We start from the raw sequence: 142,997 nt of genomic DNA on the forward strand, positions 1-142,997 counted from the left end.
CACACACACCACATACACACACACACACCACACACACAAACACACACACATAAACACACACACACAAACACACACACACACCACATACACCACACACACACACAAACACATACACACACCACATACACCACACACACACACACACACACACACCACATACACCACACACACACACAAACACATACACACACCACATACACCACACACACACACACACACACATACACACACATGAAATACAATTAACCTAAAAAAAAGGGACATAGTAAAGGGTGGAGGGAAGCCTTTGACAGTTTATAAAGTTATTTATAAGAAATATTAAAACCACAGTGAAATAGCCAGAAGTTTAGCATAGGTGTTTCAGGAGAGTTGTAAGAATTGCTAAACTTAAAAAAAAATTAATCTATTTACTTTACTTTGCCTGCACGTGTCTCTATAAGGATGTCAGGTCCCCTGGAACTGGAGCTGCATATAGTGGTGAGCTGCCACGAGGGTGAATTGAACCTGGGTCCTCTAGAAGAGCGGGCAGTGCTCTTAGACACTGAACTCTTTCTCCAGGCTAAACTTAAAGTGTTCTTCAGGATGAAGGGAAATGATTCTAGATTGAAACTCAGAACTACAGAGCAGAGTGGGGCGTACAGGAAGCGGTAGGTAGGTGGGTGAATCTCTTGCTTTCCTTATTTAAGAGATGAATAACTATTTAAAATAAAAAACTGAATTGTTTCGTGTGTATGTGTATATGAGTGTGTGGTGTATATGTGTGTGTGGTGTAGGCTTATGTACATGGCTGCATGGGTATACATGCATGTGTACTCACACACATACATGTGGAGGTCAGAGGAGAACATGAGTGGCGGGGTGTTCTGCTCTGTCACACTACACTGTATTTTCTCAAGACAAGGTATCTCACTGAGCCTGGAGCTGGGCTAGCTGCCAGGCAGCCTTCTGTCTCCCCACTTCTTCCCCATTGCACTGGGGTTACAGGGCAGCATATGCCCATGCTTAGATTTTTATGTGGTTGCTGGGGATTTGAACCCAGGCCCGCATGTTGGTCCAGCAAGCACTCTTACCCACTGCCACATCTCCCTAGCCTCACCATTACTATTAGTTTGTTTGGGATGCTTTCCTGTTATGTAGCCTAGGGTGTATTCAAACTTGCCATCCTTCTGCCTTACCCTAGTGCTGGGTCTGCGGCATGCTCTGCTGTGAGTCACTGGGTAGAGTAATAAAACGCTAGGTCATAGTTCCGTAGAAAACACACTTGTCTCCATGAATTTATACAGTTATAAAGTTCATACCTGTGACATGGAATGATATAGTGTCCTGGTGTGTGAGAGGTCCGAGGAAGAAGAGTCCACCTCTGCAGACGACAAGGCTGGAGGAGGAGGAACATTAGACAAGATGGCACGGAACAGATGACATTTGAGAGGTTTTGAAAAGGAAGTGGAATTTTCCAAACGGAAAGAGGAAGGAAGGCCAGTCAGATGGGAAGGCATGGAACATTTAGGAGTGACAAGAATCTCTTGGGGAAAGGCTAGGTGATGGATCATGGCTAGGTGTCAGGTCTCTCTTCTTCCCACACGCTTCCTCCATGGTCTCTTATAGCTCAGGCTGGTTTTGAACTCCCTGTGTACTCAAGAACTATCTGGAACTTCTGGTCCTCCTGCCTCCTCAGCGCTGGAATTCTGGGCATCACATTCTGTTTGATGTGGTGCTGGGGATGGAGCCCAACGCATGCTAGGCAAGTGCCTTCCGATTGCACCACATCACCATCCCTACTTCTATTTTTTTTTTTTAAACAACACTACCATTCTTACGTCAGGACTCACAGGTCCAGCCACTTCCTGTGGCCACCTCTTCAGCTCCAGCACTTGGCACCTTTCACACTTCTAAAGGTTTCCTATCTGGTGGGGAAGACCCAAGGAACTAGTGTAGGGATAGGAACAACAGCCAAGCGGTCTCTGAGGAAAATACCACAGAGCTAGTGAATTAGAGTTTGGAGGCAATACAGTGACTGTTCTGAAGTAGTTATCAGACACCAGCAACATGCAAGCAAGCATTTATAGACAGAGGCTCTGCACGGATCCATCTTTCCTAACACGCTTGCAGGCTGCATGGAAAGCATTTGACAGCTGCCTGTGATCTCATTGAGTGACTGAGGGAAAGAACGAAAACTGGAGGAAAGCAAAGAGAAATAGCAGTGTTGATGTCTCTGCGGAGGTGGGACTAACAGAGTTCAGGAAGTGGCCCAAGGCTACTATTTTTTTTTTTTTTTTTTTAAATCAAGCATCCAGGTGCAGACACCTGGGACCCAGATGCACACAGGACGCCAGGAGCGCGATGTCCTCTAGCGAACGCAGGCGAATCCTAGTGGGCGGAGGGCTGGGGAAGATTTCTGGAGAGAGGCGCGATGAATTTCCCCATCACACTCGCAGCCTCAGGCAGGGTCCAGGCGGACGCCGGAGGGAGGGAACTTTAGCTCTCGGCCCGCCCCGCTGTGTCCCACCCACCGCGTCCCCTCCCCTCCCGGGGCAGGAAAAGCAGCCGCGGGCGCCAGCTCGCCGTGGCGCGCGCGCGCGGCGCGAAGGGCGGTGGACAGGATGCGAACGCGGCGGCCGGGACAGCTCTGGGCCACTCTGCTGGCGCTGGGGGCGCTGGCGGGCGTTGTCGTCGGAGGTGAGCGCGCGGCGGGTGTGGGAACTGCGGTGGGATCGTGGGAGCTGGGGCTGAGAAGCTGGTCCTTCCTCCGGTAGCCTCGAGGGCGCATCAACGGTGGCAGAGACCCTGGCCTGGCCCGGGGAGCAGGGGCAAGATGGGGCTCTGCTGGGTCGTCCGGGTGCGCCGGCAGAAGGATGCTGCTCACCTGCTTGGGTGGGTGTGTGCGCTCTGGGTTGCCCCTTCCACCTCCCCCGAGTTTGTTCCTCTGGCTGCTCCTCTGTTAAGGAGGTACAAGATTCGGGCTCCATTCGTTCTGGGACCGACCTCTCAACCAGCGCTCCCTGACTGTGTGCAGGGAGTCAGCACAGAGGTCCTCGGGGCTGGCTTTGTCTTTTCCTGCGTGTGACCCACACCATCAGCTGCCTGAATCTTCAACTTTCAGGCTCATTAATGCTGCGGGGAACGGGAGTGATGCAGTCCGCAGAGTCCTACGGGAGCTGGAGGTGATGTTGCCTGGGGTGGAGAAACTGAGGTTCCAGGTCAGCTGGAGCAAGTTAAACCCTGCAGATGGTGTGTGTGTGTGTGTGTGTGTGTGTGTGTGTGTGTGTACACGTGTGTAATACGGTCTCATATATTTCAGGATCCTTCACACTCTGTGTAGTCGAGGGTGACCCTGAACTTTAGACTCCCCTGTGCCCCTCCTATTGAGTGCTAGGATTATAGATCTGTAACACCTCTCAGGGCATATAATGCTGCAGGGAGTTGAACCCAGGGCCTCCTTATGCCAGGCAAGCACTCTGTTAATTGAGCTACATCTCCAGACTGACTATTTGTTAAAGGTAAACTTTATTACGTTGCCTTTGGGGTTAAGCAATCTAAAAAAAAAAAAAAAACAAAAAAACAACAACAACAAAAAAAAAACATTTGGGTGGCTACCTTGAAGACCCCTTTCTGATGGTACGGATGGACGTAGACATGGGACAGGGGCAGGGGTTTCAGAACTGATGGTTGGCCTGTGTTGTTGAAGCTTCCAAGTGAAAGATGAAAACCGCGGTCTTTAGCCTACATTGAACAAGCTTCGTGATCACAGAACGGGAACCGGGATCTCCAGCATTCTGCCCTGGAGATATTAGAGTTTCTTTTTGTCAGCTCCTTGTAGCTGTTGATGGGGAATGGGGAAATCCACCAGGAAAGCTGATGTTTCTAACAGATAGGCAAACTTTTATGAACTTAAAGCCTTTAAAAAATTTTTACTTCTCAAGTTTTAATTGGCATGCAATGACAGGCTTTGCTTGTGTACAGCAGGAAAGTGTGTTTGCAGACAACAGATACACTGTACAAAAGGTAGCTAGTCTTCTTTGTGTTAGGCAACTTCCAGTTCTTCACGGCTATTTTGAGATTATATTTGAAACATTTTGTAGTTTGTTTGTATCTCTAACTTTCAAATTTCTGAGTGTCGTCGTTGTCATTGTCATCGTTGTCATTGTCATCGCCATCGTTGTCATCATCATCATTATCATCATCATCATCATCATCTGTAGTTCGAGAAGAAAGTTATAGCACAGTGCACGGTTCAGCTCCAGTGAAGATGAAGTGTATCTGTTATTTCGGTCTCTCACTCTCTTCCCACCTCTCCTGAACCCCTCATTGGTTTGCAGTGCTCCTTATAGGATCACACTACCCTGCTATTCCTAAGCTTGGGTTTAAAGATCCTTTAGTCCTAGGTTGGGAAAGTAGGAGAACTTGAATTCTGTCCCTAGAACCTATTAAAAAAGCCTGATGTAGTGGTGTGCTTGTAATTCCAGTGCCCGGGGAAGACAGAGACAGATGGATCCTTGGGGCTCACACGTTAGCTAGCCTGGCCTACTTGGAAAGCTCAGGATAGAAAGAGATCCTGTTTCAAATTAAGTGATACTTCTGAGGAATGACACTCAGGGTTGTCTTTTGTCTCTGCCCAGGGACAATTGTGCATGAGCATGTATGTACTTGTGCATGCATGTACACAATCGTATACACACCAAAACCAACAAACAACGAAACCTATAGGATATCAGAGTCGTTGTGATTGGAATAATCTAAAGAGGTGATGGCTTGTGGTAAGCTAGCCCCAGACTCCCTCTGAGAGGGTGTAGAGTCCTGCTGAGGAACCGAGGATTTTAGAGCACCCTGTAAAAGAAGTGTCTGTCATACAAGCCGTCTCAGTGTTGGTGGCAGAGTTGCAAACATCACTAGGTCCCTGGGGAAGCAGGTGATGTGGTGACTTTGGGGACACACAGTGTGGAAGGGACACAGAACAGGGTGGAAGTGAGGTGCCACAGGAGGGCTGTCCCAGTAGGAGATTCTGCCCCGAGGAGACTGACTTTCAGTTTCTATGTACAAAAGTAATCTTTTTAGCTTCATCTGAATACTTTGTTTCCAGGCTTCTTGGTAGTGTATTCTCACCTAATTAGGTCAGCAATAATGAGGTGCTTAGTTCCCTTCTCCAGTCTGTATTCTGGGAGCTGTCCAACTAAGGCCCTCAGGATACCTCAGAGACACGAGGAAAGGCTTTTTGCTGGGGAAAGGGGCAGCTGGGATTTAAGCAAGTGGGATGTAGGTTTGATCCTCGGCTTTGCCCCTGATTGACCGTGTGATCTCGTCAATCTTAGTCCAGTTTCCTCACCTGTAAAGTGGAAACAGTGCCTTTCGTTTGCAGACTAAATGAGACACAGGCTCAAATGAAGTAAATGTTCGATGCATGGCGGCTCCTGTGTTCCATGCATGGCGGCTCCTGTGTTCCATTATGGACTGCCGGGCTGTTGCTGCTTTGTGTGTTAGTGTGTTGCAGGCTCCCAGATGAGAATCCAGCTCTCACAGCCTCTTAATTCAGCCCAGTCCTCTCTGGGAGCTTGGCATATTTCAGCCCTTTTGGTCCTGCAAGAACCTACAGAGAAGGCGCAGGAGGAGAGATGTCCACACATTCATTCTTTTTTTCTGAGTCTCAACTATGCATAGAGAGGGCGGAAAAACCCACCCGTAAGACTTCAGTCTCTACAGGGAGAGCAAATTGTGTATTTTGTTCAACACTGTGCTCGGTGCTTGGCACACAGGCACCAAAAGAATTATGTAGGGGATGATATAAAAAGCCACCTAGAGGTGATGTCTCTACGTGAAGAAATCTAATATTTACACATTTGTAGCCTTGGGTGTTCTACCTGAACTCTCTCTCTCTCTCTCTCTCTCTGTGTGTGTGTGTGTGTGTGTGTGTGTGTGAGAAAGAGAGGGATAGAATCTGTGTGTGTGTTTGAAAGAGTGTCTTTGAGTATATCATGTGTCTGTGTGTGAGTGTGTGTCTCTGTGTGAGTGTGTGTATGTGTATGTGTGTGAATGTGTGTCTCTGAGAGTGTGTTTCTGTGTGTGTTTGTGTCTGTGTATGAGTATGTATGTCTCTGTGTGTGAGTGTGTATGTCTCTTTCTTTGTGTGTGTCTCTCTGTATGTATGTGAGTGTGTATGAGTGTGTGTATGTATGTGAGTGTGCATGGGTGTGTGTGAGTATGTGAGTGTGTGTGTGAGTTAGTGTGTGTCTGTGTGTGAGTGTATGTATGTGAGTATGTATGAGTGTGTGTATGTATGTGAGTGTGCATGGGTGTGTGTATGTATGTGAGTATGTATGAGTGTGTGTATGTATGTGAGTGTGTATGGGTGTGTGTATGTATGTGAGTATGTATGAGTGTGTGTATGTATGTGAGTGTGTATGGGTGTGTGTATGTATGTGAGTATATATGAGTGTGTGTATGTATGTGAGTGTGCATGGGTGTGTGTGAGTATGTGAGTGTGTGTGAGTTAGTGTGTGTCTGTGTGTGAGTGTATGTGTATGAGTGTGTGTGTTTTGCTGAGAAAGGGTTCTGTGTACACTAAATGTGTTTCACTTCTAGCCCACAACCCCGGCCCTTTGGACCTTTGCACTGTTGATCATCCTCTGATCAGAGGATGACAGAACACAGGATGTCCTCTGAAGTGTCTTCTTTTCCCTATCTTTGGAGGAGTCACTGGAACAGTCTTTTCTGTTCTTCCCCTTAAGTTCTTGAGCACAAGGGCAAAGGTGAGAAGTGGCATTTGTGACCTTGGAAGATGGGACAAGGAGGAAGTGGAGTGAGGAGGGGATCTGAATTCGACCCTAGATTTCCCCAATACAAACTCCTCCTTTGCAGCTCCCCACCCTTCTTGGCTCTCTGTTTATCATCTCCTCCAGCTGCAGGAATCCTGCCCTTGTTGGCAGAAACAGCCAGGAAGCGTGCCCACAGGAACCGCAAGTCATGAATCAGCAGACAGATAATTAACCGGGCAAGGGGTGTGTGTGTGACTGAGTGGCTTCAGGGATAAACCACTTGGCTTGCCCTTAGCCTCTGTGTTGCTCACAGAGTGGCCTGCTGTATCTCACCATCTCCCCTTCTCCCACCTCCCCAAATGGAAAAGATCATGTGCCTACTGCAAACTCAGGCCACTAGTGGGTATGAACCTAGGATCTGGGGATGATGTTGTCCAAGGCTGCTTTTCTTTGGAAACTACCAGAATTTATTGGAACTTGAGACTATGTGGCATAATGAACACCATGTCCAGGAACACGGTGTCCCCAGAAAACTTCGCCTTCTTCTAAGGGGCTAGGATTGGGGGTTGGAGATCTGGCTAGCAGTTAAGAGCACTTGTCGGTCTTGCAGATAAACTGGGTTCAGGTCCCAGCACCCACATAGTTGGTTCCCATTTGCCTGACCCTTTCTTCCGACTTCCTTGGGCACTGCATATATACATACATGCAGTCAAAATACTTGTACACATAAAATAACTGTATATATCTTTTACAAGGAGGGCCGGGCTAGAGAGATGGCTCAGTGCTTAAGAGCATCTAGTACTCTTTCAGAGGGCCTGGGTTCAGTTTTTAGCACCCTTAGGAGACAGCTCCCAAGTGTAATGGCAACCCTTGGGTGCACATGCTGCACATAGACTCATGTAGATGTGCACTACTTAGATTAGGGCTAGTAATCTCTCTGTCTCTCTCTGTCTCTCTCTGTCTCTCACACACACACCCACACACATACATGCACATGAAAATAAAGAAATCTTTTAAAAAAAACGAGTGTTATTTATCACTGAAGTATGGATGGGGTTTAGCATCCTCAGTGTGCACCTCTGTGTGTTTTGGTAAAGACAAACTATCACCACCATGATGGAGATAGAGAGTATTTTCAGTATTCTGAGAAGTTCTCTCCAGCTTCTTTGTTGTTGTTTTTTTTTTCTCTTCCCACTTCTGGTCCCTGGCTATCACTGCTCTGTCTCCTGTCCCCACAGATTTGCTTTTATAGAATGTCATAGAGAAGAAAGCACAGTGCATAGCCTTTTGAGCCTGGCTTCTCCCATTTGGGATGCCCTCGTCGTCCCTCTGAGCCGTTGCCTGTGTCAGTGATTCTAAGAGCTCATGGGGGGGGGGTCATTCCATTCTACTGCAGTGAGGTATTACCCTGGAAGCAGTGCAGCGACCTCCACCAAACCACAGAAGTTCCACCAGTGTCCAGTCGGAGAGACACGTTTGAGGCATTTGAGTTTCTTAGTGCTAGATAAAGAATCGAGAGTCTGGTGGTGGTGCACGCCTTTAAGTTTAGCGCTAGGGAAGCAGAGGCAGGGAGATCTCTTGAGTACGGGGGGGCCAGCCTGGTCTGCAGAGCCAGTTACAGGACAGCCAGGGCTACACAGAGAGACTTTACTCCAAGAAGAAAATCAAAAACAAACAAAAGAAAGAACTGAGGAATTTTGTAACAATCCCTAGTTTTTTAGATTTTCATTATCCTTGGCCTTAAAAGCAACTAATATTTCCAAATATATTTCTATTATTCTTTTATATTTTGATATTATGTATTATGATCATTTTCCTCTCATTCATTCCTCCACCTCCTCTCAGATCCATTCCCCCTCCCAACTTTACATCCTCCTTCTCTTTCTCTGTTTTTCTATAACCCGGTGTCCCATTTGTGCTGTCTTTATACTCATGGATGTGGGGCCATTCCCTGGAGCAGGGTCCACCTACCAGGGACCGAATCCCTGAAGAAAACCAACTTTCCATTCCCCAGAAGCCATCGGCTGTCAACAGTGGCTAAGTTAGGGGCAGGGACTTTTGAGCCATCCCTCGTCCCTGTTGGAAGTCTGACGGCGTGATCTTGTGCAGGGAACCAGAGGTGCCTTGGGTGAGTAGAGCTGTCCTGCCACATCAAGATGCCAGTACTTTACTTTGGTCCCACCCTACATCTGGCTCTTGCGGTCTTTCTGCCTTGGTACCAGATGTTTTGTGGTCAAATAGGACATGTCACTCTTGAGGTCAACGGGCTGGTCTCTACGCCTGGATCCATTCTGCCTCTCATGTATTTGGTAGCATCTCTGAAATACAAAACAAAGCAAAATACCGCCCCCCAAAACAAACAAAGCAAAACAAGTCCTTAAACATCACATTGCTACAGAAGACTACGGCTGTCCCTGCCACCCACTTCCCTGGCAGGTCAGTGAGAAAGAGTGAGGTGCAGATGCGTTCACCACGAGACAGTCTGGTCTGTCCCAATTTGGCTCCCAATTTGTGCCAGTTTTGACAGTGGTCACAGTCAGAAAGCTGGTGTTTTCTCCTCAGACCTCCCCGCCCCCTGAATAAGTACAGTTGTCACACGTGTGCCGATATGTTTTTTCTTCTTCTGTACTTTAACTTGTGCTGCATGCAACTTCCTTTTCTGTAGAAAATTTTCTCAGGAAAAGAGAAGCAAGCTTGTGGTTAAGAGCTTACGTCACGCATGGCTTTGTGGGCTTTCATGCCAGTTTGCTGGAGGACTGAGCAAGTCACCTTATCTGTAGGCCTTCTTCCTGGTATCTCAGGCTGTGGAGTGGGGTGAAAGGGCCGATGAGGCTTCTCTCTTTTTCTTTCATTTCTTACCAGAGGAGTTTCTCCTTTAATGTCTCAGTGACTCAGAACTCCAGGCAAAGATTCTTTGTGACGTGAGAAGTCCTGAGGTTAGAGTTGGGCTTGACATATTGCACTAGAAGGGAGTTCCAGGAGACTGTCAACCCTCTTTGCTGATGAAATTCTTAGAGGCAGAAACCCTGGTGTGTGAGCTCTCCCAGATTAGTCCCTTTCTCCAAGTGTTTGTGAGGACTGTATTTGAGCCTCTCACCAGAGGTTGGGGAGTGCCGAGTCTCGCAACTTGGGAATTCTACACTTGAGAACAGAGCACGCTTTGCCCTGAGCGATTCCAGAAGGCCTTGGGATTGGCTGGTCAAAGTTTGGTTTTCTTCATTCTCTTCTATTATTATCATTGATTCACAAATAAGAATTCTGTATCTGGTGTGCAACATAATTTGAAATGGAAGCATTGGGAAATGGCTATATCGAGCTGTAGGACACACGGATTAGCTCACACAGCTACCACTTATTCCTGGTGAGAGACCTAAGCTGTCTGTTTACTTATTTTTTTTTTATCTTATTTTGTTTTACTTTTTGAGATATGGTCTCTGTCCGTAACCCTGGCTGTCCTGGAACTCATTCTGTAGACCGGGCTGGCCTTGAACTCTGACCTTTACAGAATAGGAGGAAAACCAAGAGATCTATGTATGACATGGTGACTAGAGTTTTCAACAGTGTGACTTATACTTTAAAATTGGTGCTTTTGAAAACAGCTGGGCTTAGTAACTCACACCTTAAATCCCAGCACTTGGGAGGCTGATTTCTATTATTTTTTTTATTTCTTGAGACACTGTCTCTTTTAACCTAGGCTGGTCTTGAACTCACTTTTTTTGGAGGGGGGGTTCTTTTTTTGGAGCTGGGGACCGAACCCAGGGCTTTGCACTTGCTAGGCAAGCGCTCTACCACTGAGCTAAATCCCCAACCCCTTGAACTCACTTTTTAATGAGGCTATCCTTGAACTCTTGATCCCCTCTGCCTCTACACTGAGGTGTTGGTTTTCTGTGTACTACCAATCCTGTCTCTGATTTGTAATAATTGTTGCCAAACAATCTTCCATAAACAGTAAAACTGATCTGCCTTCTTACCAAGATTGGTTGACAGAGCTGTTCACACCACAACTGCCTGGCGCCAGACCATGGAGAGCTGTGTAGGGGTGCCCCTGAACTGCAAAGCTGGATACCTAGGTCACCTCCAGGACACCACTGAGCTGGGTGTGAAACAGAGCATCAGAGCATGGTACAGGCACGTCTCTTCTGTACACCGAGTGAGTCAGTTGTGGGTGGGACTGCCGTGAATAAAATCTTCCAGAATTCTAAAATGCAGTATTTGACCTAGACTTTAGGCCATGAGGAAGAATTATCCACTTGTATACCAAGGGACTTCAGGTCCAAGAATGTTATTTATGGCTTCTAGAGTATTAACGGTCTTGTTGACACCTTCTGGTTCTGAAAGAATATACATTTTCAGGACCAATAGCATCTTGAAGATCCTTTAATCAAGTACAGAAAAGTTGAAAGGGAGTTCCTAAGAAGTGAGGGACCCACCCACATCACAAACTAGGTTAGTGACTGGTGAGATCTGGTCCTGGGGATTCCTGTTTCTTGCCAGGGTGACTTTCTCCTTATGTCCCATCATAGACAAAGGGCCTGCTAATGTGTGACCCTGAGGTAGAAGAGAGGTGCAATTATGGTGCTGGAAGCAACCGGGGGAAGGGAAATAGGGAAGATAACAGATCATTGATTGAACAGTTACCGTGTGACTGTTTCATATATGTTACCTCGCCTAAACCTCGTGCAGTAAATATTATGCCCATATTTGGGAGGCTGAATTGGTGGGGAGGGGAGGGGATAAAAATAGCTGTCTGGGCTTTTCAGAGTTTGTCTGATAAAGCTGGGTGGCCCGCTGAGTACTTGGGGGCAGCTGTAAATCTTGAGTAGGCATGTGACCTGGCTTTAAAGAGAGCCCCAGAGAGTTGGGCGCCACCTAGATCATAAGGTCTGCAGAATGGCACGGACTTCAGACCTCTCTGACTGACTACGCTCTCTACCACACCCACTCTGTCCCTCCAGGGCTGTGTTAGCTTTAGGTCACAGTGTTTGGAGGATGGGATTTTCCTCTTCATCCATGGCTTCCTAACTAACCCCTTCAGATGTGATAAGCAGACATGATCTGACTTCACTTGTAAAGGTAGGGTCCTAGTGGCTGGAGGGGGCCCTGAGTTGGGATGTCCAGTAGTCAAACATACGAGCCTTTTCTAAAGTGGGTGTACTTGTTTAGGTTCAAATCCTCCCTCAGTTCTACATGCCTAATCCATCAGCAAGTCCTTGGAATAGAGTCTAGAGTCCAACCATACAATCAACACTGCTGCCCTTTCAATACAAACCAACTGTACCCCAACCCATCCATCTTCCTTCTGGCTCCCATCCTATGCTTGGTGGTCAGGCCAAGTATTTCCCCTTCGCTTCGGCTCAGATTCCTTCAGCATCCCTACTGTGTGGTGCAGCCTGAGCTCCCAACCGAGTGCTGGTCCCTAGTTCTCCAGTCTCCCCTGCCTCTCTCCTCATTCTCTTTCCTCTGTCTTCCTGCTATTTCTTCCACAGGAGGAGGTCCGGCCATCCAACTTTGGCCTTTGTTCTTTGGTGAATGCTTCCCCTTATCCACTCTGTAGCATCATTATAGAAAGTCAACCTCCCAGAAGAACCTTTCTGTAGCCGACACCGGCAGACTAGTTTAGTCCAGACTGCTTTGCCTTGCTGTGTTTGGAAGCATTTGCCTCTGCTTTTGCTGTTTTCTTTTTTTCCCCCTGTTTTTGTTTTTGTTATCACCTTCCTGACCAAAACATGAGCATCACCGGATCAGGGGTTTGTCTAGTTTATCCGTGTGTCTCCAGTGCCTGGGAGAATGCTGAGTGTAAGTAAGTGCTCACTGAATGCTTGTTGAGGGAATGAATGAATGAGTGAATGAATGAGTGCCAAATTGATATACATTGGTGGAAAGTTTTAAAGCTAAAGGACCTCCTCTGACCTTACTCATGAGTGGATGGAACATGGCAAAGTTTCCATTCCAGGATGGCTTTTTATTGTTGTTCCAATTTGTGGAAGTACATAAGGACACACTGTTCATCAAAATAATGTCTCGTATGGCTATGGAAGTGAAAATCCACTTGGAATTAATTTCTTTGGGTTGTTGTGACCAAGTCCATAAACTGGTGACTTAGGACATCAGAAACGTGTGTCTGAGGTTCTGGGTAGAACCCATCTTTGCCTCTTTTTAGCTTCTAGTGGTGACTGGTAGTCCTTAGTCTTCCTTGCTTCTAGCTTTTTCACTGCAGTCTGTCTTTGATGCCATTTGGTGTCTGCCTTCTGCGTCTGTCTTCATGTGGGGTTTTCCCTTCTTACAAAGGCGTTGGTCATCTTGGTCCACACTATGACCTCATCTTGTTTACATCTATGTGACCAAATAAGGTCACATTCACAGGTACTGGGGGTTAAGACAGCAGCGTCTCTCTCTCTCTCTCTCTCTCTCTCTCTCTCTCTCTCTCTCTCCTCTCTCTGTGCATAGGTGCATGTATTCAACCAATAATGTATTTTAATATTTACTCTTTTTTTAAAAGATTTATTCATTTATTATATATAAGTACACTGTAGCTGTCTTCAGACACACCAGAAGAGGGCATCAGATCTCATTACAGATGGTTGTGAGCCACCATGTGGTTGCTGGGAATTGAACTCAGGACCTCTGGAAGAGCAGTCAGTGCTCTTAACCGCTGAGCCATCTCTTCAGCCCCTTAATATTTACTCTTGGTGGAGGCAAATCACACACAGTTTGTATTGTTAAATTTCACATTTAATTAGCTTGGATGCACTTAAGAAATGATTTAAAAATCTGAAACCAGATACCCCTGCACCACAGTCTTGGGTTTGATGAGACACTGCAGTCTAAGCTCTTTATTGATGGAGCAATGACCCTTGGAGCCTTTTGTGCTCTCTCTGTCTCTCTCTGTCTCTCTCTGTCTCTGTCTGTCTCTGCTTGTCTCTGTCTGTCTCTGCTTGTCTCTGTCTGTCTCTGCTTGTCTCTGTCTCTCTCTGTCTCTGTCTCTCTCTGTCTCTGTCTCTCTCTGTCTCTTTGTCTCTGCCTCTCTCTCTGTCTCTCTGCCTCTCTCTGTCTCTCTCTATCTCTTTGTCTTTGTCTCTCTCTGTCTCTTTCTTTCTCTCTCTCTTCCTTTGCTACCCTTAAGGGAAAAATAAAAACCAAAAATGTTCCTTGCAGCTTGTTCTTGATAAGCCACGCACGCGTGCACAGGGCCCTTAGCATGAGCTGTTTGGTTCATTGACTCACCCGCCCAGGAGTCTGCAATGGAAGATCAGGCACCACCTGGGTCACCCAATGACCCCCATGGACCTAAGTGGGAAGTGGCTAAATCTCAGGGTCAGGGCTGAGGCTCCAGGCCAGGAATTTTCTCTGGCAGGCAGCAAGAGAGATCTGCCTGGTGGTCATTAGCATGGACCGTGCTCCCTTCTCACCCGATCTAAGTCCTGAAGGTCCCTGGCCTCATCGGGGTGTACTGACGGCCCCTACATTCTGACGTCCTGTGTCACTGGACAACATGTCCTCGACACAGCGCTCTCCAATGCATCATAACTTCCCCTGGTTCCAACTCCCTTGCTTCCTTTTTGCCTGTTTTTTTTTCCCCCACCCTTTATCTTGTTTCTGGTTCTGTGAACCAGGCTGAAAGGCCAGACCACAACCTCACGTTCCCACTTTCCAGGCAAACTTCTTGACTGGCCCTGCCTGTGTTTCCCAGTGACTGTCTTCTCTCAGCCACCGTTCCTAGATGGGGTTTTGAACGCACACCCCTTGCTCTCTTTAGATTTTCACCTCTGATACTTTGGCCCTCACCCTTGTAGCTCGAACCTTCTCTTCAGGGCATAGTTAGCTTTGTGCCCTGTGTCCTATACCGTAACTTTAAGGAATTGGGAAAAAAAATTAGCAAAACATTTGTCTGCTCTAAATAGCTCGAGGCTAAGGATAAAAAGGCAACAACAAAACCAACTCCGGTCCCAGCATTCATTGAGCACTTTATGTCCACCAGCTGTCGCATTCATCAATGTTCATTTAAGTTTTACGACAAGGACGGTCCTGGTCAACCTTGCTTGGCTTCTCTCACACAGGTTTTGGGGAGCCATCCATTGTTTTCTCTGACATTCTGGTGAGGACCCACCCCCAATTCCCCAGAAAGCCCTTCTGGACTACAGAGGCAGAGAAGGAATCCAGGCTTTATGAATGACTGAAAACAGAGGGTGGGAGGAGGCCCGCACGATCAGAAGGGAGGGGCAGCCTGGGAGTAACAGGCCTTTGAATTAGCTTGGGCCTGGCTCAGAGACCTCTGATGAGTCAGCCACTTTCAACCACTGCATTCCAGGGCTCCTGCCTTGGCTGGAGAGGTTGTTGGTGGATCATTGGTTCTTCCACTATTAACCTGGTATTCAATAAAAATAAGACATCAAGGGAACAGGGTAATGGACTTCCTAAAAGAGCAGTTCGGCCCACCCTCTGAGGTCACTGACTGCTGGTACACTGGAAGGGGCCTGCTGTCTCTTATTTCACATTTGGCAAGGCTTTCTTTTGTGGCTGCAAGTCAAGGACTCATGGAGAATGGGTGAATGGTTGAAGGGGTAAACCGATAGACTGGGAAGGGTTTTGTGGGCTGGGCTGTTTAAATGGCTCAGGAAGGTGAAGGCGATTGCCACCAAGTCTGACAGTCTAAGTTTGATCCTCAAGACCTACACCGTAGAAAGAGGGGATAGCCCTCAGGTTGTCCTCCGTCTCCACCCATGTGCCCATTCATTCTTTCTCATTCTCCCTCAAACAAACCCAATAAAGGTAGAAAAGAGAACTTGGCTATAGACACTGCTTTTCATCTTAACTCTTTCCCCTTGGGTTCCTCTCCTTCTAGTGAGCTTTGACGGTGGGTGTTTCTGTCCAGGATCACTCTTTGCTACCAGTCTCCATGGAAACTCCCCAAAGGAGTCTCTGTCCAGCCCCAGGGGAACAGCTGTGAGGCTAAGGTCTGACCTGACTGCCCTTGCAGGGAGAAGCCTTGGGTGGCGCTACTGATTTTGTGGGCTCAGAACCTGGCATCTGTGGAAAGATCAGCTACCTTTCCTCAGTAGACCTTGCATTGTTGAGAATTGCCCCCACTCTCATGTGCTGGGGACAGGCCTGGAGCCAGTGGCACAATTGGCATCTTGTAATTTACACACTCAGACTCTCTCACATACTCCACACTCACACCCAGACTCATACACACACACTCAGACTCAACACACAGTCTCTCTCTCTCTCTCTCTCTCTCTCTCTCACACACACACACACACACACACACACACTGAGACTCACACACACTCTGAATCTCTCTCTCACAAACACATACATACACATCCACACTCTTTCTCACACACACATTCACACACTCAGACTCATTCTCTCTCTCTCTCTCTCTCTTTTTCTCTCTATTCATATGTGAGAATAGAGCCAATAGTTATTCACCAGCTTGTGGCGGTGTCTCACTGGTCACATGTGGAATGGAAAAAGGCCTTGGAAGCAGGACAGAGCCCAGCCTCTGAGGAACCCTGGAGCTTTTAAACGGTGCTTCAAGGATTCCATGGACAAGCCAATGTCTTGAGGAGATGAGTGATGAATGCTATCATTATGTTATCTGAGGTTCCATTATATATTATATGTGTGTGCTTATCTAAATCTATACCTAGATATTGCAATAGAATCTTGCTATGATTGGCCTGCTACTTGCAATGTGGTCCAGGACAGCTCCAACTGGACAGTAATCTTGCTGTAACCACCCGACTGTTAGAGTTATGGGTGTGCACCACCAAGCCTGGGTCCGCAGGCCTTATTCTTAAACTCAGTGTAGCGTGTTTAGAAATCAGTTTGTTTGTGGCAAAATAAAACTATTTAGTCCCAAACCGTTCAGTTGGTGCCAGTACATCTTTGGGCTGCTTTAGGCAGGCAGGCCTCAAGGGTCCAATTGATCTTTCCTTGTTTTTCTCCCTCCTTTCTCCCTTGCATCTTTTTTCCTTTCCTTGTTTTATTTCCATGCTGGGGGATGAAATCCAGGGCCACATGCATGCTAAGCATTCATTGTACTTGTTTTTTCAGCCTCTTAAAATGTCATTGTTAAAAGAGTGAAAGGTACTATGTTCATACAAACACACAAAAAGAACACACATGAAAGATTTTAATCAGTTTAAAGAGTGTGGGGACCGGCAAGGTGTTAGGACTAGTTCAAAAGAGAATTCGAGGAAGGGAGTCTTAGAGTCGGTCAGTCATGTGGAAATGACTTGGCTAATAGATTCTTTAAAAATTGGCCAATGCCTGTAAGAACAATAACCTTTAACCTTCGGGGCTCATGCTCTCTACCAGGTAGACACTGCTGACATTTTTGTTGGATGAGAATCATGTGTGTTTCTCTCATAAAAATAGATTTACATCATCATCAATCTTCTGTGTTAATCTCTACTTGTGCAAAGTTGTAAACCATCCTAATCAGTTCAAGACACAGGCGCAGATAGTCTCTGACCAAGGTGCGGCATTTTCTGAGCGTGTCCCTCTCAGCTGTCGAGGTAGCTAGATGTCACTCAGAATAGATGTTTGACTAGATGAGATGTTCTGGAGATATTGAGACAACACCCCAGTAATTAGGATAATTTATTTGTAAATAGATTTGTTGTGGGCAAAGCCAAGAGGTAAGAGTATTGGGCAGAGGAAGCCCTTCAGAAAGTCATGAGGGACCGGTCAGGCTGTGTCTTCCTGCTCCAGGGTGATAAAGACCTCCCTGAGGCACAATAGGCAGAGATGTTTTATTTGTCTGAGGCCAGGGACACAGAGCCAGGGGAGAGGCTTCCACAGAAGCAGCTGCCTGGGGTTCACTTCCTGGCTGCATTTCTCAGTGCTATTTTGGTCCTCTTGGCTGTCCTTGCTCCCCACTGCAGTCTTCTCTCTGCTGTTTGTCAACACAGACTCTTCACTTTTGAGTGGCATCTGAAAGCATCCTCTTGGCTTATTGAATTCTTGCAAAACTCCTCAGAGATAGGTCAGTCATTTCACAGAGAGGAGGTGAGCTGCTCAAGGGCACGTCGTGGAGCACAGGCTTTGCTTCGGAATGCCTCAGAAGTGCCTGCCACGTTCTTCCAGCTTCCGTGTGTCTTTCCTGAGCTCTGGTTTAGCCGTTCTCAACCTTCCTAATGCTTCGGACCTTTCAGTACGGTTCCTTGTGCTGTGGTGACTCCTCCCAGCCATAAAATTATTTTGTTGCTACTTCATAACTTTAGCTTTGCTACTATGATACATCATAACAGTAATATCTGTATGATCATTTATGTAAATGTTATGATATGTCATATACATGTCATAACAGTAAATATCTGATATGTAGGATATCTGATGTGTGGGGCCCCAAGGGGTCGCGACCCACAGGTTGCGAACCACCTTTCTAGTTCTTTAGTGCATTGAATGTTTGGTCCCCAAGAAAGATGTATTGGAAAGCCAGAGATGAATTCAGACGGTGGGACACGGCCATTATGGTTACCCTGCTTTCATTAAAGCCCCACAGCTTTTACATGTTAATCTTACTGAGCCCTAGGTCCTCTGTGTAGTGGCTGTGACTGCGACTAGACAATTGGAGAAGGCACAGGACCGTTAACGCTGGGTCTTGGCTTTTCATTCGCCCAGTACAGGTATAAAACCAGTCACTGATTAAAGCCTTTCTATCAGTTACGATGGAACGCTGGGGTCTGTTACTCAGTCTTGCCAGCTACTGCTGCTCTGGCTTCATGCGCTGATAAAGGAGTGAGTTTCTCCTCATCTCTGTTGTTTTCGTTCTTGTGTAGTAGCCCATGTTTGGTAAATGTCTAGTGGGTAGGGGTTAGGGCGTTTGTATGTACCTAGGAAGTGTTCAGCAGAGTGTTTGGGAAATTTGGGGTAGTCGGAGCAGGACGGTCACTGCTCTGAGCAAATCAGGTGCTAATGTCTATGCCTCTTCATTGCAGAGTCCAACATCTGTACCACGAGAGGCGTGAACTCCTGCCAGCAGTGTCTGGCCGTAAGTCCCGTGTGTGCCTGGTGCTCGGATGAGGTAAGGCGCCTCAGCTTTATCTGTCAGTGCAAAACCACAAGTCTTACCTCAAAAGGGACGGGAGGCAGTTTATCCTGGAGCCAAATGTAGGTGACCGTGGCCAAGGGACATAGATTCGGGTTGCTTCAAATACTGTGTTGCAGCACGACCACCACTACGATGAACGTTTTCATAGTAACAGAACGAAGAAGCTAACAGATCAAGGTAGTTTAGACATACATAGGCAAACCATCAGGTGGGGTGGTTAGAGCAAAGAGAGCAAATCTCTGTCACAAGTGTCCAATGCTACCTCCTAACAGTCCCAGCCACTGTGTTGGTGGACGCTAGGAGGCTGCACATTTTAGAAAGGCGTTTCCATGGTATTAAGAATGTTAGTGAGACCCAGCGGTGGGCGATCAGTAGCTATTTAGGGGGTAGTGTAGCCCCGAATTATTTGTCGTCCGACCTGTAGCATTCATCTGACCTTGCTGAATGTTCACCACCAGTGTGGCTTCCCATCTCCACCACAACTTGCCCCAGACACCTCATTTCCCTAGATTTAGGTGCTTCTGTATAGGTGCAGACACACAGAACTATTTCCTTCCTTCTGAGCAAGACCAGGCAAAGCCTTCCCAAGCCGCATGGTGGAAAATGGTAAAGAGTCCTGAAGCCAGTTTGCTTGGACGTCATCTTTCTTGTCATGACTGCTGCTACCGTTCATCCCCTAGCCTTTGCTCGCTTTGGGCTGGAACATCTCATGCAGGAAGGACTTTACTCTCCAAATGAGAGAGGTGCTAGCGGGGTAGAGGGATGCCGGCTTATTTTTTGACCCCAGAACAAAACGAAACCAAACCAAACAAAAAAAAAACCCCTAAAAACCCAGAAGAGGAATCTTGTGTGTGCGCTTATGTATGTGTTTGTGTGTGCTTGTGTGTGCTGTTTGTGTGTGTGTGCTTGTGTTTGTGTGTGCTTGTGTGTACATTTGTGTATGTTTGTGTATGTGTTTGTGTGTGTATATGTGCTTGTGTGTGTGTTTGTGTGTGCTTGTGTGTATGTTTGTATGTGTGCTTATATGTATGTTTGTATGTGCTTGTGAGTGTGTATGTGTTTGTGTTTGTGTGTGTGCTTATATGTGTGTTTGTATGTGCTTGTGTGTATGTTTGTGTGTGTGTTTGTTAGTGCTTGTGTGTATGTTTGTATGTGTGTGTTTGTGTGTATGTTTGTGTGTGTTTGTGTATGTGTGTGTGCTTGTATGCTTGTGTGTATGTTTGTGTGTGTGCTTGTGTGTATGTTTGTGTGTGTGTTTGCTAGTGCTTGTGTGTATGTTTGTATGTGTGTGTTTGTGTGTATGTTTGTGTGTGTTTGTGTATGTGTGTGTGCTTGTGTGTGTGCTTGTATGCTTGTGTGTATGTTTGTGTGTGTGCTTGTGTGTGTTGGTTAGTGCTTGTGCGTATGTTTGTATGTGTGTGCTTGTGTGTATGTTTGTATGTGTGTGTTTGTGTACACTTTATTGAGATCCTCTTTCCTTCTCTTCTCTCTGACAATGGGACCCCTTTATCTTCTTTCCTTCCTCTCTTCTCTAAAGTATCAATGGATGAAGGAGCACAACTCCTTGGTGAGGACCAGACGATGACAGGAGAGGGCTAGCTGTGTCTAGGCAGACGGTTTGTTGTGTCTAAGTCCCTAGGGAATGAACGTGTCTGAGGGAATGGCTATGTTTGCGGCCTGGCTGGGAATTTGGAGCTGGGGAGAGCTGATGGGGAGGTAGGGGATGCCTGTGGCTGGAGCGGTTCCCAGCAGTTATGGCAGAAGTGAGTCAGCACCCCCGCAGGTGGTTACCTGTGCTGCCGGCCTGGCTGCTCCTCAGAGGCTGATTCAGTCACCAGAGCTATAGTCTGCCCTCCACAGCTCCGCAGCCACCCCAGCTATTTCCTGATCTTTGTCTGCTTCTCTTCTGGATCCTCTGGGTTTCCTAAAAAGGCAACCTCCTGGGCAGACTGCGGAGGAAGGGAGCAGAAGACTGTGTTTACCCCCTGGAGGAGGGCTGCCAGAGCCTCCAAGGCCAGCTCCATACAGCCTTGGCCTCCGCTGCTCAGCACGGGGAACTGCTTCTAGGGGCAGCTGCCTAACATCTGGGCCAGATTGATCTCATTTAGCGAATGAAACATCCTCTGGGGACGGCTTGGGGGAGGGCGAGCCCATTCTTCTCCACCCCCACAGGTGCCCCTCCCCTCTGGGATGCATTGGAGGCTCAAGTGTGGCGTGCTGTCTTCCTTCTGGTTGGTCATATCCTCCTCCTGCCTTTGGTCACCATCATGGTTTTTGTTAAGCTTCCTTTGTGAGGAAGTTGTAATTCTGCAACAATTCCAGGAGAAGGAGTGGGATGCAGAGGGTGTTGTGTTTGGATTGAATGGCCTGAAAGTTGGCTGGCCGGGGGCAGAGGGGAGCAGAGGGGAGCCCCCGAAGAAGGCCTACTGCTACTCAAGCATAGTTCCCCCTCAGCCCCTCTCCTCATCTGGATCTTATAGGGATAAACCAGAGCTGGGTTCTGACCAGCCAAAGCCCCTCCTTAGGCCACGTGAACAGAGTCCATGTGACTAGGTGCAAGTATGCAATATTTACGGATCACTATGGTGAATCTTAGCCCTCTGGGGCAGACTGAGGGGCCGGACGGAGGGAAGGATCTGCTTGTTGATGGGGTGGAGTCGGAAAATGGGTAGCAACTAGGACCAAAGGAGACCAAAGAAGGGAGGTAGAGAGTCCAATGAAATAGTCCCTTCTGAATGGAATAAAGTGAATGCCAACGTCTACCATCACTAAGCAAGAGGGAGGAGGGGCGGGGTTGGGGAGCCTGCCATGGGGCAGAATGTGTCAAGCAGGGAGGAACTCTGGGCTGTAACTAGAACATGGCTGTTATCTTTTTCCTGAGGGAGCTGAACTTCCCCTGCACAGGGCAAGCTTAACTATTGAAAGCGTTAGGATCTTGACTTTAAACAGCCAAAGGTGGGGCCGGGTGTCACTCAGCCCTCTGCCTCCCCTTGTCTTGACTGCTTCAAGTGGTGCTGATGCTGGCAGTGCCTCTGAAAACAACTGGTTGGGCTCAGCTTGTGGTCCTTAAAGGACAGCAGCCCTTGGGTGTGTATAGCAAGCGCTTGGCTGGGTAAGAGGGAAACAGAGCCAAGTGTATGAGTGGGGTGTCTTGGGCCCATCCACATAGGGTGTGTTCTTGGAGAGACGGAGACATGGTTAGATAACACGGTCTCGGGTAATGTGTTCTCCCTCATCAGTACAACCAGCAGAGGCACCAGCTTCACACGGACCTAGAACCTATATTTTTGGCTTAGGTGGTATCATACCGGAGTCTAGAACTTCCCAAAATCATAAGGTAATTTAACAAGCTGGAAGTGCTTGTTAAACATGAAGGCTCTCGGGATGGACCCTGGACCTATTGCATCAGATCAGGTTGTTATGGTAGCGAGGGGGACAACATTGCTACTGGTGGGGGCTGGGATTGGACAGCGTGGATGGAGGGAGAAATGGGGTTGCCGGGTAAATACAGAACACCCAATTCAAGTTGGATTAGATAGCGTATCTTGGTAAGCATTGCGTATTTCCTAAAATTGGCAACCGTAAGACAGAAAGAAATGCTAGGAATTGCTACCCAGGATACCTGAGCCAGGTTGGAAGGTGGGCCAGCTCACAAACTGACATCCAAGACTGAAAGAGGAAGAATGGGTTCGGGGTTAGCAAGTAGACGATTCTAGCGGGACTTACTCTCCCTGCTCTTTATCTGCCAGGGAAAGGCTCAGGATGCTAATTACAGTGTGTGTGTGTGTGTGTGTGTGTGTGTGTGTGTGTGTGTGTGTGTGTGTGTGTATGTGTGTGTGTGTGTGTGTGTATGTGTGTTTATGTTTATCAGGGTCTCAGGATCATGGCTGAAGTCTCTTTATACTTATTTTTAAACAGGAGCACAGATGTCTACCTTGAGTTTGGCCCCAAACTCAAGAGGATCAAAGTGGTGGTATAAGATCAAGGCCAGACTAGGGAGATGGCTCAGTGGATAAGAGAACTTGTGGTGCAAACAAGAGACTTGAGTTCAAATCCCCAGGACACTCATACAAGCTGGGCATGGCCCCTGTGCTTCTGACTGCAATGTTAGGGTGCAGAGACAAGGCGATACCAGGAGTCAGATGTCCTATCCAAAAATAGTGAACTTCAGATTCCCAGAGAGACCTTCTATCAAAAAATAAGGTGGCTGGATGGGGTGGTGGGTGCACCTTTAATCCCAGCATTGGTGAGGCAGAAGCAGGTAGATCTCTGTGAGTCTGAGGTCAGCCTGGTCTGCATAGGGAGTTCTAGGGCAGCCAGGACTACATGCTGAGACTCTGCCTTGAAAAAAAAAAGAGGAGAGTGATTAAGAATGAGACACCCAACATACTCCTCACGTGTGTGCCCAGGCACACCTATACATACCTGTGTATATGTGCATAACACACACACACACACACACACACACACACACACACGAGTGCACACACACACACCCCACAGAACAAAACTCAAGGTAATTTTTGCCTACATAGAAGTTCAAGGCCAGTCTGGGCTAAAGGAAATCCTGCCTCAGCAAACAAGCAAACAAACAGTGGTATGAGAGTGCCCCGCCCCTCATCCTTGTAAACCAACAAAGCATGGATCTTAATAGTTTGGGGCTAGGGAGACAGCTCTGTAATGGAACCTAGCACATGTAAGTCCACTCCCAGGGCTTCCTCCAAGGAGAAGAGCCCACAGAAGCAGCGGCAGTTATAACGGGGGACTGCAGGAAGGTGACTGCTAATACTTTCATTTACACTGGACCCCCAGAGGATTTGAGTGTATTTGACTCATACTGAGACTCTGTGTTTTGAAATCATCTCACAGTCTTATTTTAGCCCCGGCCCAACCCTGCGAGACAGATATCACAGTGACGATTATTCATGCTGTACTTTCCCTAAACAGGATTAAGGGGGACTGCTCCTAATTGCGTGTGTGTCTCTCTCCCAGGAAGGGGTGGGGGTAATCCAGGAACTCACAGAGCTGGGAGCCTGGAGCCTCCCATCTCCGTGGGTGACCTCCTACCCCCCGGGGGGGCATGGCTTGACTCTTTAGTCAACGTCGGGTTTTGATGGGACCTAGAACATTAATACCCACCCTCTCTTCTAGTTTTCTCTCTCCGTGACCTGGAGATACCATTTCTTCCATCTGGGCTTGGGGTGGGACTGCGGCCAAGGGTGTTGAAGACATTGCCTTGGTATCTTTGGGATCTTTCCAGAGTGGGAGGCTCTCAGGAAGAGCTGGGCCATTGAGCAAGCCTGTTAGGTTTCTGACCTCTAACGTCATCGATTGTAAAGGGAGGGAGACAGCCTGGTCTTATTTTTCAGTGTTTATTTTTGTTTTTCTAAGGAAATTTATAGGAAGCATAAGGACTGTTTGGCATGTCTGAACATTCAACCCTCTCTTACTAAGACTGAGGTTAGAAAGTAGAGCGAGGAGGGCCCCTCAGAAGCATTCGCTCCCCTTGCTGAGCCCGAAGATCTTGGGTGGCTTGCTGTTCTCCCTCAGCTCCGGTCTCCCCCTCCCGGTTCTCTCCATCAGCCTCTGCCTTGCTCTGGAAAGACTCAGCTCTTCTGGCTTCCCAGTGATTTAATCACTGCCTTTTGGGAGGGTTTTCTCTGAGGTCTGTGGGTAGTTGGAATCAGAGATAAAGGTGATGATGATGTTGTGTGTGTGTACATGCGTGAATATATGTATACATGTGTGTATGTGTGTGTACGTGTGTGTACATGTGTGTATATGTGCATGTGCATGCTTTAGAAGGAAGAGACCGCCTCCTGGGAGTGTGTGGTTCAGACGGATGAGAGATGGGCACAGACAGAGCTGGGAGGCTGATCAAAAACTTGGTCATCCCAGCAGTTAGTTCTACTTAGTTCTTCCCACTGCTTTTCTGTTAGGTGTCAGGAGAGAGATTTTCTTCTCTCATAGTCAGGGATGGTCTGTGGTGTCCCTTATGGGACATTTGTAGCCAAGAAGGTTAAGTTTTATTCCCCTTGTGGAGGCGATTCCTTTGCCTCATCTGAAAAGCAGAGAGAGAGGGAAGGTACTGTCCAGAAGCCCCTTCGCCTTTCTGTTTGGGTCAGGTTGGGGTGTATATGTGTGAGTGAGGGTGGTGTGTGTGTGTGTGTGTGTGTGTGTGTGTGTGTGTGTAGTGTGTATGTGTGTATGCAGTGTGTGTGTGTTTGTGTAAGGGTGCAGTGTGTATGTGTGAGTGAGGGATGTGTGTGTGTGTGTGGAATGTGTGTGTGTGTGTGTGTGTGTGTGTGTGTGTGGTGAGGATGAGGTGTGAGTGTGTTAGTGCTGTCACTGTATAACCCCCTCCCCCCACACACAGGTCTTTAACTCATCACAGGACCTCCTGAGCTTTAGAAGGTATGTGGCTGTTTGTGGACTGATCTCTCAGCAGGTGTCCTGGTGACCAGGTTACGTGTGCACAGCTGAACAGGAAGGACTTACCCTTCTTTTCTGATCTTCTCACTGCTTTATCTTGCATCCCTGTCTCTGGATGCCTGGGGCATTCTCCGCTGTGGCTCCTCCCGGCACTCTTCTTCCCAGCTAGCCTTTCTACGTTTTACTACATTCTCCAGTCTACGGAATGCACAAAACTTACTTTATGAGGCTACCCAGGGGCAGAAAATCTAGGTGGTGTCTCAACTGTGTCACTGTAAGCTCCGAGACACTGGGCAAGTTACTTAACTTCTTTAACCTCAAATTTCTTAGCTAGGAGCTAGAAAGTTGGCCTCCTCGTCTGGTCTGTGAAGCCTCCTACCTTGAGGTTCTTCACCTGTAGAACAGTAAGGAGCAATGCCAGCATCACCAAGCTTCGAGCAGCGCAGTGACTCTCCTGAAGTGCTTGTCCCATGCTGTATGCAGCGAGGGCTCAGTAAACGTTAGTAGTTGTCCTTGTATGTATGTATGTATGTATGTATGTATGTATGTATGTATGTAGTATGTATGCATGTATTGGTGATGACTCTTGGAAGGTGGTAGTTAGGAGAGTCTAAAGACCTAGACATCAGGAAATAGGGGCAGGTAGGGGTGTGCCAGCTTTCAGATCAGTCCCCCCAACCTGGCACGTGATAGCTGGACATGTGCTCACTTAGTGCTGGTTAAACATGCCTAGTGTCAGAGGGCGACAGAACTGAAAACACCATGTCTGCTGCTAACCCCACCTATCAAAAAAAATCAGGAAACTAAGACTCAGAGTGACTTCTGTGGTGTCACATGGCTAGCTAGTGGTGACCTAGATCTGAGGCCTGTTTCCTGATCTCAGTGTCCTTCCTAGAACATTTAATTCTTGCATGTGACACAAAGACCCAGACCCTGAGGCTGAAGTGATACATGTCAGTGCCTTTTTTGTCCAGAGTGAAGGAGGAAGCTGACAGAGCAGTGCCTGTCCTCCCGGCATTTCCCCAGCTTATGGAGTTTATGCATAGGTAGCTTATTCAGGAACTTCTTATCAACAGATCACGTTCATAGCTAACACTTATTGAGTACTTACTGCGTGCGTGGTGTTATTTAACCTTGCATGGCATCCCTGTGATGAGAGGTTCTTCTTACTGTTAATTATTTTTAAAGTAATATTTTTTTATTGTGGTAGAATACATATAACAGAATTGATCATCTTGACCTTCTGTGTGTGTGTGTGTGTGTGTGTGTGTGTCTGTTTGTGTGTGTGTGTGTGTGTGTGTCTGTTTGTGTGTGTGTGTGTGTGTGTGTCTGTTTGTGTGTGTGTGTGTGTGTGTGTGTCTGTTTGTGTGTGTGTGTGTGTGTGGTATGTGCATGTGTGGGATCTATCTTCTCTCTCTCTCTCTCTCTCTCTTTCTTTTTCTCTCCAGCTTATTTTATTTCTTTTTTTTTTTTTTTTCGGAGCTGGGGACCGAACCCAGGACCTTGCGCTTGCTAGGCAAGCGCTCTACCATTGAGCTAAATCCCCAACCGCTTATTTTATTTCTTTCTTTCTTTTTTTTTTTTGGTTCTTTTTTTCGGAGCTGGGGACCGAACCCAGGGCCTTGCGCTTCCTAGGTAAGCGTTTATTTCTTGAGACTCAGGGTCTCTCATTGAACCTGGGGTTCATCAAGATGACTAGCCTTGCTGGTCAGCAAGCCCAGGGATCCCCCTGTCTCTGCTTCCCTAGCTCTGGGCTTGCAGGCATGTGTCACTGTTCCAAGGTTTGTGTGTGTGTGTGTGTGTGTGTGTGTGTGTGTGTGTGTGTGTGTGTGTGTTGCACTCAGGTTTCATTCTTGTGCAGCAAACACTTTCCTGACTGAACCATCTCACCAGCCCCTTCCTAACCGTTCCTTTTTATTATCTTTCCACTGTGCCCATCTTAAGTGTCCGGGTGAGTGATGTTAAGTCTGTTTACAATGTGAAACCCTCACTGTCATCCATCCCCATAACTGAATTTCATTATGCTAAGCTAGAACTTCGGGCTCATTAAACAACTCTTCCTCCTTCTCCTCAGCCCCTGGCAACCATCATTCCCCCTTCCTCCTCTGTGGTTTCGATTGCTGTCTGTAGCCCAGGATGACTTTTCCCCTTCATGATACAGCTGAAGGAAGTGAGCGTGGAGAGCTATGTGTCATGCTCTGGTTCCCAGTCGATGGTGACGACACTCAGGGTCAGTCTCAGCCAGTCTCAGCCAGTCTCAGCCAGCTCATTCCTGTGCTCTTATTCTTTACCCTCCACAGTATCTGCTCTGTCATCATTGTCCTGGGTAAAGAGGGGAGGCAGGAAACACACAATCGTGGACCTTATAAAACTGCCAGCACGTAACACAACATCTATGAATGGTTTTAAACTTCAGCCCATGGAAAGAAATACCTCATGCCTTGTTACTCGTTATATGTGCCAAGCCCCATCTTCCAGTAAATAAAAGATTCCCCAAACAACATTGAAACTTTCATTTATATACTTGGGTATTTTTTCTGTTCTATTTAATTATGTTTTACTTATGAACCTAGTTTTGAGACTTGCAAACCAATTCTATTCTACAGTTTGGAAAACACTAGTTTAGCAGGCTTCTTACTTAATGGTTCCCCTCCTCGGTTGTCAATCAACGAACAGGTCCTAACTGAGTCTGCTCGCCCCTCGGTGAGTGTGAGTGTCCCTAGGGATTAACCTAGGAAGGACCACAGCAGTCTTTTGTGTAGATTAGTTCCAAAGGGCCAGAGATGCTCTTAGCCCTAGGGAGGTGACTTATCAGGCAGGAGGCATAGCCACCCTATCTCTGATGTCGGCCTCCCCTTGGGTTCTTATCCTCATAGTCTCTGCCTCAGAACTCGCCCCGCTGTAACCTGAAAAAGAACCTGCTGAAGGATAAGTGCTCCCCAGAGTCTATTGAGTTCCCAGTCAGCGAGGCCCAGATCCTGGAAGCTCTTCCGCTCAGCAGCAAGGGCTCAGGAGACAGCGCCCAGATCACTCAGGTCAGCCCCCAGAGGATCGCCCTTCGGCTGCGGCCAGGTAGGCACAGGGGTGGGTGGGCGTGGGTGAGGTGGGTGTAAGGGGATCGTCTTGGGGAGAGAGGCGTGAAACCAGCGGGCACAGGGCATCCCATCTGAGGTCTGAGTAGGAACTCTTGGGGGAGGGGCAGCACAGGATAGGAATGGGGTGGAAAGAGGAGGAGATGGGGACGGGGAGGTGTGGGCAGGAGAATGTGGGGAGGTGTCAGGATTGGGGTCACAAGGTCTGAGTGTGAACCCCAACTCCACCACACTAATCCTTAACGGCTCTGCGTCCTCCTGATGTGTTTTATCTTGTCGATAGCTTTGATGGAGGTGCAGATGAGAGGAAGGATGAGGATTGAGTTGTGAGCCTGTTTCCCTCAGGGTACGGGGACCGCTTGGGAGCTAACAAAGTAGGGACAGAGAAGGGAGCACCATTAGGCTAAGGCGAGCTTTATGAAGTATCTACTTGACTGAGTCGGTTAAGAGTTTGAGAGAGATCCACTCCATGCAACGCATCTATGGGATTTGGAGAAAAGCAGGGTGTTAATGGCTTTGGAGACAGTATCTCTCCTGTCAGCCTGGAACTCACATGCAACCCAGACTGGCCTTGACTTTGCAGTAGTCTCCCTGCTTCTGACTGGTGCATGCTGGGATTATGGGCTTGTACCACCAGGCCCAGGATAACTCCTATCCTTCAAAGCATTGGAACTGTAGCAACTGACAGTTGGATGACTTAGAATAGTGGACCCTGGGACCCACAGGGTCCCACACATGGGGATTTAGAGCTGGTGAGAAATCATAGAATGGAAACGAAGAGGTTCAAGAGACTGCAAGAGGACAGGAGTTGGAAGGAAGGGTGTGTGTGTGTGTGTGTGTGTGTGTGTGTGTGTGTGTGTGTGTGTGGTGGGGGGAAGGGAGGCAACCAAAACTTTCAAGCATAATTTGATCAAGCAGTTATGCTCCATGGAGGCCTACTCATTCATTTAATCCTAGAAGAAGAGGAGGTGGACAAAACCCCCAAAACCTAACACCCTTCTGCCTTCCAGATGATTCGAAGATCTTTTCACTCCAAGTGCGGCAGGTGGAGGATTACCCTGTAGACATCTACTACTTGATGGATCTGTCTTTCTCCATGAAGGATGATCTGTCCAGCATCCAGACCCTGGGTACCAAGTTGGCCTCTCAGATGCGCAAGCTTACCAGCAACCTTCGGATTGGCTTTGGGGCCTTTGTGGACAAGCCCGTGTCTCCATACATGTTCATCTCCCCACCACAGGCGATCAAAAACCCCTGTTACACGTAAGCCCTCCCTCCATGAGCTGGTGAAGCACCCCTCCCTTTATCTCAGGCTGGTCCATGTCCTGCTTCCTGTTCTTAGCTCCAGGATTTTCCTTCTCAAGTTTACTTTTAATTTCTTTTTCTATGTCTGTTTGCATATACGTGTGCCAGGTGACCATGGAGGCCAGAAGAGGGTGTCAGATTCCTTGGGACAGGGGTTGCAGGTGGATGTGAGCTGGGAACCAAACTCTGCTGTTCTTCTGGGAGAGCATTAAGTGCTTTTGTCATTGACCCACCTTTCTAGCATCTTTCAGGTTGTTTCATTGGCTGCTTTATGCAAGAACCATAGCATTTCGAGCTTGTTCTCTGCCTGGAAGGGGGGCCTACTATTGGAGTATTGTGCCAATAGGACTCATGGCTGCCAGGGGTCTTATACAGAAGTGTCACCAGCTTTTTGGCTTTGCCACAAAGTAGCAGATGTTTGGGGGACAAGCTCAAAAGCAGAGAGAAGTCTAGATGAATCAGAATGGAATTGTGGTCTCAGAGGAATAGGTTCTATGGTCCTTATTACAGTCATCAAGGGCACACATTTCACACAGTTAGAATGCAAGAATGTTAAATCGCTTTATTAACTCTTTAACGGTATTAAGTTCTCTCTATTCACTTCCTTTATAGAAATATATGTTTTAAAAAATGTTATTGTTTCATGTGTATAAATGTTGCCCGCATGCATGTCTGTGTACCATGAGTGTGCCTGGTGCCATAAGAGGCCAGAGTAGGGTATTGAATGTCCTGAAGTTGGAGTTACCGACGGCTGTGAGCTACCATGTGGTTGCTGAAATTAAACCTGGGTCCTCTGGAAGATCAATAAGATCAATGAATGTCTTTAACCTCCCAACCATCTCTCCAACCCTCACACTCCTTTTTTTTTTCCCTTTTTTTTTGAGTCAGGTTTTTGCTAGGCTGGCCTCAGCCTCCTGAGTGCTGTATTACAGACACGAGCCAACCCACCTTACCTCTGAGGTTGGAGGAGCTCTAGGAATCGGAACTTAGGGTCTCATGTTTGCTGGCAAGCGTTCTACCACTGAACAACGCCTCCAGCCCTGGGCCTTTAGCTTGCGTGTGGTTGGTTACTTTTCTTGCTCTGGTGATCAAACACTTGGCAGAAGCAACTAAAGGGAGGAAAGGTTCATTTTGGCTCAGATCCCTGAGTATGTATCCCATCATGGCAGGTAAGGCATGACATGGCTAAAGTGGCTTGGTCTGTGGTAGCAGGAACCTGTGGCAGCTACTTGCTACATGCCACCAGGGCTGGACTGGACAGGAAGCTGGCTTGGAACAATGCAGCCTTGCCCATATAACCCTAAGTAAGCCAGCAAGGGTCTATGTGAAAGGTTCTATAACCTTATAATTGTGCCACACTGTGCCACCACCCGGGGAGCAAGTGTGCAAGCACGTGAGCCTGTAGGGCCCATCTCACATTCAAACCATAGCAGTTTACTATTGAATGGCTTTCTTGATGAAGACTGTAACTCTATGTACGGTAGTCATTTAAAACTATGACTACCAGGGCTGGAGAGATGGTTACGAATGCTTCCCACTCTTCCAGAGGATCCGACAGAGTCCAGGTCCAGTACCCAAGTCAGGCAGCTCTTTTTTTTTTTTTTGGAGCTGGGGACCGAACCCAGGGCCTTGTGCTTGCTAGGCAAGCGCTCTACCACTGAGCTAAATCCCCAACCCCAGTCAGGCAGCTCTTAACACAAGCCTGGAGCTCCCACTCTAGGGGAGCAAATGCTGCCTTCTGGCTTCTATGGGCATCAGCATTCTCTCTCCACTCTCTTTCCCCTCTCCTTTTCGTAATTAGAAATAAACTATATTGAAATGATGATTTCTGGGCTGACAAGGCATAGGTATAATTTTTAACTTTATAAAAAAAATTCTACAGTATAGTTTTTTTTTTTTTTTTTTTTTTGGTTCTTTTTTTCGGAGCTGGGGACCGAACCCAAGGCCTTGCTCTTCCTAGGTAAGCGCTCTACCACTGAGCTAAATCCCCAGCCCCTACAGTATAGTTTTAAACTTCTGTCTGAGCTCCATGTTCCCCCAGAAAAGACATCAGTTAGTCGGGGGAGAGCCATGCATGATCTGTGAATTTACTGGACATCTGCCTGACTGTTGCAGTAAAATGTTAATGATGACAGCTATGGAAGCCCGAGCCCCGCTCTTGCAGAATGGTCCCACGATAGCTCTCACAGGAGAAGGAAACACTGTTCCTCCTCCATATAGATCCCGCCGCTGGGCTGCGCCTTTAGCTCTGACTTCATCTGGCTTATGTATTAATTACTTTTCTTGTTGCTGTGACCAAATCCTCGATGGAGTACAGATTCAGAAAGGCTATGAGAGAGCTCGTGCTTGGTAAATGGGGAACCTGGGTTTCATCTGCCCTGTCTGGTTTCATTGCTTCCTTTTTTTGCCCTTTTGCCTATCTGGAGGTATGGTTGGGATCCCACAGGTAGCTTGAAGGGCTTGGAGTCTAGACTGTCTCAGTAATTGTGATTCTGTGAGACTGGAGGTGTAGCTCTGTGGTAGAGCCTGTATCTGGCTTGCATGAGACTTTGGGCTCAATCTTTAGTACTCACGTGTGTGTGTGTGTGTGTGTGTGTGCGAACACACACACACACACAGACATACAGACACACACAAAGACATACAGACACAGAGAGAGAGACAGATAAACACAGACACAGAGACACAGACAGAGACACAGAGACACATACAGAGATACACACACAGAGACAAACACACAGAGACATAGACACAGACACAAACACACACACACACAGAGAGAGAGAGAGAGAGAGAGAGAGAGAGAGAGAGAGAGAGAGAGAGAGAGAGAGCTAGAGAGCACTTATATGACATGACACCGGCGTAGGCATGCCACCAGCCATCTCTCTCTCTTTACCTGACCCCTGTATCACCCTTCCATCATGGCTTCTGCTAAGATGGCTTCTCGTTTCCTCCAGTATGAAGAGTACCTGCTTGCCCATGTTTGGCTACAAACATGTGCTAACACTAACCGACCAGGTGACCCGCTTCAATGACGAAGTGAAGAAGCAGAGTGTGTCACGTAACCGAGATGCCCCAGAGGGCGGCTTTGACGCCATCATGCAGGCTACAGTCTGTGATGTGAGTTTGGAAGGCAAGGGTTGCCGGGTGTATCTGGCACAAATCAAAATGGGGAAGGAAACGGTTCACTTGGGGATATCCGGTATGATGGGGGTGGAAAGCATACAGGACTTTGTACAGTATGTGTAATAAATTGCTCCTGATACACAGTCTGTCTATATCCATGCCAAGACCACAGCTGACACCTCTTTAAACCACAGTAGTTCCAGATCTTTCCTAGGGAGAACATCTTCCCACATTTTCTGGAATTATTTCCGAATCATGCCTGGGTTAACTTGACCTCAGCAAAGTGGGCAGATGTTAGGGTGGGATTTCATCTGGCCCGGGCCAGCTCTGTGGATGCAGATGGGTTCCTGTCACTGGAGGAGTTATGTGTGGAGTTGAAGAAGGTGTGCTTCAGCCTCATGAACTAATCAACGATGGGATGGCTTCCTTATGGGGAATAAAACCCACATTGCAAAGCTCTAGTTTATGTTCCAAGGCCCGGGGCTGTGGTCGCTGTCCAAGACAACTTGTCCAGCTTTTTGGCTCTGCCAGTTCTGAGGTCTTTGTTTTGTATTGATGACATAGCTGATGTCACTGTTTGTTTTTTTTTTAATAGGAAAAAATTGGCTGGAGGAATGATGCATCCCATTTGCTGGTGTTTACCACTGATGCCAAGACCCATATTGCCCTGGACGGAAGGCTGGCAGGCATTGTCTTGCCCAATGATGGGCGCTGCCACATTGGCCCGGACAACCACTACTCTGCTTCCACTACTATGGTGAGATGCCTTGTCTCCACTCTGGTCTATGCTCACTCTGGTAGGGCACGGCTTTTGTGTGAATTTGGGCGCCATGTGGGGCTATTCCCATTCCTGCATAGCCCACCGGGGCTGTCTCATCCGCGGTATGAGCTGTCTGACCATGGAGAGGTCCATGCCTGTGGTCGGTGTTCACACTGTGTCTACAGTCATCGGCACCAGCATCTTGGCATCCAGAATGGACCCGAGCGATGGGCCAGGCACAGCTGCAGAGCTCATGTTTCCCCTTCCTCTGTGAATGGCCTCTTCGTGGAGTCAAGCTCCCTTGTAGCTACGAAGGAAAAAAAAGGGAGCGGAAAGGACAAAGGTTTCATTGATGAAATAAAAAACCCCAGAGAGCAGAGCCTGTTGAGGAAAGGTTAAAGGGCATGGAGTCGTTTGGCTTGAAGGAAAGATGGTCTGTGGATAATTTAGGATGATGCGTAAGAAAACTTCTGAAAAGTTATTTTATGTGTTTTAGTCAAGTATAGACCGTTAATTAAATAAGAGGGAAGGAGCTTACATTGAAATAGGAGAAGTTGCTGTAAGCCAGGAGACAAATGTAACACTGTTTAACATAGTAGCACTTTGGGTGTTTGGGAGGAAGCCTTGAAGTTTTAGATGTCTTCCCCCCCACCCCCATTTGGGTCTCGCTATGCATTCTGGGCTGGGTTGTAACTCTTAGCCCTTTTGCCTCCACCTCACAGATTCCAGGGTATGACAATGTGCCTCTATGCCTGCTTTGTTTGCTTGTGTTTTGAGAAAGGGTCTCTCTCGCTCTATTTGTAGCCCAGGCTGGCCTTCACCTTGCAATCCTCTGTCTCTGCCTTCTGAGTGTTGGGATTAGGAGTCTGTTGATTTTTCTGGTCTGGAACTTGAACCTGGCATCTCACATTATGTTAGATATTATCCAACCACCAAGCTACCCCCAGGCCTACTCTATTTTTTTTTAAAATCCATAAATGGAGGAACCACCTGTAGCTTAAAAATGATTAAAGGCAGGACACTGGCCTAGAGAGCTCACAAACTCCCTCGCAAGGTCTAGGTTTCCGTGGACGTAGTTACGCTTTGTACTGTTTCCTCGTCTCTCCACTTCCTTGGTATTAGCCGCATCCAAGTTGAGCATGGTCAGCAAGCATTGACACTAGTCACTAGCACTGAGCAGGAGCTGCGAGAGGTGAAAAAGCTACAAGGACCTACTCTTAGGAGGTCTAGATGAAGAGAGAGGATATATCCCTACACATTAGCATGGGACGCATGATGAACGCTAGGTGGGTGGGTGACACAATCAAGGGCTATTCACAGAGCAAGGAGGAAAAGTTCTTAGTAGCTGGGATGGTCAAGGAGGGCCTCTTGGAGGAGGTGAACTTAGGCTAAGGAAGGAGGAGGATTACCAAGATGACAGTCACTTCAGGTAGCAGGAGGAATAAGCTAGGTCAGTAGGGGTGAGAGACATTGGACTGTGAGGCTGAGGTCCTGTGGCAGGTGACAGTTAGAGTGAGGTTAGGGCATTTGCCCGTAATTCCACAATGACAAAGCCTAGCCCACAGGGTTTTGATCTGAGCAGGAAGGAAGGTGCTTGGTTTTGGAACCACCAGCCCAGGGTTCACTGCTGAGCTTCTGTGGCTTTTCCCTTTCTCTCGGGCATTGCACCATTTTTCTGTTGCTAACGGTATAACAGCGTGGACACAGTAAGTTGGAAAAGAGCTTTGGTTTTGTTTTTAGAATTTTCGAATTTGAGGGACCGCATCTGGTGATGATCACTGCTGGCTGAGTCCCAAGACTCAAGCTGTCCTGAGGTGGGAGGTCAGGGAGCATGCGTGTGGGCTTCCTCTTTCATTGGTTGTCTTCGTGTGTGTCTACGCCTTCAGTGTCTCACAGGGGAACTCAGTTCCAGCATATGAAACCTGAGGGGCTCACTGAAGCCACACACAAACGTAATACCCACTTTGATTAGTGGGTAAAAATCTTTTACGTTTCACATTGCCTTGCTCATACCCCAAATAAGACAGGCTCAAAGGCTAGGGACCCCTATGAGACACCCCCCATTAACCTTCCACCTTTCCCCCATTTCCAGGATTACCCATCTCTGGGGCTGATGACTGAGAAACTATCCCAGAAGAACATTAACTTGATCTTTGCAGTGACCGAAAATGTCGTCAGCCTTTACCAGGTAACTAGGACTCTGGGCTTCTCTCTTGTCACCACAGGTGGACCAGTCCCAGGTGGCCAGCTCCTGCTGTCACTAGCCAGGACCCCAACCAGGAAAAATCCTTTCTAAACTCATTCTCCAGGGAGTTTACATTCCTCCCCGTAGCCTTCGCCTCCAACCTCTCACCTATAAGGAAGACTGTGGTGGTGTGTGATGGCGGAGACAGGACTCAGTGGGGGAAGGGGTATAAATTTGCTTTTTTTTAAATAAGCTTTCTCGGATATGAAAATGTACTAGATCTGTTCTTGTAGTAACAAGACAGATATTCCACAGTGCCCTTCAAACTTCATTTTAAGACTGCCAGTTGGGCAGTGGTGGTGCATGCCTTAAATCCCAGTACTTGGGAGGCCGAGGCAAGTAGATCTCTGAGTTTGAGAACAAGGTCCAGGACAGCCAGGGTTGCACGGTGAAACCCTGTCTTCAAAAGCCAACCAACCAGCCAAACAAACAAACAACCAAACAACCAAACAACCAAGGCTGCCAGTCTGACTAAGGAGGGCTTGAGGAGGAGACTTTCTTCAGTACGCTGTGGACATCTTAGTCTTCCTTTCTAGAATTACAGTGAGCTCATCCCGGGGACCACAGTGGGAGTCCTGTCTGATGACTCAAGCAATGTCCTTCAGCTCATCGTTGATGCTTACGGGGTAAGAATGCTGGCCCAGGAGGCCCTGGTGAGTCTGCTGGACACGGCTTACTCATCAGAACTTAAAAAAGAAGCAGAAGAGGGATGTAGTGGTCTACAGCAGAAAGCAGGCCCATAAATTTCCTTCAGGAAGGAAATTTATCAAGAAGCCATGCTTGGGCCTGTGGGTGGAAGAATATTAGATAAAAACAATACAGTATGGGGGTCTGTACACAATAGGGCCTTAAAGGGGCAAGGGGCTTCCCTTTAGAGCCTGAAGAAGAGCAAGGAAGAGAGAGAGAGAGAGAGAGAGAGAGAGAGAGAGAGAGAGAGAGAGAACAAACTTCCATAAGAGTGATGGGAGGGGATGCCCAAGGAGCCTCTTTGAAGAGCAGCTTTATCTCCAGACCAAATCTTCCTGATGACTCTGAGACCAACCCCCTAGAACAAGGGAAAGGTCCAGTTCTTTATATGCTTAGGAGTGGCAGGAAGTTTACAGTCATGTGATTTGGTTGAACATGGCACCCAGAGAAGCCAGAAGGTACTATATACATTGAGCACAGTCAAGTCAGAGCACAAATTGCCTTGGAACTCTCTGTCCCAAAGAGAGCTAGCTGCAGGGAGGTCTGACTCAGGCTGTGGGATCATGCCTAAAGGTGTAGGCTCTGTTCTAACAGAGCTTGGATTTGGGAGCCCTGACTGCCATTCTCCCATGTGGTCTTACTGCATTTCCCTTATGCCCTCAGATGTAGACGGTGGTTGGCCTTGGGAGAAATAGCACCTTCTGAAATGGGCCAGAAAGGAAGGCCAGGGAGGAAAAGGAACAGCATGTGGGGAGCTTGGAGGTGGAGGGGGATGCAGAAGGGGATTAGGTGCATGGAGGATGCACTGTAGGGAGAGCCAGGTCTCAGCAGGATACAGAAGAGGTGACTGAGCCCAGAGACTCTGTGGCAACTGTTGGGTCACCCCCAGGGCAAGTCCAAGGCTTTGTGTGGATGGGCTTTGGCTTTTGTCTGTGTCCTAACCTTGTCTGTGTCCTGTCTTTTGCCCCTTTCTGCTCAGAAAATCCGTTCTAAAGTGGAGCTGGAAGTGCGTGATCTCCCCGAAGAGCTGTCGCTGTCCTTCAATGCCACCTGCCTCAACAACGAGGTCATCCCAGGCCTCAAGTCTTGTGTGGGCCTCAAGATTGGAGACACGGTGAGGAGGTGGGCTAGGGAAGGGACTGACCATGGGCCCCGAAATCTGTGTGTACCCTGACCCTTTCTGGAATTAGACGTTAAAGTAGTAGAATTGCCAATCTTTCCCCTCGAAGTTTCTGATGCCTAAGGTTTCTATAGCTGCCAAGCAAACCCTTATTTCAGTTTGTATTTATTTATTTATTTATTTATTTATTTAAAGAACATCTATTTTGATTTTCCATGTTTGCACCTGCGCATCTGATGGAAAATGAAAATACTCCTTAATCTATTCACCCAGGGTAATGCATTTCTTTTCTCTGCATCATAAAATGGGGCAGTACAGCACCTGTGGACTCCTCTGAGCACTGACTGCACCAGGTTTTATTCTGGCTGACGGAAATCCAACAACAAGTGGAACAGGCAAAAATGTCTGCCCTCTTGAGACTTAAGAGTTTAAACGTTCATCTTGCACCACCATCCCCTCCACAGTTTTCTTCTTATTTTTTAATTTTATGTGTATAGTTATTCTGCCTGCATGTATATTTGTGTATCACACATGTACCTGGTACCTGTGGAGGCTGGAATCAAGTATCAGATTCCTTTGAAATGGAGTTACAGATGGTTGCAATAGGCTGTGTGGATAGTAACCCGGGTCCTCTGGAAGAACCGCCGGTGCTCTTAACCTCTGAGCCATCTCTCCAGCTTCTCTGGTTTTCTTTGCTGGTTCTCCTCTACTCTACCTAACGGACTGGTAGATGGGAGAGAGGAATGAAAAGAAATAGGTCTTCCGGTACCCTATAAATTTATAAGCACACGTGTTCCCACCCCATACTACCTGCCCTGCAATAAAATGCTACATAGTAATCTCTGTTCACCATTGACCTCTGTAGGCGTGGTGTGATGCAAAGCAACATTTTGTGTGTCTTGCTGTTACTATGTTACAATATTACTCCAGCCGGCGTGGTTGGCCAGAGCGAAATGCTCACAAAATCACAGCTTCTGTCCTGCTTGAGCTGGTTTATTTCTCTTCTATTGCTTGTCTTTAACTGTCCAGTGAGATGTACCCCAGTGGTATTATTACTGCTGTGCCAGTGTAGCGTTTACTCTGTAGTTTGATAGAATGAAGGTGAGGAACTCCCCTGGGCAGGTGGATCTGACACCTAATTTTGTTGTCCTTGGAAGGTTGCAGCATAGCATTTCTTCTGGGCCTGGTGTTACCCAGATCCACTTGGGTCTGAATGTCGTCTTTCTGTCCAGGTGAGCTTCAGCATCGAGGCCAAGGTGCGTGGCTGCCCCCAGCAGAAGGAGCAATCTTTCACTATTAAGCCTGTGGGCTTTAAGGACAGCCTTACAGTCCAGGTGACCTTCGACTGTGACTGTGACTGCCAGGCCTTTGCCCAGCCTCTCAGCCCACGCTGCAACAATGGTAACGGAACCTTTGAGTGTGGGGTGTGCCGCTGTGACCAGGGCTGGCTGGGCTCCATGTGTGAGTGCTCCGAGGAGGACTATCGACCCTCTCAGCAGGAAGAGTGCAGCCCCAAGGAAGGCCAGCCCATCTGCAGCCAGCGGGGCGAGTGCCTCTGTGGCCAGTGCGTCTGCCACAGCAGTGACTTTGGCAAGATCACCGGCAAGTACTGTGAGTGTGATGACTTCTCCTGTGTCCGCTACAAAGGGGAGATGTGCTCTGGTGAGTACACCTGCATGCTCCAGAGCCATGCGGGCACGCATACCCATAGTGCTTTGGGAACACCTGTGGGAGGCTTGAGGTTGGCAAGGCGGGCAGAACTGAGGATTCATTTCACTGAATAGAAAAACAGAAATGGACAAGGGAGGCAAACAGTCCTCTCCCCCTTGCTCATTGGCCCCGAGGGAAGCTAAAATGAGTAGGCAGGAGTCAAGAAACATCAAGAGGAAGTAGTTATCTTGCTTTTCTTTCTTTTGCTTTCTCTGATGATGTTGCAAGTTCCCAGTCCTTTGGAATTTAAGGACCAACATATTTCTCATCTCAAAACTAATCAATGTCATGGTAGCTCAGCGCTCCTGTTTACAGATGGAAAATATATGATGTTGGAATACACTGTAAGGTTAATGATAATTTTACTTGAATTTATTTTTCTATCCCCTGAGACTTAGAAAGTAGGGGTACATCTGCAAGGCACTTGGAACAGTCCTTGGAAGGTGATATGCTTGTGTTAAATGTTACCCCTGTTTATCATCTGTCTGCTATTGTTTGTATTCTGTCCCTGTGCTGTCCAAAATGGTAGCCACCAGCCACATGTGACCATTTAAACTAGTTGAGATAGAAAATGTTAAGTTCAGCTTTTCAGTTGGTCAGTAGCCACCTGTGGCCAGGCGGATATTGACCATTTTGACACAGCAGAAAGTTTCACAGGGTGGTGTGGCCATAGGGACTTCCTACCTGCAGATGAAAAGAGAGAGAGAGAGAGAGAGAGAGAGAGAGAGAGAGAGAGAGAGAGAGAGAGAGAGAGAAAGCACATGTGTATATATGGGCATACAGACTAGAGGTGGCCATTGTGTGTCTTCTTTTTTTTTGTTTTTTTGGTTCTTTTTTTCGGAGCTGGGGACCGAACCCAGGGCCTTGCACTTCCTAGGCAAGCGCTCTACCACTGAGCTAAATCCCCAACCCCGTGTGTCTTCTTCAATCACTCTCTACCCTACTTTTTGAGATAGGGGCTTCCATTGAGCCTGGAGTTCACCAGTTGGCTAGGCTGGTTAGCCAGTGAGCTCCAGAGATTCAATGGCTTCTGCTTCGAGGTGTTGAGATGACAGCATCTAGATGGGAGCCACTGAGCCTGGCTTTATTTTTTTATTTATTTATTTTTTTACAACCCGGTGCTGGAGATCTTAACTCAGCCCCTCATGCTTGCAACACAAGCTGTCTCTTCAGCCTGAGGACTGGAATTTTGAGCCTTCGAACCTGAAGGGTTCTGAGTTGCCCTTACTGTGAAATTCAGTTCAGTCCTAAGGCCTATTGGTAACTTCAAACTGGCCCCGGACACCACTCTTGGGTTCTTTCCCAGCAAAGAGGAGTCAAAATCCTGGCCAGCATGGCCTTTCTCTGAATCCTCTAAGGGCGAGTGGACAGCCTGAGTTATTTCCTTAGGCTCTGGAGGCAGGTTTAGGCTGAACTGTGGCTCTCGTTTGGGACCGACAGGCTGCAGGCATTTGCAGGTTGCACTGGCTGGAGCTGATTTACGGACTGTGATCAACTGAGCAGAGGCTAATAACTGTCTTTGGTGGTGGTCTAAGACCCCAAGGGCTGCATTTGCATTGGGGTTTAACCGGTGGAGCACTCAGGTGCTCACTATTAATTTAGGGATAAAATTATTGTTAATTATTAATCACTATTAAATTAGGGATAAATTATCAAATAATTATTAATAAATAATTTTGAAATCATTATATCATTATTAAATTAGCTAAATTAGTGGCAAGAGATCAGGACCCCTAGTGATGAAAACGGGCACACAATGTGGCACATGCGTAGCCCATGCCTGCGATCCCAGCACTGTAGACTATGACTAGGAGGTCAAGGTCATCCTTAGCTGGATAGTAAGTTTGAAGCTCGTCAATACCCAACCACCACCTCCACCAACACCACCAAAATGCTCAATAAATATAGATAAAGATAAATATGCCCTGTATAAACAGGCCCCAGGGGGCTGGAGAGACTACTCAGTGACTAAGAGCATGTACTATTCTTGCTGATGACCTAAGCTTAGTTTCCAGGTACCTCCCAAGCACCTGCAACTCTGGCCCTAGAGACGCTAATGACTCTGACCTCTACGGTCCCTGCGCTCAAAGTACACATGGTCACCATACAGGGAATTTTAAAAATAATCTTTTAAAAACATGCTCCACCAACATAAAAACGATGCCTTTCCTGACCTGTAACACTGACTACTTCAGTTATGCCAGCAAATTTTGAGAAAGGGCTTGGGGGAAAGCGATATCACTATTAAATTAGGGATAAAAACATTAAATAATTATTAATGGTCTAGGAAAGGCCTACAGAAGAGCCTCTGGGCCCCTTCACCTCCTCAGAGATGATTGGTCCAATGTGTGGTCTTGGGGAGGGGTCCCTGCAAGAGTGCATTTTTTTTGTCCACCAATCCCACAGAGCCCTGAGAATTCCCACCTCCTGAGGTTCGGAAATATCTGGTCCTGTATGCTTCATTCCAGCCACCCCCCCTTCCCTGGGGGTCCTTTGGATGTTACACTCATTATATTGCTTCTCACTAGGGTATCTGGTGCCCATTGAGTATCACATCTTGTCCTTGTGACACTGCTATCACACCCTTAGGGACACAGGTTCACGGAGTGCTTGGCATTGTGCTGACATTTGGTTACTGTTGGTGAACAAGGGGTCGTGTGTGATTCCTGACCTTTCAGAGCGAATGTCTAGCACATCAGTGTCCCTCTTTGATGTATGCCTTGGGGCATCAAGGGACAGCAGTGCCATGCCTCTGATCCTTCCTAGTCTGTGACCTCTAAGCATGCAGGTGGCTGCCTGGTCTGCTCCTCCCCACTTCAGGTCTTTGTGGTTGTTTGTGTCTCTAACCTGTCCCCCCCTCTACCTCAGGCAGCAGGGAGACAGAGACTGCATTCGTCCTCCCACCTTCCAGACTCTTTCCTGTCTGCTGCACACAAATAGGCTTCCTCTGTGGGCTAGGCCTTGTGCTGTAGCCACGTGGGAGGCACAGGTGTCAGCAGACGATTTTACTGTTTATTAATATACCAAAGTGTCTGTCACATTAGCATGTCTGCTAGAACCCAGAAATGAGATGTCCGCAGACAGTCCCCAGAGAGAGACTTAGCGGATGGGGGACTACTAGGCATTTCATAGAGATGAGGTCTGATGGATCTTGAAGGAAGGCAGGTTCTCACAGGAAAGAAGTGGAATCTTAAGTCAGTCTGGAAGTTTGGCTTTGCAGGGAGAGTAATCATGTTCCCTTCCTCCTCTCCTACTCCTTCATTTCTTGATCCCTCCTCTGGCTTTCCCATGAACCCAGCCTAGCCTCCCCAACACCCCCCCTTTGGCTGGAGAGGCACCAACACTGTGACATTACTATACTGTGGTTTCCTTTTAAGGGCTGACTCTGCCAGGGCTTGGGGTCAGCCTGCTGGCTCTGGCTACCCACTTTCATTCTCAACATCACCCTCTGGCTGGCCCAGCAGATCTTGTTGTCAAAGATCACTTTGTTTTGCCTCACAAAGGAAACACTGTGGGGCAAGGGTTCTGCCAGGCCTCTGTGGCATCCTTTCTCCATCCAGGAACCGTGGCCGAAAACAAGCATAGTGGACAGGGCAGAACTCCTACTGTCTGGCATCCCCACCCGAAGCTGCCGCTCGGCAGGACTGTCTGATTAGAGCTCACAGCTGCCCTTTCTTTGGAGCTGACAGGCTCAGCCTTGCCTTCAGAAGTTGACCAGTGAAGGGAAGGTTGTGCAAGGGCAGTTCCTCTTCCTCAGAGTGGGCCCAGCTCTGTGGTGCTATTCATATTTCCAAACTCACATGGTCTCAGGCTGCAAGGAGTCTCTATCCTAGGTCATCTACCTGCAGGTGTGTGTGTGCGAGCATGTGTGTTTGTGTGTGTGTGTGCCCATGCATGCATATACTAGCATGTGCATGCACATATCCACGTGTGGAAATCACAGGACCACTCTGCCATCCCTCAGGAATTGCCCACCTTGCTTATGGAGTCAGGGTCTTTTGTTTGAACCTGGTCTGTGATTGAGCCTAGACACCTGCCTGTCTACCTTCCTGGCGTTTGATTCACAAACACATGTCAGCACACCTGGCTTTTTTTTTTTTTTTAATGGGTTCTGGGGATAGAACTCAGATTTTCTTGACTATGGCAAGCACTTTACTGACTGACCTATTTCCTGACCCTTACTGGCTTTTGGCTACTGCTTCCCTTCCTTCTCTCCCTTCCTTCTCAGTGAAGAAGATCCTAACCATAACACGCTTCTAGAGAACCCAGCTTAAAGACTTAGATTATTTCTGGTTCCCAGCTCTCCCGCCAGCCCCAACTTAATCTGGTCTCATCTTAAAAAAAAAAACAGATTTCTAATTAATTAATTAATTAATTAATTAATGTTTTCAAGCAGGATTTCTTTGTATAGTCTTGACTGTCCTGGAACTAGATCTGTAAATCAGGTTGGCCACAGAAATTCACGTGCCTCTGCCCCCACCCCCAAATGCTGGGATTAAAGGCATGTGCCACCACTACCTGGATGTTTTTTATGTTTCTAAAATGATTCCTTTATTTTTATATTATGGGCATTGGTGTTTGCCTACATGTATATCTGTGTGAGAGGAATCACTTGGAGCTGGAGTTACAATCGTGAGCTGCCATGTTGGTGCTGGGAATTGAACCTGGGTCTTTGGAAGAGCAGCTAGTGCTCTTAAGTACTGAACCATCTCTCCAGTCCCTTTCTATGTACAGGGGCTCTCTCTGCATGACTGTACACCATGTGCATGCAGTGCCTGAGGAGGCCAGAGGAGGGCACTGCGTCTGCCTAGGATTGGAGTTCCTGACAGTTGTTAGCCACTCTGTAGGTTGAGGGACTCCAACCAACTCTAGCCTTCTAGAAGAGCAACCAGTGTTAACTGCTGAGTCATCTCTCCAGCCTTAATGTACAGCCTAGGCTGGCCTTGACCTTGTGCTCTTCCTGCCCTTGTCTCTTTAGCATATGCTGTGGGCCTCCTACAACTGGCCCATCTGTTCTAAGAAACACATATTTCTTTCTAAGGGAGTGCGTAGCTGGGCTGTATTTACATGTTTGAGATTTATGTATGATGTATTTATGAAAGAGCCATACAGGGCAGGGCAGTACAGGGCCATGAGCGTAGGGGCCCATAGTGTCCAAAAGATAGTGGGTTAATTGAGAGCAGGAGGTGTGATCTAGTTATCGTCAGAGTGTGGCCTTGTACCACCGTCCCCTTCTTGGAGTTACTGATGTGGTTTCACATCAGTATCTGCTCCCTTTCTTTCCTCTAATTAGCAGTCATATTTTGATTATCTGTCCAGTTCTTCCTGATGCAGAGCTCTGGAGAATGGGCCACTCTTTTTAGGGTTTAGTGGCCAACTTTTAAACTCCTGTTAAGCGAATACTAGAGCAATACAGCATTGTGAGGTAAAACCTGCCTTCAAGCAGCCTGCCCTCCCATGCCAGGCTCCCTCCCATTCCTGCACTCCGGGAAGTGAAGGAACTCTCACAGTACGGCTGTTGGCTCTTCGCAATGCTGTGATGCTACAGCACAGGGCACAGTTGCTGTCTGTATGTGTATTTTCCATGGACCGAGGAGTTTGCAGGCTTCCCTGTAGCACGGATCTTGTCTGGAGCACCCACTGCTGAATCTCCAGTGTCTAGCACGTGGTCCAGTAAATGGGTGTTGAGTGCATGGGTGCTGTGTTTTATAAGAAGATAAGGGGAGAGAAGGAATATGTTTGGTGGAGGTACGGTAAGGCGTGGGGGAAGCAGCGTGCCTCTGCTGGCCCATGCTGAGGCATCCCTTCCTGGTATAGAATAGAGTTCATTCAGGGCATGGGGAGGGGAGTTGAGGGAGTAGAGACAGAGAATGGCAGAGAGAGAGAGAGAGAGAGAGAGAGAGAGAGAGAGAGAGTAGAGAAGTAGAGGCCTGCTATGAGCACATGGAGGAGGGGTGGGGAATGGGGAGAGGGAGGGGGAAGGGACAAGAGGACAGAGCAAGAGCAAGAAGGCAAGAGAGTGAGGAGGGGGGCGAGCAGCTCCTTTTATAGTGAGTCAGGCACACTTGGCTATTGCCAGGTAACTGTGGGGCAGGGCCTAGACTAAATGCCAACAATGGGTGACTGAAGGAACATTCACTGTCTGCCTTACTTCATAAAAGATTTCATGGAAATCCCCACTAACAATAAGGCTAATGTGGTAAACCTATCGCCTACCAAGAAGCTCAGTTTAGAAAGAGAAACAGATAAACAAGCAAATGGCCATAGCGTAAAGGCAGAGGCAGCCATAATGTGCCGGGAGAACACCTGAGAAGGCAGTGGACCTGAAGAGGCCAGAAGAAGTTTGAGTGAGAGGAAGGAACACTTGAGTTGGGCCTTAAGGGTGAACCGGAACTTGATGGTGATCAATCGTAGGGTTAAAGGGAAGTCTAGATAGAACAATGTGAACAGAAACTACCGGAGACCACAAAACTGCAGAAGGCTGAGCCCTGACTCTGCTGTTTAAAACCAGTGGCCTTGAGTCAAGTTACACAACCTTTCTGACACTGCGGGGTTGTAAGAGGGGATAACCAGCCACAGAGTAGGACTTGGCACTTTGGAATGCTCAGCAAACATCCATGCATATCACTGTCACTGCTGGGGTACTGATGGCACAGGTGTCAGTGGGGATATCACACTTCCTTGGTTTTAGAAAGGACTATAAGTCTCTTCTCTAAACGCTTCCCGAAGCTGCCCTACTGTGCTCTCAGCTACATAGGGTGACAGGATGCGTTAGTTATTCTGTCGCTGTTACAAAATGCCTGAGAGGAATGAAGGAGGAAAGATTTGTTTTGGGTCATGGTTTCAGAGGGTTCAGTCCATGCCTGCCTGGTCCCAAACGCTTAGGGCATAACAGTAGGGGTATGCGGGAGAAGAGAGAGCTGCTCGCATCATAACCAGCTGGGAGCAGAGAGAGCAAGCCAGGAATTGGTCAGGGAAATGTCCACTGTATCCTTCATCTAGCTAGACCCCACCGCCCAAGGCTACAGAGTTCCTCAAAATGACATGATCGACTCCATCAAAACGCAGGCAGGTGAGGGACACGTGAGAAGAAGACAGGTTGCATCGGCGAGGCCGGATGCTGTCGAGCCACGCTGACGACTTCAGAAATGAATCGTCGAAAATGTTTCTGCAGCATCGCGGTGTAGGTGCTGGAACAGTCGATGAGCGGAAGTTTGTTGGAGGCTTTTGGGCTGTGTGAGGCTATTGCTAACCAAGCTGCTGCTGTTTACCTCTGCACTCTCTCCTCACCTGGGTTTTCTCCTTTCCCGCTGCCTACTCTCTGTGGCGTTCTCAGGATTTATTTAGAGGTGTTGGCTCTCCGCAGGCTGTAAGGTAAGCTATATTTGTTCCCGGTGTTTCATTGGCTCTTTTGGCTGACTCCATAGGCTCCCAGCACCTTCCCTCTGGCCCTTGGGTACCCTATGCTATCTACCTGCATACCCAGGGCATGCTATGCACCTTCCCTTCCTGGCACCGGGTACAAGGCTGTACCATTCTTCATCTCATTCCAGTACACCTTCCCATCTCATGCCTTCACCCTCCGAGCCTCACGTCTTACCTTGCAAGGTGACGATTAGTTGGTTTGAGAAACACAGTAATGGACCGTGGTGGCTGGTCCATTATTTGGTTGGTGAGAGGGGCTAACTTGTTCAACTCAGAGCCCTTGGTGGGGTCTGACTTAACAGGGAGAAGAGATTAGTGATGGTTGGCCTTTCTCGTCATGTCGGAGAGGGGACAGTCATGTCAGGTCAAAAGACAGATGTAGGGGCTGGAGAAGCCCTTTCCCATCACCATGCTACTCTGTCAAAGTTCCTGAATGCTCTGCGTGGGCACAGGCTATGGGCCAGTCCTCTGGTCTAAGGAGCTGGCTCTAATCTTCAGACAGATGCTAGCAGAGAAGGACAAAGGATCCAGAAAAGGGCAAGAAAAAGGGCAGGGAGTCTGGGAGACATAGATCCGAATACTCCTTAGCTTTCCAGGTTTTTGCCCTTGGGTTTGCCTAAATTGATATTTGTCTCTATGGGGGAAGAGCTCTCCTGCCACTGAGTCAGTTCCCCTGCTCCCCTGCAGGATCGTTGCTAGGGTGGTGTTGTGGTAATTCATTAATCCTGCTCTAAACTCCCTGGTGGGTGTGCGTGCCCTCTCTGCACCCACCACATGCCTTATTTTAATATGTCTCAAGCTGCCCCAAGGTAGGGAACTTCTAAACCTCCCTGCGGCTAACACACTCTCTCCTCCGATATTCTCAAATTCTTACTTACTAAAATCTACATTCTAACTTGGTAGTTGGGCGGCCCTCTCGGGCCGTGCTGTCCCGGCTCCTTCACGTGGCTGTTCGCTTTTGCTTCATCTCTCAAGCGATTTTCCTGCTTCCCCAACACAGCGATTCTCCAACCTCCCTCCTCCCGAGGTCCCTCGCTTTGGAAATCTAAAGTCCCGTCCCTGTTTCCCTGCCCAGCCATTGGCTGCCGGCAACTTTATTTACCAATTAGAGCCAACTGGAGGCAGGGACCCTCGGCGCCTTGCAGGCAGGTGTGCAGATTTCCGTCCGATTTTGGGAGCGGAATGGCCACAGATAGCGTTAGAACCAATTCACCACAGTGTGGTTGGGAGAACAGGGGACGGTTTGTAGCCTGCGGTCGTGGGGTGGGCTTCTCACCAGCTGGTCTGCTGTCCCGGCTCTGTTGGTAGGCCATGGCCAGTGCAACTGTGGGGACTGCGTGTGTGACTCGGACTGGACTGGCTACTACTGCAACTGCACAACACGCACCGACACCTGCATGTCCACCAACGGGCTGCTGTGCAGCGGCCGGGGCAACTGTGAGTGTGGCAGCTGTGTGTGCGTCCAGCCAGGCTCCTATGGAGACACCTGCGAGAAGTGTCCCACCTGCCCAGATGCCTGCTCATTTAAGAAGTGAGTGAACAGCGCGGAGAGAGAGCTGAGAGAGCTGGGAGGCTGGAAGAAGGAAGAGGGGCCATGGACTCCCAACTCTCGGGGGATCTGTCTTAGGGAACAGTTTGCCAAATGGCTGCTTTCCTTTTTTCCATGAATACTTTTCTTTGGGGAAGTTGGAGGTCACACCAGCTGTGCAGGGACCAGAGCAGAGAAGCAATCGGAGCAAGCCCTCGTCCGGAGTGCCATCACGGAGCGCTCTGAATCGGGAGGGGGATCGGATAGGACATTCTCCTAAATTCCCAAGGCAGTGTTCTAGTTTCTATGGGAGATGCAAGGGGCTGAAGCTATGGTGGGCCTCAGGTGACATGGGCATTTGTCAATAAAGAGTTGTCCCGTTTGGACATTGAGGAAGCGTCAGTCAGCACAAGTCTGTGGCTCTGCCATTGCCAGGTTCACAGTCATGCACTCTGAGCTGCGGTAGGGCCCAGTGCTTATAAGAAAGAGCCTCATGCTGGGCTAATGCTCTGTGGTCACTGTCTTGAAATTCTTAGGTTTGTTTGAACAGAATTTTAATTTTTCAGTGGACTCTCAAATCACATGACCAACTCTGACCTTAAACCTCTGAGAATTGGTGGGAAGTCACCATCACTATCACCATCACCTTCACCATCACCTTCACCATCACCATCACTATCACCTTCACCATCACCATCACCATCACCTTCACCATCACCTTCACCTTCACCAAAACCTTCACCATCACCATCACCTTCACCATCACCTTCACCATCACCTTCATCTTCACCTTCACCATCACCTTCACCATCACCTTCATCTTCACCTTCACCATCACCTTCACCATCACCATCACCTTCACCATCACCTTCACCAAAACCTTCACCATCACCATCACCTTCACCATCACCTTCATCATCACCTACATCTTCACCTTCACCATCACCTTCACCATCACCATCACCATCATCACCTTCACCTTCACTATCACTTTTACTATCAGCTTCACCTTCACCTTCACCATCAATCATCACCTTCACCTTCACCATCACCATCATCTTCACCATCATCATCACCTTCACCATCACCATCACTTTCACTATCACCTTCACCATCACCATCACCATCATCTTCACCATCACCATCATCATCATCACCATCATCATCTCTGAAGAAGCTTAATGAAGTCTATTCAATCCTAGAGTCCCAGCAGTCAGGATTCAAAAGTCCAAGACCAGGTTAGGCTCTGTAGAGAGACTGTCTCAGACCCAGGGTTGGCTGGCCAGGTCCTGTCTGTGGGTGAGGAGAGCCTCTTCATTCCTGAGCTCCATGATGCCTTCTGGGTACGTGGCATATGTTGGGCTGTCCCTCCCTCACTGTGTCCTCTCTCCCCTAGGGACTGTGTGGAGTGTAAGAAGTTCAACCGGGGAAAGCTACATGAAGAAAACAACTGCAACCGTTTCTGCCGAGATGACATCGAGCTGGTGAAAGAACTGAGTGAGTGCGGCAGGTCTAGGAGTGTCATAAACCCCGGCTGCCTTTCCAAGGTGGAAGAGTAGTTGCTACCTCAAGAAATGCCATGCAGGCCTGATGTGCAGTGGGCACATGAAGGCTGGCTTCCGGAGAGCCACCTTCGTCCTTGCAAATGACTTCTGTAGCTCACACCTCCTACTAACTGGAGCCCCAGGCTCAGCGAGAACTCGTGCAAGGGTGTGCAAGTCAGATAATTCTTAATTTACCCTTAAAGGAGGGGAAGGTAGCACACTAGATTTTATAGATGAAGGAACCAAGGTGTAGTAGCTGCTGTCCCTAGCTTAGGAGGCGAGTAAGCAACACTGGGCCCGATGGCACACACCTGTCACCCTGTCACTCAGGAGTCTGAAGATGGTGGATCTTCACTTTGAAGCCACCTTGGGCTACAGGCTCGAGTATCCCAGGCCAGCCCCAGCTACAGGGCAAGACCCTTTCTCAAAAAAAAACAAAAAACAAAAAACAAAAAACAAAAAACAAACAAACAAAAACCCCCAAAACACTATTTTAAAAATGTGTTAAGAGGCCGGAGAGGTGGCTTTGTGGTTTACAGCCTGGGCTTCTCTTGCAGAGGGGCATGGGTTCAGTTCCCAGCACCCAAGTGGTGGTTAGCAACCATCTCTAACTCTGGTTCTGGAGGATCTAGTGCCCTCTTCTGGCCTGTATGGGCACTGTACACATATGGTGCACAGACATGCGTATGCAGACAAAATACTCACGTACATAAAATAAAAAACAGAATCTAGAAAGTGATGCCTAGGCTTTTGCTTATATCATGTTGGTTTGGAGGGAAACTTTCAGCCTTCTGGATGCATGGTCATGACTGCTCTCCTACAGCTCTTTTGATTGTTTAGACCTCACCCCTGCCCCCTGCACCTCTCCTCCCCCTAAAATAAGACCGACGTATAAACAGGGGGATCAAGTGTCTTCTTTACCGTTACTCTGGTCTGTACTCAGTGCTGTCCTTTAAAGACAATCTCGGCTGCCTTTGGTATATCAGATACGTTGTCTGAGTTGAGAGGCACTGGGTGGGGCCTGGGAGATACCAATCTCTGCACAGATAGCAATTGCCTGTGCAGAGGGGAATGCCTCTTCCTGTGAGAGCCACAGGAAGACAGTTCGCTTCCGGTAGGGGAGTCATAGAAGAATCAGATCTCTAGACCTTTGATAGCAGAAGTGGGCCACAGTGAGGTGGGCGGTTGGGGCTTGAATTCGAAGAAGTGTTTTTTCCTTGAGAGACCAGGCTTGCTGTGATCAGCGGGGGTGGGGTGGGGGTTTATCTGACTTTACTGAGTCTGCTTTTCTTCATCTATGAAAGAGAACCAATGGCCCCACCTAATGGGGAGAATTAAACGACATAAAACAGACAGTTGCTAACAGAGTAGCTGTCTACCTCCCTCTTTTTCCCTTCTCTGCTCGCTCATTCATTTCCTAACATGGCCCTTGTCAGTTTTACCTGTCTGCAGCCATCGGTGTACGGCAAGGTACACGCAGTGGAGAGTAACTAACCCACAGTGTCTCGCCATGACTAGCCGGTTTCAGAAGGGGCGGGGGAGACTGAAATCTACAGAGCATGATGGGAGTCAGAGACAGGGGTGGGGTGGGGGATGTCGGTGGAGAGACACACTGGGACAGGAAGAGAAGCGAGAGGCCTGGAAGGTTGCACAGACCACCTGAGGAGCACCGGGGAAGCAGACGAAGGAAAGAGGGGGAAGGGGACACCCACAGTGCGTCAGCAGCTTTTTTATGCTGTTTAAATCTCATGTAGGGTGGGGACATTGTCTTTCATTCATAGATGAAGATGGTCAGGGCAGATAGGTAGGTGCCAGCGCCGGTAGGCGGTAGAGACAGGCTTTGAGTCAGAATGTACGGTGCTCTAATAGCACACCCTGATCGGAAGAAGAAGTAAACCAAAAAGGGCCCATGGCGGGGGGGGGGGGGGGCGGCGGCACGTCATCACTGATGGCTGAGCGTGATCTCCAACCTAGGCGTCTAGCCTAACGTCAGGCAGTTTCCAATCATACGCTTTCTAGATGTCCTATGGCTGGGTTTGGGAAAAACTCTTACCTTCTGGGATTTGCTTTGTTTCTCATTCTCCATATCCTCCCTTCCCCATGTCAGCGGATACTGGCAAAAACGCGGTGAACTGTACCTACAAGAATGAGGACGACTGTGTCGTCAGATTCCAGTACTATGAAGACTCCAGTGGAAGGGCTGTCCTGTATGTGGTAGAAGAGCCTGGTATGTGAGCCCTGAGGCCTCGTCCCTCCCCTTAGAGAGAAAGAGACCACCTTGCTAGGCAGTAATTTCTCCTTGTAATCCTTTCAAACAAAGCAGGCCAAAGGGGTAAGGGGGTGTATATCATTGAGTACTAGCAGGAAGGTGCCTCACTGGGGCTGGAGAGATGGTGTACACGGGTAAGAGCACTTGCTGCTCTTACAGAGGCCCTGAGCTTGGTCCCCAGTACCAAGATCAGGTGGTCACATCTAGCACAACCCTCGACCTTTAAATATGGGCTGAAGAATAGAGAGGGTATCGTCTTCATTTTGCTTAGAGGGTTCAGAGAAAGCTGTTGTGGGAAGGGCAAAGATGTGTGTGGATGTCTGTGAAGGAACACACACGTTATGGTTTTTACCTCTGCTTCCTACTCACCCGTGCCCCAGCTTGCGCTCTCAGCCCTTTGTGTCTCAGAAGGGCGTTAGGTCTTTGCTGTTGGCTCTGCCGTCACTGGTGTTCCTGTTGGCTCACTAACCCAAATCTTTTGGCTTGGGATTTTGAGACTGGGAGCAAAGGTGACAGTCATCTGAGATGGCCAGACAACCCCAGGGGGCGCGATATGGTCACTTTTTATGTTCTCGGTGAGTCCAGCCTCTTGTATTCACACTAGGAAATGGGATCCCCGGGTCAAGGGTCCTACAGGTGCCCTTAGGCTTCGTGGTGCTGGAAGTTGAACCTGGGGCCTCCTGCACGAGGTCGCAGTCAGACCCTCAGCCGGGACCTCTCCTACCTCCTGGCTCTGCCTCTCTTTTTACCCAATCCCCATGATTTCCAGGGACTCTAGCTTGGAGCAGCATAGGTAGCTGGGGTCCTGAAGCTTTGGAAGAGATTATTCTCTTTCTCACCACCACCTCACGGCCTTGCAGATGTTTTCTTTGGAGGGCTGAGTCACCGCAGGGCAGTAAAGAATATTTCCAAATGGATTCAGCCACATGGAATGGGCCTCTGAACCGGGCTCTCTTCATTCTCGGCTAGGGCTGCCAGAAATAACACGGCATGCTCTGTGCAATAGTTAGTACACACACACTAAAATAGTAACTTGTTTATCGGAAGTCAGATCGATCTGGACTTCCTATACTTTTGTTTACTGCATCTGCCCACACTTCCAAGGCTTGTGTGGCCTTGGGTCACCCACTGGTTACGAGGGACCCTTAGAGGTACCTGTCTCTGGTCTCCTGCTTCCCACTCCTGGTGGTGACAGACTGTTTTCCTCTAGGATTCCACCTGTGTCACCCAGACCACTATGTAAAAAAGTTCACTGTGAGGTTTGAGGGTCAGTCTTATCCCAAGCTTTCAAAGAATTCACAGTCGTTCTTCCCAGAAGAACTGGGGCCCTTTGCTCCTGGTAATTTGGACACTGGAGCCTCACAAGCTCCCCGCAGGAGCCCCTTCATTATGGATAGGTTGTAATTTGGTGGGTTGGGCAGTGGCCAGAGCGGTAGCGGTTTGTGGTAGCGGTTGTTTTTGTATAGCATGCGGTGAGCCTAGGGTGTCTGTTTAGAGAAGGTGGGAGACGGAGTGGAAAGTGGGTGGGACTTCCTCTCCAGACTCATCAACACCCATACGTTCAAACACCTGGTGTCCTAACGCCGGAGATCGCCAGTATGAGGTCACCTGTTAGATACCCGAGGTTTATGGGGAGTTGAGCTCTATGGAATAGAATCAGCTGACCCATGGGTAAGATTCACAGCTTCTCTCTGCTTTGGTTATTGGCTGGGCAGAGCAAAGAAGTCAGTTTCCAGTAGGGTTAAGATTTTAGATTGCTGAATTATCCTGGCTGGCAGGCTTCCTGGTCTCCAAGGGCCGAGAAGGGCTGCTGAGTTTACAGCTCTCAGGGATGTACACACCTGAGCCAGGGCAAGAGACACACTTACTGACGGGACGATAAACAACAGAGCGAGGTAGGAGACGCCGCCAGTGACGATGGTAGCTGGTGTTTATGGAAGAGTTAACTTTATGCCAGCCACTGTTCTGAGTCCTTTACATCTATTTAGTATAGTCGCTCCTCACCACATGCTTCTGATTGTGAAGACTCGTTCCCTTGTTAAAGATGGAGAAGCAGGAGACTGACGCCCCAAAAAAGTTAGTTTATTGAAGGTCAGATAAGCAGTGTAAGCATTAGAACCAGTATTCAAAGCCAGACAGTCTTGGCTCCTGAATGCCCAGTGGCAGAGACCCAAGGACAAGTCACATGTGTCTGTGTTTAGGGGAGACCGGGGAGAGGACTCTGATAAGCAGAAAACTCCCACGGCTAGCTGGTGGCCGCTCTACAGGAATGTGAGTTCCAGGATTAGCAGGTGTAGGGGTGTGTGTGTGTGTGTGTGTGTGTGTGTGTGTGTGTGTGTGTGCCTGTGTCTGTGTCTGTGTTTGTAATGCTAGGGATAGAGCCCAAGGCTTCATGGAAAATAGCAAGGGTTTTTCCACCAGGCTTAGTTACTCCCCAAATCAATGTTTTCTTTAAAATATTTTGTTTTTGAGATTCATGCGTGTGAGCAACTTGCCTCCCAGTATTTGTGCATAGCATATGCATGACTGGGTGCCAGTGGAGGTTAGAAGAGGGTGTCAGGTGATCTGGGGCTATAGATGGGTCTGAGCCACCATGCGGGGGCAATAGCAACGTAAGCTCTTAGCTTTGGAGCCATCCCTCCGCTAAATTTTAAAATGTATGCTTGGGTGAAGCCACACCACATGGGTTAGGTTCAGCCCGAGAACCCCGATTTGGACCACCTAGGACAGATTATTGCCATCCTAAAGATTATGCCTTTAAAAAGTGGTGAACCTGTTCTTGAGGGTCCCATCTCCAGTCCCGTATCCCTTTGTTAACGATCTCATTCCTGGACATTTCCGGTGACTCCTGCCCTCTCCGTCTTTGTCTCCCAGAGTGTCCTAAGGGTCCTGATATCCTGGTGGTCCTGCTGTCAGTGATGGGGGCGATTCTGCTCATTGGCCTTGCTACTCTGCTCATCTGGAAGCTACTCATCACCATTCATGACCGGAAGGAATTTGCTAAATTTGAGGAAGAACGAGCCAGAGCCAAATGGGACACAGTGAGTGGCTGTGATGTGCTTTGCGTTCTTCTGAGTCTTTGGTTCAAGAACCCAAGATTGAGGCAGGAGATCCTCAGTGGTGGTTCAGCCTCAACAGTTGTTCCCCAGTTACCCTTCTGCTCTGGAAACTCGGAAATGTTCTGACTGTTCTTTTGTCCGTCTGAGTCACGAGACCTCCTAGTCCTCTACCTTACAGCAACCACATGTCAGGATCGCTGCATGCACATAGGATATTGTGTCAAAGGGAGAATAACTGTCCAGTAGGGGACAAGATAAATCTGTATGAGGGACATATAACACACCGTGCTGTAGCAACGAAGCCCGAAGTTTAAACATGATTGGAAAGTGACATAGTAGCTAGCATCTTCTGAGGGCTCTGTGGAACTATTCCAAATTCTTCTGACACTTTATCTCTGTAACAGCCCTTATCCTTCCCATTCTATAGTTAAGGAAACCGAGGGCAGAGAAGCAAAGTAGCCTGCCTGACAAAGAGAGGGATGAGGAAATATAGGAATTACTTTGGGGATCAACCTCTTACATGTAGTGGCCTTGCATCCATTTACCTCCCTTTTCTCATTCCCTGCAAATGAGAGGTGGTGGCTTCCAAACCTGGCTCCACCGGACACCCCAGAATGCAGTTTAACCCGATATTATCCAATCAAGCGAGCGTCTAAACAACAAGAACCCCAACGCATGTGTGCTTAGGCCACGGCATGTTTTCAGAGGTCAGGGGACAGCCTGCAGGAGTCAGTTCTCGCCCACCTCCCATGTGGGTTCTGAGGATCAGACTCGGCTGCGTCACTCCTGGCAGCAGCTGCCTTTCCCCGACTCTGCCAGCTTGACAGCCCATGGACCAGCGTTCTTTTGAGAACCATTTGTCTATTTAATTTTAGTCTATTCTCTTCCTGTTCATTTTATTTTTCCTGGACCCACCAAGTGACCAGTTAACTCTCCAATTAGGACCAGGGTTAGTCTGAAACTTTGTTTCTGGCAGACTTTGTATCCACTGAACCCAAGAAACAGAGATGTTTCTGTTAGGACCCTGTAGCTCAGTGGTTTTCAACCTTCCTAATGCTGTAACCCTTTAATACAGTTCCTCATGCTACGGTGCTCCCAACCATAAAACTATTTTACCACTACTTCATAACTGCAATTATGTAATTATTCATACATCATAATGTAAATAACTAATAGGCAGGATACCTGAGATATGACTCCACTGGGATCACAGCGCCCAGGTTGACAATGCTGATGTACAGCACTCGAGCCTCTGAGGGACTTTTCTAAATTTCTTGACATGGAGGGAATGTTCTAGATTTCTTGACGACCATTAAGGAGGATCCATTACTTTCTGTTAGGAAGCGGTTTGAGAAACCTGGTGAAGGCACACAGCAGGTCTGTGTGTAGCAACTGGTTCAGGGGATGAGATAAAGACAAGAATTATTTCGGCAAAAGCTGGGCTCTGTGTTCTGACGCCACCTACTCCATTTCCCCTTCTGGCTCGTGTCACTTGGCACTGCCCCCTTGATGAAGGGAAAGAAAAAGTAGGGACAGCAGAGGAAATGGGAGAGACAGGGCAAAATGGCACGCTACTCTGGGACTGCCAAAATGTCCTCCCCCTCGAAGTGATGGGCTGAATTAAAAACCTTTAGAAACAGCAGTAACACACCATCTCTCTCCTCTCCTTCTTTCCTATCTGTTCCCATCCGAAGAGTAGATGTGTAAGTGCAAGCGGTAGCTGGGTTCTGACAGTTCACTCTGAAGAAGGATGTCCGGGATAATATTCTCAGATGATGTTTAACTGTTTGGGGTAAGAAAGTGTATGGAGCTGACCATGGATTCTCCTCTGTTCCCTCTGCAGGCAAACAACCCATTGTATAAAGAGGCCACCTCCACCTTCACCAATATCACCTACCGGGGGACTTAATGAGAAGAGGTCATTCTTAGACCATCGTCAGATGATGCCAGAGCTGTGGGAGTCTCTGCCATTGTGTTTACAGAGGACTTTTTTTAAATGTGTGTTTGGGATTTGGGGTGTGGGTTGGGACGGGCTGGAAGAATGTCAGTCAGTGGGGATGTATCTCTGTGTGTACATGTGTATGTGTTGAGTGTGGGGAACTGTGTAATTTAAAACTTGCAATGTGTCTCAGGCAGAGCCCCACAGCCTTTGTCCTCAGGATCCCTCCCCACAGGATTCTTCCTGCTTAGCTTGAGGGGACTCAAGATGCCAGGCAGGTGCTTGTCACCTCTGAGAAGCCAGCTTCCCTTGTCAGCCCATTCTCCACCCCCAGAAAAGAAGGGCAGGGCTGAGGTCCCCCAACCCCCACCATTCCAGAGGAAGTGATGCCAAGTCTTGGTTCTTTATGGACTTTGTAAGTTTCTGGTTCTTGGATCTGACTGTCAACAGCTATGGTAGAAAGTGCTTGGCGTTGAAGCTCAGTTGTATCATCTGTGCCTCTACCCGGTTCCCCTTTCTTCAGGCTGACAGTGGAGTTAGGGGAGAACCCCGAGTCCTCAAGAGTTGCCCGTGTCTTTTGCCAACACCTCAGTCCTGCTATGGTTCTCTCATAAGGAAAGTCCTTGTCACCTGGCTCTTTGGCCCATTGAGCGTGAGGATGGCAAGGCCACTCAGGGGTCATGCATGGCCTGGGGCGTGTGCCAGCACCTCCAAGTTCATAATCACAGCCATTCAGAATTGCCTCATTGGTAGCTCTTCCCTGGAGATTTGTGTACAAGTGTCATTGTTGCTTCTCCACCATCTCTTACCTCCTGCTTCTACACTCTCATGGCCACGGGCTTTTGCTATGAGCTGAGGATCTCTCTCATGGTCAGATGCTTTCCCTCAGGGGAGAGTGCTGTGGTAAGAGCTGGAGGTCCATCCCACTCTCCAGGCCTTCTGCTCATCCTTCCAGGCACCTCCACACACCTCATCCTATGCCTCTGTGTGCTTCCTGCACCCATCCACGGGGGTGATTGTGTTTATCTACCTCTTCGGTGTCTTGTGAAGGAGTCATTCCCACGAGTCTGTTGAGCAGAGTGTCAGGGAGGAGTTGAAAGGCCAGTCAGAGCTGTGTGTGTGGCCTGTTCTCCTATGGGCTGGACAACCTCATTTTATCTCAGCCTTTAATCTGGGAGGCCGAAAGTACAATTTTATTTTGTTCCCTATAGGGTCACCCAACACTATGATGAGGTCCATCACTCTAAAGGAGCATGTATATAAACACGCTCACAGTTATATTTGTAATTTTGTATGATAACAAAGAGGAGCATTAAAAAAAAAAAAGAAAACCCCACACAGACTGCGTGGGGGTACAGGCAGGTCCACGTGCCATTATTCTTAGTAACTTGCCAGCCAGTTGCTGGGTCTGTAAGGGGCTTCTTCTTCCTGGCGGCTTGTGAGGGTGGGTATGTGGGCGCATTGGACCTTCCTTGAGGACGACAGACCGGATGTTCTGTTGTCCCAGCAAGAGTGATTTGCTTTGTCAACATTGACTCAGATCTAACATTAAAAACCAGTGCTCAACACCCAAAGAAAAGAGGCCTATAAACAGCATCTTGATCAGAAACCTGAGTTCTGGCCTCGGGTCGCTGTGGAAACTTGGGGTTGCTGTGAAACATTGTAACGTTAAGCGGCTTCATTTTCTCTGGAGTTCGTTTTTCTTTTGGACCGAGGTAACTTGGAAGGTCTTATTTCAAGTGTCAATGTTCTTTTGAAAAGATGGGGTCTCACGGAGCCCAGGATGGCCTTGACTTGCAGTGTAGCCAAGGATGACTTGAACTTCTGATCCTCTTTGCCCCCTCCTCTCTGGTGCTACAATTACAGGCATGCGCTATCATGCCTGTTTTATGCAGTGCTGGGAATAGAACCCAGGACGTTACACATGCTAGGTAAGAACATTACCAACTGACCTGCATTCCCAGCTTTAGTATCAACACCCTAAGATGCTGAGATTAGATATGGCACCAAATTTGTGGCCACGATTTTGTGTATAAGGGGACTGGAATATTGCTCAGTAGTGGAACAAGCGTTTATAGGATGTCTTGGGTTTGATTCCCAGCACTGAAAACGTGTGTGCGTGTGTGTATATGTGTGCGTTCATGTGTGAACATGTATGCATGTGTGTCCAAGTGTGCACATGTATGCATGCATGTGTGCACATATGTGTACGTGTGTACGTGTGTGTGTGTGTACGTGTGTACGTGTGTGTGTGTGTGTGTGTGTGTGTGTGTGTGTGTGTTGGTGGGGGGGTGCCCTTGCCAGTGTTTGTCTTTCAGTTTGGAGAGTGAATGCCTTGACTTTCCCGAGAGTGGATGGTATTCTTATAACTTGTCTCAGCGAGTCGCCTTCCTTCTCGGACTCCCTTCATCTTTTGTTAGTGGGTACATCCGATGAAGCACTTAGTTTTTGTCCAATTCGTTCTTTCTTGCTCACTCTGCATACATTTGCTTCTGCATACTCAGGAGGGTCGTCAGTAAGGAGCAGCTGATCCCGATGTTGGTGTGGAGAGCAGCCTTCAGGACAGGGATAAGCCAGTGACTGTCCTGTCTTGCCCTTGGGTTACTCTTGGCTGAGGTGGTGGGAATACAATAGAGGGGTGGGGGAAGATGGTCCCAGATCCAACCTTTAGCTACTGAGGCAGCGTCTGTGAGAGTGGATTTTCCTTTAGGAGGACAGTTTAGATGAGGAAACGAGCAGGGGAGGAAGAAAATATATTAAAAGGTGAAGAGGTGAGAAGGAATCTTGTCTGTTGCTGGATGAGGCGTGTGGTGCTTGGGCGGCAGTGTTGGTCAGCACACGTCTGTAGCTGTTCTCGGGTGTCCTGAGGGGGGACCTCTAGAACTGCTCTGGCATTGAGTATGCAGCACAGAGGGATTGCACCCATTCTCTTACAGGCAGTTTCAGTCCGGTCTCAGTGTCCGAGGACGGTAGGAACAAACAGCACATGCCTGGCAGGTTGTTGCCTCGAGCTAGTTCTTTACCTCAGAGATATTCTGAAGCGGCCCACAGCATTGGGATATTTCTCTTTGTTCATTTCTGGTTGAAATGACTTAAGTGCCTTCCTGACACCCTCACCACCTCCTTTGACTTGTGTAATGGAATTAAATGTGCTTTCCAAAAGAACTGGCCAAAGGCTACCCGGAGCTTCCTGTGTTGTTATTTCTGTTTTCTCTGGGTGCAAAGAGTGTCACTACTTCAAAAGGGGCTACTTTGTAGCAAAAACATGCAAACATGGTGCCTGCTGTGGGAGCTGGAGCTAAGGTCAGAGTCCAGGTTACTTTCTACGTTTTTCTTTTTTTAAATTGGGGGTCATTTAGGATCTTTGAAAATGAAGCAGAGCTAGAGAGATGACTTAGTGGTTAAGAGCACTGACTGCTCTTCCCGAGGTCCTGAGTTCAATTCCCAGCAACCACATGGTGGCTCACACCATCTGTAATGGGATCTGATGCCCTCTTCTGGTGTGTCTGAAGACAGCTACAGTGTGCTCATATACATAAAATAAATAAATCTTAAAAAAAAAGAAAATGGGTGTTGGGGATTTAGTTCAGCGGTAGAGTGCTTGCCTAGCGAGCACAAGGCCCTGGGTTCGGTCCCCAGCTCCGAAAAAAAAAAAAAAAAAGAAAATGAAGCAGAGCATGTTGTCAATGTAGTCTAGGTTTTGCCTATGGGAATCATAAATGAGTAAAGGCTTAATGACAAGTCATCTGCAGGACCAGTTACGTTCCTAACTTCTACTTAAAATAGCTAGTGGCCAACTCTAGTAGCACCTAGAAAGCTTTTTTTTTTTTTTTTTAAATGCAGTTAAGAGGCTGGAGAGATGGCTCAGTGCTTACGAGTGCTTTCTGCACTTTCAGAGGACTGAGTTTAGTTCCCAACTACCTGTAAGTCCAGCTCTAGGGGATCCCTTTCAGGTCTCCATGGGCATTTGCACACACATGTATGTACACACAGACACAGTCAGAAACACATGCACATGCACATACACACAAAGAAATGAAAACTTACAAGTCTTGTCTCAGAACCACAGTCGCACATCCTGAGAGATGTCGAGTCGTTCTGGTACTGTGGGAGTGTGGACACACAAACCTGGGGAGTGTAAGCAAGTCACATCACAAGGCCTCTGGATACAGTCCCAACGTGGTAAACCAAAGATGCCCAAGGCTGGTGTCAGGGAACAGGACATACCTTGAAAGTACACACTAAAATAATGTTTGGAGCACAGCATGGTGAATATTCAAGCAGTAGCAGCTAGTGCCAAGTATTCTGTATCAAGTGCACAGCTGAATGTGCTCTACGTTGGCAGCAACAGGTTCATTTACGTGTCAGTGAGGAGTTTATGATAGCCAAGATAGCACTTAGCGATGTGAAAATTCAACTCTCTTACAATCTCACGAGACCACTGTCATATATACAAAATGTTGTTATATGTCATGCAAGGATTGAATAATGCATGTAGAGACCCATAGCCATACATTTTACACACACACACACACACACACACACACACACACACACACACAGAGAGAGAGAGAGAGAGAGAGAGAGAGAGAGAGAGAGAGAGAGAAAATTAGTAGACAGATAATAGATAGATGATATTAGATGATAGTAGATAGATAGGTAGGTAGGTAGGTAGTAGATAGATAGATAGGTAGGTAGATAGGTAGGTAGATAGGTAGGTAGATAGATAGGTAGGTAGATAGATAGATAGGTAGGTAGGTAGGTAGATAGATAGGTAGGTAGATGGATAGATAGATAGATACATGGTAGATTCCTTGGAACACTCAGCTGGCACATTTAAGTGGGATGATGTTTAAATGGGATGTCTCCATCGAATCCCTCTCCCTAGATTGTAGAGGAAAGCCCCGTGGAAGAGGCGGCTAAAAGAGTGTAGGAGTCAAAGGGGATGGGGGACATCAAGGCAAGAAGACCCTCTAAATCAGTAGGAAGAAAACTCCTATGAAGTCACAGAGACTGCAGCAGCATGGATAGGTTCTGGACACAGATCCTCTGTGTGTGTATGATGGCTTTCAGGTTAGTGTTCTGTGGGACTTGTGAGTGTGTGAAAGCGTGGGTCTCAGGCTGTTTTCCTTCAGTTGGCTTGTCTTGTCCAACTTTGATAGGATAGTTTTTGTTTCCTTATATTTTATTTTGTTGTATTTTATTTTCTCTTAGAAGCCTGTTCTTTTCTAACAAGAGACAGAACGGGAGTGGATGTGGATGGGAGGGGAGGTGATGATGGACTGGGAGGAGTAGAGGGAGGGGAGTGTCTTTTTAATAAAAGGGGAGAAAAGGAAGAAAATCTGAGGGCGGAGCCCAGCAACCTGTGTTTTAATGCCCTCTCCTAATGATTTTGCTGAAGGCTTGAGAGTAGCTAACTTGAGGACGCTTGGTGACAGCTGGTATGTCCTGTCCTTCTGACACAGACGCTTATCATTAATCAGCACAGTTACTACACCAGGGACATTTATTGGATAGATTCAGAAAACCAAATATTAACTCAGAAAAAAATCCCTTTAACATTTCTTTTTAAAAATTGTGTGTGTGTGTGTGTGTGTGTGCGCGTGCAGAAGATACCTTGGTGGGAGTTAGGACTCTTCTTTCATCAAATGGGCCCCGAGGATTGAACTCAGGGTTTGGTGGCATGTGCATTTATTCACCGAGCCATCTTACCAGCCTTGAAAATCTACTTTTGATCCATTTTCATCTTGGAATTCTTCATATCACGTGTTCCTTAAAGAGAGACAGGAAAAACAAAACGACAAAAACTAAAAGAAGCAATACGTTTGGGTCGCCGAAAAACCACCAGCATAAGGCTACTTGACTGTAAACCTTTTTCTTTGCCTCATGAATTCCTTACATAATGAACATTTGGGACTGGAGCTGGAGAAAGGACTCAGTGGTTAGGAATGCATAATTGGGGGCTGGGGATTTAGCTCAGTGGTAGAGCGCTTACCTAGGAAGCGCAAGGCCCTGGGTTCGGTCCCCAGCTCCGGAAAAAAAAAGAACCAAAAAAAAAAAAAAAAGGAATGCATAATTGTTCTTTAGTAGAAATAAATTCAGTTCTCAGTACCCACGTAAGACCTCTCACGACTGCCTGTAACTAACTTCTGAGGCTCTCACGCCATCCTTTGGAGTGCACAGACCTTCCTCCCTGTGCAGATTTAGAAAAAAAAAAGCTTGCCAGAATGTGGTAATACATGAGGTTAAACCCAGCACTTGGAGACAGAAGCAGACAGATCTCTGTAAGTCCCAGGCCAGCAGGGGTACACAGTGAGACACTGTCTCAAGAGGAAAATCTTAAAAAAATAAACATTTGGGGATGGAGTGGTTAAGAGCACTCACTGCTCTTCCAGAGAACTGGGGTTCAATGTCCAGCATGAATGCGGTGACTCACAACTGTTTAAAACTCTAGTCACAGGGGATCTGATGCTCTCTTTTGGCCTCCTAAGGCATCAGGCATGAATGCAGGGCACAGACATTCATGTAGGCAAAACACCCATATACAAATTAAAAAAACACAACACAATATTCCGCATCATAAGATGACTTGAGTGTCTGTGACACCACTGAAATCTGAAATCTGTGGGATTTGTCTACAGCCTTAACACCCTAAATGTGTTCTACCTTGTCTGAGATCTTGTGAGAGTCTCTGGGTTTATTTACATATTTAGATATTTGGTAACTAAATGTCCAGGGGTGGAATGTCTGTGCTAGTTTATTGTTTTAGTGATGAACACTTGAGAAAAATACATACTTGAGGAGACAGTTCTTTTAGGTCACAGTTTTGTGCTTTCAGTCCTTGGTTGGTTTGGGCCCATTGGCTTTTCGGTAAGGTGGAAATATTGTGCGGGAGGGCCATGGCGGGAGTGTTCTTACTCCATGGTTGATAGAAAAAGATGAAGGGCAGGGAATGAGATGCCATTCAAAGGCAGACCTCCAGTGACCAGCTTCCTCCAGCTAGGCCCTCTCTCCTAGGTTCTATCCCTCTAAAGCCATCAAATTATGAATTTGTCAGTGAATTAATCTATTGATTAGATCCAGAGACATTTATCATTCAGACATCTCCTTAAAACTCCTCTGATTATTGCAATGGGTCTTAGATACATAAGGTAGGGTGTGTGTGTGTGTGTGTGTGTGTGTGTGTGTGTGTGTGTATGTGTGTGTGTGTGTAGATGTAACACGAATGGCTTCCAGCTCTATTCACAACAAAGTCTTCATTTTTATATGACATTTCGTGAGTGTGGCCTGTTGTGGTAAATTCTCCAACCCAAATAAGTCCATGCAAAGAAAACACAACTCAATTAATATGAATACAAGCTGTGCTCCTAGATTGGGCAGATCTATCTGCTATACTACTCTATTCCCAAGCTGTGAGATCCCTTATAACTTGTGGTTTCTCCAGGACACATGCTTCAGCTCCATCTGCCTTCCACATCCATCACTACCACCACCACCACCACCTCCTCCTCCTCCTCCTCCTCTTCCTCCTCCTCCTCTTCCTCCTTCTCCCCTTCTTCCTCTTCCTCCTCCTCCTCTTTCTCTTCCCCCATTGTCCCCTTTTTTCTTCCCATCTCTCCCCACAACTCTTCAGCTCCACCTTCCGTTTCCCTGCCCAATCACTGGCTCTAGCCTTTATTTTATAAGTTAAAATGGGGAGAAGGTCCCGATGAAATCACCTGAGTAGTGTTTCACTCCTTGACCTAGGCAGCCCCTCTTCGGGAAGCATATTTAACATCAAAATACAAACAGCACCAAGGCAACCCACATTTACCCCTTTTTGTCTAGTTAAGAGGCCCTTTTCCCTGTTCCTGCAGATAAAAGTTGAGTACCACTATTACCATTCTACAATTTATAAAGTATAAGAAACACTTAACACCCAATCCATCGGTTTTGTCCATTAAATAAAGCACGCTGCCATCTATCCTAACTTAAAAGACTTACAACTCTACACTTGACTTATGTCCTGATTTTAGATTGTATGTCATCTGAAAACCATCATCCTCTTAAATCTATATCGTCTTTCTCAATGCTAAACATCTTGGGTTTCAACCAATCTTCAACCCCATCAGAAATCCAAGAACGACTAGTATTACCTGAAAATATGAGAAGCACAAAACATAGCTTCCAATAATTAGCCAATTTATTGAGACAGCTGATCATCTGGACAGTTCCTCATTCCTCAAAGTGTTGGAGCATCAGTCTTCAGCCTTCTGGCCCAGGATCATCTGACAGACCTTTGTAATGCAGAATTTTGAAGGGCTGATTACCCTGTCTTGGCAGAGATTTTTAGTCACCTATTCTGCATAGTTTGTCCTTTTTCTGGACAGTATTTTGTCTGTAGATGAATTGAGGCAATCCTTGCCTAGTGGCTGTCTTGCCACAATTGGAGCAACTTCACTGATGCTCAGTTTCTTCTTAGAATCCAAGAAAGGGTGCTGTCAGGAACAGACAGGTCTCTAGTCAAATGACCTTTAATAAAGAAATGTCCATAAACGTCATATCCCATGGACTTCTTATACCTTTGAAGATTATCTATCTATGCAAAGTGTTTCTGAACTGCTAACCCTGACTACTCGTGGACATTTCTAAGTGAATTATCTCAAAAATACCCTTTTAATTACACAGAACCATGAGTTCGCTATCTGGCCCTTAGCTTGTGTTGCTTAGTCATCTAAAATCAGTTTATAATCGCAGTTATAGGGCTGTGTCTAAGCCTCGTATTCTTCAATGTGTTCTGTAGGCACAATGGTTACAACAGTAACAATATTAATCCCAATGTTATATCAATAAGAAATTCTTATCAATGAAAACCTTAAATTTGTATCAAATAAACTCTGTACCAATGTAAGAGATTATAACTCTGACTTTGTATCAATTACAAAGATTTCTACCAATGTAAGATATAGCTGTGTAATATTTCGTTTAAGAGTAAATTTGCTAACCTATCCCTATTTGTCTATTTCTCTAACTTCTATATCACTATATCCCCCTTTCTCTTCCACCCCCTTCCCTTTTGCCTAAGGAGGAAAGATAGAGAAGAGGAAAGGAAAGGTAGAAATCCCTGAGTTTAAACTCTCTAATTCCCTCCCTGTCCAAAGCTATATTTGTAAAGTATTCCTTAAATGACAACATATCTATAATTCTTAAAATAACCAGAACCATCCACCCCCATATAAGGAACTGGGTTAATGATCTTCTTTTGTCTGCTTCCAGCTGAATTGGGGCAAAGAATTCCAGTCTGGGGTCCCTGAGGGAAACAGGAAAGTTGGCTTTGTTAAAGGAGAGCTAGCTGGCATTTGCCTTCTAGTCACTCTGTGCTGAGAAACTTCATTTCTTAGCTGACATCTTGACTATGACAGTCTGAAAGGCTGGATAGGCGAGCTAGCTGTTTTGGAAGCAAATCTTTAAAAGAAGCAGCTTTGATGTTGTTGAGGTAGAACCAAATGCGGAGCTGGAATGGAAGGTCCCAGGAGCTCAGTATGCCAGAGTGTGGATCTTTTCAGGGCTGTCTTTCTCTTCTTTCATCCTGTAGTGCACAGAGCTTGCAGACATCATATAGTTCTGTAAAGACGTTCACATAGAGCATGCAGGGTGCACAGATTGGTTAATGAAGATCAATAAAGACAGACGACGGCCTTTCTTCAGATTAGTTTGATTACATAATCAAACTGTAATACAATTTTGTATACATGCCATTTAAGGATGGTACGTAATAACAAGTTATGGGACATTTGTACCCAATAAATGCTATTGGCTGTGTATTTTAGTCTCTGCTGGTTCCAGAGCTGTCTCCATACACAGAGACATAAACATCCCCACATAGACATCCCTATTTCTTGATTGTGTTAGTCTCCATTTTCTTCTCTGTCGCCAAGGTCTTCAGGAGGTCTCCCTTTGTCATGTCTGATTTTTATCAACTTGGTAGGAACCCACAGCTTTTCTTTTCCTGTGGAAATATAGGGATAGCCCCTTCCCCAGCAGAACACGTTTCCCATTTCAGCGCCTGTGGTGTTTTGTTCATCAGCATTAAAAAAATTTAAGGTTAATAAAGCACTATGTAACCTGTCTTTGGGGGTTTTTGTTGCCCCCTTTTGGCTGTTAAGCATCTTCTTTAGAATTTGATTAGCTCTTTCCACAATCGCTTGTCCTGTAGGATTGTGTGATATGTCTGTAACATGTTTTATATTATAATATTAAAAAAAGCTGCTTCACCTTATTAGAGATATATGCTGGACCGTTGTCCGTTTTGATTTGTATGGGTATTCCGTTATGGCCATAACTTATCACAAATGTGTAATTACAGAATCGGCCTTTTCTGACGCTAAGGCAGTTGCCCATTGAAATCCTGAATATGTGCCTATAATATGGTGCACATATTTCAGTTTACCAAACTCTGTAAAATGGAAGACATCCTTCTGCCAAATTTTATTTTTTTGGGCACCCTTAGGGTTAGTTCCTGTAGGCAGTGGAGTTTGGTAGGTAGTGGAGTAGGACATTGCCTCACAATCTCCTTGGCTGGTTTCCAAGTGATAGAGAATTCTTCCTTTAAACCTTTACTGTTAATATGGTGTTTTCTATGGAATTCTGAAGCCCCTAGTATACTTCCTATCAATTCCATTATTACCTGGAGCCAGAGGGCCTGGCAGACCTGTATGGGGTTTTATGTGTGTTTTATATATATTGGATGTATCCTATTTCTGATCTTTTGTTGTAGCTAAATAAATAGCGAAGTCAATTCAGAACCATCCTGAATAAGTTCAGCAGTCTCTCTCTGTAAAACGACCCTTTCTGCATAGTGAGTCAGTTACTCTATTAAGAGACTCTGGAAAATCTGACAACACCATGAGTATAGCATATAATTCAGATTTTTGAACTGACTTATAGGGACTCTCAGCCACCTTACTTACATCTTCTGATTTATAGCCTGCCTTTCCTGATTTACTGGCATCTGTATAAAATGTAGGGGCTCCAGATAATGGAGTGCCCTTTATTATACGAGAGAGGATCCAATTAGTTCGTTTTATGAACTCAAGTTGCTTGCTTTTAGGGTATCTGTTGTTAATCTCTCCCAAGAAATCAGGGCATTCTTTGCCAATGTTCATCTTGTGCCCATAACGAGGCAATTTCTGCATTAGTAAAAGGTACCACAATTTCAGTCAGATCCATTCCTACTAATATTGCAATATTGGTAAATGATAAGGTGTTTATTTCCTTTAAATCCATCACCGTCAGAGCATTCAAAATATCATACCATAAGGCCCAAAACATATTTATTGTGTTTATCATCTTTAAGTATCAAAAGGTTATAGATCTCTCTTTATATCAATGTATTACCCGATCTAGAGCCCTTTGTACCTTTGTCTCCCTCTGCTGTTTGATTCAGAACACTGCAGGCCTCTCCCATTCTTTTATTCCCAGGGTGGGGCCTCCTTTGGTTGCAACTGGCAGGGCTTGTCTGGTGCTGATCTCAGGCAACCTGCCGGGCAAGCAAGCTGTCTGGAAATCCTGTCTAGGTTGTCTGTTTCCTGTGTAGATGTGGGGGATATGGGGAAGTGAACACAGAAAGGCTCTCCAGGGTGTAGATGCCCAGACCTGTTTGCTGTGTCTTCAAGAAAACTACCTGGTGGGCAGTTGTGTCCAAGATCTCCTGTCCCTCCCTGCAATTCTTATAGGGCTCTTACAGGGTACTGCTCAAGCCCAGCTCCAGGCTGGGGTGCTGCCCCTGGATGTAGCTCTGTCTGGGGCCTGGGGAGGGAGCCTCTCTGCAGTTCTCTGTAGACCCCTCAGACCCAGTCAGCTTTCAATCCACCACTGCTCCAGCCCAGATGCTGCCAGAGCCCTACTAGCGGGAGGGGAGGCAATTAACTTTTATCTTGTTAGTTGAGTTCTACTGGATAGGTTGGGGGCCAATTTGTTGTGGTGAATTCTCCAACCCAAATAAGCCCCGGGCAAAGAAAACACAACTCAATTAATATGAATACAAGCTGTGTGCCTAGACTGGGCAGATCTACCACTACACTACTCTATTCCCCAGCTCTGAGATCCCTTATAACTTGTGGTTTCTCCATGTGCTTCAGCTCCATCTTCCTTCCTCTTCCCCCTCCCCCCCTCCTCCTCCATCATCCCCTTTTCTCTTCCTCTCTCTCCCTCCAACTCTTCAGCTCCACCTTCCCTTCCCCTGTCCAATCACTGGCTCTAGCCTTTATTTTACAAGTTAAACTGGAGAGAAGGTCCTGATGAAGTCACCTGAGTAGTGTTTCACTCCTTGTCCTAGGCAGTCTCTCTTGGGACAAACAGCACCAGGGCAACCCACAGTGACCTATATTGTTCTGAGCTTGAGGTGACTTACCGGTATGTGAAACATTCTCTCAAACTAATATTTATTACATAGGGAATTTATTAGGGTGGCTCACCCAGTGCGAGCTGGTATAGATGCCCCAGCACCACTGTTAAAAGCCGGTGCTGAGGGCCTGGAGTGATACTGGTCTTCAGTCCACACTGGAAGGCTGAAGCAGCTGAGTTCTCACATCAGTGAAGGACAGTGCTGCAAGCAAGTGCATGCACTAACCAGCAAGGGGTCTAAGTGGGCAAACAGCTTTCTTAGACCTCTTATCTGGGCAACCAAGGAAATGCTACTCACTCTAGGGGAGGCCTTTCTCTTGTTAATCCTTCTAGGAAGCAGGATTATAGGCCCACCCCAAAGCATGTTTTAGTTGAATTCAGAGCCAGAAAGATTAACAACCAAAATGAAGCATCACAGCAAACTGGGAAAGACCCAGTTTTCAAAGTGGGTGACATTGGAGGAGGAGGGAGGAGGAGGGAGGAGGAGGGAGGAGGAAGAAGGTGGAGGGAGGAGGAGGAGGAAGAGGAAGAGGAAGAGGAGGAGGGGGAGGAAGAAGAAGAAGAGGAGACTAGCCAGTGAACACATACTCTGTTCTTGATCCAGAATGTATTCAGCCCCATGATTTTTCTTCTTTCTTTTGAGTCAGTGTCTCATGGCCTTGAACTCACTATGTAACCCTGGATGACTTTGCACTTCTGATCCTTTAGCCCTTCAACCATAGCACTGGGATTTGAACCCAGAGCTTTGTACATTGTGAGAAAAACCCACAAATGGAGCTACATCCTGGGATACTTCTGAAAAGAACTGTTCCACAATGAACTTTTTTTTTTTTAAACAAATGTATTAGCTGGGCTTTCCAGTGACTAATGCATAATTGGCAAGATTTGGAGGGGGCAGTGACGGGTGTGTAAATGTCACTCTGGTGGCCAGTGGAAATTACTAGTAAAGAAACACGAAAAATGTTGACGGGTGTGGCCTGGACTTGGCTTTTCTTGACAACTGTAATCATTGATGAGACAGATAGTTAATGAACCCCAACATATTTCTCCTTAATCTTACAGCCAGAGTGCTATGTTTATCTAGATAATAAGACGCAAATGAAGGAGGTGCATGACCTCCAGTAACATCACTTAAGGAGAGATGCATGTCCTTCCCCTTTCTTTTCTGTAGGAATTAGAAGCAAAGCAGCCATGTTGGATCAGGAAGTGACCTAGGGGACCGTGTCTGTTGCCTATTAATACAGAACAAGTTACATCACAGTTTAGCAACTCAAAAATCCTGCTGCCCGGCCTCTGGAGTCACAAGTTCAGGGATGGCTTTCATTCAGAGGTTTGGGCTCTGAGTCTCATGAGAGTGAGTTAAGTACTTGCCACGACTCCAGTCAACTGGAGGCTCCTAAGAACTGGAAGACCATCTTGTCCCAAGAGGGCTTTCTCACAGGGCTGTTGGCAGGAGACACGGAGTCTGTGCTAGCTGGACTGCCTGAGTGTTGTTGACTTTTCTCAGAGGAAGTAACAGAGTATAGGGAAGAAGTCACATGGTGTTTAAGACTTAGTTTTAGGATGTCATATCCTAAGCTATGTTTTAGTCACGTAAGGAGCTCACTGAACCGATCAGTGTTCTATTGAGGATGGAACAATCGTCTCCTTTTGAGCAGGTTTCATCTTTTATGGGCAGAGCTGTGGTCCCTCTTTCCCCCAAAGCTATTCACATCCTAACAGTGGAACCTGGGACTATGCTATCTTACACGAAATAAAGAGCTTCCATGTAGGTTAAGGATCTTGAGCTTATATTATCTAGGACTGTCTCGTAGATACTACATACTTAGAAGAGCCCTTTTGAGACTCAACAGGGTCAGAGTAGGGTGACAACATTGGCTGTAAGCAAATGATTGCTTGCAGATTTGGCCATGAGTTAGTCAATGTGGCCATAAGTCAATGTGACCATACACTTAGAGCCTGGAGCCATTGATTTTATCCCTGTAAAGCCCCCTTTAGACTTTTGGCCTCTAGAAATGCTGGATCATAAATTTGCATTGTTTAAGTCACTCAATTTATGGGAAAAAATTTTTTTTTGGACCACAATCAAACACAGCATCCTTTTCAACAGAAGCAGAAGCTCATCTGAATATGCTCAAGGATGCTGACATCAACATTTAATCATCTCCTCACTCATCCAGGAAGAAGGGGAGATCAGTTACTACTGTACTTTATTGTGTTCAACCAAATCACCATGTTACAAAAATAGCAAGCTGCCATAATAAAAAATAAGGCTCCTCTATCCAGCACCAGATAGTATCATTTTACTTTCAAGCCTAGAAATTGCACACTTGTATATAAACCAACCGAAGATGAGGATTGAGAGTTCATCTTGGTGGATTTTTCCTTTGATGAATATGAAGTGTCCTTCCTTATCTTTTTTGATGACTTTTAATTGAAAATTGATTTTATTTGATATTAGAATGGCTACTCCAGCTTGCTTCTTCAGACCATTTGCTTGGAAAGTTGTTTTCCAGCCTTTCACTCTGAGGTAGTGTCTGTCTTTGTCTCTGAGGTGTGTTTCCTGTAGGCAGCAGAATGCAGGGTCCTCATTGCGTATCCAGTTTGTTAATCTATGTCTTTTTATTGGGGAGTTGAGGCCATTGATGTTGAGAGATATTAAGGAATAGTGATTATTGCTTCCTGTTATATTCATATTTGGATGTGAGGTTATGTTTGTGTGCTTTTCTTCTCTTTGTTTTGTTGCCAAGATGATTAGTTTCTTGCTTCTTCTAGGGTATAGCTTGCCTCCTTATGTTGGGCTTTACCCTTTATTATCCTTTGTAGTGCTGGATTTGTAGAAAGATATTGTGTAAATTTGGTTTTGTCATGGAATATCTTGGTTTCTCCATCTATGTTAATTGAGAGTTTTGCAGGATACAGTAACCTGGGCTGGCATTTGTGTTCTCTTAGGGTCTGTATGACATCTGTCCAGGATCTTCTGGCCTTCATAGTTTCTGGCGAAAAGTCTGGTGTGATTCTGATAGATCTGCCTTTATATGTTACTTGACCTTTTTCCCTTACTGCTTTTAATATTCTTTCTTTATTTTGTGCGTTTGGTGTTTTGACAATTATGTGACGGGAGGTGTTTCTTTTCGGGAAAAAATTTTAACAGCAGCATTTGAGGATATATATTTAAAACTGCCACTGTCTAGCCTCTGGCCACACATTATTTTTAGCTTTCCCACATGTAAAATAAACTTACCCTCTCACAGTCTCCATGTCTTATCCTATTCTAGCACCAACTTATAGCCTCTGAATAGGTAGAGGAGCAGAAGATTGTGTTTCTTGGGTACACTCTTATCTACAGCTCCTCAGGTACAAAGCCCAATTGAATGCAAGTCAAGGTTGGCTAGCTAGTGAGCCCCAGGGACCTGCTTCCGTCTCCCAAGTACAAAAGCCTGCCGCAACACCTGGTATTTTGCTGTATGCTCTGGGAATCAAATTTAAGTCCTCCTGCTTCCAAGACCAGCACTTTCCTGACTGAGCTATCTTCTCAGCCTCTCTTTGCACTGGTTTGAGACAGAGTCTTACTAAACTCATTACGTATACCAGGCTAGCCTTGAATTCATGGCAGCCCTGTCTCTGCTTCCCAAGTTCTGGATTGTAGCATTTATTACCCACACTACCAGATTTGGTTCTTCTGGTGCGTGCATGCGTGCGTGCATGTGTGTGTGTGTTTTCTTGTAAATGTTCTTGGAAATAAAATTCTTTCAAAAATTTTGTTAGTCTTGTTTAAATCTTACCGAGCTCTAGTACATGAGATTAAAGATTAAAGTTAGTCTCACAAATCTCTTTAAGACATGTTTCTTTGCTTTGTGCTTCTGCTGATGGACAAAAGAATTTATGTTTCCTTAGAAGTTAACTGATTTCTAATGGAAGAACCTAGAATAGACAATGGGAAAATGGTAATATCTTCCATAGATGCTGCTGAGAAAAGAGAATAGCTACATATCAGAGAAAGGAATTGGGCACATATATAATATAAATATAATTAAAAATCACCTCAAAATGGATAAAATACCCAAACGTAATATCTGAAACTATAGAACTACTAGAAGAAAATACTTTCCATGGCATTGGCCTGGCAGTATTTTGCACTTGATCTTGAAAGCAGGGGCAACAAAAGCAGAAATGGATGCAGAGGGTATTAGTAGCTGAAAAGCGTCTGCACAGCAGAGGAGTCAAAGGTCCAGACACCACCTAAACAGTGGGAAAACATTTGCAAAGCATACTTCTGGTGAGGGCTTCACAGACAAAGTAAGCAGCTCAAATGACTCAGTAGCAAGAAAAGTGACGATCCAATGAGAACAGAGCAAAGCTCCTGGTGAACCCACCCAGCCTCCAGTGGGTCCCAGACCAGGGTTAAACTCACTGGGTCATCTGAGAAAAAGACATGAAAGGGACTTAGGGGTGTTGATGGGGGTGGGAGGAGAGAGGAGACTCGGAGTGGGAGCAATCAGAAGGTACTGTTTACGTGTTATGAAGCTGTCAAATGAACAAATTTAAGTAAACAAAAATAGATTAAAAACAATAAACAAGTGGATCTTTTCATGTGTGGGGAAATATGGGCAAAGGCTCTTAACATTTTCTGGAAAGAAGACAGGTCAACAGATATCTGAAAAATATTTAATATCATGCCTCATTCGGGAAATGAAAATAGAAAGCAGTGAGGTCTTATATTTGTTCGAAAACCTATCACAAAGAAGGCAAATGGTAAGTGTTGGTGAGGACATAAAGGCAAGGGCACTACTGGGTAGGTTTAGTCAGCTTGGCACAAAGGAGGGGCACCTGGGAAGAGGCGAGGATCAACCAGGGGATCACCTTCATCAGACTGGCCTGTAGGCATATCTGTGGGGCCATTTTCTGATTACTTAATTGACAGAGGAGGCTCTAGCCTACTGTGGGTGACGCCATTCCCTAGCAGGAGTTCTTGGATTATAGAAGAAAGGTGGCTGAAGAAAGGGAAGCAGGGTGGTGAGCTGCAGCTCCTGCTCCTGGGTTCCTGCTTGAGCTCCGGCCATGACTTCTATCCAAAATGGAGTGTGACCCCAAATAAAGTGTTTTCTTCTCTGAATTCATCTGGCCAATGTCTTATCACAGCAACATAAAGTATACAAAAGCACTCTTGTATACTGTTGGTGGGAATATAAGTTACTACAGCTGTCATGAAGAAAGCATGGAGGTTTCTTTATCTTCTTTCTTTTTGTTTGTTTTCCTCTCTCTTTCTCCCTCCCTCCCTCCCTCCCTCCCTCCCTTCCTCTTCTCTCTCTCTCTCTTTCTCTCTCTCTCTCCCTCCCTCCCTCCCTCCTCCCCTCCATCCCTCCCTCCCTTCCTTCCTTTCTTCTCTTTGTAGCCCTGGCTGTTCTAGAACTTACTATGTAGACCAGGTTGGCCTCATACAGAGAACTACCTACCCCTGCCTCCCAAGTTCTGGGATTAAAGGCTCCCCTCTCCTGAAGGTCTTTCAAACAACAACAAAAATATTATCTGATCCAGCAACCTCAAGAGAATAGAAGTCAGTACAAAAGACAGCTACACTGTCACACTAATCATGAAAACCAACGTATGACAGCAGAAGCATCTGTCAATGGATGAATGGATACAGAACTGTGTACACTCACAGAAGTGTCTGTCAATGGATGAATGGATACAGAACTGTGTCCATTCACAGAAGCATCTGTCAATGGATGAATGAACAGGGAAACCTTGTACATTCACAGCTAAAGATCATTCCAGTCTTAAAGAAGGAGATACTGTAATCTGTGACAACACAAAGGAAATGGATGGACATTTTGCCACAAGAAATAAGCCAGGCCTAGGACAAATACTGCATGATCTCACATATATGCAGAATATGAGAAGAGATGTTTTGAAGTAGATAAGAACTTGCTGGTTGTCAGAGAATGAGACAGAGTAGGGACAGGGGATTGCTCAGAGGGTAAAAAGTTTCCGCTAGATAAGAGGGATACAATTTGAAATCTATTGCACAACATTCTGCTGCTAGTGTATTTTATGTTTAAAAATTTTAAACGTGAGGTGATAACTTGATTCAACCATTCTATTCTCAATACATATATTAAAACACACTGTACATTATATCATAGTAGTTAGGAATTAAATAATAATTCATAAAATAATGAGTTGTTAATTTAAAAATAAATAAAACAGAAATACACTTACTTCATGTTTACAAAGCATTAAGACAGAAATGGGGCTCACTAAATGAATGAAATGCAGTAACATTTACTAAAGCACCACAGGCATATTTTTTAATTAAATTATTTTATTTATTTACACTCTAAAAGTTGCCCCCGTTCCCAGTCACCACCCCCAGAGTTCACCCCAACACCCCCATCTCTGACAGAGTGCTCCCTCACTTGCCCACCCACCTCCTCCAACATCCTTTTCCATGGGGCATCAAGTTTCCACAGGATCAAGCACATCCTCTCTCACTGAAGCCATACAAGGCAGACCCATGCTACATATGTTCCTGGAGCCACAAACCAGCCCCTGTATGCTCCCTGGTTCTTGGGCTAGTCTCTCGGGGCTCTAAGGGATCTGGGCCAGTCCACAGGCAAAATTTTAATTCTTATAACTTTAGAAGGATAAAAAAAATGAGATTCAAAGAGCATAAGTAATTTGCCAATTGTACATGGTAAAGGTAGAATTTGAATTGTACTCATCTATCTAAAGCCTGTGCTGTTCACTCCAACGTAAATAAGGGAGAATTCTGGTTGGGTTAATGGTATGAGAACATTCACTGACCTGTTTATAAAAATAATATACTTGAAGGCCAGCAAGATGGTTCAGAAAGGAAAGGTACTTGCTGTCAAACCTGATGACATGAGTTCAATACCTGGAACTCACATGGTGGAAAGAACCAACTCCTTAAATCCTTTTCTGATCTCCACATGTATACTGTGGCATGAGTACCGCATCCCTCGTATAAAATAAAACACGTGATAAAAATTTTTTGTTTGTTTTTGTTTTTAAAGGCACTTCATGCCGTAGACTTCTGGAAAAAGTATTTTCAAAACATTTTTTTACTTCACAGAATTTAAAAATTCAGTACATCTTAAAAAACATTTATATTCACAGAATGGGATTTATACATTGCCAACATCATTTCATCTGTGGAACTCCCTGGTCCCCACACCCCAATCTTTTCCCCACAAAAGAAGCAGCCAGGCCTAATATAAACAACTCGCTGGGGCAGATGACCTTGAGTTGCTGTCTTTTAGAGACTACGAGGCATAGAAGGTGCTAGAAGGGATGGATGGTGAAGGTAGTCAAAGGACTGATGGGAGACAAACCTCAAGTTGGGGACAGGCCACAGCGGAACCAAGAGAACCAGAGAAGGACGGAAAGTCGAACAGGAGGCAGCTGGGACCCAGGTCTGAGGACAGTCTTCCAACGATGTCCACAACCGGCTTCGATTGGATCGGATGAGGTCACAGGCCCTTGTGAGGTGTGGGGTTGCGCGCGCCACCTCAGCGTTTTCTAGGAGGCGCCCAGGCGGCAGATGCTCACCAGCTCAGCTGCTTCCCAGGAAGCCCGGGAGGAAGCCCCAGCGGCTCGGTCTTTGTGCCAGCCCCCCTCAGGCAGTTTCATGGGCGGAGCTTCGGACTGATCAGGTGATCTTGGGGGCGGGGCCTTGCGGGCTATGCGTAGGCACCTAGAGCATCCTGTGAGGAGACTTGAAGCACAGAATGGAGGACTCCAGGCTTCCAAGAAAGACGAAGCATAGAATGCAGAACCTCAGGGACACAAGGGCAATGGTGGGCTGATTCAGAGACTCAGGGCAGTAGTAGGACCCTCAGGTGACAGAGCGACCTGGAGAGGCGACACTTGCTGAGGAAAAGGTTTAGGCCGTCTCACAGGCTGAGGAGAAGAGGTGCGGTAATAAAGGAGAAAGTGAACCTGAATGTAACCGGGTGGAGGAACACTGCACAAAGGTGGCGAGGTCTCTAAATGGTCAGTCAAATGGTTGTCCTAGCTATGTGGAGACTTAGCGGTTGGGAAACTTCCCGGTGTCTTCAGCTCTACGTCTGTCAGGTCATTTGTTGTACGGAGGATGGTTTCTGTGTTTCCTCGTCTGCTTTCTTCTCAAGTTTTTACCTCTCAAAAGCAGATCCGGTGGGAATTCTCCACAGCGTAAGTTCTGGCATGAGGTGGAAGATCTATTGCTAAGCAAATGTGATAAATGGAGGTTAATGCTTGAACATTTAATAGTGGCATTAGCTACAATGTATCTGCATCTGTGGTACAGTTTTTTAGAATATTAACATTTTACAAAAGAAAAAAATTCTCTGATAGTTGTAACTAATACAGTAATACAACGAACAATGTAATGAATAGATTATCAAATGTGGCTTGTATAGCAGTAAAAAAATTGTGAGTTTTTCTTTTTTTTCGGAGCTGGGGACCGAACCCTGGGCCTTGCGCTTGCTAGGCAAGCGCTCTACCACTGAGCTAAATCCCCAACCCCGAGTTTTTCTAATGTTGGTTATTACATTTGCATAACATGAAAGTCTTTGATGGGAAGCCAGGATACAATAGCTTTTGTTTGCAACATTGACTCCCTCCACCAAATTTTCAGAAGGTTTAAAAAATTGTGTATATGTGTGTAAGAGTTTGTGCATGTAAGTGCAGTGCCTGAGACAGCCAGAAGAGGGCAGAAGAGTTGTGAGGTGCCTGACACTGGTGCTTGGAGCCCAGCTTGGGTCCTAAAGGCAGATTTGCTCTGAATCACTAAGCTGTGCAGCCCCATGCAGTTTCAATGTTTTGAGGCAATATTATGTGGTACAGGAAGGACCACGTTTTCAGAGCTAGATTCCAGAATTCGTATTTAAACCCCTGTTTGCTGATTGGGTGTTTCTGTAAAATAATGACAATGACAATTTCTTAAAGGATAATTATGTATAATATATGAAATAATTCATGTCAACGTGTTTATCTTAATGTCTAGCACACACTGAGCACTTGGTAATGTGGTTGTTCTTTCTGCACTTCTGTCTTAGTGTTTGTTTAAATAACAATAACAATAACTCATCAATCAAATAATAACAAATATGGTTTCTCTTCTTCCCCTGTCATTTGAGATACATTTCTCTACTTCTCTGTATACTAAAAAAGTAAACTTAGGAAGTTGGGTGACCTCTGATTTACTACCTACTAACTCTTTTCTCTAGCTTTTGCCCACCGGTCTACATTGTTGCTATTTATTGTGTATTGTACTCTGAGTGCCACTCTGAAGAGGCAACTTCAAGTAGATGTAACCTCCTTGTCTCTTAAACAGAAGTATGATCTTTTCTTTCTACTTTTTGTTTATAGCTTGTGATCTTTTCTTCATATTTTTCTGTTTACAGTTTGTCAGGAAACACTTTTATATTATTTCTCATTCCTATTTATTCGTCAAAACCTTTGGGTCCTGAAGGATAGAAAAACAGAAAAATGGAGAAAACACATTTATTTTGCAAGGTAAGTTATTCAAGGCAGTTTTTTAACTTTAAAGATTTCTCCTTTTAAAGTTATTTTTATGATTGTTTATTATTCATGACTGTTAAACATTTAGAGAGCATAAAGTTCTGATAAACCAGCTTAGGAACTGATGACTTCTGGACTCTTTCAGTAGACATAGGTTGGAATATTATTCAGCAATGAGGTAGTGCTACACCAAAAGAGCTTCTAAAGCATATTGTAGAATTCTATATACATATATTAAAAAATATATATATTCTGTTTTATTTTTAGTATGATGATTTTTTAGATCATCAAGCAATTTAAACACGTTGTCAAGGTGACTATACCATTTTGCATTCCTGCCAAACATTACATAGGCTCCTTCAGAGAGGGGTGAGGCTCCATCAGCCCTTCACTGTTCTGTGACGGGATGTGTATAGGTTCAGTGTTGTAGAGATCACGTGCAGATAATCACAGCTGCTGTGAGATCAAGAATAGCACAGCCGTGTCACACCAAGATATCAGAGTTCTTTCTACTCATTCTTCTGTAAGGCTTTTATGGTTGGACATTTGTCTTGGTCACTAGTCTGTTGCTGCGAAGAGACACCATGACCGAGGCAACTCTTACAGAAGAAGATAGCTTTAGATGCTGATGTACAGGTGGGCAGCAGGCAGAGAGAGAGAGAGAGAGAGAGAGAGAGAGAGAGAGAGAGAGAGAGAGAGAGAGAGAGAGAGAGAGACTGTGCCTAGGTTTGGCCCTGGTGTTGGGTTTGAAACTTCAAAACCCACCCTGTGACACACCTCCAACCAAGGACACACCTATCCTGACAAGGCCACACATCATGATCCTCCCCAAACAGTTTATTACGTAGAGACTAAGCGTACAAATATAAGCATTTTGAAGACCATTCTCATTGAAACCACTGCAGCATTCAAGAGTCATTTATTCTCTGTATTTTGACTAGTTATGAGTCTGTATACTCACCGTTGACCACTGTAAACAGAAGCTTCTCTAATCAAAGGTAATAACACTTTCCTGAGGGCATAAACACAGTTATTTAGAAGAGGGCTCTGGATCTCCTAGAGCTAGGGTTGTGGATGGTTCCGAGCCACCATATTGGTGCTGGGAAGTTTTTGCAAGAGCAACAAGTGCTCTAAATTACTGAGCTATTCTTTCTGGCCCATTCTTGAGTTTCTTCTATTGTTTTATAGTTTTTATTGTTACCATTCTAACATGTGTATCTTGTTTAGCTTGCTGTTTCCTAAAAAGACAATATTTAATATCTGTACATCTTAGCTGTTTCTAATGTAACATGTAACAAGGATGAGTGCATCTGTGCAAGCGCACACACACACAGGTGCAATGTGCACATAACAACCCTTTAATTAGATGTGTCCTTTGCAAATACTTTCTCCCAGCGTCTGGCTTACCCTTACAACCTCTTGATGGAGTTTCTCACAGAGTATATGTTTTTTTAATGTTAATGGAATGCAGTTTTTTTTCTTGCATGGACCATGCCTTAGGTTTGTATCTGGAAATAGTTAATTTTTTTTGGTAATATAATGATTGTTTTGAAAAATATGATAAAAATTTGCACCTACGCATATTGATGAATGCTGTGCATTTTATAGCTACATAATATTTTATATTATTTTATAGCTACATAATATTTTATATTATTTTATTGCTACATAATATTTTATATTATTTTATAGCTACATAACATTTTATATTATTTTATTGCTACATAATATTTTAAGGGATGTATATTCTTTTAGAATAATAATAATGTTCAAATGAACAAGGTCCTTTGAAAACCAAACTCCCTCTAGTTGAATGTTATATCTAATATGTATGTGGAAAGGAATATGCATAACTGCGAAATGCAATTGTTGGCTGTTTTCAGACAGAAGAAAGCATTGATGTATCAGCTCAAGGCTCTGATTCTTCCACAACCAAGATGTCATCAAGAAGTGTTGAAAGCAAGAAATATTGCAAAATTTCTAAAACAACAGGGAAGAAAATTTCATCTGAAAGTAAGGGCTTAATCCCAGAATATAAAAAAATGTAAGTTAAAACTTTTTGACATTATGACATTACCCCTTTTCAAGGTTAATACCGCCACACATGAGACACATGTATGTCCCAGTAGGACTGTGTGTGTTGTGCACATTCTCCTAGGAACACGGTTTTAATGGATGTGTGGTTGTTCTTAACCTCTTCTTACTTCTGTTGCAGCTCCACTGCAGTCTAAAAGCTTTCACAGAGGTTCAGTTAGATGGGAGCGGTAGCTCCTAGGCCTGTGTGTTTGTTTTAAAGGGAGTTTAAGAAGGACGTGGAAGGGTTCTTCCATGTGCTCTTGGGTTTATGAAATTAAGATCACTTGAATCCGGTAGTTTCTTATTGGCATACCAGTTACCTGGATGTCTTTTGTTTGTTAAAAAAAGAAGTTCTGGTATTTTGTGTACACCTAGGCAAACACTCTTCGTTTTTAATATTTTTTTAAAGGTAGAGAAATTGTTTAGTATAGGGAAGAAATACTATGAAAAAGTGGTTTTTCTTTTCTTTTCTTTTCTTTTCTTTTCCTTTCTTTTCTTTTCTGGAGCTGAGGACTGAACCCAGGGCCTTGCACTTGCTAGGCAAGCCCTCTACCACTGAGCTAAATCCCCAACCCCTATCTCATTCTTTTCTACCAATTAAGTTTTGGTCTAGTGGATTCGTGAAGTTAGGAATTAACTGTGTATTGTAATTGGAAGGGCATGTGAATGGAAGTCTTTTTGGCATAAGTTTGTGTTTCTGCTTTATTTAGTACAAAATTTTGATCACTATATTTCTAAGGTAACAAAGATCAAGGCATATATCTCTGGAAAACCACATAAAAGTTATCTGGAAAGGAGTGGAAGATAGCACAAGTGTCTCTTTACCTTCATTAGTAGTGCTGAAGTGTTCAAACTCATGTCTTGGGAGACACATGCCACAAAGGAGTGGGGTGTAAGGCAAACGTTTAGTTCATTATTAATAGCAAATCATTAATTTTTCATTAATCGTTGGAGGTAATTCATAATTTTTAAAAATGTATTTATGTTATATCTGAGTACACTGTAGCTGTCTTTAGACACTTCAGAAAGGAGCATCAGATCCCGTCACAGAATGGTTGTGAGCCACCATGTGGTTGCTGGGACTTGAACTCAGGATCTCTGGAAGAGCAGTCAGTGCTCTTAACCATTGAGCCATCTCTTCAGTTTAAAATTCATAATTTTAAAGATATTTATACTTTAAAAATCTATGAAAGCTTAAACCCCATGTAGTCCTGTGGAAACCAGGAATAAGTCAGAAAGAGAAAGATTCAATCTCATCAAGGATATGTGAGTTGGGTGTACTGAGGCAAAAAAATTAACAGGTTCCAAATGGTGTGGTCATGACATCAGTTTAGGAAGTCACTACAGACATTTCTTTTGTAAGGAAATAGATTACAAAGAAATTGAAGCTGTTAGAATGTTTCTTTTTAACACAATTGCACTTTATAAAAGAGGCTCTGTCTTTATATATTTGGTCTTTTTCTGTCTCTATTTCCTTATAGAAAAAATATTTTAGAAGTAAGTCAGAGTCAAAATAGTTGGAAGTCATTTCTCTTGACGCCAGAGGTCTGTATAGGTGACTAACCATAGACATTCTTTTGGGTGTGTCAGGAGATAAGAGCAAGGTATTGGGATCATAGCATGGGGATTTGGGAGGGCTGGGATGAATGAGGATACAGTATCAAGACAGGGAAGATAGCTGCCAAGAAAAGAAGTGGGTAAATGATGAAATTTCCTCTTATTTCATAGTTTTGCTGAGGATTAAACTTACCAGTAGCTGAAATAGTGGAAAAATCTACATGATAGATGAGCCGACAACAGCAGGGATAATAAATAAAGGGAGAGGCTATGTCGATGAAAAGAGATTCAAAATACATTCCAAGCAAGCATGGGAAACTTACTACAACCTGATACAGAGTGTTGAAGTTTATGATAATTAGCAGACAATGGGAAACTTGAACACTCATTGTCTATTTGGTGATCCGAAGAAATACCTATTAATTTTTATGTGACCTAATGATGTTTTGAAGAGTTTTTTTGAAAAGAAACAATACCTTATAGATACATTTATAGAAATTGTTACAGATGAAGTAGTACTGAGAACTATATGCAGGTGAATAAATATTGGGGTTTCAAATTTATAAAAGATGGAAGCAAGGATAAAGGTATAACCAGGCTGTTATTTAAGAAGGGTGATGGTATATGGGGAATATTAGCATTTTGTTTGGAAATTTCCACAATCAAAGATCGAAAGGAAGATAAAGCCAGAGAAACAACTCAGCAGTGATTCTGATATCTGTGCCATTCAGATATGAAACATCATTATTCGTGTATAGAGAGGAAAAATCTACTGAGGTTTCAGGATCAAAACAATTCAGGAGAAAGAAAAGTGTACAAGTACAGCTTCATAGTAAAAGAACTGAGGTAAGTCAAAACTTGGCAAATTTCCTTTGCCCTTAGCCCCCCCAAATATTCTTGATGTTTTATTTCAAGTATTGAAATGTTACCATTTTATTTTATTTTAAATGTTACTATTTTAAACATTTTTTCCTTCCTCCTTTCCTTCTCCTGCCCCCTTGATTGATTTTTCGAAGACAGGATTTCTCTGTGTAAGCTCTGCTGACCTGGAACTTACTCTGTAGACCAGGATGGCCTCGAACTCAGAGATTCATGCCTCTGTCTCCTGAGTGCTGGATTAGTGGGCCACTATTTCTTGGCTTTCTTTCCTTTTTTTGTGCCTGTGATGGTGAGTGCCAATTGTACACTGAGCACGTCTTTGGGGGAAACTACCTTGATTAAATTGAGGTGGGAAGAATTGTCCACTGTGGGTGCTACCATTCCCTAGGCAGGAGATCCTGAAGTTGAGCCGAGCATGTGTGTCAGCATTCATTACTCTCTGTTCCTGATTATGGATGTGAGCAGCTTTCTCAAGTTCTTGCTGCTACTGTGACTTCCCTTCTGTGAAGGACTACAATTTGGAATTACGACCCAAAACAAAGCTTTTCTTTCTTAGTTCGCTTTTTCAGAGTATTTCTTCATAGCAGTATAAAGGAAACTAAGATATATTATTTCTGCTTTTTTTTGTTGTTCTGGTTTGTTTATTTGTTTAGAATGGATTCTCACCATGTTGTCCACATTGACCTCAAACTCTTTGGCTCAAGTGATTTTACTGCCTCTGTCTCTTAAGCAGCTGGGACTGCAGGTGTGCACCACCATATCTGTCTTTTCTTTCCTCCTCCTTTCTAAAAATAAGCCATTTGATCTTCTCAGAAGACTAGATTTTATTTTTTCCTATTAAATTAGTTTAAACTTCTTTCTTTTTATTTTTTACTGTGTTGTATATTACTAATTTTTCTTTTTTTCTTTTTTTTTGCCACCTTTTTTTTTTTTTATTAACTTGAGTATTTCTTATATACATTTCGAGTGTTATTCCCTTTCCCGGTTTCTGGGCAAACATCCCCCTCCCCCCTCCCCTTCCTTATGGGTGTTCCCCTCCCAACCCTCCCCCCATTGCCGCCCTCCCCCCATAGACTAGTTCACTGGGGGTTCAGTCTTAGCAGGACCCAGGGCTTCCCCTTCCACTGGTGCTCTTACTAGGATATTCATTGCTACCTATGGGGTCAGAGTCCAGGGTCAGTCCATGTATAGTCTTTAGGTAGTGGCTTAGTCCCTGGAAGCTCTGGTTGCTTGGCATTGTTGTACTTTTGGGGTCTCGAGCCCCTTCAAGCTCTTCCAGTTCATTCTCTGATTCCTTCAATAGAGGACCTATTCTCAGTTCAGTGGTTTGCTGCTGGCATTCGCCTCTGTATTTGCTGTATTCTGGCTGTGTCTCTCAGGAGCGATCTACATCCGGCTCCTGTCGGTCTGCACTTCTTTGCTTCATCCATCTTGTCTAATTGGGTGGCTGTATATGTATGGGCCACATGTGGGGCAGGCTCTGAATGGGTGTTCCTTAAGTCTCTGTTTTAATCTTTGCCTCTCCCTTCCCTGCCAAGGGTATTCTTTTTCCTCATTTAAAGAAGGAGTGAAGCATTCACATTTTGATCATCCGTCTTGAGTTTCGTTTGTTCTAGGGATCTAGGGTAATTCAAGCATTTGGGCTAATAGCCACTTATCAATGAGTGCATACCATGTATGTCTTTCTGTGATTGGGTTAGCTCACTCAGGATGATGTTTTCCAGTTCCAACTATTTGCCTACGAATTTCATAAAGTCATTGTTTTTAATAGCTGAGTAATATTCCATTGTGTAGATGTACCACATTTTCTGTATCCATTCCTCTGTTGAAGGGCATCTGGGTTCTTTCCAGCTTCTGGCTATTATAAATAAGGCTGCGATGAACATAGTGGAGCACGTGTCTCTTTTATATGTTGAGGCATCTTTTGGGTATATGCCCAAGAGAGGTATAGCTGGATCCTCAGGCAGTTCAATGTCCAATTTTCTGAGGAACCTCCAGACTGATTTCCAGAATGGTTTTACCAGTCTGCAATCCCACCAACAATGGAGGAGTGTTCCTCTTTCTCCACATCCTCGCCAGCATCTGCTGTCACCTGAGTTTTTGATCTTAGCCAATCGCACTGGTGTGAGGTGAAATCTCAGGGTTGTTTTGATTTGCATTTCCCTTATGACTAAAGATGTTGAACATTTCTTTAGGTGTTTCTCAGCCATTCGGCATTCCTCAGCTGTGAATTCTTTGTTTAGCTCTGAACCCCATTTTTTAATAGGGTTATTTGTTTCCCTGCGGTCTAACTTCTTGAGTTCTTTGTATATTTTGGATATAAGGCCTCTATCTGTTGTAGGATTGGTAAAGATCTTTTCCCAATCTGTTGGTTGCCGTTTTGTCCTAACCACAGTGTCCTTTGCCTTACAGAAGCTTTGCAGTTTTATGAGATCCCATTTGTCGATTCTTGATCTTAGAGCATAAGCCATTGGTGTTTTGTTCAGGAAATTTTTTCCAGTGCCCATGTGTTCCAGATGTTTCCCTAGTTTTTCTTCTATTAGTTTGAGTGTATCTGGTTTGATGTGGAGGTCCTTGATCCACTTGGACTTAAGCTTTGTACAGGGTGATAAGCATGGATCGATCTGCATTCTTCTACATGTTGCTCTCCAGTTGAACCAGCACCATTTGCTGAAAATGCTATCTTTTTTCCATTTGATGGTTTTGGCTCCTTTGTCAAAAATCAAGTGACCATAGGTGTGTGGGTTCATTTCTGGGTCTTCAATTCTATTCCATTGGTCTATCTGTCTGTCTCTGTACCAATACCATGCAGTTTTTATCACTATTGCTCTGTAATACTGCTTGAGTTCAGGGATAGTGATTCCCCCTGAAGTCCTTTTATTGTTGAGGATAGCTTTAGCTATCCTGGGTTTTTTGTTATTCCAGATGAATTTGCAAATTGTTCTGTCTAACTCTTTGAAGAATTGGATTGGTATTTTGATGGGGATTGCATTGAATCTGTAGATTGCTTTTGGTAAAATGGCCATTTTTACTATATTAATCCTGCCAATCCATGAGCATGGGAGATCTTTCCATCTTCTGAGGTCTTCTTCAATTTCTTTCCTCAGTGTCTTGAAGTTCTTATTGTACAGATCTTTTACTTGCTTGGTTAAAGTCACACCAAGGTACTTTATATTATTTGGGTCTATTATGAAGGGTGTGGTTTCCCTAATTTCTTTCTCGGCTTGTTTCTCTTTTGTGTAGAGGAAGGCTACTGATTTATTTGAGTTAATTTTATACCCAGCCACTTTGCTGAAGTTGTTTATCAGCTTTAGTAGTTCTCTGGTGGAACTTTTGGGATCACTTAAATATACTATCATGTCATCTGCAAATAGTGATATTTTGACCTCTTCTTTTCCGATCTGTATCCCCTTGATCTCCTTTTGTTGTCTGATTGCTCTGGCTAGAACTTCAAGAACTATATTGAATAAGTAGGGAGAGAGTGGGCAGCCTTGTCTAGTCCCTGATTTTAGTGGGATTGCTTCAAGTTTCTCTCCATTTAGTTTAATGTTAGCAACTGGTTTGCTGTATATGGCTTTTACTATGTTTAGGTATGGGCCTTGAATTCCTATTCTTTCCAGGACTTTTATCATGAAGGGGTGTTGAATTTTGTCAAATGCTTTCTCAGCGTCTAATGAAATGATCATGTGGTTCTGTTCTTTCAGTTTGTTTATATAATGGATCACGTTGATGGTTTTCCGTATATTAAACCATTCCTGCATGCCTGGGATGAAGCCTACTTGATCATGGTGGATGATTGTTTTGATGTGCTCTTGAATTCGGTTTGCCAGAATTTTATTGAGTATTTTTGCGTCGATATTCATAAGGGAAATTGGTTCTCTTTCTTTGTTGTGTCTTTGTGTGGTTTAGGTATAAGAGTAATTGTGGCTTCGTAGAAGGAATTCAGTAGGGCTCCATCTGTTTCAATTTTATGGAATAGTTTGGATAATATTGGAATGAGGTCTTCTATGAAGGTTTGATAGAATTCTGCACTAAACCCGTCTGGACCTGGGCTCTTTTTGGTTGGGAGACCTTTAATGACTGCTTCTATTTCCTTAGGAGTTATGGGGTTGTTTAACTGGTTTATCTGTTCCTGATTTAACTTCGATACCTGGTATCTGTCTAGGAAATTGTCCATTTCCTGAAGATTTTCAAGTTTTGTTGAATATAGGTTTTTATAGTAAGATCTGATGATTTTTTGAATTTCCTCTGAATCTGTAGTTATGTCTCCCTTTTCATTTCTGATTTTGTTAATTTGGACGCACTCTCAGTGTCCTCTCGTTAGTCTGGCTAAGGGTTTATCTATCTTGTTGATTTTCTCAAAGAACCAACTTTTGGTTCTGTTGATTCTTTCTATGGTCCTTTTTGTTTCTACTTGGTTGATTTCAGCTCTGAGTTTGATTATTTCCTGCCTTCTACTCCTCCTGGGTGTATTTGCTTCTTTTTGTTCTAGAGCTTTTAGGTGTGCTGTCAAGCTGCTGACATATGCTCTTTCCTGTTTCTTTCTGCAGGCACTCAGCGCTATGAGTTTTCCTCTTAGCACAGCTTTCATTGTGTCCCATAAGTTTGAGTATGTTGTATCTTCATTTTCATTAAATTCTAAAAAGTTTTTAATTTCTTTCTTTATTTCTTCCTTGACCAGGTTATCATTGAGTAGAGCATTGTTCAATTTCCACGTATATGTGGGCATTCTTCCCTTATTGTTATTGGAGACCAGTTTTAGGCCGTGGTGGTCCGATAGCACGCATGGGATTATTTCTATCTTTCTGTACCTGTTGAGGCCCGTTTTTTGACCAATTATATGGTCAATTTTGGAGAAAGTACCATGAGGAGCTGAGAAGAAGGTATATCCTTTTGCTTTAGGATAGAATGTTGTATAAATATCCGTTAAGTCCATTTGGCTCATGACTTCTCTTAGTCTGTCGACATCACTGTTTAATTTCTGTTTCCATGATCTGTCCATTGATGAGAGTGGGGTGTTGAAATCTCCCACTATTATTGTGTGAGGTGCAATGTGTGTTTTGAGCTTTAGTAAGGTTTCTTTTACGTATGTAGGTGCCATTGTATTTGGGGCATAGATATTTAGGATTGAGAGTTCATCTTGGTGGATTTTTCCTTTGATGAATATGAAGTGTCCTTCCTTATCTTTTTTGATGACTTTTAGTTGGAAATTGATTTTATTTGATATTAGAATGGCTACTCCAGCTTGCTTCTTCTGACCATTTGCTTGGAAAGTTGTTTTCCAGCCTTTCACTCTGAGGTAGTGTCTGTCTTTGTCTCTGAGGTGTGTTTCCTGTAGGCAGCAGAATGCAGGGTCCTCCTTGCGTATCCATTTTGTTAATCTATGTCTTTTTATTGGGGAGTTGAGGCCATTGATGTTGAGAGATATTAAGGAATAGTGATTATTGCTTCCCGTTATATTCATATTTGGATGTGAGGTTATGTTTGTGTGCTTTCATTCTCTTTGTTTTGTTGCCAAGACGATTAGTTTCTTGTTTCTTCTAGGGTATAGCTTGCCTCCTTATGCTGGGCTTTACCATTTATTATCCTTTGTAGTGCTGGATTTGTAGAAAGATATTGTGTAAATTTGGTTTTGTCATGGAATATCTTGGTTTCTCCATCAATGTTAATTGAGAGTTTTGCTGGATACAGTAACCTGGGCTGGCATTTGTGTTCTCTTAGGGTCTGTATGACATCAGTCCAGGATCTTCTGGCCTTCATAGTTTCTGGCGAGAAGTCTGGTGTGATTCTGATAGGTCTCCCTTTTTGTGTTACTTGACCTTTTCCCCTTACTGCTTTTAATATTCTTTCTTTATTTTGTGCGTTTGGTGTTTTGACAATTATGTGACGGGAGGTGTTTCTTTTCTGGTCCAATCTATTTGGAGTTCTGTAGGCTTCTTGTATGCCTATGGGTATCTCTTTTTTTAGGTTAGGGAAGTTTTCTTCTATGATTTTGTTGAAGATATTTACTGGTCCTTTGAGCTGGGAGTCTTCACTCTCTTCTATACCTATTATCCTTAGGTTTGATCTTCTCATTGAGTCCTGGATTTGCTGTATGTTTTGGACCAGTAGCCTTTTCCGCTTTACATTATCTTTGACAGTTGAGTCAATGATTTCTATGGAATCTTCTGCTCCTGAGATTCTCTCTTCCATCTCTTGTATTCTGTTGGTGAAGCTTGTATCTACAGCTCCTTGTCTCTTCTTTTGGTTTTCTAGATCCAGGGTTGTTTCCATGTGTTCTTTCTTGATTGCTTCTATTTCCATTTTTAATTCCTTCAACTGTTTGATTGTGTTTTCCTTGAATTCTTTCAGGGATTTTTGCGATTCCTCTCTGTAGGCTTCTACTTGTTTATTAATGTTTTCCTGTGTTTCCCTAAGTGTGTTCATGTCTTTCTTGAAGTCCTCCAGCATCATGATCAAATATGATTTTGAAACTAGATCTTGCTTTTCTGGTGTGTTTGGATATTCCATGTTTGTTTTGGTGGGAGAATTGGGCTCCGATGATGGCATGTAGTCTTGGTTTCTGTTGCTTGGGTTCCTGCGCTTGCCTCTCGCCATCAGATTATCTCTAGTGTTACTTTGTTCTGCTATTTCTGACAGTGGCTAGACTGTCCTATAAGCCTGTGTGTCAGGAGTGCTGTAGACCTGTTTTCCTCTCTTTCAGTCAGTTATGGGGACAGAGTGTTCTGCTTTCGGGCATGTAGTTTTTCCTCTCTACAGGTCTTCAGCTGTTCCTGTGGGCCTGTGTCTTGAGTTCACCAGGCAGCTTTCTTGCAGCAGAAAAGTTGGTCTTACCTGTGGTCCCGAGGCTCAAGTTCGCTCGTGGGGTGCTGCCCACGGGCTCTCTGCAGCGGCAGCAACCAGGAAGACCTGTGCCGCCCCTTCCGGGAGCTTCAGTGCACCAGGGTTCCAGATGGTCTTTGGCTTTTTCCTCTGGCGTCCGAGTTGTGTGTGCAGAGAGCAGTCTCTTCTGGTTTCCCAGGCTTGTCTGCCTCTCTGAAGGTTCAGCTCTTCCTCCCACGGGATTTGGGTGCAGAGAACTGTTTATCCGGTCTGTTTCCTTCAGGTTCTGGCGGTGTCTCAGGCAGGGGTCCTGCCGCTCCTGGGCTCTCCCCCACGGGAGCCCAGAGGCCTTATACAGTTTCCTCTTGGGCCAGGGATGTGGGCAGGGGTGAGCAGTGTTGGTGGTCTCTTCCTCTCTGCAGCCTCAGGAGTGCCCACCTGACCAGGCGGTTGGGTCTCTCTCTCACCGGGTCTGGGAGCAGAGAGCTGCTGCGGGCCGGGATCCGCGGGTGTCAATTTTTCTTTTTTTTAATTGGATATATTTCTTTATCTACATTTCAAATGTTATTCCCTTTCCTGGTTTCCTATCCATAAGTCCCCTATCCCCTTCCTCTCCCCCATAAGGGTGTTCTCCCCATCCACCCTCCCTTACTGCCCCCCTTGACATTCCCCTGCACTGGGGGTCCAACCTTTGCAGGACCAAGGGCTTCCCCTTCCACTGGTGCCCCAATAAGGCTATTCTCTGTTACACATGCAGTTGGAGCCCTGGGTCAGTCCATGCATAGTCTTTGGGTAGTGGTTTAGTCCCTGGAAGCTCTGGTTGGTTGGCATTGTTGTTCTTATGGGGTTGCAAGCCCCTTTAGCTCTTTCAATCCTTCCTCTAATTCCTCCAAAGGGGGTCTTGTTCTCAGTTCAGGGTTTGCTGCTAGCATTCACCTTTGTATTTGACATACTCTGGTTGTGTCTCTCAGGAGAGATCTATATCTGGCCCCTTTCAGCATGCATTTTTTAGCTTCACTAATCTTATCTAGTGGCAGTATATATATGGGCCCTATGTGGGGCAGGCTCTGAATGGCCGTTCCTCCATCTATGTTAGTTGAGAGTTTTGATGGATATAGTAGCCTGGGCTGGCATTTGTGTTTACTTATGGTCTGTATGACATCTGTCCAGGATCTTCTGGTTTTCATAGTCTCTGGTGAGAAGTCTGGTGTAATTCTTATAGGTCTGCCTTTATATGTCACTTGACCTTTTTCCCTTACTGCTTTTAATATTTTTTCCTTGTTTCATGCCTTTGGTGTTTTGACTGTTATGTGACGGGAGGAATTTCTCTTCTGGTCCAATCTATTTGGAGTTCTGTAGGCTTCTTGTCTCTTTATGGGCATCTCTTTCTTTAGGTTAGGGAAGTTTTCTTCTATAATTTTGTTGAATATATTTACTGGCCCTTTGAATTTGGAGTCTTCACTCTCTTTTATACCTATTGTCCTTAGGTTTGATCTTCTCATTGTGTCCTGGATTTCCTGGATGTTTTGGGTTAGGAGCCTTTTGCGTTTTACATTATCTTTGATGGTTGTGTCGATGTTTTCTGTGGCATCTTCTGTCCCTGAGATTCTCTCTTCTATCTCTTGTATTCTGTTGGTGATGCTCGCATCTATGACTCCTGATCTCTTCCTTAGGTTTTCTATCTCCAGGGTTGTCTCCCTTTGTGCTTTCTTTATTGTTTCTATTTCCAGTTTTAGATCCTGGATGGTTTTGTTGAATTCCTTCACCTGTTTGGTTGTGTTTTCCTGCAATTTTTTCAGGAATTTTTGTGTTTCCTCTTAAAGGGCTTCTACTTGTTTACTTGTGTTGTCCTGCATTTCTTTAAGGGAGTTATTTATGTCCCTCTTAAAGTCCTCCATCATTATCATAAACTGTGATTTTAAATCTAAATCTTGCTTTTCCCGTGTGTTTGGATATCCAGGATTTTCTTTGGTGGGAGACCTGGGCTCTGATGATGCCAAGAAGTCTTTGTTTCTGTTGCTTAGGTTCCTGTGCATGCCTCTCACCATCGGGTTGTCTCTGGTGTTAGCTTGTCTTGCTTTTTCTGACAGTGGCTTGACCGTCCTGTAGGCCTCTGTGTCAGCACTCCTGTAGACCTGTTTTCCTGTTTTCTTTCAGCTTTTCCTGAGAACAGGTGCTCTGTCCTCAGCTGTGTAGGTGAGTCTTTGAGCTCTCGGCGTGGGCAGGAATCAGATGGGTCCTGCCCCTGACTGCTCTTAGGTCCTTGCACTCAGCGGGCACAGCTACACTAGGCCATCATTCCCTCTTGGGTCAGGAATGTGGGCAGAGGGTAGTCTCCTCTGATTTCTCAGGAGTGTCTGCACTTCTGAGGGCCCAGCTCTCTCCCTCATGGGATTTGGGTGCAGGGAGCTATTTGACCAGTTCAGTTCAGTTCTGGCCGCAGACCAGAACCGCAGGTACTGGCAGCTGACTGTTCCTATATTCCTGTGTCCAGAGGCACTGTGCAGTTTCCTCCTGGACCAGGGATGTGGGCAGAAGTAGTAGTCTGTCCTGCAGTCTCAGGATGGTCTTCACTTCTGGGCGTTCAGCTCTCTTCCCCGCGGGATTTGGGTCATATTACTATTTTTTTTTTATTAACTTGAGTATTTCTTATATACATTTCGAGTGTTATTCCCTTTCCCGGTATCCGGGCAAACATCCCCCTCCCCCCTCCCCTTCCTTATGAGTGTTCCCCTCCCAACCCTCCCCCCATTGCCGCCCTCCCCCAACAGTCTAGTTCACTGGGGGTTCAGTCTTAGCAGGACCCAGGGCTTCCCCTTCCACTGGTGCTCTTACTAGGATATGCATTGCTACCTATGAGGTCAGAGTCCAGGGTCAGTCCATGTATAGTCTTTGGGTAGGGGCTTAGTCCCTGGAGGCTCTGGTTGCTTGGCATTGTTGTACATATGGGGTCTCGAGCCCCTTCAAGCTCTTCCAGTTCTTTCTCTGATTCCTTCAACGGGGGTCCTATTCTCAGTTCAGTGGTTTGCTGCTGGCATTCGTCTCTGTATTTGCTGTATTCTGGCTGTGTCTCTCAGGAGCGATCTACATCCGGCTCCTGTCGGTCTGCACTTCTTTGCTTCATCCATCTTGTCTAATTGGGTGGCTATATATGTATGGGCCACATGTGGGGCAGACTCTGAATGGGTGTTCCTTCAGTCTCTGTTTTAATCTTTGCCTCTCTCTTCCCTGCCAAGGGTATTCTTGTTCCCTTTTTAAAGAAGGAGTGAAGCATTCACATTTTGATCATCCATCTTGAGTTTCATTTGTTCTAGGCATCTAGGGTAATTCAAGCATTTGGGCTAATAGCCACTTATCAATGAGTGCATACCATGTATGTCTTTCTGTGATTGGGTTAGCTCACTCAGGATGATGTTTTCCAGTTCCAACTATTTGCCTACGAATTTCATAAAGTCATTGTTTTTAATAGCTGAGTAATATTCCATTGTGTAGATGTACCACATTTTCTGTATCCATTCCTCTGTTGAAGGGCATCTGGGTTCTTTCCAGCTTCTGGCTATTATAAATAAGGCTGCGATGAACATAGTGGAGCACGTGTCTTTTTTATATGTTGGGGCATCTTTTGGGTATATGCCCAAGAGAGGTATAGCTGGATCCTCAGGCAGTTCAATGTCCAATTTTCTGAGGAACCTCCAGACTGATTTCCAGAATGATTGTACCAGTTTGCAATCCCACCAACAATGGAGGAGTGTTCCTCTTCCTCCACATCCTCGCCAGCATCTGTTGTCCCCTGAGTTTTTGATCTTAGCCATTCTCACTGGTGTGAGGTGAAATCTCAGGGTTGTTTTGATTTGCATTTCCCTTATGACTAAAGATGTTGAACATTTCTTTAGGTGTTTCTCAGCCATTCGGCATTCCTCAGCTGTGAATTCTTTGTTTAGCTCTGAACCCCATTTTTTAATAGGGTTATTTGTTTCCCTGCGGTCTAACTTCTTGAGTTCTTTGTACATTTTGGATATAAGGCCTCTATCTGTTGTAGGATTGGCAAAGATCTTTTCCCAATCTGTTGGTTGCTGTTTTGTCCTAACCACAGTGTCCTTTGCCTTACAGAAGCTTTGCAGTTTTATGAGATCCCATTTGTCGATTCTTGATCTTAGAGCGTAAGCCATTGGTGTTTTGTTCAGGAAATTTTTTTCCAGTGCCCATGTGTTCCAGATGTTTCCCTAGTTTTTCTTCTATTAGTTTGAGTGTGTCTGGTTTGATGTGGAGGTCCTTGATCCACTTGGACTTAAGCTTTGTACAGGGTGATAAGCATGGATTGATCTGCATTCTTCTACATGTTGCTCTCCAGTTGAACCAGCACCATTTGCTGAAAATGCTATCTTTTTTCCATTTGATGGTTTTGGCTCCTTTGTCAAAAATCAAGTGACCATAGGTGTGTGGGTTCATTTCTGGGTCTTCAATTCTATTCCATTGGTCTATCTGTCTGTCTCTGTACCAATACCATGCAGTTTTTATCACTATTGCTCTGTAATACTGCTTGAGTTCAGGGATAGTGATTCCCCCTGAAGTCCTTTTATTGTTGAGGATAGCTTTAGCTATCCTGGGTTTTTTTGTTATTCCAGATGAATTTGCAAATTGTTCTGTCTAACTCTTTGAAGAATTGGATTGGTATTTTGATGGGGATTGCATTGAATCTGTAGATTGCTTTTGGTAAAATGGCCATTTTTACTATATTAATCCTGCCAATCCATGAGCATGGGAGATCTTTCCATCTTCTGAGGTCTTCTTCAATTTCTTTCCTCAGTGTCTTGAAGTTCTTATTGTACAGATCTTTTACTTGCTTGGTTAAAGTCACACCAAGGTACTTTATATTATTTGGGTCTATTATGAAGGGTGTGGTTTCCCTAATTTCTTTCTCGGCTTGTTTCTCTTTTGTGTAGAGGAAGGCTACTGATTTATTGGAGTTAATTTTATACCCAGCCACTTTGCTGAAGTTGTTTATCAGCTTTAGTAGTTCTCTGGTGGAACTTTTGGGATCACTTAAATACACTATCATATCATCTGCAAACAGTGATATTTTGACTTCTTTTCCGATCTGTATCCCCTTGACCTCCATTTGTTGTCTGATTGCTCTGGCTAGAACTTCAAGAACTATATTGAATAAGTAGGGAGAGAGTGGGCAGCCTTGTCTAGTCCCTGATTTTAGTGGGATTGCTTCAAGTTTCTCTCCATTTAGTTTAATGTTAGCAACTGGTTTGCTGTATATGGCTTTTACTATGTTCAGGTATGGGCCTTGAATTACTATTCTTTCCAGGACTTTTATCATGAAGGGGTGTTGAATTTTGTCAAATGCTTTCTCAGCGTCTAATGAAATGATCATGTGGTTTTGTTCTTTCAGTTTGTTTATATAATGGATCACGTTGATGGTTTTCCGTATATTAAACCATCCCTGCATGCCTGGAATGAAGCCTACTTGATCATGGTGGATGATTGTTTTGATGTGCTCTTGGATTCGGTTTGCCAGAATTTTATTGAGTATTTTTGCGTCGATATTCATAAGGGAAATTGGTCTGAAGTTCTCTTTCTTTGTTGTGTCTTTGTGTGGTTTAGGTATAAGAGTAATTGTGGCTTCGTAGAAGGAATTCGGTAGTGCTCCATCTGTTTCAATTTTGTGGAATAGTTTGGATAATATTGGTATGAGGTCTTCTATGAAGGTTTGATAGAATTCTGCACTAAACCTGTCTGGACCTGGGCTCTTTTTGGTTGGGAGACCTTTAATGACTGCTTCTATTTCCTTAGGAGTTATGGGGTTGTTTAACTGGTTTATCTGTTCCTGATTTAACTTCGGTACCTGGTATCTGTCTAGGAAATTGTCCATTACCTGAAGATTTTCAAGTTTTGTTGAATATAGGTTTTTATAGTAAGATCTGATGATTTTTTGAATTTCCTCTGAATCTGTTGTTATGTCTCCCTTTTCATTTCTGATTTTGTTAATTTGCACGAACTCTCTGTGTCCTCTCGTTAGTCTGGCTAAGGGTTTATCTATCTTGTTGATTTTCTCAAAGAACCAACTTTTGGTTCTGTTGATTCTTTCTATGGTCCTTTTTGTTTCTACTTGGTTGATTTCAGCTCTGAGTTTGATTATTTCCTGCCTTCTACTCCTCCTGGGTGTATTTGCTTCTTTTTGTTCTAGAGCTTTTAGGTGTGCTGTCAAGCTGCTGACATATGCTCTTTCCTGTTTCTTTCTGCAGGCACTCAGCACTATGAGTTTTCCTCTTAGCACAGCTTTCATTGTGTCCCATAAGTTTGGGTATGTTGTACCTTCATTTTCATTAAATTCTAAAAAGTTTTTAATTTCTTTCTTTATTTCTTCCTTGACCAGGTTATCATTGAGTAGAGCATTGTTCAATTTCCACGTATATGTGGGCATTCTTCCCTTATTGTTATTGAAGACCAGTTTTAGGCCGTGGTGGTCCGATAGCACGCATGGGATTATTTCTATCTTTCTGTACCTGTTGAGGCCCGTTTTTTGACCAATTATATGGTCAATTTTGGAGAAAGTACCATGAGGAGCTGAGAAGAAGGTATATCCTTTTGCTTTAGGATAGAATGTTGTATAAATATCCGTTAAGTCCATTTGGCTCATGACTTCTCTTAGTCTGTCGACATCACTGTTTAATTTCTGTTTCCATGATCTGTCCATTGATGAGAGTGGGGTGTTGAAATCTCCCACTATTATTGTGTGAGGTGCAATGTGTGTTTTGAGCTTTAGTAAGGTTTCTTTTACATATGTAGGTGCCCTTGTATTTGGGGCATAGATATTTAGGATTGAGAGTTCATCTTGGTGTATTTTTCCTTTGATGAATATGAAGTGTCCTTCCTTATCTTTTTTGATGACTTTTAATTGAAAATTGATTTTATTTGATATTAGAATGGCTACTCCAGCTTGCTTCTTCTGACCATTTGCTTGGAAAGTTGTTTTCCAGCCTTTCACTCTGAGGTAATGTCTGTCTTTGTCTCTGAGGTGTGTTTCCTGTAGGCAGCAGAATGCAGGGTCCTCCTTGCATATCCAGTTTGTTAATCTATGTCTTTTTATTGGGGAGTTGAGGCCATTGATGTTGAGAGATATTAAGGAATAGTGATTATTGCCTCCTGTTATATTCATATTTGGATGTGAGGTTATGTTTGTGTGCTTTCATTCTCTTTGTTTTGTTGCCAAGACGATTAGTTTCTTGCTTCTTCTAGGTTATAGCTTGCCTCCTTATGTTGGGCTTTACCATTTATTATCCTTTGTAGTGCTGGATTTGTAGAAAGATATTGTGTAAATTTGGTTTTGTCATGGAATATCTTGGTTTCTCCATCTATGTTAATTGAGAGTTTTGCAGGATACAGTAACCTGGGCTGGCATTTGTGTTCTCTTAGGGTCTGTATGACATCAGTCCATGATCTTCTGGCCTTCATAGTTTCTGGCGAGAAGTCTGGTGTGATTCTGATAGGTCTGCCTTTATGTGTTACTTGACCTTTTTCCCTTACTGCTTTTAATATTCTTTCTTTATTTTGTGCGTTTGGTGTTTTGACTATTATGTGACGGGAGGTGTTTCTTTTCTGGTCCAATCTATTTGGAGTTCTGTAGGCTTCTTGTATGCCTATGGGTATCTCTTTTTTTAGGTTAGGGTAGTTTTCTTCTATGATTTTGTTGAAGATATTTACTGGTCCTTTGAGCTGGGAGTCTTCACTCTCTTCTATACCTATTATCCTTAGGTTTGATCTTCTCATTGAGTCCTGGATTTCCTGTATGTTTTGGACCAGTAGCTTTTTCCGCTTTACATTATCTTTGACAGTTGAGTGAATGATTTCTATGGAATCTTCTGCTCCTGAGATTCTCTCTTCCATCTCTTGTATTCTGTTGTTGAAGCTTGTATCTACAGCTCCTTGTCTCTTCTTTTGGTTTTCTAGATCCAGGGTTGTTTCCATGTGTTCTTTCTTGATTGCTTCTATTTCCATTTTTAATTCCTTCAACTGTTTGATTGTGTTTTCCTTGAATTCTTTCAGGGATTTTTGCGATTCCTCTCTGTAGGCTTCTACTTGTTTATTAATGTTTTCCTGTGTTTCCCTAAGGGAGTTCTTCACGTCTTTCTTGAAGTCCTCCAGCATCATGGTCAAATATGATTTTGAAACTAGATCTTGCTTTTCTGGTGTGTTTGGATATTCCATGTTTGTTTTGGTGGGAGAATTGGGCTCCGATGATGCCAAGTAGTCTTGGTTTCTGTTGCTTGGGTTCCTGCGCTTGCCTCTCGCCATCAGATTATCTCTAGTGTTACTTTGTTCCGCTATTTCTGACAGTGGCTAGACTGTCCTATAAGCCTGTGTGTCAGGAGTGCTGTAGACCTGTTTTCCTCTCTTTCAGTCAGTTATGGGGACAGAGTGTTCTGCTTTCGGGCGTGTAGTTTTTCCTCTCTACAGGTCTTCAGCTGTTCCTGTGGGCCTGTGTCTTGAGTTCACCAGGCAGCTTTCTTGCAGCAGAAAAGTTGGTCTTACCTGTGGTCCCGAGGCTCAAGTTCGCTCGTGGGGTGCTGCCCACGGGCTCTCCGCAGCGGCAGCAACCAGGAAGACCTGTGCCGCCCCTTCCGGGAGCTTCAGTGCACCAGGGTTCCAGATGGTCTTTGGTGTTTTCCTCTGGTGTCCGAGATGTACGTACAGAGAGCAGTCTCTTCTGGTTTCCCAGGCTTGTCTGCCTCTCTGAAGGTTTAGCTCTCCCTCCCACAGGACTTGGGTGCAGAGAACTGTTTATCCGGTCTGTTTCCTTCAGGTTCTGGCGGTGTCTCAGGCAGGGGTCCTGCCGCTCCTGGGCTCTCCCCCACGGGAGCCCAGAGGCCTTATACAGTTTCCTCTTGGGCCAGGGATGTGGGCAGGGGTGGGCAGTGTTGGTGGTCTCTTCCTCTCTGCAGCCTCAGGAGTGCCCACCTGACCAGGCGGTTGGGTCTCTCTCTCACAGGGTCTCCATGTTACTATTTTTAACTCTGACCTAGATGTTGGTTGGTTGGTGCTCATCTCCGCCATTTGCCCTAATGTTCACATGTATCCTCCAATGGTTTTCCTCTTTGTTTCTGTGTCTCATGGTCTCTCTTGTCCTTATTTGTAAAAGCACATCTGTCCTTGGACATCTGGTATTGACATCTTCATTTTTATTACATCTGCAAAGATTTTTTCCCCCTTAAACATGGTCACATCCACAGGTTCCAGATATTAGGGCAGGAAGTGGAACCGGTGTTGTGCTTACTATGTTTTCTGTTATACTTAGGTATGCATTTCTTTTTATTGGCCTATCTTGTTGCTTGTTGTGCTTCTTAAATCTGAGAACGAACACTTTTCTTCAGTTCTGTAAGAGCTCAACCCGTTGTTCTTTTTGTTTTGTTCCATCTCTGCGGCCTTGTGCACTCCAGGCAATCCCACCCCTAACTCATCTTTTAGAATGCTTCCTCTCCTCCAATTCTTTGTCATCCTGTTGGTTCCTCTGCCACTGGACTACATCAATCCATTCTTTATGCTCTTTAACATATATATTTGTCGTTTTTTCTGTCACAAACTAACTGAGGCAATTAGCTTAGAAAGAAAAAAAAACTTTCTTTTGGTTGCGGCTCTGGAAGTTCCGATCCAAGAGCCAATTGGTCCACTTCTCCTCCACTCTTGGTGAGGAGAAAAGGCTCAACAAATCAATCCCTTTCTGAACCCCTATTCAATTACAGTACGTCAGGAAGATACCAGGGTCCTGCAGTCCCTCACCAGCGTACCTCAAGTATCCTAGGGCCTCCCTGTACATCACCACCGCTCAAAGCTTCCACTGGTTTCCAGTAGTCCCTCCCAGGGCAAGAAGTCTCCATCGTGTGGATCTTTGGGGGTGGTATCCGGAGTTACATTGCTTCGTGGTTTTTTTTCCCCAATGTGCTTTTATTTCTCGTTTTTGTTTTTAGTGTTTTATTCCCTATTTTGTAGTTAGCTTATTTTTTTTTCTCTACCCAAATTTAATGTGCAGGATTAACCCTGTTCATTGAGATTTAAATTTCAATGATTATTTCATTTCCAAAAGTTTTTCTTGGTGGTTCCTTAACGTTTATCTGTATGTCATGCTCTGCCCTTGCTCTGTATCCCAAAATGTGTCTAATGAATCCAGTGTGTGAAATCTTTGTGGTATCCAAATCTTGTTTCTTTGTTGTTCTTGCTCCTGTGAGCCTGTGTCCTTTCTTTCACATGTAATTGAGCTACATTTGTTGAGAACCTTGTGATGATTTTCTGATTCTCTTCTTCTCTGAGAGAGAGAGAGAGAGAGAGAGAGAGAGAGAGACTCACTTCTGGAACTTTCTATATAGACAAGGAAGGCCTTGAACTGTTGGTGATTCTCTTGCATCTGTCTCAAATATTATATATATATATATATACACACACACATATGTTTATATATACACACATATATATGTATATATATGTATAATTTCTCTTGGGTTACACATTTGAATTGAATATTTACATACCTTGAGATGTGGTCATAGCCAGTTCAATGGAGGATTTTCTCTCTCTCTTTTTCTTCTTGCTTGGAGTTGAGACAGAGAAAGTCTTTACTCTGTGTACTCCTCCACTGGGGTTAAATGTTCTTTTTGTTGTTGTTTTTTTCTAGCTAGTTCTTATAAAGAACATTACTTTTGAGGACATTAGCTTTACATGGGACCTCAGTATCAACTCCATCAGACTCCTGGTGCTTGAGTTTTCTCCACAGTCGTCAAAGCTCCAAGCCCCAAGCTCCATGTAAAATTGGGAACACATACTATTCATTTTCTAAAGTGGTGTTTTTCAATCTCCCTTGTCATTCGTGTTATTTTCGATCTTCTTTATACGTGTGCTGTTAAATGGTTAATTTACTCAATCCTAAGGATAACCTAAAATAAAATCACTTGTATCATTTGAATAACCACTGGTTCCCCACAGTATTTCGAATGTATAGCTAAACCCTGTATATGAGCCTTGTCTGGTAGCTGAGTCAGAGTCTGACTTTGCCACAGGTTTCCATAAAAGCTATTACTGCTAATCAAAAGAATGATCATTAGAAGGTAGTTTTGAACTTGAGAAAAATGACATTTCCAAAGAATATGTAGTCTTGAAAAGTTTTTAGTGCCTATGTAATTACAAGAAGCAGTTTTATCCCAGGAGCATGCCTAAGGGAGGTGCTGTGATTATCTTTTGGGAGGCTTATTGCTCAAGGACACTGGATTACCAGGGTGAACTCGATCACTAATGAACGTACTTGCTCTTGGCTCTAGACTGTCACTCCCTCTTCGAAGGTGTCAAAGGAGAAGATAACCAAGAAAGAAAGCACATCCAAGTTACCAGTTCACAAGCCTTCAGTGTCTCAGCCTCAACGTACAGCTCCAATTCCTGGGTATTCAGATCATTCTATTCTGATTTTTGAATGTGGGGCTTGAACTTGGGAGTTCCCCCTTGCATTTACCTGTCTCTTCCATATACAGAGTGCCAATGATTTGTTTAAATGAGTAGGATGACCTTAGGAAGGCTCAGGCAGAGGCATATGGGGTTGGAAGACTTAGACCTTGTCCTATTGACCTCATGTCCTATTTCAGTTCCTGTGAAATTCACATTGCATCTTGGGCCCTACTTCCAACTATTCAAAAGAGAGGGTCTTATGTTGTATCTTTTGCTGACCTTTGTAGACCAGACTGGCCTGAAACTCAGAGCTCCACCCCGTCTGTGCCTTCTCAGTGTTGGGATTAAAAATGCGCACTGGCTCCATGTCTATTAAAAAAACTTAAAAAACTTGTGTGTGTATACATATATGTTTGAGTGTCTGTGGAGGCCAGAAAACAGAGTTCTTAACCAGCTAGCCATCTGTTCAGCCCCTCCCTGTCCATTTTTGTACAAGAATCTTGCATTGTGTTGACTCTTTAGATTTCTTCCAACACTAATATTATTATTTCAGTTATTTATATTTTATACTATTACCAGATAATATAATAATTTTCCAGACATTTTATTTGTAGGCAATGGTGGAGTCTGGACTTTCTTTCTTTCTTTCTTTCTTTCTTTCTTTCTTTCTTTCTTTCTTTCTTTCTTTCTCTTTCTCTCTCTCTTTCTCTTTCTTTCTTTCTTTCTTTCTTTCTTTCTTTCCTTCTTTCTTTCTTTCTTTCCTTCTTTCTGCTGTTTAAAGGTGTTCTTATTTATCTTACTAACGTTTCTTTAAAGAGTAACTATGGGGGGTTGGGGATTTAGCTCAGTGGTAGAGCGCTTAGGCCCTGGGTTCGGTTCCCAGCTCCGAAAAAAAGAAAAAAAGAAAAAAAGAGAGTAACTACGGCTTGTATTAAGAGCAGGGAAAATTGGACTCAGCATATTGACAAGAGCAGATTCTGCTCCATCCAGAATCATTGTCACAAAGAAGCAAGATAGGAATTTTGGGGTGAAAAATACCAACTCTTACGACGTGTAAGTTCTTTAGTAAAGGCTCTCTTAGTTGGGATTTGGAGCACATGCCTGTGGTTCCAGCACTTGGGAGGTTAAGGTAGGAGGATCATCAAGAGTTCAAGGCTAGCGTGACTACATGGTGAGTTTAATGAAGCCTGGGAAACTCAGCGAGACTGTGTTTCAACAGAACGCTACAATAAAAACAAACAAAATGAAATTTCTTATGGTTTCAGGATATTTACAGGCTTGCTATTCTTAACTGTTTTTTTTTTTTGTTTATTTCTGAAATGAATGTCCTTGGCTGCATTCTAATGTGACCCCTTTCTCTGACAGGAGAAAAGAGCCACCTTCTAACCTCTCCCTGACATACTATGAACAAATGCCTGAAGAATTCTTAAAATACCAAGAACTAAATGGTAATTAGAAATTCTAGAATTTATATTCCCTCCCTTCCTTCCTGAGCCTATGCAGGTCACGCTGGACTCAGACTTGCCACCCTTCTGCCATGGTTGGCATTCCTTTTAATTTTTTGCCCAGATTTTCTTGTGCCAGTTTTCTTGGGGTCTATTCCAAACTTTCCACTATTTTCCTCAAATTCTCACTTCTATCATTTGTTCTTTAGCTATATTAAAGATATAAAAAGTTAAAGTTTGCTTTCGTTCCAATTCTCTCTTGGTGCTCAGTTGGCAAAGCACTTGCTATGCTAGCACGAGAACACGAGTCAATTCCAGCATCTATGGTAAAAGCTTGGGCATGGTGGGGCACACATGTAATCCTGGCCCTTGGAGGCAGAGGCAGGCAGATTCCTGCAGATCCCTGGCCAACCACCCTAGCCTCATGGGCAAGCCTCAGGTCCCTGTGAGAGATGTTGTCTCAGAAGACAAGCAGAGGGCTCATGGAGAATGACCTTTGAGGCTGACCTCTGATCTCCACACACTTGCACATATGCACACACATGATTTGCTTATTTAAAAATCTATGAAAGTAAACGTTTTACTTCCCATTTCTTTTCAGCAGCGTTTAACGCGAGAACTACCTGCTTAGCATCTTTCAAGTGTACAATGTAGCGTTGCTGTTTATGCATGTAGCATTGTACAGAAGGTCTCTAGAGTTTATTATACGCAATTGGAACTTTATACCCATGGGTGAATGATCCCCTCTTTCCCCCTCCCCTTCTTAACAACCACAATTCTGGTCTTTGCTTTTTACATTGAACTGTTTCGGGTAACTGGTGGAAGGAGAATGTTTGTCCTGGGACTGGCTTATGCCACTAAACACAGCATCTTCCAGGTTGTTCCTATCAGCTCAAATTACAATAATTTTTTTTAGAAATGAGGTGAATAATATTCTATGTGTATGTACCATGCTTAAAAATTAATTCATCTTCTGATGGCTGTAGTTTTTGTATTTCGAGTCTATGTCTTGGCGTCTGTGAATACTGCTGGTCACAGGTGTGGAGGTGCCAGCTTATTGACATCCTGCTTTAAGAGTTGTTTTTTCTTCTTGAGATGGCTTCATGCAGCCCAGACTGGCCACAGACTCACAATGAGGCAGAGGATGGGATAGCTCCATGTAGCCCAGGCTGTCCTCAGACTCACAATGAGGCAGAGGATGGGATAGCTCCATGTAGCCCAGACTGGCCACAGACTCACAATGACACAGAAGATGGGATAGCTTCATGTAGGCCAGGCTGGCCACAGACTCACAATGAGGTGAAGGATGAGATAGCTCCATGTAGCCCAGGCTGTCCTCAGACTCACAATGAGGCAGAGGATAGGATAGCTCCATGTAGCCCAGGCTGTCCTCAGACTCACAATGAGATGAAGGATGGGATAACTCCATGTAGCTGAGGCTGGCCACAGACTCACAATGAGGCAGAGGATGGGATAGCTCCATGTAGCCGAGGCTGGCCACAGACTCACAATGGGGCAGAGGATGAAATAGTTCCATGTAGGCCAGGCTGGCCACAGACTCACAATGAGGTGAAGGATGAGATAGCTCCATGTAGCCCAGGCTGGCCACAGACTCACAATGAGGCAGAGGATGGAATAGCTCTATGTAGCCCAGGCTGGCCACAGACTCACAATGAGGCAGAGGATGAGTTTTACCTCTGACTGTCCTGCTCTGCCTTTCAAGTGCTGGAATTGTAGGTTTGCTGCCGTCGTTCCCAGTTTAGCTGATTCCATTTTTCTAAAATTAAAAGCTTAGAAGTAGGATTGCTAAGTCATACAGTTTTGTTTCTTTATAGACGTGTAATAAAAACTACTGGGAAGGCTTCCTAAAATTCTTGCTTTTCCTATCCACAGACTAATAAATACCTTTCACAGTCTCCCCTTCTCTCTCTTCAGAAATGGTTCCCTTTCAACCGACTTATCCCTTTACGTTTCATTTATACTTGTTTATACATTTATACTTTATTTCTGCTTCTGCAGTGTCATATATATGCATTTATAGTAGATGATATACATCATAAATATACAACATATTCATATATTCATATATATAGATAATATATAACATAAGTACATATAATATAAATGTATATACTATAAGTAAATATATATTTATATCTCTTATATATATGTGTTTCGTTTTGAGACTTGGTCACACAATATCTCTCTAACCCACTCTGTAGATCAGATTGGCCTGGAGCTCATGGAGAGAGCCTCACGCCTCTGCCTCTCAAGCGCTGAGATGAAAAGCCACAATTAAGTCTCCCTATGCTCTGTATTTGACGTTTATCTTCCTGACTTTTCTTCCTCCTCCTCCCTTCTTCTTTCTTCTCCTCCTTCTCCTTTTTTTCTTTTTTTCTTCTTTTTTTTTATTAACTTGAGTATTTCTTTTATACATTTCAAGTGTTATTCCCTTTCCCGGTTTCCAGGCAAACAACCCCCACCCCCCTCCCCTTCCTTATGGGTGTTCCCCTCCCAACCCTCCTCCCATTGCCGCCCTCCCCCCACAGTCTAGTTCACTGGGGGTTCAGTCTTAGCAGGACCCAGGGCTTCCCCTTCCACTGGTGCTCTTACTAGGATATTCATTGCTACTTATGGGGTCAGAGTCCAGGGTCAGTCCATGTATAGTATTTAGGTAGTGGCGTAGTCCCTGGAAGCTCTGGTTGCTTGGCATTGTTGTACTTTTGGGGTCTCGAGCCCCTTCAAGCTCTTCCAGTTCTTTCTCTGATTCCTTCAACGGGGGAACCTATTCTCAGTTCAGTGGTTTGCTGCTGGCATTCGCCTCTGTATTTGCTGTATTCTGGCTGTGTCTCTCAGGAGCGATCTACATCCGGCTTCTGTCGGTCTGCACTTCTTTGCTTTATCCATCTTGTCTAATTGGGTGGCTGTATATGTATGGGCCACATGTGGGGCAGGCTCTGAATGGGTGTTCCTTCAGTCTCTGTTTTAATCTTTGCCTCTCTCTTCCCTGCCAAGGGTATTCTTTTTCCTCATTTAAAGAAGGAGTGAAGCATTCACATTTTCATCATCCGTCTTGAGTTTCGTTTGTTCTAGGGATCTAGGGTAATTCAAGCATTTGGGCTAATAGCCACTTATCAATGAGTGCATAGCATGTATGTCTTTCTGTGATTGGGTTAGCTCACTCAGGATGATATTTTCCAGTTCCAACCATTTGCCTACGAATTTCATAAACTCGTTGTTTTTGATAGCTGAGTAATATTCCATTGTGTAGATGTACCACATTTTCTGTATCCATTCCTCTGTTGAAGGGCATCTGGGTTCTTTCCATTTTCTGGCTATTATAAATAAGGCTGCGATGAACATAGTGGAGCACGTGTCTCTTTTATATGTTGGGGCATCTTTTGGGTATATGCCCAAGAGAGGTATAGCTGGATCCTCAGGCAGTTCAATGTCCAATTTTCTGAGGAACCTCCAGACTGATTTCCAGAATGGTTTTACCAGTCTGCAATCCCACCAACAATGGAGGAGTGTTCCTCTTTCTCCACATCCTCGCCAGCATCTGCTGTCACCTGAGTTTTTGATCTTAGCCATTCTCACTGGTGTGAGGTGAAATCTCAGGGTTGTTTTGATTTGCATTTCCCTTATGACTAAAGATGTTGAACATTTCTTTAGGTGTTTCTCAGCCATTCGGCATTCCTCAGCTGTGAATTCTTTGTTTAGCTCTGAACCCCATTTTTTAATAGGGTTATTTGTTTCCCTGCGGTCTAACTTCTTGAGTTCTTTGTATATTTTGGATATAAGGCCTCTATCTGTTGTAGGATTGGTAAAGATCTTTTCCCAATCTGTTGGTTGCCGTTTTGTCCTAACCACAGTGTCCTTTGCCTTACAGAAGCTTTGCAGTTTTATGAGATCCCATTTGTCGATTCTTGATCTTAGAGCATAAGCCATTGGTGTTTTGTTCAGGAAATTTTTTCCAGTGCCCATGTGTTCCAGATGCTTCCCTAGTTTTTCTTCTATTAGTTTGAGTGTGTCTGGTTTGATGTGGAGGTCCTTGATCCACTTGGACTTAAGCTTTGTACAGGGTGATAAGGATGGATCGATCTGCATTCTTCTACATGTTGACCTCCAGTTGAACCAGCACCATTTGCTGAAAATGCTATCTTTTTTCCATTGGATGGTTTTGGCTCCTTTGTCAAAAAATCAAGTGACCATAGGTGTGTGGGTTCATTTCTGGGTCTTCAATTCTATTCCATTGGTCTATCTGTCTGTCTCTGTACCAATACCATGTAGTTTTTATCACTATTGCTCTGTAATACTGCTTGAGTTCAGGGATAGTGATTCCCCCTGAAGTCCTTTTATTGTTGAGGATAGTTTTAGCTATCCTGGGTTTTTTGTTATTCCAGATGAATTTGCAAATTGTTCTGTCTAACTCTTTGAAGAATTGGATTGGTATTTTGATGGGGATTGCATTGAATCTGTAGATTGCTTTTGGTAAAATGGCCATTTTTACTATATTAATCCTGCCAATCCATGAGCATGGGAGATCTTTCCATCTTCTGAGGTCTTCTTCAATTTCTTTCCTCAGTGTCTTGAAGTTCTTATTGTACAGATCTTTTACTTGCTTGGTTAAAGTCACACCAAGGTACTTTATATTATTTGGGTCTATTATGAAGGGTGTGGTTTCCCTAATTTCTTTCTCAGCTTGCTTCTCTTTTGTATAGAGGAAGGCAACTGATTTATTTGAGTTAATTTTATACCCAGCCACTTTGCTGAAGTTGTTTATCAGCTTTAGTAGTTCTGGTGGAACTTTTGGGATCACTTAAATATACTATCATGTCATCTGCAAATAGTGATATTTTGACCTCTTCTTTTCCGATCTGTATCCCCTTGATCTCCTTTTGTTGTCTGATTGCTCTGGCTAGAACTTCAAGAACTATATTGAATAAGTAGGGAGAGAGTGGGCAGCCTTGTCAAGTCCCTGATTTTAGTGGGATTGCTTCAAGTTTCTCTCCATTTAGTTTAATGTTAGCAACTGGTTTGCTGTATATGGCTTTTACTATGTTTAGGTATGGGCCTTGAATTCCTATTCTTTCCAGGACTTTTATCATGAAGGGGTGTTGAATTTTGTCAAATGCTTTCTCAGCATCTAATGAAATGATCATGTGGTTCTGTTCTTTCAGTTTGTTTATATAATGGATCACGTTGATGGTTTTCCGTATATTAAACCATCCCTGCATGCCTGGGATGAAGCCTACTTGATCCTGGTGGATGATTGTTTTGATGTGCTCTTGGATTCGGTTTGCCAGAATTTTATTGAGTATTTTTGCGTCGATATTCATAAGGGAAATTGGTCTGAAGTTCTCTTTCTTTGTTGTGTCTTTGTGTGGTTTAGGTATAAGAGTAATTGTGGCTTCGTAGAAGGAATTCGGTAGTGCTCCATCTGTTTCAATTTTGTGGAATAGTTTGGATAATATTGGTATGAGGTCTTCTATGAAGGTTTGATAGAATTCTGCACTAAACCTGTCTGGACCTGGGCTCTTTTTGGTTGGGAGACCTTTAATGACTGCTTCTATTTCCTTAGGAGTTATGGGGTTGTTTAACTGGTTTATCTGTTCCTGATTTAACTTCGGTACCTGGTATCTGTCTAGGAAATTGTCCATTTCCTGAAGATTTTCAAGTTTTGTTGAATATAGGTTTTTATAGTAAGATCTGATGATTTTTTGAATTTCCTCTGAATCTGTAGTTATGTCTCCCTTTTCATTTCTGATTTTGTTAATTTGGACGCACCCTCTGTGTCCTCTCGTTAGTCTGGCTAAGGGTTTATCTATCTTGTTGATTTTCTCAAAGAACCAACTTTTGGTTCTGTTGATTCTTTCTATGGTCCTTTTTGTTTCTACTTGGTTGATTTCAGCTCTGAGTTTGATTATTTCCTGCCTTCTACTCCTCCTGGGTGTATTTGCTTCTTTTTGTTCTAGAGCTTTTAGGTGTGCTGTCAAGCTGCTGACATATGCTCTTTCCTGTTTCTTTCTGCAGGCACTCAGCACTATGAGTTTTCCTCTTAGCACAGCTTTCATTGTGTCCCATAAGTTTGGGTATGTTGTATCTTCATTTTCATTAAATTCTAAAAAGTTTTTAATTTCTGTCTTTATTTCTTCCTTGACCAGGTTATCATTGAGTAGAGCATTGTTCAATTTCCACGTATATGTGGGCATTCTTCCCTTATTGTTATTGAAGACCAGTTTTAGGCCGTGGTGGTCCGATAGCACGCATGGGATTATTTCTATCTTTCTGTACCTGTTGAGGCCCGTTTTTTGACCAATTATATGGTCAATTTTGGAGAAAGTACCATGAGGAGCTGAGAAGAAGGTATATCCTTTTGCTTTAGGATAGAATGTTGTATAAATATCCGTTAAGTCCATTTGGCTCATGACTTCTCTTAGTCTGTCGACATCACTGTTTAATTTCTGTTTCCATGATCTGTCCATTGATGAGAGTGGGGTGTTGAAATCTCCCACTATTATTGTGTGAGGTGCAATGTGTGTTTTGAGCTTTAGTAAGGTTTCTTTTACGTATGTAGGTGCCCTTGTATTTGGGGCATAGATATTTAGGATTGAGAGTTCATCTTGGTGGATTTTTCCTTTGATGAATATGAAGTGTCCTTCCTTATCTTTTTTGATGACTTTTAGTTGGAAATTGATTTTATTTGATATTAGAATGGCTACTCCAGCTTGCTTCTTCTGACCATTTGCTTGGAAAGTTGTTTTCCAGCCTTTCACTCTGAGGTAGTGTCTGTCTTTGTCTCTGAGGTGTGTTTCCTGTAGGCAGCAGAATGCAGGGTCCTCCTTGCGTATCCATTTTGTTAATCTATGTCTTTTTATTGGGGAGTTGAGGCCATTGATCTTGAGAGATATTAAGGAATAGTGATTATTGCTTCCCGTTATATTCATATTTGGATGTGAGGTTATGTTTGTGTGCTTTCATTCTCTTTGTTTTGTTGCCAAGACGATTAGTTTCTTGCTTCTTCTAGGGTATAGCTTGCCTCCTTATGTTGGGCTTTACCATTTATTATCCTTTGTAGTGCTGGATTTGTAGAAAGGTATTGTGTAAATTTGGTTTTGTCATGGAATATCTTGGTTTCTCCATCAATGTTAATTGAGAGTTTTGCTGGATACAGTAACCTGGGCTGGCAGTTGTGTTCTCTTAGGGTCTGTATGACATCAGTCCATGATCTTCTGGCCTTCATAGTTTCTGGCGAGAAGTCTGGTGTGATTCTGATAGGTCTCCCTTTATATGTTACTTGACCTTTTTCCCTTACTGCTTTTAATATTCTTTCTTTATTTTGTGCGTTTGGTGTTTTGACAATTATGTGACGGGAGGTGTTTCTTTTCTGGTCCAATCTATTTGGAGTTCTGTAGGCTTCTTGTATGCCTATGGGTATCTCTTTTTTTAGGTTAGGGAAGTTTTCTTCTATGACTTTGTTGAAGATATTTACCGGTCCTTTGAGCTGGGAGTCTTCACTCTCTTCTATACCTATTATCCTTAGGTTTGATCTTCTCATTGAGTCCTGGATTTCCTGTATGTTTTGGACCAGTAGCCTTTTCCGCTTTACATTATCTTTGACAGTTGAGTCAATGATTTCTATGGAATCTTCTGCTCCTTAGATTCTCTCTTCCATCTCTTGTATTCTGTTGGTGAAGCTCGTATCTACAGCTCCTTGTCTCTTCTTTTGGTTTTCTATATCCAGGGTTGTTTCCATGTGTTCTTTCTTGATTGCTTCTATTTCCATTTTTAATTCCTTCAACTGTTTGATTGTGTTTTCCTGGAATTCTTTCAGGGATTTTTGTGTCTCCTCTCTATGGGCTTCTACTTGTTTATTTATGTTTTGCTGGAATTTTTTCAGGGATTTTTGTGTCTCCTCTCTATGGGCTTCTACTTGTTTATTTATGTTTTCCTGGAATTCTTTCAGGCATTTTTGCGATTCCTCTCTGTAGGCTTCTACTTGTTCTCTAAGGGACTTCTTCATGTCTTTCTTGAAGTCCTCCAGCATCATGATCAAAAATGATTTTGAAACTAGATCTTGCTTTTCTGGTGTGTTTGGATATTCCATGTTTGTTTTGATGGGAGAATTGGGCTCCGATGATGCCAAGTATTCTTGGTTTCTGTTGCTTGGGTTCCTGCACTTGCCTCTCGCCATCAGATTATCTCTAGTGTTACTTTGTTCTGCTATTTCTGACAGTGGCTAGACTGTCCTATAAGCCTGTGTGTCAGGAGTGCTGTAGACCTGTTTTCCTCTCTTTCAGTCAGTTATGGGAACAGAGTGTTCAGCTTTCAGGCGTGTAGTTTTTCCTCTCTACAGGTCTTCAGCTGTTCCTGTGGGCCTGTGTCTTGAGTTCACCAGGCAGCTTTCTTGCAGCAGAAAAGTTGGTCTTACCTGTGGTCCCGAGGCTCAAGTTCGCTCGTGGGGTGCTGCCCACGGGCTCTCTGCAGCGGCAGCAACCAGGAAGACCTGTGCTGCCGTTTCCGGGAGCTTCAGTGCACCAGGGTTCCAGATGGTCTTTGGCTTTTTCCTCTGGCGTCCGAGATGTGTGTGCAGAGAGCAGTCTCTTCTGGTTTCCCAGGCTTGTCTGCCTCTCTGAAGGTTCAGCTCTTCCTCCCACGGGATTTGGGTGCAGAGAATTGTTTATCCGGTCTGTTTCCTTCAGGTTCTGGTGGTGTCTCAGGCACAGGGGTCCTGCCGCTCCTGGGCCCTCCCCCACGGGAGCCCAGAGGCCTTATACAGTTTCCTCTTGGGCCAGGGATGTGGGCAGGGGTGAGCAGTGTTGGTGGTCTCTTCCACTCTGCAGCCTCAGGAGTGCCCACCTGACCAGGCGGTTGGGTCTCTCTCTCACAGGGTCTGGGGGCAGAGAGCTGCTGCGGGCCGGGATCCGCAGGTGTGGGACTTCCGGTAAACACAGAACGTGCCCGGTCCTAGAGGAATTCTGCTTCCGTGTGTCCCAAGCTCACCAGGCAGCTTTCTTGCAGCAGAAAAGTTGGTCTTACCTGTGGTCCCGAGGCTCAAGTTCGCTCGTGGGGTGCTGCCCACGGGCTCTCTGCAGAGGCAGCAACCAGGAAGGCCTGTGCCGCCGTTTCCGGGAGCTTCAGTGCACCAGGGTTCCAGATGGTCTTTGGCTTTTTCCTCTGGCGTCCGAGATGTGTGTGCAGAGAGCAGTCTCTTCTGGTTTCCCAGGCTTGTCTGCCTCTCTGAAGGTTCAGCTCTTCCTCCCACGGGATTTGGGTGCAGAGAACTGTTTATCCGGTCTGTTTCCTTCAGGTTCTGGTGGTGTCTCAGGCACAGGGGTCCTGCCGCTCCTGGGCCCTCCCCCACGGGAGCCCAGAGGCCTTATACAGTTTCCTCTTGGGCCAGGGATGTGGGCAGGGGTGAGCAGTGTTGGTGGTCTCTTCCACTCTGCAGCCTCAGGAGTGCCCACCTGACCAGGCGGTTGGGTCTCTCTCTCACAGGGTCTGGGGGCAGAGAGCTGCTGCGGGCCGGGATCCGCGGGTGTCCTTCTCCTTTTTTAATGTGTATGGTTGGTTCGCCTGCATGTATGTCTGCACACCATGTGTCTGTTCAGGGAGGTCAGAAGAGGCGTCGGATGCCTTAGAACTGGGTTTGCAGACAGCTGTGAGCTGCTGTGTGGCTGCAAGGAGCTGAAACCGAGTCTGGAAGAACAGCCAGTGTTCTGAATCACTGAGCCACCTCTCCAGGCCAGGGAAGATTCTTAAAAGTTTCTGTTTTCATTACTATCCTGTCATTTTTGCTTCCCATTTTACTGAACTGTCTTCTACCCCGTTCCTTCAAAACCCTGTTATTGTTGCTATTTTCCTTTTTCCCACCCCCTATCCTCTTACTCCCTCCTTCTCTCTTTGCACATCTTCCCTCCCCCTCCCTTCCTCCCTTCCTCCCTTCCTCCTTCCCTTCTTCTCTCCTTCCGCCTCCCTCCCTCTGCTCTCCCTCCCTCTCAGATTGACCTGGAACTCACTATGCGAGCCAGGCAGGCCCTGAAGTTTGATCATCCTACCTCAGCTTTCCTGGGTATTGGATCTTTTTCTTAAACATTGTATTCACTGAACTAAATAAATTCAATCCAACAGGTTTTTTTGTTTTTTTTTTTTTTTTTTTTTTTTTTTTTTTTTTTTTTTTTTTTTTTTGGTTCTTTTTTTCGGAGCTGGGGACCGAACCCAGGGCCTTGCGCTTCCTAGGTAAGCGCTCTACCACTGAGCTAAATCCCCAGCCCCGGTTTTTTTGTTTTAAAGGGGGCAGGGGAGAGGAAAATCTATAAAGAGGCCCTGGGAAGAGGAAAAAGGAAAATCCTTGTTTCTAGAAACAATAACCGCAGGAGCAGAGGGGAAAGGGTTCACACACCTAAATCACAACTTAGATTTGAAAGGGAAAGTCTGGGCAGATGATACGCCCTCCCCTTTCTTGTTTTATTACTGCTTTCTCCTGTGGGACAATCATGATGGCTGCTCGCTTTAACTAATTGAGTGCTTTGTTCTATACACGCAGCACTTTCCAGGGGCTGTTTGATTTTCAGCAAAGTTCGGAACGGTAAGATTTATGTGAATGATTTGCCAGTGGTCCTTCACACCTTGAAGATTTCTACAAATGATTCGGAAATGCACCAGGCGCTGAAGACCGTTAACATTGATGGTGAGTTGTCTCTTCCTGCACACACGCATGTGACATGTTTATCTGACTGATTATAGATGAGGGGAAAGCTAAATGGTAAATATTTACAACATGTAGCTTTCATAATGTTTTAAAAACATGATTTACAGCAAGCTATACCTCAGGTGAACGTAATTGGATTGATTACTGTACTGGATTTTGATTATTGTACTATGAATGGACTACTTTCATTTAATTATTTTAATAGTAATGCCATGTTAACAGGGTAATCAATATCTGACCCAGTCTTTGCAGATGAAACCTAAGATCTTTACAGTAATTTGCATCTAATTATAAAGTTCATGAAACAGCCTATTTTTCTGTTTCTCCAGTTTGAGGAAAGCACTTTTTTGAGTTGTGTGTTTTTTTCCCCCTTTTTAATACTTTCATTGTTATGGATATGTTCTTTGGAATATTTAAATATTTATTTAAAAATTTTAATACAGTTTACTGTGATGTATACAATCTTTCGGCTTTTATATCAATATTATATAAACCGATTCCATTTGTAATTTTGTATGCTACCTCTTGTTTCCTTTTTTTTGTTTCTTTTTTTATTGGATTTTTTAATTTACATTTCAAATGTTACCCTCTTTTCAGGTTTCCCGTCTATAACCCCCATCCCATCCCCCCTCCCCCTGCTTCTATGAGGGTGCTCCCCTACCCATCCACCCACCCCTTCCTGCCTCTGTGACATTCTCCTACACTGGGGAGGTCCAGCCTTGGCAGACCAAGGGCTTCTCCTTCCTTTGGTGCCCAACAAGGCCATCGTCTGCTACAGATGCAACTGGAACCATGGGTCCCTCCATGTGTACTCTTTGGATGGTGGTTTAGTCCCTGGGAGCTCTGGTTGGTTTGTATTGCTGTTCTTATGGGGTTGCAAACCCCTTCAGCTTTTTCAGTCCTTTCTCTATCTCCTCCAATGGGGACCCTATTTTCAGTTCAGTGGTTGGCTGCAAGCATCAGCCTCTGTATTTATCATGTTCTGGCAGAGCCTCTCAGGAGACAGCTATATCAGGCTCCTGTCAGCATGCACTTCTTGGCATCGGCAATATAGAATGGTGACTGTATGTGTATGGGCTGGATCCCCAGGTGATGCAGGCTCTGGATGGCCTTTCCTTCGGTCTCTGCTCCACACTTTGTCTCCATAATCATTTGTATGCTATTATGCTGTGTAACTACATCATATTTTGTTTTTCTGTTGCCTGAATCTTTCTGGAATAAGCACTTTGACATAATGAGAGTGAAAGCCAGTGGAGGTCCCAGGAAGGCTTCGGTCCGCCGGTGACTTCTCCTGGTTCCACTGCACTGAGTCGGACTGCTTATTCCAGGAAGAAGGCAGCGTCATGCCCACTGTCTCACAGACGAATGTGGGACTTCCTTCCAAGTCTGCCATGACACATGCCTCGACGTGTGTAACTTTTAAATCTGATTTCCTTATCATTTTCAAAACTGACTGTTGGAATATAGTTTATGCCAAATTGTTTCAAAGGTTTTGATTTATTTGAAAGAAGCACAGGAAAAAAAGTTCCTAATGTTTTATAGTGAGGTAGAGTACACATCATGATGTCAACATTTTATGTCTGATTGTATAGTTCACAATTTGCAGGAGTCAAGAAAAATATACCATATCTCTGTGGTAATAAATATTTGTCATTTACATTAACCTAGCTTACATTGAATGATGTCAGAGAGAGACAGAGAGAGAGAGAGAGAGAGACAGAGAGAGACAGAGATAGAGAGACAGAGAGAGACAGAGACAGAGAGAGAGACAGAGAGAGACAGAGACAGAGACAGAGATAGAGATAGAGAGACAGAGAGGTGTCAGACAGAGAAACTGGGTGTGGTGGGAAACAACTTTTATCCCAGTGCTTGAAAAGCCAAAAAAGGAGAATTGGTTATCATTGGCTGCATAATATGTTCTGGGTCAGCCTGTGCTACCTGAGACCCTGTCTTGAAAGTCCGAAGGAGAAAAAGCGTCAAAGGAAAATACAAATACCTGTGAATCCCTTGGTTTCACCTTCACTTCTGAATATGTAATGCAGAAGCTGGCGTGCTTTTTGTTACGTGTCACGTGGGCTAGAGAGAGGTCTGAGCAATTAAGAATATTCGCCGTTTGTAAAGGGTCAGAGTTTGGTTCCCAGCATCCATAATGGGCGGTTCATAACTGTCTGTAACTTCTGCTCCTGCAGATCTGGCGCCCTCTTCTCACCTCTGCCCAAACTCACACTCACATGCAGACTCCCTCACCCTCTCCCCACGAATGCATAATTACAAATATAAATTTCATGGAACCATGAAAAAAGAGCAGGAGAGTACTGATTATCCATGATTTTGACATTCTGTTATTATGGAAATACTGTTTATTATTTAATATGGTATTCAAGTTCTTTCCTGGTCAGGCCTCTCTCTCTAAGAACTATATTTGCTATAAAAGGTAGATGTGCGATGGCTCTTGCGGACAAGCAATGAGATTCTGAGGTCAGTTAATTACTTACACTTTCTGTTTAATTAATCAGTTAATTACACTTACACTTTCTGTTTACATTTTAAGCTTATTGAGTTTACTCATGCTCTCTGTCTCCTTGATTCTGAATCATTTTTATAGTTAACGGAATGCTGGATTTTACAGAGTTCCTTAAGGTCATGAATGACATTTCTCCCTCGACCTCTCAGGATCCAGGTAAAGATAATGTTGACCAAAAGTATGAAAGAGAATGGTTTGGATGGTACCTGGTTTCATTGTAGGGCTGGAGAGAGCAACTTATGTCATTTTAGAATCTCATTTTCTTTTACTCCATAGTTTAGAGGATGCAAATTAGACAGGAGTTTTTTTTTTTTTAGTTTTTATGTGAATCTCCTTTCCTCTCTGTCTGTCTGTCTGTCTCTGTCTCTCTCTCATTCTCTCTCTCCCGTGTGTGTGTGTGTGTGTGTGTGTGTGTGTGTGTGTGTGTCCCATATGTGTGAAGGTATTCATGGAGGTCAGAAGAGGTCATCAGATCTCTCTCTCTCTCTCTCTCTCTCTCTCTCTCTCTCTCTCTCTTCCTCTCTCTCTCTCTCACACACACACACACACACACACACACACACACACACACACACACCCCTTGACCTCAGCATCACTGCAGCAGCAGCACAATCCTCTATTATCAAACTCCTCTTTTTCTGTGTGGAACTGGTAAATAACCAGATGAATTAATTTTTATGTATGTATATGTTTATGTCTGTATATAGGTGGGTGCATGTCACACACTGTGTGTGTGTGTGTGTGTGTGTGTGTGTAGGTCAGAGGACAACTTGAGTGCCGAGTCTAGCTTTTCACCTTATTTGAGGCAGTCTTTCCGTTCTTTTTACTTAGCCTCACTGGTTTGTGAGCATATGGTGAGTTTCCAGTCTTATGCGTCTCAACACAGGATTGCAGGCCAGGGAACCCTGCCTGGTCTAAGGGGGCTCTGGGGATCAGAACTCAAGTCCTCACACTTTGTGACAAGCTTTTAACTAACCAAACCATCTCCCTAGCCCTTAGACTGAGCAATTTTTGAAAAATTTAGTGCGCGCACACACACACATGTGCACAGTGGTATGTGTAGGTGAGGACAACTTTTGAACTTTGGGGATTCAGTTCTTTCCTCCCACTTTGAGTTCTGGGGATTGAACTCAGGTTTTCAGACTTGCTTGCCAAACACTTTTCCCTCTGGAGCCATTTCACTGACCCTAAGACTGGAAAAATTTTGATTATCACCCCTCCTTTCCCTATAGAATATTTCACAAAAAGAACCTTTCCCCGGTTAACCATAAACCTCTATTCATGCAAACTTCATGTTTTATGTATGTATTTTCTTTTTTTTTTATTAACTTGAGTATTTCTTATATACATTTCGAGTGTTATTCCCTTTCCCGGTTTCCCGGCAAACATCCCCCTCCCCCCTCCCCTTCTTTATGGGCGTTCCCCTCTCCATCTTCCCCCCCTTGCCACCCTCCCCCAACAATCTAGTTCACTGGGGGTTCAGTCTTAGCAGGACCCAGGGCTTCCCCTTCCACTGGTGCTCTTACTAGGATATTTATTGCTACCTATGAGGTCAGAGTCCAGGGTCAGTCCATGTTTAGTCTTTAGGTAGTGGCTTAGTCCCTGGAAGCTCTGGTTGCTTGGCATTGTTGTACATATGGGGTCTCGAACCCCTTCAAGCTCTTCCAGTTCTTTCTCTGATTCCTTCAACGGGGGTCCTATTCTCAATTCAGTGGTTTGCTGCTGGCATACGCCTCTGTGTTTGCTGTATTCTGGCTGTGTCTCTCGGGAGAGATCTACATCCGGCTCCTGTCGGCCTGCACTTCTTTGCTTCATCCATCTTGTCTAATTGGATGACTGTATATGCATGGGCCACATGTGGGGCAGGCTCTGAATGGGTGTTCCTTCTGTGTCTGTTTTAATCTTTGCCTCTCTCTTCCCTGCCAAGGGTATTCTTGTTCCCCTTTTAAAGAAGGAGTGAAGCATTCACATTTTGATCATCCGTCTTGAGTTTCATTTGTTCTAGGCATCTAGGGTAATTCAAGCATTTGGGCTAATAGCCACTTATCAATGAGTGCATACCATGTGTGTTTTTCTGTGATTGGGTTAGCTCACTCAGGATGATATTTTCCAGTTCCAACCATTTGCCTACGAATTTCATAAAGTCATTGTTTTTGATAGCTGAGTAATATTCCATTGTGTAGATGTACCACATTTTCTGTATCCATTCCTCTGTTGAAGGGCATCTGGGTTCTTTCCAGCTTCTGGCTATTATAAATAAGGCTGCTATGAACATAGTGGAGCACGTGTCTTTTTTATATGTTGGGGCATCTTTTGGGTATATGCCCAAGAGAGGTATAGCTGGATCCTCAGGCAGTTCAATATCCAATTTTCTGAGGAACCTCCAGACTGATTTCCAGAATGGTTGTACCAGTCTGCAATCCCACCAACAATGGAGGAGTGTTCCTCTTCCTCCACATCCTCGCCAGCATGTGCTGTCACCTGAGTTTTTGATCTTAGCCATTCTCACTGGTGTGAGGTGAAATCTCAGGGTTGTTTTGATTTGCATTTCCCTTATGACTAAAGATGTTGAACATTTCTTTAGGTGTTTCTCAGCCATTCGGCATTCCTCAGCTGTGAATTCTTTGTTTAGCTCTGAACCCCATTTTTTAATAGGGTTATTTGTCTCCCTGCGGTCTAACTTCTTGAGTTCTTTGTATATTTTGGATATAAGGCCTCTATCTGTTGTAGGATTGGTAAAGATCTTTTCCCAATCTGTTGGTTGCCGTTTTGTCCTAACCACAGTGTCCTTTGCCTTACAGAAGCTTTGCAGTTTTATGAGATCCCATTTGTTGATTCTTGATCTTAGAGCATAAGCCATTGGTGTTTTGTTCAGGAAATTTTTTCCAGTGCCCATGTGTTCCAGATGTTTCCCTAGTTTTTTTTCTATTAGTTTGAGTGTATCTGGTTTGATGTGGAGGTCCTTGATCCACTTGGACTTAAGCTTTGTACAGGGTGATAAGCATGGATCGATCTGCATTCTTCTGCATGTTGACCTCCAGTTGAACCAGCACCATGTATGTGTTTTTCTTGTGTGTGCTTGTTTTCCGTTGAAGTCATGTTTTTTTTCTCCTTTGACAGTACTTTCTCCACTCTATAAAAAAATCTGCATGTAATTCCTCCCTATACCTTCAGATACTTATTGACTTCCCAATTATTTATTTTGGATTACTTTTTTTAATCATATGAAAATGGGTTTATTTTTGGGTTCTTAGTTCTGATCCATTAGTCTATTAAGAACTGATGAGATTCAGAAAGTGATGTCAAGAAAATAAAAAAGCATCCTTCTAGATCAGTGTTTCTTAACCTATGGGTTGAAAACTCACAAAACCATTGAAAACCACAGATATTCACACACAGTACGATTCATAACGGTGGCAAAATGACAGTCATGAAGTAGCACCACAAATAATTTCATGGTTGGGAGTCACCACAACATGAGGGGCTGCACTTAAGATTTGCAGCATTAGGAACGTTTTAGATATTACAGGGTATTTGCAAATAATGTGTATATCAAGGAGTTAATATATATATATATGTATGTATAAAGATTTTTGAAAACTCAACAAAAATAACTTGAGTAATGCAATTCAAAAATTGGACAAATACTTTGAGTAGACATCTCTCCCCCCCATTTTTATTAAATTGGGTATTTCTTATTTACATTTCAAATGTTATTCCCTGTCCCGGATTCCTGTCCCTCAGCCCCCTAACCTCTCCCCCCTTCTATATGGGTGTTCCCCTCCCCATCCACCTCCCATTACCACATCCCCAACAATCCCCTACACTGTGGGTCCAAGCTTGGCAGGACCAAGGGCTTCCTTTTCCACTGGTGCCCCAACAAGGCTATTCACTGCTACCTATGCAGTTGGAGCCCAGGGTCAGTCCATGTATAGTCTTTGGGTAGTGGTTTAGTCCCTGAAAGCTCTGGTTGGTTGGCATTGTTGTTCTTATGGGGTTGCAAACCCCTTCAGCTCTTTCAATCCTTTCTCTAATTTCCTGCAAGGGGGTCTTGTTCTCAGTTCAGTGGTTTGCTGCTAGCACTTGCCTCTATATTTGACATGTTCTGGCTGTGTCTCTGAGGAGAGATCTATATCCGGTTCCTGTCAGCATGCACTTCTTAGCTTCATCCATCTTATCTAGTTTTGGTGACTGTATATGTATGGGCCACATGTAGGGCAGGCTCTGAATGGGCGTTCCTTCAGCCTCTGTTCTAAACTCTGTCTCCCTATCCCCTTCTATGGATATTTTTGTTCCCCTTTAAAAGAAGGAGTAAAGCATACTCACTTTTGTCATCCTTCTTGAGTTTCATGTGGTCTATGCATTGTATCTTGGGTAATTCGAGCATTTGAGCTAATAGCCTCTTATCAATGAGTGCATACCATGTGTGTTTTTCTGTGATTGGGTTACCTCACTCAGGATGATATTTTCCAGTTCCATCTTTTTGCCTATGAATTTCATGGAGTCATTGTTTTTGATAACTGAGTAATATTCCATTGTGTAGATGTACCACATTTTCTGTATCCATTCCTCTGTTGAAGGACATCTGGGTTCTTTCCAGCTTCTGGCTATTATAAATAAGGCTGCTATGAACATAGTGGAGCATGTGTCTTTGTGATATGTTGGAGCATCTTTTGGGTATATGCCCGGGAGTGGTATAGCTGGTTCCTCAGGTAGCAATATGGCCAATTTTCTGAGGAACCTCCAGACTTATTTCCAGAGTGGTTGTACCAGTTTGCAGTCCCACCAACAATGGAGGACTGTTCTTCTTTCTCCACATCCTTGCCAGCATCTGCTGTCCCCTGAGTTTTTGACCTTAGCCATTCTGACTGATGTGAGGTGGAATCTCAGGGTTGTTTTGATTTGCATTTCCCTGATGACTAAGGATGTTGAACATTTCTTTGGGTGCTTCTCGGCCATTTGATATTCCTCAGCTGAGAATTCTTTGTTTAGCTCTGAACCCCATTTTTAATAGGGGTATTTGATTCTCTGGAGTTGAACTTTTTGAGTTCTTTGTATATGTTGGATATTAGCCCTCTATTGGATGTAGGATTGGCAAAGATATTTTCCCAATCTGTTGGTTGCTGTTTTGTCCTAATGACAGTATCCTTTACCTTACGGAAGCTTTGCAATTTTATGAGGTCCCGTTTGTCAATTCTTGATCTTAGAACATAAGCCATTGGTGTTCTGTTCAGGAAATTAAAGTGTCTTTCCTTAACTTTTTTGACAACTTTTGGTTGAAAGTAATTTTATTCGATATTAGAATGGCTACTTCAGTTTGTTTCTTGGGACCATTTCCTTGGAAAAGTTTTTTCCAGCCTTTACTCTGAGGTAGTGTTTGTCTTTGTCACTAAGGTATGTTTTCTGTATGCAGCAAAATGCTGGGTCCTATGTATCTAGTATGTTAGTCTATGCCTTTTTATTGGGGAATTGAATCCATTGATGTTGAGAGATATTAGGGACCAATGATTGTTGATTCCTATTATTTTTCTTGATAGAGGTAGAATTATGTTTGTGTGGCTATCTTCTTTTGGGGTAGTTGAAAGAAGACTACTTTCTTGCTTTTTCTAGGGTGTAATTTCCCTCCTTGTGTTGGAGTTTTCTACCTATTATCCTTTGTAGGGCTGGATTTATGGAAATGAATTGTGTAAATTTGGTTTTGTCATGGAATATCTTGGTTTCTCTGTCTATGGTAATTGAGGGTTTTGCTGGGTATAGTAGCCTATGCTGGCATTTGTATTCTCTTAAGGTCTGTATGACATCTGTCCAGGATCTTCTGGCTTTCACAGTCTCTGGTGAGAAGTCTGGTGTGATTCTGATAGGCCTGCCTTTATATGTCACTTGACCTTTTTCCCTTACAGCTTTTAATATTCTTTCTTTGTTTTGTGCATTTGGTGTTTTGACTATTATGCGATGGGAAGAATTTCTTTTCTGGTCCAATCTATTTGGAGTTCTGTGGGCTTCTTGTATGTTGATGGGCATCTTTTTCTTTAGGTTAGGGAAGTTTTCTTTTATAATTTTGTTGAAGATATTTACTAGCCCTTTAAGTTGGGAGTCTTCACTCTCTTCTTTACCTATTATCCTTAGGTTTGATATTCTCATTGCATCCTGAATTTCCTGAAATGTTTTTTGGGGGGCTAGTAGTTTTTTGCATTTTGATTTTTTTTGACTGTTGTGTCAATGTTTTCTATGGTATCTTCTGCCCCGGAGATTCTCTCTCTTATCTCTTGTATTCTGTTAGTGATGCTTGCGTCTATGATTCCTGATCTCTTTCCTAGGTTTTCTATCTCCATGATTGTTTTCCTTTGTGATTTCTTTATTGTTTCTATTTCGAGTTTTAGATTCTGGATAGTTTTGTTCAATTCCTTCACCTGTTTGATTGTGTTTTCCTGTAATTCTTTAAGAGATTTCTGTGTTTCCTATTTAAGGGCTTTGACCTGTTTACTTGTGTTGTCCTGCATTTCTTTCTTTCTTTTTTGTCCTGTATTTCTTTAAATGAGTTATTTATGCCCTTCTCAAAGTCCTCTAACATCATCATGAGATGTGATTTTTAAATCAGAATCTTGCTTTTCTGGTGTGTTAGGGCATCCATGACTTTCTGTGGTGGGAGAACAGGGTTCTGATGATGTCAGTGGCCTTGGTTTCTGTTGCTTAGTTTCTTTTTTTTTTTTTTTTTGGTTCTTTTTTTCGGAGCTGGGGATCGAACCCCGGGCCTTGCGCTTCCTAGGTAAGCGCTCTACCACTGAGCTAAACCCCCAGCCCCTGTTGCTTAGTTTCTTGCACTTGCCTCTTGTCATCTGGTTGTCTCTGGTGTTAGCTGGTCTTCCTGTCTCTGACAGTGGCTTGACCTTCTTGTAAGCCTATGCCTTAGCACTCCTGGGAGACCAGCTCTCTCCCAGCAGGATCTGGGTATAGAGAGCTGGCACAGGGTCAGATCCAGGCTCAGACAGAAACCAGAAGCTGATTTGGGATTACAAGTAAATGACAAAGTGATTGTAAGTTCCATTCTTGTTAGTTATAGAAACAACTACTTCCAAAACTCTGAGACTGTTAGAGTTTCTCGTTTACCCATTAGGCAAGATCAATGTCTTAGCTCAGTCCTTGGGATCACGTATTTTTATAATCAATCAGACTGTGTTGTCTTACACTCAAGTTTACAAGAATGTGGTGTAGGATTCTTATTCCAGGAAATGCAAGCAAAACTGCTTTTCATTCACTCACATAATTTTATTAAATGCCTGCTTGTGTACAATAGATAAGATACTTGCCTCATTTCTCCTTTGGATTCTTCACTTCCTGTTTAGATTTTCCTTCAAGTTCCCATGATACTAGGCTTCTTTGTTTACTTTAAAGCCTTTTTTCCTATTTATTTATGTGTGTAGACTTGTAAATACTTCATAGCTGTTAAACCATTGCTTATATTTTAGTTTCTATTTCTAGGTTTCTAAAATGTTGGTTTCCTATATTTTAAGTTTATGGTCAAATGTTTTGAGAGTAATCAAGATCCCTTGTTTCCCTTATTACTTTTTTTTTGGTTTTATTTTATTTTATTATTTTTTTATTAACTTGAGTATTTCTTATATACATTTTGAGTGTTATTCCCTTTCCCGGTTTCCGGGGAAATATCCCCCTCCCCCCTCCCCTTCTTTATGGGTGTTCCCCTCCCCCTCCCCCCTTGTTGCCCTCCCCCCAACAGTCTAGTTCACTGGGGGTTCAGTCTTAGCAGGACCCAGGGCTTCCCCTTCCACTGGTGCTCTTACTAGGATATTCATTGCTACCTATGAGGTCAGAGTCTAGGCTCAGTCCATGTATAGTCTTTGGGTAGTGGCTTAGTCCCTGGAAGCTCTGGTTGCTTGGCATTGTTGTACATATGGGGTCTCGAGCCCCTTCAAGCTCTTCCAGTTCTTTCTCTGATTCCTTCAACGGGGGTCCTATTCTCAGTTCAGTGGTTTGCTGCTGGCATTCGCCTCTGTGTTTGCTGTATTCTGGCTGTGTCTCTCGGGAGAGATCTACATCCGGCTCCTGTCGGCCTGCACTTCTTTGCTTCATCCATCTTGTCTAATTGGATGGCTGTATATGCATGGGCCACATGTTGGGCAGGCTCTGAATGGGTGTTCCTTCTGTGTCTGTTTTAATCTTTGCCTCTCTCTTCCCTGCCAAGGGTATTCTTGTTCCCCTTTTAAAGAAGGAGTGAAGCATTCACATTTTGATCATCCGTCTTGAGTTTCATTTGTTCTAGGCATCTAGGGTAATTCAAGCATTTGGGCTAATAGCCACTTATCAATGAGTGCATACCATGTGTGTTTTTCTGTGATTGGGTTAGCTCACTCAGGATGATATTTTCCAGTTCCAACCATTTGCCTACGAATTTCATAAAGTCATTGTTTTTGATAGCTGAGTAATATTCCATTGTGTAGATGTACCACATTTTCTGTATCCATTCCTCTGTTGAAGGGCATCTGGGTTCTTTCCAGCTTCTGGCTATTATAAATAAGGCTGCAATGAACATAGTGGAGCACGTGTCTTTTTTATATGTTGGGGCATCTTTTGGGTATATGCCCAAGAGAGGTATAGCTGGATCCTCAGGCAGTTCAATATCCAATTTTCTGAGGAACCTCCAGACTGATTTCCAGAATGGTTTTACCAGTCTACAATCCCACCAACAATGGAGGAGTGTTCCTCTTCCTCCACATCCTCGCCAGCATCTGCTGTCACCTGAGTTTTTGATCTTAGCCATTCTCACTGGTGTGAGGTGAAATCTCAGGGTTGTTTTGATTTGCATTTCCCTTATGACTAAAGATGTTGAACATTTCTTTAGGTGTTTCTCAGCCATTCGGCATTCCTCAACTCTGAATTCTTTGTTTAGCTCTGAACCCCATTTTTTAATAGGGTTATTTGTCTCCCTGCAGTCTAACTTCTTGAGTTCTTTGTATATTTTGGATATAAGGCCTCTATCTGTTGTAGGATTGGTAAAGATCTTTTCCCAATCTGTTGGTTGCCGTTTTGTCCTAACCACAGTGTCCTTTGCCTTACAGAAGCTTTGCAGTTTTATGAGATCCCATTTGTCGATTCTTGATCTTAGAGCATAAGCCATTGGTGTTTTGTTCAGGAAATTTTTTCCAGTGCCCATGTGTTCGAAATGCTGCCCTAGTTTTTCTTCTATTAGTTTGAGTGTATCTGGTTTGATGTGGAGGTCCTTGATCCACTTGGACTTAAGCTTTGTACAGGGTGATAAGCATGGATCGATTTCCATTCTTCTACATGTTGACCTCCAATTGAACCAGCACCATTTGCTGAAAATGCTATCTTTTTTCCATTGGATGGTTTTGGCTCCTTTGTCAAAAATCAAGTGCCCATAGGTGTGTGGGTTCATTTCTGGGTCTTCAATTCTGTTCCATTGGTCTATCTGTCTGTCTCTGTACCAATACCATGCAGTTTTTATCACTATTGCTCTGTAATACTGCTTGAGTTCAGGGATAGTGATTCCCCCTGAAGTCTTTTTATTGTTAAGGATAGTTTTAGCTATCCTGGGTTTTTTGTTATTCTAGATGAATTTGCAAATTGTTCTGTCTAACTCTTTGAAGAATTGGATTGGTATTTTGATGGGGATTGCATTGAATCTGTAGATTGCTTTTGGTAAAATGGCCATTTTTACTATATTAATCCTGCCAATCCATGAGCATGGGAGATCTTTCCATCTTCTGAGGACTTCTTCAATTTCTTTCTTCAGAGTCTTGAAGTTCTTATTGTACAAATCTTTTACTTGCTTGGTTAAAGTCACACAGAGGTACTTTATATTATTTGGGTCTATTATGAAGGGTGTGGTTTCCCTAATTTCTTTCTCGGCTTGTTTCTCTTTTGTGTAGAGGAAGGCTACTGATTTAGTTGAGTTAATTTTATACCCAGCCACTTTGCTGAAGGTGTTTATCAGCTTTAGTAGTTCTCTGGTGGAACTTTTGGGATCACTTAAATATACTATCATATCATCAGCAAATAGTGATATTTTGACTTCTTCTTTTCCGATGTGTATCCCCTTGACCTCCTTTTGTTGTCTGATTGCTCTGGCTAGAACTTCAAGAACTATATTGAATAAGCAGGGAGAGAGTGGGCAGCCTTGTCTAGTCCCTGATTTTAGTGGGATTGCTTCAAGTTTCTCTCCATTTAGTTTAATGTTAGCAACTGGTTTGCTGTATATGGCTTTTACTATGTTTAGGTATGGGCCTTGAATTCCTATTCTTTCCAGGACTTTTATCATGAAGGGGTGTTGAATTTTGTCAAATGCTTTCTCAGCATCTAATGAAATGATCATGTGGTTTTGTTCTTTCAGTTTGTTTATATAATGGATCACGTTGATGGTTTTCTGTATATTAAACCATCCCTGCATGCCTGGGATGAAGCCTACTTGATCATGGTGGATGATTGTTTTGATGTGCTCTTGAATTCTGTTTGCCAGAATTTTGTTGAGTATTTTTGCGTCGATATTCATAAGGGAAATTGGTCTGAAGTTCTCTTTCTTTGTTGGGTCTTTGTGTGGTTTAGGGATAAGAGTAATTGTGGCTTCATAGAAGGAATTCGGTAGTGCTCCATCTGTTTCAATTTTGTGGAATAGTTTGGATAATATTGGTACGAGGTCTTCTATGAAGGTCTGATAGAATTCTGCACTAAACCCGTCTGGACCTGGGCTCTTTTTGGTTGGGAGACCTTTAATGACTGCTTCTATTTCCTTAGGAGTTATGGGGTTGTTTAACTGGTTTATCTGTTCCTGATTCAACTTCGGTACCTGTATCTGTCTAGGAAATTGTCCATTTCCTGCAGATTTTCAAGTTTTGTTGAATATAGGCTTTTATAGTAAGATCTGATGATTTTTTGAATTTCCTCTGAATCTGTAGTTCTGTCTCCCTTTTCATTTCTGATTTTGTTAATTTGGATACACTCTCTGTGTCCTCTTGTTAGTCTGGCTAAGTGTTTATCTATCTTGTTGATTTTCTCAAAGAACCAACTTTTGGTTCTGTTGATTCTTTTTTTTTTTTTGGTTCTTTTTTTCGGAGCTGGGGACCGAACCCAGGGCCTTGTGATTCCTAGGTAAGCGCTCTACCACTGAGCTAAATCCCCAGCCCCGGTTCTGTTGATTCTTTGTATGGTCCTTTTTGTTTCTACTTGGTTGATTTCAGCTCTGAGTTTGATTATTTCCTGCCTTCTACTCCTCCTGGGTGTATTTGCTTCTTTTTGTTCTGGAGATTTTAGGTGTGCTGTCAAGCTGCTGACATATGCTCTCTCCTGTTTCTTTCTGTAGGCACTCAGCGCTATGAGTTTTCCTCTTAGCACAGCTTTCATTGTGTCCCATAAGTTTGGGTATGTTGTACCTTCATTTTCATTAAATTCTAAAAAGTCTTTAATTTCTTTCTTTATTTCTTTCTTGACCAGGTTATCATTGAGTAGAGCACTGTTCAATTTTCACGTATATATGGGCATTCTTCCCTTATTGTTATTGAAGACCAGTTTTAGGTCGTGGTGGTCCGATAGCACACATGGAATTATTTCTATCTTTCTGTACCTGTTGAGGCCCGTTTTTTGAGCAATTATATGGTCAATTTTGGAGAAAGTACCATGAGGAGCTGAGAAGAAGGTATATCCTTTTGCTTTAGTGTAGAATGTTCTATAAATATCTGTTAAGTCCATTTGGCTCCTGACTTCTCTTAGTCTGTCTATGTCTCTGTTTAATTTCTGTTTCCACGATCTGTCCATTGATGAGAGTGGGGTGTTGAAGTCTCCTACTATTATTGTGTGAGGTGCAATGTATGTTTTGAGCTTTAGTAAGGTTTCTTTTACGTATGTAGGCGCCCTTTATTTGGGGCATAGATATTTAGGATTGAGAGTTCATCTTGGTGGATTTTTTCTTTGATGAATATGAAGTGTCCTTCCTTATCTTTTTTGATGACTTTTAATTGAAAATTGATTTTATTTGATATTAGAATGGCTACTCCAGCTTGCTTCTTCCGACCATTTGCTTGGAAAGTTGTTTTCCAGCCTTTCACTCTGAGGTAGTGTATGTCTTTGTCTCTGAGGTGTGTTTCCTGTAGGCAGCATAATGCAGGGTCCTTGTTGCGTATCCAGTTTGTTAATCTATGTGTTTTTATTGGGGAGTTGAGGCCATTGATGTTGAGAGATATTAGGGAATAGTGATTATTGCTTCCTGTTATATTCATATTTGGATGTGAGGTTATGTTTGTGTGCTTTTCTTCTCTTTGTTTTGTTGCCAAGACCATTAGTTTCTTGTTTCTTCTAGGGTATAGCTTGCCTCCTTATGCTGGGCTTTACCATTTATTATCCTTTGTAGTGCTGGATTTGTAGAAAGATATTGTGTAAATTTGGTTTTGTCATGGAATATCTTGGTTTCTCCATCTATGTTAATTGAGAGTTTTGCAGGATACAGTAACCTGGGCTGGCATTTGTGTTCTCTTAGGGTCTGTATGACATCTGTCCAGGATCTTCTGGCTTTCATAGTTTCTGGCGAAAAGTCTGGTGTAATTCTGATAGGTCTGCCTTTATATGTTACTTGACCTTTTTCTCTTACTGCTTTTAATATTCTTTCTTTATTTTGTGCGTTTGGTGTTTTGACTATTATTTGACGGGAGGAGTTTCTTTTCTGGTCCAATCTATTTGGAATTCTGTAGGCTTCTTGTATGCCTATGGGTATCTCTTTTTTTAGGTTAGGGAAGTTTTCTTCTATGACTTTGTTGAAGATATTTACCGGTCCTTTGAGCTGGGAGTCTTCACTCTCTTCTATACCTATTATCCTTAGGTTTGATCTTCTCATTGAGTCCTGGATTTCCTGTATGTTTTGTACCAGTAGCTTTTTCCGCTTTACATTATCTTTGACAGTTGATTCAATGATTTCTATGGAATCTTCTGCTCCTGAGATTCTCTCTTCCATCTCTTGTATTCTGTTGGTGAAGCTCGTATCTACAGCTCCTTGTCTCTTCTTTTGGTTTTCTATATCCAGGGTTGTTTCCATGTGTTCTTTCTTGATTGCTTCTATTTCCATTTTTAATTCCTTCAACTGTTTGATTGTGTTTTCCTGGAATTCTTTCAGGGATTTTTGTGTCTCCTCTCTATGGGCTTCTACTTGTTTATTTATGATTTCCTGGAATTCTTTCAGGGATTTTTGTGACTCCTCTCTATGGGCTTCTACTTGTTTATTTATGATTTCCTGGAATTCTTTCAGGGATTTTTGTGATTCCTCTCTGTAGGCTTCTACTTGTTCTCTAAGGGACTTCTTCACGTCTTTCTTGAAGTCCTCCGGCATCATGATCAAATATGATTTTGAAACTAGATCTTGCTTTTCTGGTGTGTTTGGATATTCCGTGTTTGCTTTGGTGGGAGAATTGGGCTCCAATGATGCCATGTAGTCTTGGTTTCTGTTGCTTGGGTTCCTGTGCTTGCCTCTCGCCATCAGATTATCTCTAGTGTTACTTTGTTCTGCTATTTCTGACAGTGGCTAGACTGTCCTATAAGCCTGTGTGTCAGGAGTGCTGTAGACCTGTTTTCCTGTTTTCTTTCAGCCAGTTATGGGGACAGAGTGTTCTGCTTTCGGGCGTGTAGTTTTTCCTATCTACAGGCCTTCAGCTGTTCCTGTGGGCCTGTGTCTGGTGTTCACCAGGCAGGTCACTTGCAGCAGAAAAGTTGGTCTTACCTGTGGTCCCGAGGCTCAAGTTTGCTCGTGGGGTGCTGTCCACGGGCTCTCTGCGGCGGCAGCAACCAGGAAGATCTGCACCGCCGTTTCCGGGAGCCTCCGTGCACCAGGGTTCCAGATGGCGTTTGGTGTTTTCCTCTGGCGTCAGAGATGTGTGCAGAGTGCAGTCTCTTTTGGTTTCCCAGGCGTGTCTGCCTCTCTGTAGGTTTAGCTCTCCCTCCCACAGGACTTGGGTGCAGAGAACTGTTTATCCGGTCTGTCCTTTCAGGTTCCGGCGGCGTCTCAGGCGCAGGAGTCCTGCCGCTCCCCTTATTACTTTTAAAACAAAATAAAAAACTATATATTACTTAAAATTTAAGATATCCAAGTATTGAACTCTCAAAGATCTTCAGCTCTTTCTAGATAATTACAAGTTTATTATCGACTTTAGAATATTTTTGTCCTATTTTGAGACAGGGTCTTTTGTCATCTACACTGAATTCGATTTTGATATGTAGCTGAGGCTGCCTGTGAATTCTTGACTGTCCAGCTCTACCTCCTAAGAACTCCGATTACAAGCATGTACCACTACATCTAGTTAGAATACCTTTAATATACCACTGTTACTCAGTAATGTATGTATACGTAATACAAATGTGTTTTCAGGGAAATGAATTACCAATTAGTAGCAAGGGAGAATCAGAGTGACCACATCTTACAGAACTCTAAAAAACAAACCAACAATCCCCACAAAACAAAACAAAAACAACAAAGTATACTATTGAGAATCAAGAGCTCTCTTCCCAGTTTCCTCAGTGATGTAGCCACTGGTAAGGTGCCCAGTTCCTATAAGTAATCCCTTATCCATGATCCTATAAGTAGTCATATTTAAACTTATCAGTTCAGCAGTAGCAACAAAAAGACTTGAATGTAGAAGGGGGAAGGGATGGGTGAGAGTGTTCAGATCGGGAGCGAGCAAGAGAAGGGTAATGCACGTGAATATGGTGGAGGTATGCTGTGTGTGTACGGGATGTCACAATGAAACCTGTGCATCTGGTTTTCCTTTTCCTTATTAGGTTATTGGTTCAAAACCAGGCCGTTCTCCAGGAAAAGCTGTCAGTTCTTACAGTCTGATATTTTTTTTTTCATTTTTTCCCTCCAGAATTTCAAAATGCCTTGAAGATATTTTCTAAGGTGAAAAGTGGTCGTGTGGCCATCGTTGATGTGGGTGCTGTTTTGCAAAGCATGGATATCTTAGTGAACCCTGAGACACTCAAGGATGTGATACAGCATGCTTATGAGGACAGTGAGTTATTTGAACTTTTCAAATCAGTTCTGTTACACATTATTAGTCTTCATCTCTCCTTTTCTCTCTTGACTTCACCTTTCGCTGCTGGTGCTGCTTACTGATCCCTTCATAAAAATCAATGTGGAAAACACATGAGAATGTTCTACGATTGTTCTAGTTTGGTATTTTTTTGAAAATTAAGAATAAAGTGAATTTTAAAAATTTCAACATTGCCAGGCAGGGTGTCATACACTTTTAATCTCAGTGCTTGAGAGGCAGAGGTGGGCAGACCTCTATGAGTCTGGTTTCTATGAGTTCCTGGTCAACCAGGATTAGTCACATAGAGAGACTCTATCTTAAAACACACACACACACACACACACACACACACACACACACACACACACACAACTTCAACACTGAGGTGGTGAGATAGTTCCGTTGGTTAAGGGCTTGCCTTGTTAGCACAAATACTTGGCCACACAATATGACATATATATGTACATATATGCACACATATCTATACATACTTATGTATCCATACATACAATAAAAATAAGCTAGAAATTAAAATCTTAAAACATCCAGCTTTGTCTTGTTTTCAATGGTTCTTTCTTGTCTTTATAGATGGGTCATTTCTTAAAGGACAAGGGAGGAGTGTTACTTCAGAAATGAGGAGACACAGAATTTTATTATGTAGTTTTGGTTAAAATTTCTTATTCTGTTTGATTATTCTCTATGCAACACAGCTTGGCTTCAAATTTTATATGGATTTATGAGATGTTCTATGTCATGCTAATATTTGCCCAAAGGATAAGATAGCCTACGCTAATAGATTGGTTAGTGATTGTTGAAATGATTTATTCATTCAACAAGCCAGTTAGTTATTTAATACCTACTGTGCGTGGAGTAATGATTGGTGGAATAAACATGGATAAAACACAGTTCTAGCGTGTAGAGAGCCATGGACATGACAATTCTCTGTAGTAATTACCCACAGTGTGGGTAAGGCTGCTATTGGAAACACCAGGGAGAGATTATCAGAGAAGGTGATGCTCGAAGTAAATATTGACAGGTTGGTAGGGGTCTATTGGATGAAGTGATGGTGAAGAATGAGAGAGGCGCTGTAGGCTGAGACGACAGTTTGTATAAATATGACAGGGAAAAAATATCAGATATTATGTCCTTTTTAAGTGAGCTCCACTGGCTTTTGTCACTTGCTAGTGGTGACTTTGGAGTGGTTTGAAGCTAGAACTGAACCTTGAATAGTTCCATAGGTTTGTTATTTATTTGGTTGGTTTAAATTTTTTAAAAGTATATCTGAATAAGTTGTGTCAGCTGTAGATACATATACAAACCACATGCAGGTGCCCAGAGGCCAGAGGAGCGATCAAATTCCTTGGACCTAGAGCTTACATATAGTTGTGCCTCTTCCTGCCAAACAGCCATTGCTTTGTAAAATTGTGCTTGAATATTCCTCTCTTCATACACACATACCACACACTGTCACAAAGATGCTCCTTTCTGTTAAGTATGAAAATCACCCCTGTGTGTTGGGGGTACCCCAGGCATGCTAGCCAAACACTCTGCCAGTGCTTTGTCTCCAGAACCCACGAGAATTGCCTAAATAGGTGTGTTTGATGATGAGAGTTAAAATCTACTGGGAAGTACCTAATCCATGCAGAGAGGCAAGTTGAAGTACACGGCAGGGATTTGGTAGAGAGTTATGGCTTAGAAGTAGAAGAGGATTGGTGGAGAAGTGGATGGGTTGGGATCAGTACAAGTTCAGACCACAGCATAATTGTTTGTGTGCTTTTCTCAGTACTTACAAATAATCGGTTGAAGTGGATTAGAGGAGAAAGGCTTGTAGGGTCTGTGTTGGCTCTCCCCCGTGGTGGTGAGAAGACAGAGTCTGTGGATGGTGGTGTGAGATCAAGGGCGTATGGGAGCTGGGTGTGGTGTGTGGTGGCACACGCCTGTGATCTAGACACATACCTGTGATCCCCCGGCACATGTATGTGATCCTGGGACATGTCTGTCATTCCCACAGTTTGGGGCCAGCAGGGACTTTACAGTGAGTTCCAGGCCAGCTTAAGTTATAGCATCAGATTTTATCTCAAAAACAAAGCAAAAACAATCTACGGGGGTAGAAAAGATGACTTTGGAAATAAAAGCTGCGCAGGAAACTTCTGTGTTTGGGTGGCTTTTGAGTCTCGATGCTATCTGGTATGGGGTAGGTCTCAAGCTGTTTGGCTTCCACATTAAGGGAAACAAAGATTCGGCACACCACTAATGTCACACACGTAGAGGGATTGACTCTGTAGATGCTCTTAAGTAGATTTTACTCATTCAAAATCATTCTTAAGTGATAGGAAGTAGATGTTTTGCTAAGAGTTGGGGAAATAATTGAAATACACATTCCTGGTTCCTGGGCTCACAATCTGGAATCTGAGACAAAGGAATAAATGCTTGAAGTGCTATCCATAGTAAATCCTCAAAAAATATTACAGAATGCTAACCAGATTATCTGCCATAGAGACTTAGGGTGTGGCTGTTTCCTTTAATGAGGACAGCTATGGTCTTAATTTTTTCACTTCATTGTGTTTTGAGTTACTAATGAACAATTCCGGAAAGTTCTCAAAACTCATGGTGGCTGCCCTCTGACTCCACCTTCCCATGGTGGCTGCCCTCTGACTCCACCTTCCCATGGTGGCTGCCCTCTGACTCCACCTTCCCATGGTGGCTGCCCTCTGACTCCATCATCTTCCCATGCTTCTGAATCAAATTCGTATTGCATTCAGGTTGTCAGTTACATCTATGCTCAAAAACAATGGAAGTGCTTTAAATTCCTTTCTATCGCAGGTTCCCACACCATGGACATCGGAGACATTATATTTACGTTGGACGAGCTGCAGCAGCAGTATGAAGACATCTGTAAGGGATCCCACGTGGCTAGCCCTTTAGTTTATACGTAATCTTTAAGTCAACTCCTAGCCGACAGTTTTAAGAAATCTTTTGAGTAAGCTGTACACCTCTATTCCTAACTTTCTAACAAGGAGACCAGAACACAACGTCCTACGGGTGTTCTTTCCTCATATTGATCGCCTGACAATCTCCGACACGAATTCTTCACGCGTTCTTTACCGTTTCTGGTTATTTGGTATAGTTCTTAACTAAGTATGTCCCATTTGATCTTTTGATGTGCTCTATGCCACATTTTAAATTTCAGATCTTCATTTGTTCAAAATATAATTTTGTCAAGGTTATCCCAATAATTGTTAAAGTTCTGCAGTCTGGTTAAACTTATAACAAAAAACAAGCTCTGTCTTCAATTTCCCCTCAGCTTACGTTCTCCAGGGGCAGCAGTTCTTTGAATATTTTAGATGACTCCTTGATATTCCTACTTATACCTTATTGTTAATTTTTTAATTAAAATTAATTGACAAATATATATATCCCGATGTGCAAAGCGTGATGATTTTTGTAATGCACACGCTTACTTATTGAAGAGAATCAGCATTTCCATCTCCCCAAACATTCATCTTTCATATGTATTGGGAACTTCCAAACTTTTAAACATTTTAGAATTTTTGAGAGAGTAAGCGTTCTGGTATGTCCTCCACATCCACCCTCACCACACACAAGTCCATTCTTCCAACACATTTATAACCAACTCAGTGAGCTTCTAGCTCAGTATTAATGCTAGTAAACCTCAGAGAACACTGCTTACAGCCGTTGTATGGTACCTCGTGGGTGCCTTCTTTCTTTCTCTAGAACACTAATCCCTTTCTTTTAATTAATACTTGCCATTTATTTATTTGCTAGCTCTTTTTAAAGAGCAATTTTAGTACTGATTTGACCTCAACTGCTCTCAAATATCAGACAGTTATCTTTGTAAACTTGGACGTACCCATCTTTCTGTCAGCCCTGTCTTACTGCAGAATCTTGTCTCCCAGTACTCTGACGTGCAGGTCCGACAGCTTGCATACTGGAGAACTAATGGGTTTTGTGGATCTTTGCAACCTCTGGACGTTTGCATTCGAGGCTTCCCTGTTACCTATTTTCTGGGTTCTTCACTTCTCTATCTGATTTTGTCTTCGTGTTCACTAATAGACGAATATTGAATTGTGTTACTTGTTTTTTTTTTAAATGATACACATTTTAGACATTAATTATTTTCAGATGGATGTTTCCCAGATTTTTCTTTTAGTCTGAAAACTTATTTCCTAAGTTATCTAGAAGCATCTTAGTTTAAAATAGTCCTATTTACCTGATTTTTTTTTGATTTTGGCAGCATATAAAAATTGTCGCAATATTGATGTCTTGAAATATTTTTCTGTGTTTTCTTCAAGTGCATTCATGGTTTCAGGACTTAAGTTTATGTTTTTGACCTTGTATTTTTATATGGCGAATTTCTAAATTCATTACTTTATTAGTTCTAGTGAGTTGTGATGGAATCTTAAAAAGGGCTTTGCATTTGTAAGACCTTGTTATCTGGAAACAGGGACAATTTATGTCTGCTCCTACAATTTGGGTGTCTCTTTTCCTGACCCCTATTGCTAGGATTCCCAGTGCTGTGCTGGAGAGAGTGGGCCTGACCTTAAAGGGAAGGCTTTCTACTTTTCAATACCAAGTAAGAGGTTCGGCAGATGTTTGTCTCGTGTGGCTTTTATTGTTGAAGTATATTCTGCATCCAACCTGGCGAAAGGTTTTTGCATCAAATACTGTTCAGTTTTATCCAATGCTTTTCCTGCGTCTCTTGAAGTCCCCATGATATTTTTGTCCTTCGTATTGCTCGACGTTTTAAGTTACATTCATGTATTATTGTGCCTCAGTGTGGATAAACAAGTGTGCTATTCACACAAATAGGTCGGAGGGAAATTCTCTCTTGTCGTCATGTGGGTCCTGAGGATCAAACTCAAGTTGTTCAACTTGGTGGCAAGCACCTTCCCCCACTGAGCAATCTTGCCAGCCCTCCTTTCAGCTGCTGATATATATATATATATATATATATATATATATATATATATGCATATATATTATATTTATAAGCTTCTATGTGTTGTGTCATCTTTGCATACCGGGTATAAAGGCCGATTGGACATGGTGATTGATCCTTTATATATTCTGTTGAACACCCTGGCTGGTATTTGTTGAAAATATTTGCATCTGTGTTCATTAGGATATCGTCCTGTAGTTTTCTTTTCTTAACAGTGTTCTTCTGGCGTTGGCGTCACAGTGATCCCGACCGTATGAATGTAGAGGGGCTGGAGACAGACAGCTCAGTAGTCAAAAACACATACTGCTCTGATCGGGGGCCCAAGGTTGTTTTCCCAGCAGCTATGTTGGGTGACTCATACTGCCTGTAATTCCAGATCTAGGATCCAGCACCCTCTTCTGGACTCTGGGCACCTGCATTCATGTGAACATACCCTCCATGTGCACATAATTAAAAACAAAAGTTCATGAAAAAATGCATTTAGAAACATTTCCTCTACTTTAATTTTTGGGAAGTGTTTATGTATTAGTTCCCATGCAAAGGTTTTTTTGGTACCTACTAGTGATACCATTGCATCCTGGGGTTTCCTTTGAGGATACTTTTGTTACTAATCTGTCACTTTATTTGTTACTAGTCTGTTTAAATATTCTACTTTCTTTATGATTGATGGAAAAATGATAAATTTCTTGTGATTTATCCATTTCTAGATTATCCAATTTGTTGAAGTGAAATTTTCTATAGTAGTCATTTGTGATCAACTAGGTTTCTGAGGTATTAGTTATGCTTCCTCTCTGATGTTTTTGTTTGAGTCTTCTCTATTTCCTTGGTTTAGATTTTAATTAATTAATTTTTTGTGGTGCTGTTAAAAAAAAAGAAAAGAAAAAGAGTGCTGCAGAATGTATCTATCATCCTTGTCCCAAAGATGGAGAGACAGATCCATGGGCTCACAGGCCACAAAGATCCATGGGGCTCACTGGCCGCAAAGATTCGTGGGGCTCACCAGCCGCAAAGATCCATGGGGCTCACTGGTCACAAAAATCCATGGGCTCACTGGCTGCCTGCCTATTCTACTTGGCAAGCTTCAGGCCAGTGAGAAACACAGTCTCAAAAAGCAAGGTGCATGATAACCAGGAAAGAACCACACCTAAGGTTGTCCTCTGGCCTTCATACATGCGCATGAGAGTGTGTACGCACGTGCGTGCGAGCACACACACTTTTTTTTTTTTTTTTTTGGTTTTTTTTTTTTTTCGGAGCTGGGGACCGAACCCAGGGCCTTGCGATTCCTAGGTAAGCGCTCTACCACTGAGCTAAATCCCCAGCCCCGCGAGCACACACACACACACACACACACACACACACACACACACACACACATACACACACACACACGTGACAATATGTAAGCACTCCCCATAGATGTGGGTGTATATGCATGCACTCACACAAACCTATAATGATGTTATAGGTGAACTACATACCATCAATTATAGTACTAGGCTAATCTGAGTCTGTGAACGTTTACTGGAGTCTTATATTTTCTTGTGTCTCTATGTTGCTTCTTTGTGATTCAGGATTTCAAGAGCTTGGGTTGTTCTCAAACTTACCGTGTAGCCAAGTTTGACCTTAAACTCTGATTTTTCTCTTCTCTGACTCCCAAGTGCCAGGGTTACAGGTTTGCGCCACCATGCCTGGCATATTTTGGCATTTTTCATGCTGTTTAACAATCCTCCTTTTTTTTTTTTGGTTTTGTTTTTTTCTCATCTTTATTAACTTGAGTATTTCTTTTTTTTTGGCATTTTATTATTATTATTTTTTTACTTTCTTTTTTTTCCCCATCTTTATTAACTTGAGTATTTCTTATTTACATTTCGATTGCTATTCCCCTTCCCGGTTTCCGGGCCAACATCCCCCTAACCCCTTCCCCTCCCCTTCTGTATGGGTGTTCCCCTCCTCATCCTTCCCCCATTACCACCCTCCCCCCAACAGTCACGTTCACTGGGGGTTCAGTCTTGGCAGGACCAAGGGCTTCCCCTTCCACTGGTGCTCTTACTAGGCTATTCATTGATACCTATGAGGTCAGAGTCCAGGGTCAGTCCATGTATATAGTCTTTGGGTAGTGGCTTAGTCCCTGGAAGCTCTGGTTGCTTAGCATTGTTGTTCACATGAGGTCTCCAGCCCCTTCAAGCTCTTCCAGTCCTTTCTCTGATTCCTTCAACGGGGGTCCATTCTCAGTTCAGTGGATTACTGCTGGCATTCGCCTCTGTGTTTGCTGTATTCTGGCTGTGTCTCTCAGGAGCGATCTACATCTGGCTCCTGTCGGTCTGCACTTCTTTGCTTCATCCATCTTGTCTAATTGGGTGGTTGTATATGTATGGGCCACATGTGGGGCAGGCTCTGAATGGGTGTTCCTTCTGTGTCTGTTTTAATCTTTGCCTCTCTATTCCCTGCCAAGGGTATTCTTGTTCCCCTTTTAAAGAAGGAGTGAAGCATTCACATTTTGATCATCCGTCTTGAGTTTCAGGTATTCTGTGCATCTAGGGTAATTCAAGCATTTGGGCTAATAGCCACTTATCAATGAATGAGTGCATACCATGTGTGTTTTTCTGTGATTGGGTTACCTCACTCAGGATGATATTTTCCAGTTCCATCCATTTGCCTATGAATTTCATAAAGTCATTGTTTTTGATAGCTGAGTAATATTCCATTGTGTAGATGTACCACATTTTCTGTATCCATTCCTCTGTTGAAGGGCATCTGGGTTCTTTCCAGCTTCTGGCTATTATAAATAAGCCTGCAATGAACATAGTGGAGCACGTGTCTTTTTTATATGTTGGGGCATCTTTTGGGTATATGCCCAAGAGAGGTATAGCTGGGTCCTCAGGTAGTTCAATGTCCAATTTTCTGAGGAACCTCCAGACTGATTTCCAGAATGGCTGTACCAGTCTGCAATCCCACCAACAATGGAGGAGTGTTCCTCTTTCTCCACATTCTCACCAGCATGTGCTGTCACCTGAGTTTTTGATCTTAGCCATTCTCACTGAGGTGAAATCTCAGGGTTGTTTTGATTTGCATTTCCCTTATGACTAAAAATGTTGAACATTTCTTTAGGTGCTTCTCAGCCATTTGGCATTCCTCAGCTGTGAATTCTTTGTTTAGCTCTGAACCCCATTTTTTAATAGGGTTATTTGTCTCCCTGCAGTCTAACTTTTTGAGTTCTTTGTATATTTTGGATATAAGGCCTCTATCTATTGTAGGATTGGTAAAGATCTTTTCCCAATCTGTTGGTTGCCGTTTTGTCCTAACCACAGTGTCCTTTGCCTTACAGAAGCTTTGCAGTTTTATGAGATCCCATTTGTCGATTCTTGATCTTAGAGCATAAGCCATTGGTGTTTTGTTCAGGAAATTTTCTCCAGTGCCCATGTGTTCGAGATTCTTCCCCACTTTTTCTTCTATTAGTTTGAGTGTATCTGGTTTGAAGTCGAGGTGCTTGATCCACTTGGACTTAAGCTTTGTACAGGGTGATAAGCATGGATCGATCTGCATTCTTCTACATGTTGACCTCCAGTTGAACCAGCACCATTTGCTGAAAATGCTATCTTTTTTCCATTGGACGGTTTTGGCTCCTTTGTCAAAAATTAAGTGACCATAGATGTGTGGGTTCATTTCTGGGTCTTCAATTCTATTCCACTGGTCTATCTGCCTGTCTCGGACCAATACCGTACAGTTTTTATCACTATTGCTCTGTAATACTGCTTGAGTTCAGGGATAGTGATTCCCCCTGAAGTCCTTTTATTGTTGAGGATAGCTTTAGCTATCCTGGGTTTTTTGTCATTCCAGATGAATTTGCAAATTGTTCTGTCTAACTCTATGAAGAATTGGATTGGTATTTTGATGGGGATTGCATTGAATCTGTAGATCGCTTTTGGTAAAATGGCCATTTTTACTATATTAATCCTGCCAATCCATGAGCATGGGAGATCTTTCCATCTTCTGAGATCTTCAATTTCTTTCTTCAGAGGCTTGAAGTTCTTATCATACAGATCTTCACTTGCTTGGTTAAAGTCACACTGAGGTATTTTATATTCTTTGGGACTGTTATGAAGGGTGTCATTTCCCTAATTTCTTTCTCGGCTTGTTTCTGTTTTGTGTAGAGGAAGGCTACTGATTTATTTGAGTTAATTTTATAACCAGCCACTTTGCTCAAGTTGTTTATCAGCTTTTGTAGTTCTCTGGTGGAACTTTTGGGATCACTTAAATATACTGTCATATCATCTGCAAATAGTGATATTTTGACTTCTTCCTTTCCAATCTCTATCCCCTTGATCTCCTTTTGTCGTCTGATTGCTCTGGCTAGAACTTCAAGAACTATAGTGAATAAGTAGGGAGAGAGGGGCAGCCTTGTCTAGTCCCTGATTTTAGTGGGATTGCTTCAAATTTCTCTCCATTTAGTTTAATGTTAGCTACTGGTTTGCTGTATATGGCTTTTACTATGTCTACGTATGGGCCTTGAATTCCTATTCTTTCCAGGACTTTTGTCATGAAGGGGTTTTGAATTTTGTCCTTTTTTTTTTCCAGAGCTGGGGACCGAACCCAGGGCCTTGCGCTTGCTAGGCAAGCGCTCTACCACCACTGAGCTAAATCCCCAACCCCTTGAATTTTGTCAAATGCTTTCTCAGCATCTAATGAAATGATCATGTGGTTTTGTTCTTTCAGTTTGTTTATAGAATGGATTATGTTGATGGTTTTCCATATATTAAACCATCCCTGCATGCCTGGGATGAAGCCTACTTGTCATGGTGGATGATTGTTTTGATGTGCTTTGGATTTAGTTTGCCAGAATTTTATTGAGTATTTTCGCATCGATGTGCATAAGGGAAATTGGTCTGAAGTTCTCTTTCTTTGTTGGGTCTTTGTGTGGTTTAGGTATAAGAGTAATTGTGGCTTCATAGAAGGAATTCGGTAGTGCTCCATCTGTTTCAATTTTGTGGAATCGTTTGGATAGTAATTGGTATGAGGTCTTCTATTTTTGCAATCTTCATTGTGAAACCTACATGGTGAAGTTTTAAAGTTTTATTTCTATAAATGATTCCAAATTTTACATTCCTGGTAACTATCAAATTTAAACTTCTCAATTAAGTTTTCTTTCTTAAAAATGCCTATTTTATTATTTTTAACTATTTGTGTGCATGTGAATGCAGATGCCCACAGAGGCCAAAAAAGGACACTGGATACCTTGGAACTGTAGCAATGGGCAGTTGAGAACCCTGAGGGCTGAGAACTGAACTTGGGTCCTCTACAAGAGCAGTAGACACTCCTAATGTATGAGCCATTTCTTCAGCCCCTCAATTAAGTTTCCTTCTTTCATACAAACAGTTACTGAGATTCTGTTGTATATTAAACCCTGCTGGTTAAAACAGAGACAAGGACCAGCCAGACACAGTTGATCTTTCTCCCTGGAGCTTCTAGTTAAGAACAGAGAGACACAGTCAGTCCCCTCTGACACTACGGAAGCTATGCTAGCTCTGTAATCAGCAGCACTGAAGTGAATGTTTTCTCTTGGACAGCATCCAGTTAGCAATGAGATTGTGGAGTATCTGTAAAACTTTCAAAGTAGACATCAACGTTTTGACAATACTGTACACTACACTATTTCAGTCAGTTATTATGGTAGTTTGTTGTTTGCTGTGGTGGTGTTATGCCTGTGATTTATATTAATAGTCAAACCTGTCAATCTTATTATGTAAATTATCTTTAAAGGGACTACAGTTTCAGAGAGATGGCATAAAAACAACTTGGTTCTGTCCAGATACTAATAAAGTCAGTCTTAAATTCTTATTTTGATCTAAATATTTCGTCCATTCATATTTCAACAGAGAGACTATTATTTGGCTCCTGATTGCCCTAGGATATGACCGTTGCTAAGAGACCCCAATCGCCACCCATTCTGTTAAAATGCCTTTCACTATTTCCCACTATGTCCCCTCTTGCTTGCCTTAGAAATGCTAGAGCAGGGGTGATCCTTGCCACCACCAACATTTCAATCATTATTATTTGACCTTTCCTCCCCTATCAGTCCACAGAAATGCTCAGAAATGAGCACCAGTGAACAACACAGTATAAATGGGAATGAACAAAGGATTACAAAACCTTTGGGTGCTCAAGTCCTTCATATTAACCAAGCTGCACAACAATTTTTGTGTTTTTTTAAATCAGTCAAGCATGCTAATAAAAAGATAAAGGAATAACAAATTATTTTTTCTGAGAATGTCCAAGGCCCAGGTAAAACTCAAATCAATGATAGTCTCAAAACTGCCATGCTGACCACTGGGTTCATGCTTATAAGTCATATAACTTACCAAATGTGTGCTAACACGTGTTTGCCACATGTCAACTTGCTTTGGTGTAAGATCAGGAATTGAGAGGCCTAACCTGGACGCCAAGGCCTCAACATAACCTGCAAGGCTTTAAGAGAACAAGAGAAGGAGAAAGTTTAAAGAGACACGCAAGTGTCTGCAAAAAGTAAAAACCAATCACTGCAAAAAGAAACGAGAGTCCGTCCCTGTGCTCACGCTAGACAGGGAAATTA

The 142,997-nt window shown here is 44.1% G+C and overlaps 3 protein-coding genes and 1 long non-coding RNA gene across 5 annotated transcripts in view; 2 read left to right on the forward strand and 2 right to left on the reverse strand.

Annotated features, from left to right (window-relative positions):
- Positions 1–2,563: 2,563 nt before the first annotated feature.
- On the forward strand, positions 2,564–60,230 carry Itgb3 (integrin subunit beta 3). 2 transcript variants are annotated; one of them, XM_087571077.1, is made up of 15 exons: positions 2,564–2,676; positions 18,698–18,809; positions 28,071–28,314; positions 29,345–29,597; positions 32,597–32,759; positions 33,361–33,522; positions 35,618–35,713; positions 36,307–36,396; positions 37,437–37,571; positions 38,810–39,239; positions 48,021–48,243; positions 49,637–49,737; positions 51,892–52,011; positions 54,928–55,094; positions 56,956–60,230. In XM_087571077.1, exons 4-15 carry the CDS (start codon positions 29,413–29,415, stop codon positions 57,019–57,021), a joined length of 1,938 nt encoding a protein of 645 aa, XP_087427203.1. In that variant the 5' UTR covers positions 2,564–2,676; positions 18,698–18,809; positions 28,071–28,314; positions 29,345–29,412; the 3' UTR covers positions 57,022–60,230.
- On the reverse strand, positions 38,899–61,181 carry LOC148003130 (uncharacterized). The gene is made up of 3 exons (XR_015632162.1): positions 61,099–61,181; positions 56,298–56,504; positions 38,899–39,592 (listed from the first exon to the last, which is right to left on the reverse strand). It is a non-coding gene; the product is annotated as an uncharacterized LOC148003130 (long non-coding RNA).
- On the reverse strand, positions 48,021–50,210 carry LOC148003131 (uncharacterized). Its single transcript, XM_087575044.1, has 2 exons — positions 49,073–50,210; positions 48,021–48,898 (listed from the first exon to the last, which is right to left on the reverse strand). Exons 1-2 carry the CDS (start codon positions 49,404–49,406, stop codon positions 48,819–48,821), a joined length of 414 nt encoding a protein of 137 aa, XP_087431170.1. The 5' UTR covers positions 49,407–50,210; the 3' UTR covers positions 48,021–48,818.
- A 15,792-nt stretch (positions 61,182–76,973) lies between the features above and the next one.
- The window catches only part of Efcab3 (EF-hand calcium binding domain 3), a 506,364-nt gene continuing 440,340 nt past the window's right edge, over positions 76,974–142,997 (forward strand). The window contains exons 1-10 of the mRNA XM_087572380.1: positions 76,974–77,111; positions 78,846–78,957; positions 80,847–81,007; positions 83,328–83,442; positions 101,613–101,731; positions 103,099–103,181; positions 113,725–113,868; positions 116,495–116,569; positions 131,287–131,430; positions 134,275–134,346. Coding sequence (XP_087428506.1) covers positions 78,931–78,957; positions 80,847–81,007; positions 83,328–83,442; positions 101,613–101,731; positions 103,099–103,181; positions 113,725–113,868; positions 116,495–116,569; positions 131,287–131,430; positions 134,275–134,346 — 940 coding nt within the window. The 5' untranslated portion in view covers positions 76,974–77,111; positions 78,846–78,930. The remainder of the gene's footprint in view (positions 77,112–78,845; positions 78,958–80,846; positions 81,008–83,327; positions 83,443–101,612; positions 101,732–103,098; positions 103,182–113,724; positions 113,869–116,494; positions 116,570–131,286; positions 131,431–134,274; positions 134,347–142,997) is intronic.

This window comes from Rattus norvegicus, chromosome 10 (assembly GCF_021556685.1).
Source record: "Rattus norvegicus strain SHRSP/BbbUtx chromosome 10, alternate assembly SHRSP_T2T, whole genome shotgun sequence".
Classification (NCBI taxonomy): domain Eukaryota; kingdom Metazoa; phylum Chordata; class Mammalia; order Rodentia; family Muridae; genus Rattus; species Rattus norvegicus.

Bases quoted from the DNA above. Each gene is read 5' to 3' on its own strand.
- Itgb3 (XM_087571077.1), top strand. From the start codon at position 29,413: ATGGATCTGTCTTTCTCCATGAAGGATGATCTGTCCAGCATCCAGACC. The intron at 39,240-48,020 runs GTGAGTACACCT...CTCTGTTGGTAG, and splicing joins CAAAGGGGAGATGTGCTCTG to GCCATGGCCAGTGCAACTGT. The intron at 55,095-56,955 runs GTGAGTGGCTGT...TTCCCTCTGCAG, and splicing joins CCAGAGCCAAATGGGACACA to GCAAACAACCCATTGTATAA.
- LOC148003131 (XM_087575044.1), bottom strand. From the start codon at position 49,406: ATGATGATGGTGATGATGATGATGGTGATGGTGAAGATGATGGTGATG. The intron at 48,899-49,072 runs GTGAAGGTGAAG...GTGATGGTGAAG, and splicing joins TGGTGATGGTGAAGGTGATG to GTGATGGTGAAGGTGATGGT.